The sequence below is a fragment of the Haliotis asinina genome, chromosome 4 (assembly GCF_037392515.1).
Source record: "Haliotis asinina isolate JCU_RB_2024 chromosome 4, JCU_Hal_asi_v2, whole genome shotgun sequence".
Classification (NCBI taxonomy): Eukaryota; Metazoa; Mollusca; class Gastropoda; order Lepetellida; family Haliotidae; genus Haliotis; species Haliotis asinina.
In genome coordinates, this window is record NC_090283.1 from 81,517,852 (window position 1) to 81,635,484 (window position 117,633).

Below are 117,633 nucleotides of genomic sequence, written 5' to 3' on the forward strand. Positions count from 1 at the left end.
ATGACGCATTGACTGGTCAGATAGAAAAGAGTATTTTCAAGCTATACTACACGTTTCTAATAACGATGATCCTAGCATTGAGAAAAATACCAAATCGCCTTGTTAATATGTAGTGATGCTTGGGTGCTGCACGCGCAGCCTACAATCCACAAAGGCTGACACGTGGTTTCCGACAATGATGACAATAGTTTGCTGGAGATGTAAATGTTACACAGTTCCATTTCCGTTAATTGCAAATGAGGTTCAACAAATTGTAGAAATGGCACCTAGAATTTACGACCAGATGTGACAACTTCTTTGATCTTTGATTGGCATGTTTAGAAGCTGGTGAATCAGATAAGGACAAAGATTAAGGATGGAAATCTTCAAGTGAAGCGACGTTTCGATACTGATTTCTGTATCGTTGACAATCGCTCTGTATCGAAGCATCGTCTGAATTAAGAAGTTGTTCATCCACAAGGTTTGTCCTTACCAGGCGTGACAAATAGTGAATCCTTTAAACAATACAGTGATGGCAATGTCATGGTGATTTTCCTCTCCATGCAAGTACGAGCATGCACATAGATATTTGTGTTACTGGCAGTATATACATTTATAGAACGCTGTGATTGGTGGGAATGATGTTTGTCTGACAAGGACAAGTCAAATTGTTCACAGGGAGTCACCCAGTGAACTTCTCGTCTTATCACAGAGTAGGGTGCTGTCGTATGACTTACAGGACGTTTTCAAGCCTGTTACTCAATGGGACACCTTTGACACTGTAGTCGAGTGTGTTTCACTGACGAAATAAATAACTTTTTCTTCAGGATCGGCGAGACAGATGACACGTGTTTATCGTTAGAGAAATTAACGTTTTGATTCTAATTACCTTCAATAGGTCGACACATTCGGTGAAGGCTGCGTGTCATGGTAATTTTACTTACTTTTACGTTTTCATACACACGTTTTATACATTATATCACCAATGCTCTCACTGAAAGGTACAAAGGAAGACAAGTGAAACATTGTCACGTATAACTCTGCCCCATAGGAATACGCATAAGTTAGTCTTATCTTGTACACAATGTATTTGGGGCGGTGGGGTAGCCTAGAGGTTACTGCGTTCGCTCATCACGCCGAAGGCCCGGTTTCGATTCCCCACATGGGTAAAATGTGTGAAGTCCATTTGCTGGTGTCCCCCGCCGTGATATTGCCGAAACATTGTTAAAAATCGGCGTAAAACTAAACTCACTCACTCATAATATATTCTATTACATAAAAGTGCATTACAGTCCTAGTCAATAATAATAGTAATTAGCAGGCGGTGGCAGTGTTGTGGAGTCTTCATATTCCCCGCATATATCGTGGTGAGTTGGACAAGGCAAGTGTCCTGGGAGAAGTCCCATTGGCTTGGCTGCAAGGGCCCTGAGCTGATCATGAGCCTTACCAATCTGACTGTGTCAGGGTCACCCGAACCCTTTCTGCTGCATTTTTTCATCTTTAATCTGTGAAACATAGATAATAGTAATAATTCACTTACACTGGACGCTGTAATAAGAATCTGATTTTGAAAACTCAAGCTGCCTCTTAGGCGCTAGAAGATTATAGTCACAGGACTTTATCTCACCGGGTACCCAATTTCTGCCAGGATCACCCGAACATTACCAGCAGCATTTCTGTTTTAATCTGTAAAACATTGTGATAATAACCCACACAATACAAAATCTTCAAAACGTTTGTGTCGCCCTACTGTCCAATGATATTACCAATAGAGAGCAGAAGGGCGCTAGGGAGGGATGTTGGGAGTGCAAGGGTCAACCTCATGTACAGAAACTGATTCTGGAGCTCGAGGCAGCTAGAACATAGATTTTCATTGTACTGACCAGCTATGGCTACTACTTGGCTTGCCCAGGTTTTCATTGAGTTGCATGCACTCTTCAGGGGACTCCCCAGTTCAGGTGCAGACTTTGTTTAGTCCTTTTTACTTCTCTTTGAATCTTTTGAGCTTTCTGTTCAATAAAGAATGGGTTACCACCCCGGACCTCCTCAGCACGAACCGTCAACACCGATTACTCATCTGTTTTACAGTGCAGGTTCTCCTTGTCGAGTCCTTTTCTAATGATATTGTGCATGACATTTGGGCTCACCGAATGTAATAAGTAATGACTCGCTGAGTATGAAACCTGCTTGAAAGAAAATCTACAGCTCAGAGCTAAATGCTCAAAACAAAGTCAAAGCCACCGATACTTTTGCATCGCCAGACAGAACAACATATGCAGAGTCCTGACAGCCTGACCAAAAGAATCATGTCTGATAACATGCCACCCCCGTCCCTATATTAATCGCTTATATTTGCCAAACAATTCGAGAGGTCAGGGCTGGAATAATGTGGAGGCTCATCATGATAGAATATTATTTGTACTTTTGCACATATCTATTTATTGAACGATCCTCTGGTGATGCACGTCAAGACTCCTGATGAAAGCAAGGAATTCCACAGGCCTATTTAATCGTGCCAAGGTTGTTGGACAGAATCTGAAATATCAGGATGATTTTGGTGATGGCGAAATACTACTGGACAGTACAGCGATGGGAGTAAACCACCAAGAAACACCAAGGTTGCCCAGAGTCGGCCATTTGTGGAGAAGCTTTCTCGGAAATCCCTTATCGTGTATGCATGCATGTCTTAAATATGAAATAGATGGCTTTCTTTATTTTCTACGCAAGACCAGTGACTTCCCACACGGAATCGCCAAAATGTGATTCCTAAAGATATTATCAGTATAAAATGTCGATATTGCAATGGATCTACAGACTGTCCAACACCTTGTCAAAGTATGCCCTTGCTTGGCACAAACAGCATGTCTTAACAGACTTGATGGCACGGCTCGTTGTATTCATTGTCGTATTTGCCGCCTGTGGTCCATCCATGGTACTGTTATGAGTGAGGGTGTGGTAAAGGGGTATACAACAAATTAACTCGTACAAGGAAATGGACCACACAACAATCTGACTAATTAAGGAGACGATTTGTTTATGCTATCCTAAGAGAAGAATAGCTGATTCTGCTTTACAAGTCTAATAGGCGTAAAGGGCATACTCTTAGCAATCATGCTGTCGGCAAAGCAATACGGCATAGTTACCTCCTTATTAAACCCTTCCAAAACTGTGTACATCATGACTTCCTAGTTTCACATTGTCCGTCTTTGTCAAAGTCCCGACGTGGGTATAAGTTCATGACTTAACGCGGAACCTTCTCCTCATAGGTATAATATCAACTGGCAATAATGTCCAGTCCTCAAACAACATCCCAGCCAGTCTAGCACAGAACTGAGCTTCTCCCTATAAGCTGGTTGGCCACATTCAGTTAAATGACAAAAGCTTACTTCATCACACCCCAAGTTGTACCTTAAGTTACATAAGTGAAGAGCCCTCACCTAAAGCTAAATCTAATTACACCATGTATATTCATCACAATCTAAACTGTACATTATATTGGTATAATATGTTTCATTACCCATAACAGTATATGACTCTGAACATGTTCAAGGCGTCATGCAAAATCACCCAATAAACCTGATCTTGACCTTTTTTATAAAGCCAATGAATTCATTTATATCGTTCACGCTTCTGTCCCCTGTTGGCATCAACGTGATTGGCAAGATGTAAAAAAGCAGGATAAATATGCGGACCTCGCCTTTGAAATGTCCTGCCTGTATCCAAAGGACACTGTCGCCAAGCTCCCCATTGTGTTCTTGGCCTGGTACCTTCTGGTCTCTTTGCGAAGATCGGGAGTATGAACGGGTTCTCCACTGGGAGCACAACGGCGACTTTTATCAAATATAACGTTATATTTCAGATTACACTTTCTCATTGAAGTACCAGATATACAGATTATACAGTTATACAGATACCGTCAGTACTCTCTTGAAGTCAAATGGGGGAGAATTCCACAGTAGTAGAAAGATCAAGCACCCAAGATAATATATTCTAGGACAGTCACGAGCAGTTTTTAAACTGATCCGATATTTGTAGGGGTCATGTAGTGGAACATTTCCCATGATAGGCAGGAACAGTGTTGTGAAAAGACTGAGAGACTAAAGAAGAGATCTTAAAGTCAATTGCCATGCCATCTGGAGGGCAGCACCCTGCTTGCTGAATGCTCGTCTGGTGTTGCGGGTAGGTATTCCCTCTTGTTTCATAATTCTAATGAGTACCTTATCCTGAGTGCATGTGCTGTCACAAGCGACAGTGACATCTGTATATGTTTTTTCTCTTAAGACTGTATCCTGTTTGTCAAACCAGTGGCGATACCTAGTCGCATGATCTGCGGGTGGAAGTTCGCAGTCAGTCGCTTTGAAGAGGGGTAGACGTAAGGCCAGGCAGCATCACGCTGAACTCAACAATATGTTGCTCTACTCATATAGGACCACAGTACATCGTCAAAGTGTATGTATTCTTTATTTCTTATATTTTTTACACATTTCATGCTACAGAAATATTCTAAGCATTGTAATGTTATTGCCAGGTATGTTTCCCACTTCATGCAACTAAAACCGCAACTTTCTGAATTTCATAACATATGTACAATTTATCTGGATGTTTCTTTCCTGAAAGTTGTGTCATCATAATAATTTAAGCGATATGTATGGGGATTTTGGTGGTATTTCCTTGAAACTCTTCATGTGCTTTCACATTAACATGTTCATGAAAGTAGGTTTAGAGGAACACTGGCTTGTACAATTTATTGGTACGTTGCTATATTATGACAGTTCAGAATAATAATAATAATGATAATGTATGAACTTAGTGGTCTATGTAGACTTATGGTCACCTTATTTGTTACAGCTTTTTACCTTACTCCACGCTGTCATTACCAAAGTCCAGTGGTCAAAAGTCCACAATCTACCAACCATATATGCATGTAAGCAATGTAACTTGTACCGCTAATAAAGGATGAATGGAAGTGAATTTCGGGTTCGCTATGCAGCATAGTGCATATTAAATCAATGTCCATGCGAAGTTCTCAAGAAATCCCAACTAAATGTAAAGTCGTGCGTTCTGTTGCACTGGTCTCTCTCGGATACTGATGACGGGTATTCGCGTATAGGTGACATCCTGCAACAAACACATTCGATGGCAAGGCAGTCGCCCGAACAGCTGATGTTCCCGAAACCTGTAAGGCCTTCAGTAGAACCGACTGTACATATCCGGTGTCTTCGTGCCATCGCTATCAAAGTTACAAAACTATAAAGGGAACTGCGATAATTTTGAAACAACTCTTCATAAGGCGTCCAATGACTAAAGAAGCGTAAAGACACGTTGTTGTATGGGAAATCTGTCTTCCACGTTCACTGATTGTTGTGTATGGATGTTTGAATCAAACATGGTGTTGGTATGTTTCAGCACCCTTGTTTTTCGCTTTTTTGACAACGTTTCATTTCACTAAAACCCAGATTAGTGATGAATCAGTTGCTTCATTGCACGTTCTAACATGTTGTTTAAAGTGTCCATTAAACACACACAAAATTGCATTTTATGTTTAAGTTTATTCATGACTATCACATTTCAGGGTGTTCCCATTCTATGTTTTCTGTTTGTAGATTATAGAGGCCAAAATATTTTCGAAAATGTGTAGCATTGTGCCTTTAACGGTCAGTGCTGTTAAGGTCTCACCCTATTCAAATGTTATTTTGAGAGCTTATAAATACTGGGAGAAAGATAGGTATAGTCTGGCCGGGACTATTCCAATCCTTCATGCACAAATAATACAGGAATGGGGTGATCTGGCACGTTTTCCGACTATGACACCACCATTGTAGGACAAGTTGGTCTGTATTCCTGTTATACAGGTCGCCCTAACAAAGGCAATGTCCTTCCTCTGAACGTTTATGTAGGTCCCCTAATTGATCCATTGCATCCCAAACACACACAGACACACACACACACAGACACACACACACACACACACACACACACACATACATTGATGCACTGAATCAGACTGTTGTGGGTATATCAACACGTGGGTTATAGGCTTATGAAGCTTATGAGGAAGTGAGTTTAATTTTACGCCGCTGTCAGCAATACTTCAGCTAACTACAAGCATAGTCGCCTTTTGTGGTAAGCATGGGTGGCTGAAGACCTATTTTACCCCAGATCTTCGCGGGTCATGTAGCTTATGAAGCTAGTAATATTGTCAATGTGGGTGATACAAAGGGTATGCACGTTACCTGAAACACCCCGTACAAGTAGGGTTTGTCATAGTTAACGCTCATCACATACCGCAGGTGAATATTTGACTGTTCCAACCACTGCACTTACCCCCTTGTAATAAGTGAAATTCATAAACATGCTGTCACCTCAAATAGCCTATAGGAAAAATGGATTGGCCTAAATGGAAAACAGTTACAAGCCGTTAAAGTAAAACAATGTGGAAACAAAATTAATCATCTCAAGTCATTGATGATGTTACATGTTTGTGAAGCTTTGTATCATTCCCCACCGTCACAGTCACACGGCATGACGTGTGCTAATCAGACAATAAGTTGTACATTGGAAACACTTCTGTCAAACATAAACATAGTGTTCATGGGTCAGCTAAAATTATTCAAGGTGACTGTGACACGTAACAAACCACACATAAAAAAACGAAGTGGTTGGTTTGTCCCGACCTGTCTAGGTTCATTGTATAGACACTATATATCAGCCCGAGTTGTGAGGTTAGTAATGGGATTCTCGGCCTTGTCAAACAGTAAAGTCATAGTATCCTGTGCCAGCAAGGTCGTCTTGGTGCCCTAGAGAAAGCGTGACTGAACTCCCGACCTCGCCGTCCGGTACTGTGTACCCATCCACAGTGCAACACACTGACTGCTACAGTAGTTGTTGATACAACGTTATGTCATATATCACTGTCTGTTTTCTGTTTGAAAAACAATGTTCATTTGAAATGAAGCTCTTTGGGTTTTTTTTTCCCATTTGTATTTGCACTTTGAATGTAATGAAATATGAACCAGGAATATGTCCAAAAAACAAAAGTGGGGACAATTACCCTTGGTTGTGCGAGAGGAGGTGACAATGAATATGTTAAACAAAACAGGGAGCGAGGGCATATTTTAAACTTGACTACACAAAGAAGAACACTCGGCATAGGTAAGTTGCTTTCAATACCAATGCTATATTTTCACTTAGTAAAAAGTAAAAATGACTTTTTGTGAACGCAAATTCAGCATGGCAGAATATATTTCTTTTGTTTCAGACATGTGTGTATGTGTGTGGCATGTGTTTGCGTGTATATATATTATCTTTGGCAACGATCATATTGATGCATGTTTCAGTGGTTTCTTTTGTGTGTGCGAGGGCGCGTGTGCGTATATGTGTGTGTATGTCTTCATACGTGTGTTGATGTGTGTGCATATGTGTGCTCATGTGTGTGCACGTGTCTGTCCATATATGAGCGTGTATGTGTGTATTCATATTCTTTTATTGTTATTCAAGATAAAAATATAAACACAACGAAGTACAGAATTGCTACTGGTAGCAGGGTATATTGCAATGTACCATGTTGTAAGTGGAGTACACTGAAAATAACAAATTAATGTGTACATACATGTCTGCGTGTGTTCATATTTCTGCATGTGTATGTGGTCACATATCAGGGAATGTGTATGTGTTCATATATGGGTGTATGTGTTGATATATTTGTGCATCTGTAGATATTTATGTACGTGTTCATATATAAGTGTATGTGCCTGTGTTGATATGTGTGTGCGTGTGTTTGAAGTTTAATTCTTTCACATACGTTAATGTTTCCATTAATATGTTTGTGGTATATATGGTATAAGTGTTCAAATATCATAATTCATATTTGTGGATATGTTTTTGTTCTTATGCATGCATGTAGTTTAATATATATATATATGTGTGTGTTTATAGACACTCAAAGTCAAAAGTCAAAAGATGCTGACTTTGTTTATCGACACAGTAGAGAAACGTATAAGCCATTTTTAGAAGCTATTATTGCGTTAGTTTAAGAACACTTATTTCATGCACTTTCAACGGTAAAACGGTGAAAATTCACACGTCAGAGTCAGTAACCACTGCTCGGCACAGGTTCCTACAATGCGATGGTCAGTTTTGGAAGTGCATGAGGCGTGTTGTGACGTTGACGCACACGTCGTTCGAGTTCTACCGGGTTCTGGTGATCGTAAAGGCCATGGCAAGACATTGACGTTAGAATGGACATGGTGCTGCATGATCATGGCGTGTGATGTATGAGAAGTAGTGTTGTCCTGCTAGAACAACGCCTTCTGTCGGTCCATAATCAGAAGCATGCGACGTGCAATGACGTCGTTGGTGTAGCGATTTGCAGGTCAATTTCTCTGAACAACCGCTAAATCAGATTTTTGTTTGCTGGATATGGCAGACCACACCTAGACTCTGTCTTCACCAATCTGTCAACCATTGAAAGCAGTTAGGGGCAAAGTGTTCATTTCTCCGACGGTAAACACGCTGTCTTCCATTTCGCCTGTGGTGAAGAAACTGTGATTTCTTCACTGGGCTAGACTTTCTGGTTCTAGTTCGGGACGACAGCCAACATGATTGCACTTACTGTAAGTCTCCCAAACAGGGGTCAACAATTGTGTTTCTAGTTGGAAATCCCACACTTCCACCAATCGATTGCTGAAATTGTGACTGGATTTGCGTTGTGCAGTCTCCATGGCTCTGCAAGACTATGACGCAAGTGTGTAGCCCGCATGTAACGGTCCTTGGATGGGTGGTAATTCTTGGAGGGTCGCTTTTGGGGTGCGCTTGGGTGGAATTGGCTTGCAGGAAACGATTCCAAAGGCGAGTATTGGTGCTCTAATAAACGTGGAAATGTCGGGCAACTGCAGAGTTCGACTACCCATCATCTTCAATGCGGTTTATGGCGAGGTTTCGATTGGCTGCAATCAGTCGTAGATGATGATTTCCTCTTTAGGCAAAACCGAGAGACACAATCACTATTGCCTTTTCCGCTACTTACCCTTACACGTGCGTTTTGCTTGCTTTTTTCTTGGTGATGTTATAAAACAAGGGAAAAAATTAAAATTGCCGCGTTTTTGCCCAGACGCTTTTTACAATCACAGAAAGATGATGTTTTTGAAAGAAATGATATATTTGGATTGTTTTTGCCGCAACTTCATGAGTCCAGTATTCTCAAATTCACAAATTGTCAAATTGTCTTTCTTAATTACCAGTGTATATGTATGTGTCCACATGTGTATGTATTTGTTCATGTATATGAATCTGTTCGTATGTATGTATGTTTACATTTGAGAGTGTACATGTCGCGAATGATTGCTCCATTCGGTGAGTATCACTTTAAGTATGCAGTATCGTTTGCGTGATCACACCAACCAGTCCCTGAGTCCGCCCTGGTTCGTCCCTGACATGCGCATCTAAGGAGGTCACTCACCTATCTCTGTGTGAGTTACAGATGTAGAGCATTTGCAAGAATCGGGTATCGTGGCTTTCTTTTCAGGTGAACTATTTGATAACCACTTGGAATTACATGCTTTGATTATGAGTGAGAACACACTCATCACTCGCCTACATTATTTGTATAGAGCCTGCTTCTGAAAGGTATTTGCTCAACGGCGCTGAATATTAAAGTCTATGAGAGAGATATTGTGAACAGATGTTTTTTCAGGACTTTTGGAAGGAGTCTTTACAGTTGATGTCTGTGATAGTGATAGGGATAGTCTGACAGAGTAGTGGGGCTCCTGCGGAGAAGCCTCTGTTAGCCATGGTGGTCTTGATGGTTGGTTGGGAGGGAGAAGGGGACTTGCTTCAACGGAGTGACCTGCTGGGAGTATGGAGATATTCAATATTCTATAGACATACATTTTGATAATTGTTTGTAAATGAGTCTCTCTCAGGTTATTGTCACGCCTGGAATTATTGCAGTAAAAAGCCTATTTCAGTAATGAATTACTGAATGAGTGAGGGGGTGGAGTGAGTGCGGAAAAGGAAGCAGATGGGCGATTTTAATGCACTTTAATGGTAAACGCATGTCTCAAGTGTGATGACGATCTGAAACGCGTCCTATGTAATCAACGAGCGAGAGATAATGCCGTGATACCTGTGCTTCTATCTGAGTCCTTTCAAGTATGAATAACAAGCTGCTACTTACAGCTTATCCTAGTGTGTGGAGTAGGTTACCAAGTGCATGGCATATGCATGTTAAACGTCTCTTAGTCATCTGACATGCAGCTGTAAACTGTGAAGATGTATGTATACTCTCCCAAAAAAGAAAGTGTGCATGCTAAAAAATAACACTTAAAAAAAACATACGTATCATTTTATTTCATGGAAATTACATGAAATCACGGATCAATCAATTTGTGATCAACACGAGAAATTTCATTACGCTGCGAGAAATACTTTTGGTGCCATTGAGAGTCAAAGAAACTAGGGGTCACACACAAAAGTCACACACTCTATTTCTGGTATGACCTCCGTCTGCATCGACTACTGCTGTACATCTACGCCTCGTGGAAGCGAACAGGTTAGTATGGAAGTGTTGTGGGATGTTGTTCCATATTCGGATAAGCTGTCTTTGGAGTTCCATAAGCGTTGACGGTGCCGGAGTAGCTGACGTTTCATTTCGTCCCATACTTGCTCAATGGGCGAGATATCGGGTGAATTTGCGGGCCAGGGAGGAACATCCACTTGTTTTTGCTGCAGATACTGTTGAACAACACGGGCTCGAGCTGTGTGGCGTTGTCCTGCTGTAGAATAACGCCGGGGCCGTGACGTTGCAGAAACGAGACAACAACAGGTGCAAGCACTTCATCACGATATCTGGCTGCATTGAGGTTGCCGTCAATAATGACCAGCTCAGTTCTGTTACGGGCAGTGATGCCACCCCACACCATGAGAGATCCTCCCCCACAACGGTTTCGCTCCACGACACATGGATCTGCGTAGCGTTCGTTTCGACGTCTGTACACTCTCTGTCGGCCATCTGATGATGAAAGATGGAAACGACATTCATCTGTGAATAAAACACGTCGCCACCAGTGTAAGGGATGCCTGAGATGGTGTCTAAACCACTGCAGACGAGCACGACGATGACGTAACGTTAAAATCGGACGTATTGCAGGTCTCCGAGGACGTAAGCCGTATTCTCTTAGCCGGCTGATTACTGTTTGAGGATGTATCCGTCTCAGGTTAGGAATGTTCCTGGCTGTCGTCGTTGCCGTTTGTTGCCGGTTCCGGAGATGGGTGACACGGATATACCTGTCTTGTGCAGTGGTGGTAACTCGGGGTCTCCCGGAGCGGGGTTGGTCTCCAACGTCAGCATGTTGTGCATGTTGATGGACTGGCCTGTCTACAGTGTTACGGTGACAGTTGACATGCTGGGCAACCACTCTGTGTGTTCTGACAGCTCTAATCATACCCAGGGCAAGGAGACGTTGATCTATTGTCAATCTTGGCGTGCTAAATTGAAGTTTTAACAGCAGCGCAAGTTTCAATGTGAACGATAAGAAGACCTTACTTTTGTGTTTAAATACCCAAGGTTTCACACTGCTGCATGAATTTTCACAGTCTCCACGTGCAAAACATGCCTTTTCACAAACGTGCAGCACGTCATTTAACGTTACCGCAATTTTAACGGGGAAAACCGTTTTTGTGTTCAATATCACTTATTCATGAACAGGTGAACATTGTTTACACATACGATTTTTTTTTGAGTTTGATCAATTTCTTCAATGCACACTTTCTTTTTCGGGAGAGTATATGGGTTATCTGCTTTCAGGTTTATATTTAGATGAGATGTATTGATAAGTTGTTTCTTTTCAGAGTTATATATATCTAAGATGTATTGATACGCTATATACTTTCAGTTTCCAGATGTACGGATAAGCTAATTACTTTCAGTTTCCAGATGTACGGATAAGCTAATTACTTTCAGTTTCCAGATGTACGGATAAGCTAATTACTTTCAGTTTCCAGATGTACGGATGAGCTAAGTAGGAATGGAATGTATGGAGAACATACTTACTTTCAGAGTAAGATCGACATGGACCTTGAGAAGAAGGAGCCTCTGTCTGAGACTGACCTGGACACATCGAACAATGCCAGTCAGGTGTTTCTGGAGAAAAAGCAGGACACAGTTCCAGAAGGAGGGTGGGGGTGGGTATGTGTGCTCGGTCGGTTCTATACCCACTTCCTGCTACTGGGTTCAGTGAGCGCATTCGGAATTATTTACATTGAACTTATTGACTACTTCCACGCCAATAGGACCGAGGCGGCATGGGTTGGATCTCTGGCTGGTGGACTCAGTATGTTTGTAGGTAAGTATGAGGAGTGAGTGAGTTTAGTTTTACCCCACACTAAGCACTATTCCAGCCATATGGTGGCGGTCTGTAAATAATGGAGTCTGGACCAGACTATAAACATCAATCAATAATGGACCAGTGACCAACAACATCAGCATCGATCTGCGCAATTTGGAACTGATGACATGTGTAAATCAAGTCAGCCAGCCTGACCACTCGATCCCGTTAGTCGCCTCTTACGACAAGCATTGTCACCTTTTATAGCAAGCATGGGTTGCTGAAGGCCTATTCTGTCCCGGGACCTTCACGGGTCAGGCAAGTGTGAGGACCTTGGTCAACAGGTGCACATATGTCACCACCACCGGCCGATGTATCTAGTTAGGAGTTGGTGGACTCAACATGTTTGTAGGTGACAATGAGGACCTTTGCCAGCAGGTTCACCCCGCACCTGCTGATGTATCTAGGGAGGAGTCTCTGATGCAGCAGGCTGTAGATTTGAAACGCTGACAGGATTATGAAGTTTGATTTGATATTCAAACAGCTGATCAACGGATCTTCGTTAACTAACGCGGGCATAGCGGAATAGTCTTGTACCTTACCTCTGCAAAATAGTTTAGTGGTGCTTTCCCACTGGAGTAACTATATACAACCTGAAGTGAAGACTACATTTATAGATTGAAGTAGATACTTTGATTATGATGAGTGCTGACAGGCACACTGCAGACATCCACGTGGGGCTGTCTATCAAGGATTCTGTCAGAATTCAAACACACAGACACACACTTACGGTGCAGAATCGATAGGAATGTTTCCTCTGCACCCCTTGGGGTCCAGATTAGACACCGACTGCGTTCTGTCCTGTTTTATTGCTGGTCATCGTAGTACTATGTCAAGAACCGTTGTACCTAATGGCAGTGTCTGGATTAGCTGATCTGATGCCTAATATTCACAGACCATACAGTTGGAATATTGAGTGTGGTGTCAAACTACATAAAACTACAAAATAGCATTTGTTAGTGAAATGTACTGTATGTCATCAAGTGAAGTAGACTGACATTCAGCTTTAACTTTGTCTCTCTTCAAGGTCCTCTGTCGGGGATGATGACAGAACGCCTTGGTTGTCGCCTCACAACTATGGTGGGAGCCATTATTGCGTCCCTCGCCCTGTTCAGCAGCTGGTTTGCTAACGGTATTCTTTACCTGTGCATCACATATGGCGTTATAGCAGGTAGGTAAGACCAGGTGATCACCTGCTATAGGTAGTTACCACGAATAATAGCAAAGTACAATGATACAATAGCGTACATAGCTATTGTATAAGATGTATTCCAATACAGTTTAAGAAGGGAACAAATGTAACTATGCCTAATACAAAACTGCATAAGCTGAAAGTTATTTCTGAAGCTAAATCAATATGACTCGGAGCACTTGGCATGAAATGAAATATAATGATGCGTATCGCCCTTGCAATGCGCTCCTTGTGCGCTGAGAACTTAAAGTGTGGCAGAAAATGTTTCAGGACGGTGTTTGGTAACTTTACTTTAACACTATAAGTTTCAAAGTTGGTATGAGGCTTTATAATTCTTCTACCAATGAGGATTTTAATTGTCACTCGATAATTAAAAAGTTGTCTATAAGAGCTGTCTTTACATATAACAAGTCATAACAGCACCTCACATGTCAAGGGTGTTGAGCTACTTACCGGAACAACGACCCGGTCGTGCAAATAGGCAGGTCACATGTCACATTCTTACATTATGCTCGGCAGGTCATGTCACGTGTCTTAAGCACGTGCATTTTGCATTAGTTAACGGTGTCAATACCGATGTAGGGCAGAAGGGGTCATTTCAAAATCAAATATGTCAAATAATTTATATGATGTTTTCAAATTGCTATTGCGATGTCTTTTCATGCACTATTCACAGTCCATTAATCATATTTCTGGGAAACTATGCATGTACACATTACTGGAGTGGGTCTTTGATTTGTATATTTTGGGGGTTGATCACTTACTTGCTTTCCTCGAATTTACATGTTTGACACAGGCTTCCCATCGACTGATATCATTCTCCCCTATTGCCGTGTGAACAATTTATTTTTTCAACGTCAGATAACTTGGATGCCGTGTTGTAGCGTGATACCTTCCCCTTGATATCATCCCATATCAGTTCAATCGGATTCAGATCGCAATGGTATGGCGGTAGTCGTAGAACCTCGAGACCAGCGTTCTTCAACATATTGTCGATGGCATAGGAATGTGGTGGTTAGTGCTGTAACACAAGCTCATACAGATCTGGTTTTGTTGCGTTGACAGGTCTTACGATGTTGTTTCTGTCAAGCCATTCAATGATCCCTGCTTTGCGACAACTGGATGTTGGACACCTATTGTCGTACTCACGGCAATTGTGGTATGGAGCATTGTCCATGACTACCAATGACTTTTCTGGAAGGGCTGTGATCAGTTGCTGTTCTACATACTGTGTAAAGACAGCCGTTCATTTCCGTATGATAGTCTCTCCCGTCGGTGGACTTAGATTTAAATACCAAATCCCATCCAGACAACTTTTCTTCGTGTGAGCCATTATGCAGAATTATAAGTCTCTGTCTTCTACCAGCTGGTAGCTTCCGTTTTGGCTCCTGTCTGTCAGGATGGTGCCATTGGTAAGATGATGTATGGGAGGCATTTACCCATGTCTCGTCTAGATACACCGGTTCGTGACCATCAGCGCGTTTTTTTCTAATTAATCTCAAGTAATTTATTCTTGATTTTACGATGTCATGCCGTTCACACATGGCAAGTTGTATCCCCTTTACACTTTTATATTTGTAACCAAATTTCAGCTACAAATCGCCGTACCGACACATGCTCATTTTGACGTGTTGGTTCTTTAATTGTGTCCCTGACAAATCTTTGATCAAAACTATCCAGTTTTAATTTCCTACCGACTTTTGAGATGCATGGATAATTCCACTCAACACGCCCTTTGAGAGTTCCAAGGCATGTTGGGTCCGTTTGAAATACTTTTTAGGAGCTACAAATGGACGGCCCCTTATTATAGATTTTTCTAATAATGTCTTTTGCGTCAGCCGACAAATTGGATGTGTACATTTCTCTATGTGTAGATGTGTGTGCACATCGTGAAATGCATGTGGTTGAAGTCACGTGACATGACCTGCCGCGCATAATGTAAGGATTTGACATGTGACCTGCCTATTTGCACGACCGGGTCGTTGTTCCGGTAAATAGCTCAACACCCTTGATATGTGAGGTGCTGTTATGACTTGAAATACTGCCAGCTCTTATAGACAACCTTCTTATTATCGAGTGATATGACAAATAAATTATGACAATTAAAATCCTCAATGGTAGAAGAATTATAAAGCCTCATACCAACATTGAAACGGATAACACTTATAGTGTTAACGTAAAGTTTCGAAACAACGTCCTGGAACATTTTCTACCAGATTATACATGCTTTGCATGCTTTTTGACACATGAAATTCATACACGTTGCTTTGAAAATTGAAGAATGGTTGATTAATTTCTTGTCACTGAATGATGTGAAAAACATAAACTGTGCGTACGCCATGCCACGGCTTACAGAAAGTCAGTGTCTCCGCGCTGGGGGTATGCTTGAGATTGGACTTGTCCAAATGAGGCGGTCAGACATGTTTGTGCCCATGGAAACTCGATCTCAGGTGGAGATGTTTTGGACATTATGGAGCACGACAGATTTGCGTCTGTCCGGCTGTCCACATGTGACGTTACGTCAGCAAGACAACCACATTCGACTGACCCAACTAAGGATTCGGTTCCAGACTGCCAGTTTGGCCGTTGGGACCATTCCTGACTTATGTCCTGTTTCACTGGCAATCTGATATGTCTGCTATATAGGGGCGAAATCACTGGGCCCCAATACAGGTATTTATTCATAAAGAGCAAATTAACCCCCGTCCACATGTCGCGCATGATATCCTCAGATAACAGGGTAATCCGGTTCTGCGGTGTCCAGCAGTTTCTCCAGCCCTGTCGCCTATCGAGCAGGCTTGGGATGAAATGGAGAGACTTTTACGCCAGGCCCAGAATCAGCCATTTACGTAAGCTTTATTGGGAAAAGCGTTGTTTAAGACGTGGAACAAGCTTTCATGAATCGCTTAGTATCGTCTTTACGTCGTCGATGTCAAGCCTGCATCAATGCCAGTGGTGGAGACACACGGTGCTGCATTAGCGAACTGATTCTTGACACCTCATCCCGTGTCATGTGTCACAATGCCTGGTGTCTTGTCCACAATTAAACAATGACTACGGAAAACACTACACTCTCCCACAAAAAGAACAAGAAACGGCAGTAGAGACGCAAACATCGCCAAATGGTTTCATTTTGTAGTTCTAATTAGTAGTTCTATTAGTATGTCTAACGTTCACAAGTGCGATCATTTTCAAAACAGTCACACAGTCCTAAAACATCACTTAAGTGCCAACAACTGGGAACAATGTCAACATCAGGTGTAATATCTGCCAAGTTCTGTAACACCCATAGCCCTTCTCACTGACTGTATCAGGCATTTCATTCTGATCTCTTTCATCCAAAACGTGTATGTAGTATATATATATAAAAACAATGAGATAACATAGTATACAAAGAAAACACAACTGACAACCGGAGCAACATAATGCCATGATTGGAGAGGCAGAAAGCTGGAGAAGCCAGTAGTACACAAAGGATGATAGTGAATGGAAGCCAGACATGTACAAATAAAGGGGGTTACAATGAAGGAATTACAATGGAGGATGAGATGTTTATACAATTGATTGGGCTTGGTAGAGGAGTGCATCATAAGCAGATGGAATGAAATATCCTTGGTCACGATTGATTCGTTGAAGGACAACGAAGGTGTCATCCACTTTGCGGTACCAGCAGGAAGGTTTGAAGGGTGCTGTTTCTAGAGCCTTATCTTCAAGGTCGGTAATATAAATTTCCGTTAGGATGGAGGATAGTGGGGAACCCATAGGTAGTCCATGGATTTGCTCATAGATGGCATCACCCCAGGTGAAATAGGTGGAGTTGATGCATGAGGAGGTGAGGCTGATGATTGAGACGGCAGAGAGGCTGATGTTGAGGGGTTGTTGAAGGTTGTCAGTTCTGTGGCGTAGAGCTTTGGTGAATAGATCCACAAAGTCATGACTGATCACGGGACCTGGGATGGTGATGTCACGGATCTTGGTACAGAAGTCGCTGATGAAGGAGTTGGCAGATTTACATAACGGGGAGAGTACTTGGGTAAGGTGCTGGGCACAGAGTAGTAGACGAGTTATGACGGGGTTCTTGTGGACTTTGACTGTGGCTCTGGCATAAGGTGACTGGGGATGAGATACTGTCAGTTTGCGATACAGATCTGTTGAGAGTTCATATTTATCGTGGAGGTTTTTAACGTAGCCTTGTGCTAACGGTTAAGCTTGGCAGTAGGATCCCTCTCCATCTTCCTATAGTCTGAGGTGTCATCTATGAGGTTGTCCACCATTGAGTGGAAGTGGTCTTTGTCTAGGATTACAATGGCTCTGCCCTTGTCAACTGGGGCGATGACAATATCTGGATCCTATTCTAGTTGTTTAATGGCTTGTTTCGCAATCAATTCGGACATCTTTGTCGCCAACATTGAGAAAGGCCTCCAACAAATGGTGGAAAGATTGACTTCATCAGACACCAGGTCACCAGCATTCTCCACAAAGCTCAGCCTCCAAAACCCAATATTACACCAGCTGATGTTCATACAATGTAGGTTGAGGTTAGGTTGATTATGGAGTCAGTCTAAGTAAACTTATCCTCAGTACTTTTCGTTACACTCCACTACTGAGTCTAACAAAACCTTATGGGAGGTCGCATCAGGTAAGCTATGAGATTGACCAATCAGAACACAGCTTGCCAAATCGCGAGAGTGCACATTCGCACATACCGTTTGAACTTTTTATCGCGAAAAGGTTGGTAACCGAACGATTCCGAATGCTATTTAGCGTACGTTCGCTTCCGGGTGATGTACACGGCGTACGTACAACCATGACAACGGTGAGTAAACAATCGCCGAAAATGGTGTTTTTGACAGTATTCAAGGATGTCATCTTGCGGAAATATTAGCTAATGGTAACCATGTCTACAGAAACCCCAAAGCGTATATACTGCAGGTCAAATAACTGTGTTATATGCGGATTTTTGTTTGTTGAAGAGATTTGTGTCAGTGACCTGAATATTTTGAAAGTCCCTCCGATCCCCAAATAGTAGCCATTGTCTGATTGGTTATGGGGCTGATGATGGGGCAAGAAACCTACTTCACCTGGGGCGAAGAAATCTACGAACAAATACATGGACTGCCCATGAGTTCGCCACTATCGCCTATTCTCAGTGAAATATACCTCACGGATCTGGAAGAGAAAGCCCTACTGACGTCACCTGTGAAACCCATGTGTTGGCATCGTAAGGCTGACGACACGTTTGTCGTCCTCCACCCTGGCCAAGATACAGACCAGCTACTACAACACCTGAACAGCCAACACCACCGCATTAAATTTACTATGGAACCTGAAACCAATAACGCGCTGCCATTCCGTGATGTCCTTAAGACCCGCCTCCCTACCAACACACTCGATACCACTGTTTACCCCCAAGCCGACACACAGCAACCAATATGTGAACTACCACTCCAGCCATCCACCGTGTTTAAAGACTGGCACAATATCCACTCTCACCAGGAGAGCCAAGAACATCTGCTTCACCAATCTCCAAGAGGAATTAAACCATCTCAAAGACGCGTTCACTGGTCTCAAAGATTATCCACCCAAATTGGTCAACAGGACCATTGCCTCCACCCTATCAGCAACATCTACGCCACCAAGAACAGAGCCAGCAGCGATAAAAATCTCCATCCCCTACAGTGGCAAGACTTCACACCAGATAAGCAGACACCTGAAGCAACAAGCCGGTATAGAGACCACATTCTCCACTCCACAAACTCTAAACAACCTTCTACAGGCCAACGGGCGTAACCACTCCACAAACTCTAACTAACCTTCTACAGGCCAACGGGAGTAACCACTCCACAAACTCTAACTAACCTTCTACAGGCCAACGGGCGTAACCACTCCACAAACTCTAACTAACCTTCTACAGGCCAACGGGCGTAACCACTCCACAAACTCTAACTAACCTTCTACAGGCCAACGGGCGTAACCACTCCACAAACTCTAACTAACCTTCTACAGGCCAACGGGCGTAACCACTCCACAAACTCTAACTAACCTTCTACAGGCCAACGGGCGTAACCACTCCACAAACTCTAACTAACCTTCTACAGGCCAACGGGCGTAACCAACAACGGGCGTAACCACTCCACAAACTCTAACTAACCTTCTACAGGCCAACGGGCGTAACCACTCCACAAACTCTAACTAACCTTCTACAGGCCAACGGGCGTAACCACTCCACAAACTCTAACTAACCTTCTACAGGCCAACGGGCGTAACCACTCCACAAACTCTAACTAACCTTCTACAGGCCAACGGGCGTAACCACTCCACAAACTCTAACTAACCTTCTACAGACCAACGGGCGTAACCACTTCACAAACTCTAACTAACCTTCTACACGCCAACGGGCGTAACCACTCCACAAACTCTAACTAACCTTCTACAGGCCAACGGGCGTAACCACTCCACAAACTCTAACTAACCTTCTACAGGCCAACGGGCGTAACTACTCCACAAACTCTAACTAACCTTCTACAGGCCAATGGGCGTAACCACTCCACAAACTCTAACTAACCTTCTACAGGCCAACGGGCGTAACCACTCCACAAACTCTAACTAACCTTCTACAGACCAACGGGCGTAACCACTCCACAAACTCTAACTAAACTTCTACAGGCCAACGGGCGTAACCACTCCACAAACTCTAACTAACCTTCTACAGGCCATCGGGCGTAACCACTCCACAAACTCTAACTAACCTTCTACACGCCAACGGGCGTAACCACTCCACAAACTGTAAACAACCTTCTACAGGCCAACGGGCGTAACCGCTCCACAAACTCTAAACAACCTTCTACAGGCCAACGGGCGTAACCACTCCACAAACTCTAACTAACCTTCTACAGGCCAACGGGCGTAACCACTCCACAAACTCTAACTAACCTTCTACACGCCAACGGGCGTAACCACTCCACAAACTCTAACTAACCTTCTACACGCCAACGGGCGTAACCACTCCACAAACTCTAACTAACCTTCTACAGGCCAACGGGCGTAACCACTCCACAAACTCTAACTAACCTTCTACAGGCCAACGGGCGTAACCACTCCACAAACTCTAACTAACCTTCTACAGACCAACGGGCGTAACCACTCCATAAACTCTAACTAACCTTCTACAGGCCAACGGGCGTAACCACTCCACAAACTCTAACTAACCTTCTACAGGCCAACGGGCGTAACCACTCCACAAACTCTAACTAACCTTCTACACGCCAACGGGCGTAACCACTCCACAAGCAGAAAATCTAATCCCAGGGGTGTGATTACACGATACCATTTAGAAAGTGGACAAATGCAACATATGTCATATTTAGGATTTCACTTTCTAGTACTTTTTTGGTTGAGTCCCATCTGGGATTCCAACCCTCACCCCAAGGGTTTTGTCTACAAAATTGACTTTAACTGTGGACAATCGTATATTGGCGAAACACTGAGGCCAATCAACACCAGAGTAAACCGACAACAAATCGGCTATATCAGAACATATTCAGTCCAACCCCAATCACCAAATCAACTGGACAGAATATACACTACTGTCCATCAATCAAACCGACTTCCCCAAAACGGAAGTTAACAGAGGCCATCCACATGAAACGACACCGACCCCGGATAAACAGAGATCAAGGTTACTTCATCCCGTCAGCATATGACGAACTCATCAACGAACGCTAAGTGCTTGTAACATGCCCCACTCTAAAGCCCTGTACCACAGACTGGCCTCAGTATGGCCCCTATTGTCACTGGCCTCTACATGTAATCTCTTGTCATCACATTGCTCCTGTACTTCCATACTACCTATCAACCACTCTAAGAACTTGTATAAACATGTCCATACTCTCCTGCCTTGCACGAGGGGATGTCAATAAGTTTTAAGCCTTGAGCATTTTTCATACCCAGGTGTCACAGCCTATGGCACGGCATTGAACCTTGGGGTGTAGCAGATGTGATATATACGTTTTGGTATCCTACTCTCAGAAGTTTCTTGAAGGAAACTTGGCGAAGAACATTCAAGAAAGGCTTTCAGCAGTTTATGGGAGGTATTTCCCTTCATGTGCTACCATCAAACGACGGGTCAATGAATTTAAGCATGGTAGAGGGAGTCTTGAAGATTACCCCCGTCCAGGTCGCCCAACAACAAGCACTAGTCAGGAAAACATTGACAGAGTGCATAGACTTGTGCTGGAAAATCGTCGAATCACACTCCATGAGTTAGAGGAGACCACAGGCATTTCACACGGATCTGTCGAGACAATTCTTCATGAACATCTCGTCATGTCTAAGGTGTGCGCAAGATGGGTGTCAAGAATGCTTACAGATGAAGTGAAGCAAACAAGGGTCACCATAAGCAACTCCATGCTAACCAGATACAAAAAGAATCCAGCAGATTTTCACTTTAGGCTAGTAACCTGTGATGAAACCTGAATCCACCACTATGATCCTGAGAGCAAACAAGAATCCATGGAATGGAAATATGTGTGTGTGGTGTATGTGTGTGTGTGTATATGTGTGTGTGCGTGTATATGTGTATGTATGTGCATGTATGTGTGTGAATGTGTGTGTGTATGTGCATGTGTGTGTGTATGTGTGTGTGTATGTGTTTATGTGTGTGTGCGTGTATGTGTGTTTATGTGTGTATGTGTATGTGTGTGTATGTGTATGTATGTGTGTATGTGTACGTGTGTGTGTGTCTATGTGTGTGTGTGTATACCAACCTGTCTTGAACGTCGCTCGACCTGAATGAAGACGTTGCTCATCCATAAAGTTTTGTCCTTATCTGATTCACCAACTTCTCAACATGCCTCTCTAAGAAGTGTTTCTTGAGATTCAAACAGTGTTGGCAGTGTATAGTCACATGTAGTTCGTATAGGAGCGTGTAGAATGTCATGTCTGAATGCGGTTAATGCATGTGGCCAAAGTATTTAAATACTCAGTGACGTAATTGTTTAAAAGTATTCTTTACTTAAGTTTCTAAAAATAACCTCCTCCTGTTACGTAAATATTACAAACGTTAATTCAAGAAAGGTATGACTGCATCTCCTGCATCTATTATATATTATAAGCTCTCCGAGCTATAAGTTAGGTTATATTTTATGAGATGAAAACAGGTGAGTGTAATCTGGGGTGTTCAAACACAGGCAAGTATTGTTCTCAACTGTGAAGAATGAGGAGACATATTTACCCTCTTGAACGTTGAGCTATTGCCTGGTTGTACCTGAAAAAGAGGACACTGTTCGACACCTGACAAGGAATATAAATATAAAGGAAAAGCCTTTCTTCACTCTCGCGTTGCGACAAGGAAAATCCTTCGTTCATTTGTTTGTCTCTGTGACGTCACGAATGAAGGAACCGATAGTTAGGAAAGCCGATTTTAGACCATAATAATAGCAGTGTTTACGCAACCTTAAAGCGACCTTTGACAACCGTATCATTGCGATGTTCTTTGACGTCGTAGTCACCAACAGCCATTTGATCTATCTCCTCTGGTCAAAACAAGTTATTTGGGGATTAAACCAGCAATTATCTAAACAGGGGACCTATTCGAACACAGAATAAAATAAAAATGGGATCCATTCGAACCACGAATCCCCAAAATGGAACCTGTTCGATCAGGGAATTACAACAAGAGTGACTTAGTTTTACGCGTGGCGACAGTTCCAACAAGAAACCCATTGATTTCCAACAAGGCCCTTGACACCATTAAACTTCAGCATGTATCATCAGTCCGGATGATCTTCACTTCATACTGAGTTCAGTTAAATGATCCTCAAGCAAGATGACAAAACGAAACCGTTCCTGTATGAACCGTTGTTTATTTCCAGGTACCGGTCTGGGATTAATGTTTATCCCATCGGCAGTGATTATCTTCCAATACTTTGAGAAGAAGCGTGGATTCGCCAGCGCTATCGGGTCGACTGGGGGTGGTATAGGAGCCATGGTTCTCCCCCTGGTGTACACAGAGCTGATCGCGGCGTTCGGTTGGAGGGGCACGATGTGGATCATCTCCGGACTGACGCTGAACGCCGTCGTGTGTGGAGCCGTGTTTCGACCTCCAGACTATTTAAAAAAGCGCAAGGTCACCCGTGAAGGTCAGTAGCTATTACTTCCATTACTCGTCTAATATCCAGTGGTAAATTAAATTATAACAACCCTCCCCACAGAGCGATTTTAGGAGTACGTGAAACGAGCCCACTTCTTCAGTTTTGCTCTAAAATCCAGAGAGGGTACATAGTATGTATCCAAAACAATGCAGTAATATGATTGAATATGTCCAGATCTAGGTTTGATTTTTGTATAACGCAACACCGATCGGTATTGAACCTATACCGACGAGTAGAAAGTAGTCGAGCCTTGATCTGACAATCCAGCGTGTGTGTGTGAGTGAGTGTGTGAGTGGTTTAACGCCAAATATTAGCAATATTTCAACAATATCATAGTGTGGACACCAGAAACGGGCTTCACACATTTCACCCATATGGAGAATCGAACCCGAGTCTTCTGTGTGATTAGCGAACGCTTTCACCACTAGGCTACCAAACGCCCCTGACAATCCAGAGATTGATATTGGAACCAGGCAGGTCACCGAACTATTGTGACGCCCCTGACAATCCAGAGATTGATATTGGAACCAGGCAGGTCACCGAATTATTGTGACACCTCTGACAATCCAGAGACTGATACTGGAACGAGGCAGGTCACCGAACTATTGTGACGCCCCTGACAATCCAGAGATTGATTTTGGAACCAGGCAGGTCACCGAACTATTGTGACGCCCCTGACAATCCAGAGATTGATATTGGAACCAGGCAGGTCACCGAATTATTGTGACACCTCTGACAATCCAGAGACTGATACTGGAACCAGGCAGGTCACCGAACTATTGTGACGCCCCTGACAATCCAGAGACTGACATTGGAACGAGGCAGGTCACCGAATTATTCTGACGCCCCTGACAATCCAGAGATTGATATTGGAACCAGGCAGGTCACCGAACTATTGTGACGCCCCTGACAATCCAGAGATTGATATTGGAACCAGGCAGGTCACCGAATTATTGTGACACCTCTGACAATCCAGAGACTGATACTGGAACGAGGCAGGTCACCGAACTATTGTGACGCCCCTGACAATCCAGAGATTGATTTTGGAACCAGGCAGGTCACCGAACTATTGTGACGCCCCTGACAATCCAGAGATTGATATTGGAACCAGGCAGGTCACCGAACTATTGTGACGCCCCTGACAATCCAGAGATTGATATTGGAACCAGGCAGGTCACCGAACTATTGTGACGCCCCTGACAATCCAGAGACTGATATTGAAACGAGGCAGGTCACCGGACTATTATGACGCCCTTGACGATCAGCAGTGGTTTCTGGGGACTGATTCCGATCTAGAACCAGTGATGATCCGGGTTAGAATTGATCTACAGTAACACACACTTCATTGTCGTAAGAAATGGGGACTAAGAGAATCGGGTGGTCAGGCTTTGTTGACACATTCCAGCTGCGTGGACCAAGCCCACGTTGTTGATCACTGGATTGTCTGGACCAGCTTCGATTATTTGCAGACCGCCACCATATAACTGAAATACTAGCATTGCTGAGTGCGGCATACAACTAAACTCACTCTACTACTGTCCGATCTGGAATCCTTACAATGGCTGGTGGAGGCCTTATGTTTGACACGAAATCACATTTTAAACAGTGTCTTGGGACTTCATCAGGGATATAATGTGCACCTGATCATGGGACTGACGAGTACTACGTTGCCATCACCTGGATCATGTGGTGACATTTATGTCTGCAAGGACCTTAATATCTTAATATTCATATTTGATATTATTTTCTCAGACTTGGACCTAATTAACGGCAACATCTCTGCAAAGCTGCTTGAATAGATGGTGGATGACCAGGGTTTGATTGGCCAAATAGTAACCCCGGCATGTCGAGAGATCCAACTTACCCTGTATGTTCTATTTCAGTGGAAGATGTCAACAAGAACATCACCAGGACACGTGCTCTTCAAGATTTCTTTTGTGTCTTCAAAGACATCCGGTTCTCGTTCTTTGCCCTTGGGACATTGTTCTGCTACTTTGGATATGGTGTTCCTATCGTGCACATGCCTGACCTGGCGCTTCAGAGCGGTGTCAAGAAAGAAAAAGTGGCATACCTTCTCTCCATCATGGGCATTGTGGGGGTTGTGCTGAGAATACCAGTCGCCTGGGTCAGTGACTTCCCCTGGGTGAGCAGGACCCTCATCCTAGGAGTTGCATTGCTGTTGTGTGGGGTGGGGACGGTGTTGTGTCCCTTCCTCACTTCTTTTCCTGCCTTCGCTATGTACTCTGCTGTACAAGGAGGCTGCATGGGTGAGTATGCCAACTCTGGAAGCAGTATACTGCATGCGAGAAAGCGCGCACCCAATGATTTGTTTCTTCAATAACAAAAACATGAAATGGTTATTCTATAGTAATATACTTGATACAGGTATTATGGCGGCATTCATCATCTAATTAAAAGCAACATCAAGACCACTAGTCGGTCACATAACGAGCTGATTTTGTATTGAACATTACGGTCAGGGAACTTTTGGTGCCGACTATCTTCTGACCTTGAGTTTATAACTTACAAGAAGATCTGTATTCGGATTAATGGTCTTGAGGAGGTGTTCAGAGTGCACAGAGTGCACAGTCAGAACTGTGCTTGGGTGACTATATTTCTCTTGGGGTACAAGTGATGGTCTTTTAGTGCTGTTTGTTCCAGCACAGAATCAGACTGTAGAGGATGAATATGCTCCACAGGGAGTGGCAATTATAGACTCGAAGCCTGAGCCCCGTGTCTTTGAGAGGATTAAAGAACAAAAATATATTGGTTTTTTTCAGATGACGCCCAACTGGAAATACTTTACATTACAATATCATGATGTATCCTATGAAGCATTTCGAATGTGGAGTCATCTCAATGTTTTGAGTTTTTAAAAAAATCTTGAACCTTCGCAAAGACACGAGGGCCTGTGTATGAAGCTATATATACGGGTGGGTGATCATGTATGATTGTATGTGGATGGCTATAAGGGATGGGGCACTGCGGAGATGTAGGCATAGTGTGCACACTGGCCGTGAACCTCTGCAAAGCAGTCGTTCTATGAAAGCAGTAGCAAGTGAATGCCGTTTTACGCAATATTTAAACAAGTGGGCTTCCCACATTGCACCCGTGTGGGGAATCGAACCCAGGTCTTTGGCGTGACGACCGAACGCTTCAAGCACTATGCTACCCCTCCGCCGCAGAGTGAGGTGGAAAAGCTGTAAGCGTATCCTCCGTACCCGTTTACGTACGATACCCCAACTCCCACTTTAAGCCACGTTTGCATCAACTTGTGTTGCACACATCCAGGTATCTGGGGGGCGTTCCTCGGCGTTATCGTGGCCGACCTCGTCGGCCTCAAGTACACCAACAGGGGCATTGGTTTTCTCATCTTCGCGGGGGGAGTGGCGACCATCATCTCATCGCCACTGGCAGGTCAGTACCACAAACATTGCCACCACTGGCAGGTCAGTATCACAAACATTGTCTCCACTGGCTGGTCAGTACCACAAACATTGTCTCCACTGGCAGGTCAGTACCACAAACATTGTCTCCACTGGCAGGTCAGAACCACAAACATTGTCTCCGCTGGCAGGTCAGTATCACAAACATTGTCTCCACTGGCTGGTCAGTATCACAAACATTGTCTCCACTGGCAGGTCAGTACCACAAACATTGTCTCCGCTGGCAGGTCACTAGCACAAACATTGTCTCCTCTGGCAGGTCAGTATCACAAACATTGTCTCCACTTGCTGGTCAGTATCACAAACATTGTCTCCGCTGGCAGGTCAGTATCACAAACATTGTCTCCGCTGGCAGGTCAGTATCACAAACATTGTCACCACTGGCAGGTCAGTATCACAAACATTGTCACCTCTGGCAGGTCAGTATCACAAACACTGTCTCCTCTGGCAGGTCAGTATCAGAAACATTGTCACCTCTGGGAGGTCAGCACCACAAACATTGTCACCACTGGCAGGTCAGTACCACAAACATTGTCTCCACTGGCAGGTCAGTACAACAAACATTGTCACCTCTGGCAGGTCAGTATCACAAACATTATCACCTCTGGCAGGTCAGTACCACAAACATTGTCACCACTGGCAGGTCAGTATCACAAACATTGTCACCTCTGGAAGGTCAGTATCACAAACATTGTCACCACTGGCAGGTCAGTACCACAAACATTGTCTCCACTGGCAGGTCAGTACCACAAACATTGTCTCGACTGGCAGGTCAGTACCACAAACATTGTCACCTCTGGCAGGTCAGTACCACAAACATTATCACCGCTGGCAGGTCAGCACCACAAACATTGTCACCACTGGCAGGTCAGTATCACAAACATTGTCACCTCTGGCAGGTCAGTATCACAAACATTATCACCGCTGGCAGGACAGCACCACAAACATTGTCACCACTGGCAGGTCAGTATCACAAACATTGTCACCTTTCGAAAGGTCAGTATCACAAACATTGTCTCCACTGGCAGGTCAGTATCACAAACATTGTCACCACTGGCAGGGCAGCATCACAAACATTGTCACCTCTGGCAGGTCAGTATCACAAACATTGTCACCACTGGCAGGTCAGTACCACAAACATTGTCTCCGCTGGCAGGTCAGTATCACAAACATTGTCACCTCTGGCAGGTCAGTACCACAAACATTGTCACCACTGGCAGGTCAGTGCCACAAACATTGTCTCCACTGGCAGGTCAGTACCACAAACATTGTCACCTCTGGCAGGTCAGTACCACAAACATTGTCTCCACTAGCAGGTCAGTACCACAAACATTGTCACCACTTGCAGGTCAGTACCACAAACATTGTCACCTCTGGCAGGTCAGGACCACAGACATTGTCTCCACTCCCAGGTCAGTACCACAAACATTATCACCTCTGGCAGGTCAGTAGCACAAACATTGTCACCACTGGCAGGTCAGTACCAGAAACATTGTCACCTCTGGCAGGTCAGTATCACAAACATTGTCACCTCTGGCAGGTCAGTACCAGAAACATTGTCACCTCTGGCAGGTCAGTATCACAAACATTGTCACCTCTGGCAGGTCAGTAGCACAAACATTATCACCACTGGCAGGTCAGGATCACACACACTGTCACCACTGGCAGGTCAGTAGCACAAACATTATCACCACTGGCAGGTCAGTACCACAAACATTGTCACCTCTGGCAGGTCAGTACCACAAACATTGTCACCTATGGCAGGTCAGCATCAAAAACATTGTCACCTATGGCAGGTCAGTATCACAAACATTGTCACCACTGGCAGGTCAGCACCACAAACATTGTCTCCACTGGCAGGTCAGTACCACAAACAATGTCACCTCTGGCAGGTCAGTATCACAAACATTGTCACCTCTGGCAGGTCAGTAGCACAAACATTGTCACCACTGGCAGGTCAGTACCACAAACATTGTCACCACTGGCAGGTCAGTACCACAAACATTGTCACCTCTGGCAGGTCAGTACCAGAAACATTGTCACTTCTGGCAGGTCAGTAGCACAAACATTGTCACCACTGGCAGGTCAGTACCACAAACAATGTCACCTCTGGCAGGTCAGTATCACAAACATTGTCACCTCTGGCAGGTCAGTATCACAAACATTGTCACCTCTGGCAGGTCAGCATGGCAAACATTATCTCCTCTGGCAGGTCAGTATCACAAACATTGTCACCTCTGGCAGTTCAGTACCAAAAACATTGTCACTTCTGGCAGGTCAGTATCAGAAACATTGTCACCTCAGGCAGGTCAGTAGCACAAACATTATCACCACTGGCAGGTCAGGATCACAAACATTGTCACCACTGGCAGGTCAGTAGCACAAAGATTGTCTCCACTGGCAGGTCAGTAGCACAAACATTCTCACCACTGGCAGGTCAGTACCACAAACATTGTCACCACTGGCAGGTCAGCATTAAAAACATTGTCACCTATGGCAGGTCAGTATCACAAACATTGTCACCACTGGCAGGTCAGCACCACAAACATTGTCTCCACTGGCAGGTCAGTATCACAAACATTGTCACCTCTGGCAGGTCAGTATCACAAACATTGTCTCCAGTGGCAGGTCAGTACCACAAACATTGTCACCACTGGCAGGTCAGTATCACAAACATTGTCACCTCTGGCAGGTCAGTATCACAAACATTGTCTCCACTGGCAGGTCAGTACCACAAACACTATCTCCACTGGCAAGTCAGTCTCACAAACATTGTCACCTCTGGTAGGTCAGTATCACAAACATTGTCACCACTGGCAGGTCAGTACCACAAACATTGTCACCACTGGCAGGTCAGTGCCACAAACATTGTCTCCACTGGCAGGTCAGTATCACAAACATTGTCACCTCTGGCAGGTCAGTACCACAAACATTGTCACCACTGGCAGGTCAGTATCACAAACATTGTCTCCTCTGGCAGGTCAGTATCACAAACATTGTCACCTCTGGCAGGTCAGTACCACAAACACTGTCTCCGCTGGCAGGTCAGTACCACAAACATTGTCACCACTGGCAGTTCAGTACCACAAACATTGTCACCTCTGGCAGGTCAGTACCACAAACATTGTCACCTCTGGCAGGTCAGTACCACAAACATTGTCACCACTGGCAGGTCAGTAGCACAAACATTGTCACCACTGGCAGGTCAGCACCACAAACATTGTCACCACTGGCAGGTCAGTACCACAAACGTTGTCACCGCTGGCAGGTCAGTACCACAAACATTGTCACCTCTGGCAGGTCAGTATCACAAACATTGTCTCCTCTGGCAGGTCAGTATCACAAACATTGTCACCTCTGGCAGGTCAGTATCACAAACACTGTCTCCTCTGGGAGGTCAGTATCAGAAACATTGTCACCTCTGGGAGGTCAGTGCCACAAAAATTGTCACCTCTGGCAGGTCAGTAGCAGAAACATTGTCTCCTCTGGCAGGTCAGTACCACAAACATTGTCTCCTCTGGCAGGTCAGTAGCGCAAACATTGTCACCACTTTCAGGTCAGTACCACAAACATTGTCACCACTGGCAGGTCAGTACCACAAACATTGTCACCTCTAGCAGGTCAGTACCACAAACATTGTCAACTCTGGGAGGTCAGTACCACATAGACTGTCACCACTGGCAGGTCAGTACCAGAAACATTGTCACCTCTGGCAGGTCAGTATCACAAACAATGTCACCTCTGGCAGGTCAGTACCAGAAACATTATCACCACTGGCAGGTCAGGATCACACACACTGTCACCACTGGCAGGTCAGTAGCACAAACATTATCACCACTGGCAGGTCAGTACCACAAACATTGTCACCTCTGGCAGGTCAGTACCACAAACATTGTCACCTATGGCAGGTCAGCATCAAAAACATTGTCACCTATGGCAGGTCAGTATCACAAACATTGTCACCACTGGCAGGTCAGCACCACAAACATTGTCTCCACTGGCAGGTCAGTACCACAAACAATGTCACCTCTGGCAGGTCAGTATCACAAACATTGTCACCTCTGGCAGGTCAGTACCACAAACATTGTCACCACTGGCAGGTCAGTACCACAAACATTGTCACCACTGGCAGGTCAGTACCACAAACATTGTCACCTCTGGCAGGTCAGTACCAGAAACATTGTCACTTCTGGCAGGTCAGTAGCACAAACATTGTCACCACTGGCAGGTCAGTACCACAAACAATGTCACCTCTGGCAGGTCAGTATCACAAACATTGTCACCTCTGGCAGGTCAGTATCACAAACATTGTCACCTCTGGCAGGTCAGCATGGCAAACATTATCTCCTCTGGCAGGTCAGTATCACAAACATTGTCACCTCTGGCAGTTCAGTACCAAAAACATTGTCACTTCTGGCAGGTCAGTATCAGAAACATTGTCACCTCAGGCAGGTCAGTAGCACAAACATTATCACCACTGGCAGGTCAGGATGACAAACATTGTCACCACTGGCAGGTCAGTAGCACAAAGATTGTCTCCACTGGCAGGTCAGTAGCACAAACATTGTCACCACTGGCAGGTCAGTACCACAAACATTGTCACCACTGGCAGGTCAGCATTAAAAACATTGTCACCTATGGCAGGTCAGTATCACAAACATTGTCACCACTGGCAGGTCAGCACCACAAACATTGTCTCCACTGGCAGGTCAGTATCACAAACATTGTCACCTCTGGCAGGTCAGTATCACAAACATTGTCTCCAGTGGCAGGTCAGTACCACAAACATTGTCACCACTGGCAGGTCAGTCTCACAAACATTGTCACCTCTGGCAGGTCAGTATCACAAACATTGTCTCCACTGGCAGGTCAGTACCACAAACATTATCTCCACTGGCAAGTCAGTCTCACAAACATTGTCACCTCTGGTAGGTCAGTATCACAAACATTGTCACCACTGGCAGGTCAGTACCACAAACATTGTCACCACTGGCAGGTCAGTGCCACAAACATTGTCTCCACTGGCAGGTCAGTATCACAAACATTGTCACCTCTGGCAGGTCAGTACCACAAACATTGTCACCACTGGCAGGTCAGTATCACAAACATTGTCTCCTCTGGCAGGTCAGTATCACAAACATTGTCACCTCTGGCAGGTCAGTACCACAAACATTGTCACCTCTGGCAGGTCAGTACCACAAACACTGTCTCCGCTGGCAGGTCAGTACCACAAACATTGTCACCACTGGCAGTTCAGTACCACAAACATTGTCACCTCTGGCAGGTCAGTACCACAAACATTGTCACCTCTGGCAGGTCAGTACCACAAACATTGTCACCACTGGCAGGTCAGTAGCACAAACATTGTCACCACTGGCAGGTCAGCACCACAAACATTGTCACCACTGGCAGGTCAGTACCACAAACGTTGTCACCGCTGGCAGGTCAGTACCACAAACATTGTCACCTCTGGCAGGTCAATATCACAAACATTGTCTCCTCTGGCAGGTCAGTATCACAAACATTGTCAAGTCTGGCAGGTCAGTATCACAAACACTGTCTCCTCTGGGAGGTCAGTATCAGAAACATTGTCACCTCTGGGAGGTCAGTGCCACAAAAATTGTCACCTCTGGCAGGTCAGTAGCAGAAACATTGTCTCTTCTGGCAGGTCAGTACCACAAACATTATCTCCTCTGGCAGGTCAGTAGCGCAAACATTGTCACCACTTTCAGGTCAGTACCACAAACATTGTCACCACTGGCAGGTCAGTACCACAAACATTGTCACCTCTAGCAGGTCAGTACCACAAACATTGTCAACTCTGGGAGGTCAGTACCACATAGACTGTCACCACTGGCAGGTCAGTACCAGAAACATTGTCACCTCTGGCAGGTCAGTATCACAAACAATGTCACCTCTGGCAGGTCAGTACCACAGACATTGTCACCTCTAGCAGGTCAGTACCACAAACATTGTCACCTCTGGCAGGTCAGTACCACAAACATTGTCACCTCTGGCAGGTCAGTACCACAAACATTGTCACCTCTGGCAGGTCAGTACCACAAACATTGTCACATCTGGCAGGTCAGTACCACAAGCATTGTCACCACTGGCAGGTCAGTACCACAAACATTATCACCTCTGGCAGGTCAGTATCACAAACATTGTCTCCACTGGCAGGTCAGTACCACAAACATTGTCACCACTGGCAGGTCAGCATCAAAAACATTGTCACCTATGGCAGGTCAGAATCACAAACATTGTCACCACTGGCAGGTCAGAACCACAAACACTGTCTCCACTGGCAGGTCAGTATCACAAACATTGTCACCTCTGGAAGGTCAGTAGCACAAACATTGTCACCACTGGCAGGTCAGTACCACAAACAATGTCACCACTGGCAAGTAGGTACCACAAACATTGTCACCTCTGGCAGGTCAGTATCACAAACATTGTCTCCTCTGGCAGGTCAGTATCACAAACACTGTCACCACTGGCAGGTCAGTACCAGAAACATTGTCACCTCTGGCAGGTCAGTAGCACAAACATTGTCACCTCTAGCAGGTCAGGATCACAAACATTATCACCTCTGGCAGGTCACTATCACAAACATTGTCTCCACTGGCTGGTCAGTACCACAAACATTGTCACCACTGGCAGGTCAGCATTAAAAACATTGTCACCTATGGCAGGTCAGTGTCACAAACATTGTCACCACTGGCAGGTCAGCACCACAAACATTGTCTCCACTGGCAGGTCAGTATCACAAACATTGTCACCTCTGGAAGGTCAGTATCACAAACATTGTCACCACTGGCAGGTCAGTACCACAAACAATGTCACCACTGGCAGGTCAGTACCACAAACATTGTCTCCACTGGCAAGTCAGTACCACAAACATTGTCACCTCTGGCAGGTCAGTACCACAAACATTGTCACCACTGGCAGGTCAGTATCACAAACAATGTCACCACTGGCAGGTCAGTATCACAAACATTGTCACCTCTGGCAGGTCAGTAGCACAAACATTGTCTCCACTGGCGGGTCAGTATCACAAACATTGTCACCTCTGGCAGGTCAGTAGCACAAACATTGTCACCACTGGCAGGTCAGTACCACAAACATTGTCACCACTGGCAGGTCAGTACCACAAACATTGTCACCTCTGGCAGGTCAGTACCAGAAACATTGTCACCTCTGGCAGGTCAGTAGCACAAACATTGTCACCACTGGCAGGTCAGTAGCACAAACATTGTCACCACTGGCAGGTCAGTACCACAAACATTGTCACCTCTGGCAGGTCAGTACCAGAAACATTGTCACCTCTAGAAGGTCAGTATCACAAACATTGTCACCTCTGGCAGGTCAGTATCACAAACATTGTCACCTCTGGCAGGTCAGTATCACAAACATTGTCACCTCTGGCAGGTCAGCATGGCAAACATTATCTCCTCTGGCAGGTCAGTAGCACAAACATTGTCACCTCTGGCAGTTCAGTACCAAAAACAATGTCACTTCTGGCAGGTCAGTATCACAAACATTGTCACCTCAGGCAGGTCAGTAGCACAAACATTGTCACCACTGGCAGGTCAGGATCACAAACATTGTCACCACTGGCAGGTCAGTAGCACAAACATTGTCTCCAGTGGCAGGTCAGTAGTACAAACATTGTCACCACTGGCAGGTCAGCATCACAAACATTGTCACCTCTGGCAGGTCAGTATCACAAACATTGTCTCCACTGGCAGGTCAGTACCACAAACATTATCTCAACTGGCAAGTCAGTCTCACAAACATTGTCACCTCTGGCAGGTCAGCATGGCAAACATTATCTCCTCTGGCAGGTCAGTAGCACAAACATTGTCACCTCTGGCAGTTCAGTACCAAAAACAATGTCACTTCTGGCAGGTCAGTATCACAAACATTGTCACCTCAGGCAGGTCAGTATCACAAACATTGTCACCACTGCCAGGTCAGTACCACAAACATTGTCACCACTGGCAGGTCAGTGCCACAAACATTGTCTCCACTGGCAGGTCAGTATCACAAACATTGTCACCTCTGGCATGTCAGTAGCACAAACATTGTCACCACTGGCAGGTCAGTATCACAAACATTGTCTCCTCTGGCAGGTCAGTATCACAAACATTGTCACCTCTGGCAGGTCAGTACCACAAACATTGTCACCTCTGGCAGGTCAATACCACAAACACTGTCTCCGCTGGCAGGTCAGTACCACAAACATTGTCACCACTCGCAGTTCAGTACCACAAACATTGTCACTTCTAGCAGGTCAGTACCACAAACATTGTCACCTCTGGCAGGTCAGTACCACAAACATTGTCACCTCTGGCAGGTCAGTACCACAAACACTGTCTCCGCTGGCAGGTCAGTACCACAAACATTGTCACCACTGGCAGTTCAGTACCACAAACATTGTCACCTCTGGCAGGTCAGTACCACAAACATTGTCACCTCTGGCAGGTCAGTACCACAAACATTGTCACCACTGGCAGGTCAGTAGCACAAACATTGTCACCACTGGCAGGTCAGCACCACAAACATTGTCACCACTGGCAGGTCAGTACCACAAACGTTGTCACCGCTGGCAGGTCAGTACCACAAACATTGTCACCTCTGGCAGGTCAATATCACAAACATTGTCTCCTCTGGCAGGTCAGTATCACAAACATTGTCAAGTCTGGCAGGTCAGTATCACAAACACTGTCTCCTCTGGGAGGTCAGTATCAGAAACATTGTCACCTCTGGGAGGTCAGTGCCACAAAAATTGTCACCTCTGGCAGGTCAGTAGCAGAAACATTGTCTCCTCTGGCAGGTCAGTACCACAAACATTATCTCCTCTGGCAGGTCAGTAGCGCAAACATTGTCACCACTTTCAGGTCAGTACCACAAACATTGTCACCACTGGCAGGTCAGTACCACAAACATTGTCACCTCTAGCAGGTCAGTACCACAAACATTGTCAACTCTGGGAGGTCAGTACCACATAGACTGTCACCACTGGCAGGTCAGTACCAGAAACATTGTCACCTCTGGCAGGTCAGTATCACAAACAATGTCACCTCTGGCAGGTCAGTACCACAGACATTGTCACCTCTAGCAGGTCAGTACCACAAACATTGTCACCTCTGGCAGGTCAGTACCACAAACATTGTCACCTCTGGCAGGTCAGTACCACAAACATTGTCACCTCTGGCAGGTCAGTACCACAAACATTGTCACATCTGGCAGGTCAGTACCACAAGCATTGTCACCACTGGCAGGTCAGTACCACAAACATTATCACCTCTGGCAGGTCAGTATCACAAACATTGTCTCCACTGGCAGGTCAGTACCACAAACATTGTCACCACTGGCAGGTCAGCATTAAAAACATTGTCACCTATGGCAGGTCAGAATCACAAACATTGTCACCACTGGCAGGTCAGAACCACAAACACTGTCTCCACTGGCAGGTCAGTATCACAAACATTGTCACCTCTGGAAGGTCAGTAGCACAAACATTGTCACCACTGGCAGGTCAGTACCACAAACAATGTCACCACTGGCAGGTAGGTACCACAAACATTGTCACCTCTGGCAGGTCAGTATCACAAACATTGTCTCCTCTGGCAGGTCAGTATCACAAACACTGTCACCACTGGCAGGTCAGTACCAGAAACATTGTCACCTCTGGCAGGTCAGTAGCACAAACATTGTCACCTCTAGCAGGTCAGTATCACAAACATTATCACCTCTGGCAGGTCACTATCACAAACATTGTCTCCACTGGCTGGTCAGTACCACAAACATTGTCACCACTGGCAGGTCAGCATTAAAAACATTGTCACCTATGGCAGGTCAGCATTAAAAACATTGTCACCTATGGCAGGTCAGTGTCACAAACATTGTCACCACTGGCAGGTCAGCACCACAAACATTGTCTCCACTGGCAGGTCAGTATCACAAACATTGTCACCTCTGGAAGGTCAGTATCACAAACATTGTCACCACTGGCAGGTCAGTACCACAAACAATGTCACCACTGGCAGGTCAGTACCACAAACATTGTCTCCACTGGCAAGTCAGTATCACAAACATTGTCACCTCTGGCAGGTCAGTACCACAAACATTGTCACCACTGGCAGGTCAGTATCACAAACAATGTCACCACTGGCAGGTCAGTATCACAAACATTGTCACCTCTGGCAGGTCAGTAGCACAAACATTGTCTCCACTGGCGGGTCAGTATCACAAACATTGTCACCTCTGGCAGGTCAGTAGCACAAACATTGTCACCACTGGCAGGTCAGTACCACAAACATTGTCACCACTGGCAGGTCAGTACCACAAACATTGTCACCTCTGGCAGGTCAGTACCAGAAACATTGTCACCTCTGGCAGGTCAGTAGCACAAACATTGTCACCACTGGCAGGTCAGTAGCACAAACATTGTCACCACTGGCAGGTCAGTACCACAAACATTGTCACCTCTGGCAGGTCAGTACCAGAAACATTGTCACCTCTAGAAGGTCAGTATCACAAACATTGTCACCTCTGGCAGGTCAGTATCACAAACATTGTCACCTCTGGCAGGTCAGTATCACAAACATTGTCACCTCTGGCAGGTCAGCATGGCAAACATTATCTCCTCTGGCAGGTCAGTAGCACAAACATTGTCACCTCTGGCAGTTCAGTACCAAAAACAATGTCACTTCTGGCAGGTCAGTATCACAAACATTGTCACCTCAGGCAGGTCAGTAGCACAAACATTGTCACCACTGGCAGGTCAGGATCACAAACATTGTCACCACTGGCAGGTCAGTAGCACAAACATTGTCTCCAGTGGCAGGTCAGTAGTACAAACATTGTCACCACTGGCAGGTCAGCATCACAAACATTGTCACCTCTGGCAGGTCAGTATCACAAACATTGTCTCCACTGGCAGGTCAGTACCACAAACATTATCTCAACTGGCAAGTCAGTCTCACAAACATTGTCACCTCTGGTAGGTCAGTATCACAAACATTGTCACCACTGGCAGGTCAGTACCACAAACATTGTCACCACTGGCAGGTCAGTGCCACAAACATTGTCTCCACTGGCAGGTCAGTATCACAAACATTGTCACCTCTGGCAGGTCAGTAGCACAAACATTGTCACCACTGGCAGGTCAGTACCACAAACATTGTCACCACTGGCAGGTCAGTATCACAAACATTGTCTCCTCTGGCAGGTCAGTATCACAAACATTGTCACCTCTGGCAGGTCAGTACCACAAACATTGTCACCTCTGGCAGGTCAATACCACAAACACTGTCTCCGCTGGCAGGTCAGTACCACAAACATTGTCACCACTCGCAGTTCAGTACCACAAACATTGTCACCTCTAGCAGGTCAGTACCACAAACATTGTCACCTCTGGCAGGTCAGTACCACAAACATTGTCACCACTGGCAGGTCAGTAGCACAAACATTGTCACCACTGGCAGGTCAGTACCAGAAACATTGTCACCACTGGCAGGTCAGTTCAACAAACGTTGTCACCTCTGGCAGGTCAGTACCACAAACATTGTCACCTCTGGCAGGTCAGTATCACAAACATTGTCTCCTCTGGCAGGTCAGTATCACAAACATTGTCACCACTGGCAGGTCAGTACCACAAACGTTGTCACCTCTGGCCGTTCAGTACCACAAACATTGTCACCTCTGGCAGGTCAGTATCACAAGCATTGTCTCCTCTGGCAGGTCAGTATCACAAACATTGTCACCTCTGGCAGGTCAGTATCACAAACACTGTCTCCTCTGGCAGGTCAGTATCAGAAACATTGTCACCTCTGGGAGGTCAGTGCCACAAAAATTGTCACCTCTGGCAGGTCAGTAGCACAAACATTGTCTCCTCTGGCAGGTCAGTACCACAAACATTGTCTCCTCTGGCAGGTCAGTAGCGCAAAACATTGTCACCACTTTCAGGTCAGTACCACAAACATTGTCACCACTGCCAGGTCAGTACCACAAACATTGTCACCTCTAGCAGGTCAGAACCACAAACATTGTCACCTCCGGGAGGTCAGTACCACAAAGACTGTCACCACTGGCAGGTCAGTACCACAAACATTGTCACCTATAGAAGGTCAGTACCACAAACATTGTCTCCTCTGGCAGGTCAGTAGCACAAACATTGTCACCACTGGCAGGTCAGTACCACAAACATTGTCACCACTGGCAGGTCAGTACCACAAACATTGTCACCTCTGGCAGGTCAGTACCACAAACATTGTCACCACTGGCAGGTCAGTAGCACAAACATTGTCACCACTGGCAGTTCAGTACCACAAACATTGTCACCACTGGCAGGTCAGTACCACAAACGTTGTCACCTCTGGCAGGTCAGTACCACAAACATTGTCACCTCTGGCAGGTCAGTATCACAAACATTGTCTCCTCTGGCAGGTCAGTATCACAAACATTGTCACCTCTGGCAGGTCAGTATCACAAACACTATTCCTCTGGCAGGTCAGTATCAGAAACATTGTCACCTCTGGGAGGTCAGTGCCACAAAAATTGTCACCTCTGGCAGGTCAGTAGCACAAACATTGTCTCCTCTGGCAGGTCAGTACCACAAACATTGTCTCCTCTGGCAGGTCAGTAGCGAAAAACATTGTCACCACTTTCAGGTCAGTACCACAAACATTGTCACCACTGCCAGGTCAGTACCACAAACATTGTCACCTCTAGCAGGTCAGAACCACAAACATTGTCACCTCCGGGAGGTCAGTACCACAAAGACTGTCACCACTGGCAGGTCAGTACCACAAACATTGTCACCTATAGAAGGTCAGTACCACAAACATTGTCTCCTCTGGCAGGTCAGTAGCACAAACATTGTCACCACTGGCAGGTCAGTACCACAAACATTGTCACCACTGGCAGGTCAGTACCACAAACATTGTCACCACTGGCAGGTCAGTACCACAAACATTGTCACGTCTGGCAGGTCAGTAGCGCAAACATTGTCACCACTCGCAGGTCAGTAGTACAAATATTGTCACCACTGGCAGGTCAGTACCACAAACATTGTCTCCTCTGGCAGGTCAGTATCACAAACATTGTCACCTCTGGCAGGTCAGTATCACAAACATTGTCTCCACTGGCAGGTCAGCATCACAAACATTGTCACCTCTGGCAGGTCAGTACCACAAACATTGTCACCTCTGTCAGGTCAGTATCACAAACATTGTCTCCTCTGGCAGGTCAGCAGCACAAACATTGTCTCCTGTGGCTGGTCAGTATCACAAACATTGTCTCCACTGGCAGGTCAGTACTACAAACATTGTCTCTTCTGGCAGGTCAGTAGCACAAACATTATCTCCACTGGCAGGTCAGTACCACAAACATTGTCACCTCTGGCAGGTCAGTAGCACAAACACTGTGACCTCTGGCAGGTCAGTACCACAAACATTGTCACCTCTGGCAGGTCAGTACCGCAAACATTGTCACCTCTGGCAGATCAGTATCACAAACATTCTCTCCAGTGGCAGGTCAGTACCACAAACATTGTCACCACTGGCAGGTCAGCATCACAAACATTGTCACCTCTGGCAGGTCAGTATCACAAACATTGTCTCCACTGGCAGGTCAGTACCACAAACATTATCTCCACTGGCAAGTCAGTATCACAAACATTGTCACCTCTGGTAGGTCAGTATCACAAACATTGTCACCACTGGCAGGTCAGTACCACAAACATTGTCACCACTGGCAGGTCAGTACCACAAACATTGCCTCCACTGGCAGGTCAGTATCACAAACATTGTCACCTCTGGCAGGTCAGTAGCACAAACATTGTCACCACTGGCAGGTCAGTATCACAAACATTGTCTCCTCTGGCAGGTCAGTATCACAAACATTGTCACCTCTGACAGGTCAGTACCACAAACATTGTCACCACTGGCAGGTCAGTACCACAAACATTGTCTCCGCTGGCAGGTCAGTATCAGAAACATTGTCACCACTGGCAGGTCAGTACCACAAACATTGTCACCTCTGGCAGGTCAGTACCACAAACATTGTCACCTCTGGCAGGTCAGTACCACAAACATTGTCACCACTGGCAGGTCAGTACCACAAACATTGTCACCACTGCCAGGTCAGTACCACAAACATTGTCACCACTCGCAGGTCAGTACCACAAACGTTGTCACCTCTGGCAGGTCAGTACCAGAAACATTGTCACCTCTGGCAGGTCAGTATCACAAACATTGTCTCCTCTGGCAGGTCAGTATCACAAACATTGTCACCACTGGCATGTCAGTATCACAAACACTGTCTCCTCTGGCAGGTCAGTATCAGAAACATTGTCTCCTCTGGCAGGTCAGTACCACAAACATTGTCTCCTCCGTCAGGTCAGTATCACAAACATTGTCACCACTTTCAGGTCAGTACCACAAACATTGTCACCACTGGCAGGTCAGTACCACAAACATTGTCACCTCTAGCAGGTCAGTACCACAAACATTGTCACCACTGGCAGGTCAGTGCCACAAACATTGTCACCTCTAGCAGGTCAGTACCACAAACATTGTCACCTCTGGCAGGTCAGTACCACAAACATTGTCACCTCTGTCAGGTCAGTATCACAAACATTGTCTCCTCTGGCAGGTCAGCAGCACAAACATTGTCTCCTGTGGCTGGTCAGTATCACAAACATTGTCTCCACTGGCAGGTCAGTACTACAAACATTGTCTCTTCTGGCAGGTCAGTAGCACAAACATTGTCTCCACTGGCAGGTCAGTACCACAAACATTGTCACCTCTGGCAGGTCAGTACCACAAACACTGTGACCTCTGGCAGGTCAGTACCACAAACATTGTCACCTCTGGCAGGTCAGTACCAGAAACATTGTCACCTCTGGCAGGTCAGTATCACAAACATTGTCTCCTCTGGCAGGTCAGTATCACAAACATTGTCACCACTGGCATGTCAGTATCACAAACACTGTCTCCTCTGGCAGGTCAGTATCAGAAACATTGTCTCCTCTGGCAGGTCAGTACCACAAACATTGTCTCCTCCGTCAGGTCAGTATCACAAACATTGTCACCACTTTCAGGTCAGTACCACAAACATTGTCACCACTGGCAGGTCAGTACCACAAACATTGTCACCTCTAGCAGGTCAGCACCACAAACATTGTCACCACTGGCAGGTCAGTACCACAAACATTGTCACCTCTAGCAGGTCAGTACCACAAACATTGTCACCTCTGGCAGGTCAGTACCACAAACATTGTCACCTCTGTCAGGTCAGTATCACAAACATTGTCTCCTCTGGCAGGTCAGCAGCACAAACATTGTCTCCTGTGGCTGGTCAGTATCACAAACATTGTCTCCACTGGCAGGTCAGTACTACAAACATTGTCTCTTCTGGCAGGTCAGTAGCACAAACATTGTCTCCACTGGCAGGTCAGTACCACAAACATTGTCACCTCTGGCAGGTCAGTACCACAAACACTGTGACCTCTGGCAGGTCAGTACCACAAACATTGTCACCTCTGGCAGGTCAGTACCGCAAACATTGTCACCTCTGGCAGGTCAGTATCACAAACATTCTCTCCACTGGCAGGTCAGTACCACAAACATTGTCACCACTGGCAGGTCAGCATCACAAGCATTGTCACCTCCGGCAGGTCAGTATCACAAACATTGTCTCCACTGGCAGGTCAGTACCACAAACATTATCTCCACTGGCAAGTCAGTATCACAAACATTGTCACCTCTGGTAGGTCAGTATCACAAACATTGTCACCACTGGCAGGTCAGTACCACAAACATTGTCACCACTGGCAGGTCAGTACCACAAACATTGCCTCCACTGGCAGGTCAGTGTCACAAACATTGTCACCTCTGGCAGGTCAGTAGCAGAAACATTGTCACCACTGGCAGGTCAGTATCACAAACATTGTCTCCTCTGGCAGGTCAGTATCACAAACATTGTCACCTCTGACAGGTCAGTACCACAAACATTGTCACTACTGGCAGGTCAGTACCACAAACATTGTCTCCGCTGGCAGGTCAGTATCAGAAACATTGTCACCACTGGCAGGTCAGTACCACAAACATTGTCACCACTGGCAGGTCAGTACCACAAACATTGTCACCTCTGGCAGGTCAGTACCACAAACATTGTCACCACTGGCAGGTCATTAGCACAAACATTGTCACCACTGCCAGGTCAGTACCACAAACATTGTCACCACTCGCAGGTCAGTACCACAAACGTCACCTCTGGCAGGTCAGTACCAGAAACATTGTCACCTCTGGCAGGTCAGTATCACAAACATTGTCTCCTCTGGCAGGTCAGTATCACAAACATTGTCACCACTGGCATGTCAGTATCACAAACACTGTCTCCTCTGGCAGGTCAGTATCAGAAACATTGTCTCCTCTGGCAGGTCATTACCACAAACATTGTCTCCTCCGTCAGGTCAGTATCACAAACATTGTCACCACTTTCAGCTCAGTACCACAAACATTGTCACCTCTAGCAGATCAGTACCACAAACATTGTCACCACTGGCAGGTCAGGACCACAAACATTGTCACCTCTAGCAGGTCAGTACCACAAACATTGTCACCTCTGGCAGGTCAGTACCACAAAGACTGTCACCACTGGCAGGTCAGTACCACAAACATTGTCACCTCTAGCAGATCAGTACCACAAACATTGTCTCCTCTGGCAGGTCAGTAGCACAAACATTGTCACCACTGGCAGGTCAGTACCACAAACATTGTCACCACTGGCAGGTCAGTACCACAAACATTGTCACCACTGGCAGGTCAGTACCACAAACATTGTCACGTCTGGCAGGTCAGTACCACAAACATTGTCACCACTCGCAGGTCAGTAGCACAAACATTGTCACCACTGGCAGGTCAGTACCACAAACATTGTCACCTCTGGCAGGTCAGTACCACAAACACTGTCTCCGCTGGCAGGTCAGTATGAGAAACATTGTCACCACTGGCAGGTCAGTACCACAGACATTGTCACCTCTGTCAGGTCAGTATCACAAACATTGTCTCCTCTGGCAGGTCAGCAGCACAAACATTGTCTCCTGTGGCTGGTCAGTATCACAAACATTGTCTCCACTGGCAGGTCAGTACTACAAACAGTGTCTCTTCTGGCAGGTCAGTAGCACAAACATTGTCTCCACTGGCAGGTCAGTACCACAAACATTGTCACCTCTGGCAGGTCAGTACCACAAACACTGTGACCTCTGGCAGGTCAGTACCACAAACATTGTCACCTCTGGCAGGTCAGTACCAGAAACATTGTCACCTCTGGCAGGTCAGTATCACAAACATTGTCTCCTCTGGCAGGTCAGTATCACAAACATTGTCACCACTGGCATGTCAGTATCACAAACACTGTCTCCTCTGGCAGGTCAGTATCAGAAACATTGTCTCCTCTGGCAGGTCAGTACCACAAACATTGTCTCCTCCGTCAGGTCAGTATCACAAACATTGTCACCACTTTCAGGTCAGTACCACAAACATTGTCACCACTGGCAGGTCAGTACCACAAACATTGTCACCTCTAGCAGGTCAGTACCACAAACATTGTCACCACTGGCAGGTCAGTACCACAAACATTGTCACCTCTAGCAGGTCAGTACCACAAACATTGTCACCTCTGGCAGGTCAGTACCACAAACATTGTCACCTCTGTCAGGTCAGTATCACAAACATTGTCTCCTCTGGCAGGTCAGCAGCACAAACATTGTCTCCTGTGGCTGGTCAGTATCACAAACATTGTCTCCACTGGCAGGTCAGTACTACAAACATTGTCTCTTCTGGCAGGTCAGTAGCACAAACATTGTCTCCACTGGCAGGTCAGTACCACAAACATTGTCACCTCTGGCAGGTCAGTACCACAAACACTGTGACCTCTGGCAGGTCAGTACCACAAACATTGTCACCTCTGGCAGGTCAGTACCGCAAACATTGTCACCTCTGGCAGGTCAGTATCACAAACATTCTCTCCACTGGCAGGTCAGTACCACAAACATTGTCACCACTGGCAGGTCAGCATCACAAACATTGTCACCTCTGGCAGGTCAGTATCACAAACATTGTCTCCACTGGCAGGTCAGTACCACAAACATTATCTCCACTGGCAAGTAAGTATCACAAACATTGTCACCTCTGGTAGGTCAGTATCACAAACATTGTCACCACTGGCAGGTCAGTACCACAAACATTGTCACCACTGGCAGGTCAGTACCACAAACATTGCCTCCACTGGCAGGTCAGTGTCACAAACATTGTCACCTCTGGCAGGTCAGTAGCACAAACATTGTCACCACTGGCAGGTCAGTATCACAAACATTGTCTCCTCTGGCAGGTCAGTATCACAAACATTGTCACCTCTGACAGGTCAGTACCACAAACATTGTCACTACTGGCAGGTCAGTACCACAAACATTGTCTCAGCTGGCAGGTCAGTATCAGAAACATTGTCACCACTGGCAGGTCAGTACCACAAACATTGTCACCTCTGGCAGGTCAGTACCACAAACATTGTCACCTCTGCCAGGTCAGTACCACAAACATTGTCACCACTGGCAGGTCATTAGCACAAACATTGTCACCACTGGCAGGTCAGTACCACAAACATTGTCACCACTCGCAGGTCAGTACCACAAACGTTGTCACCTCTGGCAGGTCAGTACCAGAAACATTGTCACCTCTGGCAGGTCAGTATCACAAACATTGTCTCCTCTGGCAGGTCAGTATCACAAACATTGTCACCACTGGCATGTCAGTATCACAAACACTGTCTCCTCTGGCAGGTCAGTATCAGAAACATTGTCTCCTCTGGCAGGTCAGTACCACAAACATTGTCTCCTCCGTCAGGTCAGTATCACAAACATTGTCACCACTTTCAGGTCAGTACCACAAACATTGTCACCTCTAGCAGATCAGTACCACAAACATTGTCACCACTGGCAGGTCAGGACCACAAACATTGTCACCTCTAGCAGGTCAGTACCACAAACATTGTCACCTCTGGCAGGTCAGTACCACAAAGACTGTCACCACTGGCAGGTCAGTACCACAAACATTGTCACCTCTAGCAGATCAGTACCACAAACATTGTCTCCTCTGGCAGGTCAGTAGCACAAACATTGTCACCACTGGCAGGTCAGTACCACAAACATTGTCACCACTGGCAGGTCAGTACCACAAACATTGTCACCACTGGCAGGTCAGTACCACAAACATTGTCACGTCTGGCAGGTCAGTAGCGCAAACATTGTCACCACTCGCAGGTCAGTAGCACAAACATTGTCACCACTGGCAGGTCAGTACCACAAACATTGTCACCTCTGGCAGGTCAGTACCACAAACACTGTCTCCGCTGGCAGGTCAGTATGAGAAACATTGTCACCACTGGCAGGTCAGTACCACAAACATTGTCACCTCTGGTAGGTCAGTACCACAAACATTGTCACCACTGACAGGTCAGTAGCACAAACATTGTCACCACTGGCAGGTCAGTACCACAAACATTGTCACCACTCGCAGGTCAGTACCACAAACGTTGTCACCTCTGGCAGGTCAGTACCAGAAACATTGTCACCTCTGGCAGGTCAGTATCACAAACATTGTCTCCTCTGGCAGGTCAGTATCACAAACATTGTCACCTCTGGCAGGTCAGTATCACAAACACTGTCTCCTCTGGCAGGTCAGTATCAGAAACATTGTCTCCTCTGGCAGGTCAGTACCACAAACATTGTCTCCTCTGGCAGGTCAGTAGCACAAACATTGTCACCACTTTCAGGTCAGTACCACAAACATTGTCACCACTGGCAGGTCAGTACCACAAACATTGACACCTCTAGCAGGTCAGTACCACAAACATTGTCACCACTGGCAGGTCAGTAGCACAAACATTGTCACCACTGGCAGGTCAGTACCACAAACATTGTCACCACTGGCAGGTCAGAACCACAAACATTGTCACCACTGGCAGGTCAGTACCACAAACATTGTCACGTCTGGCAGGTCAGTAGCGCAAACATTGTCACCACTCGTAGGTCAGTAGCACAAACATTGTCACCACTGGCAGGTCAGTACCACAAACATTGTCACCACTGGCAGGTCAGTACCATAAACATTGTCACCACTGGCAGGTCAGCACTAGAAACATTGTCACCTCTGGCAGGTCAGTATCACAAACATTGTCTCGTCTGGCAGGTCAGTATCACAAACATTGTCACCTATGGCAGGTCAGTATCACAAACATTGTCACCACTACCAGGTCAGTATCACAAACATTGTCTCCTCTGGCAGGTCAGCATCACAAACATTGTCACCTCTGGCAGGTCAGTACCACAAACATTGTCACCACTGGCAGGTCAGTACCACAAACATTGTCACCTCTAGCAGGTCAGTACCACAAACATTGTCACCTCTGGCAGGTCAGTACCACAAACATTGTCACCTCTGTCAGGTCAGTATCACAAACATTGTCTCCTCTGGCAGGTCAGCAGCACAAACATTGTCTCCTGTGGCTGGTCAGTATCACAAACATTGTCTCCACTGGCAGGTCAGTACTACAAACATTGTCTCTTCTGGCAGGTCAGTAGCACAAACATTGTCTCCACTGGCAGGTCAGTACCACAAACATTGTCACCTCTGGCAGGTCAGTACCACAAACACTGTGACCTCTGGCAGGTCAGTACCACAAACATTGTCACCTCTGGCAGGTCAGTACCGCAAACATTGTCACCTCTGGCAGGTCAGTATCACAAACATTCTCTCCACTGGCAGGTCAGTACCACAAACATTGTCACCACTGGCAGGTCAGCATCACAAACATTGTCACCTCTGGCAGGTCAGTATCACAAACATTGTCTCCACTGGCAGGTCAGTACCACAAACATTATCTCCACTGGCAAGTCAGTATCACAAACATTGTCACCTCTGGTAGGTCAGTATCACAAACATTGTCACCACTGGCAGGTCAGTACCACAAACATTGTCACCACTGGCAGGTCAGTACCACAAACATTGCCTCCACTGGCAGGTCAGTGTCACAAACATTGTCACCTCTGGCAGGTCTGTAGCACAAACATTGTCACCACTGGCAGGTCAGTATCACAAACATTGTCTCCTCTGGCAGGTCAGTATCACAAACATTGTCACCTCTGACAGGTCAGTACCACAAACATTGTCACTACTGGCAGGTCAGTACCACAAACATTGTCTCCGCTGGCAGGTCAGTATCAGAAACATTGTCACCACTGGCAGGTCAGTACCACAAACATTGTCACCTCTGGCAGGTCAGTACCACAAACATTGTCACCTCTGGCAGGTCAGTACCACAAACATTGTCACCACTGGCAGGTCATTAGCACAAACATTGTCACCACTGCCAGGTCAGTAGCACAAACATTGTCACCACTCGCAGGTCAGTACCACAAACGTTGTCACCTCTGGCAGGTCAGTACCAGAAACATTGTCACCTCTGGCAGGTCAGAATCACAAACATTGTCTCCTCTGGCAGGTCAGTATCACAAACATTGTCACCACTGGCATGTCAGTATCACAAACACTGTCTCCTCTGGCAGGTCAGTATCAGAAACATTGTCTCCTCTGGCAGGTCAGTACCACAAACATTGTCTCCTCCGTCAGGTCAGAATCACAAACATTGTCACCACTTTCAGGTCAGTACCACAAACATTGTCACCTCTAGCAGATCAGTACCACAAACATTGTCACCACTGGCAGGTCAGGACCACAAACATTGTCACCTCTAGCAGGTCAGTACCACAAACATTGTCACCTCTGGCAGGTCAGTACCACAAAGACTGTCACCACTGGCAGGTCAGTACCACAAACATTGTCACCTCTAGCAGATCAGTACCACAAACATTGTCTCCTCTGGCAGGTCAGTAGCACAAACATTGTCACCACTGGCAGGTCAGTACCACAAACATTGTCACCACTGGCAGGTCACTACCACAAACATTGTCACCACTGGCAGGTCAGTACCACAAACATTGTCACGTCTGGCAGGTCAGTAGCGCAAACATTGTCACCACTCGCAGGTCAGTAGCACAAACATTGTCACCACTGGCAGGTCAGTACCACAAACATTGTCACCTCTGGCAGGTCAGTACCACAAACACTGTCTCCGCTGGCAGGTCAGTATGAGAAACATTGTCACCACTGGCAGGTCAGTACCACAAACATTGTCACCTCTGGTAGGTCAGTACCACAAACATTGTCACCACTGACAGGTCAGTAGCACAAACATTGTCACCACTGGCAGGTCAGTACCACAAACATTGTCACCACTCGCAGGTCAGTACCACAAACGTTGTCACCTCTGGCAGGTCAGTACCAGAAACATTGTCACCTCTGGCAGGTCAGTATCACAAACATTGTCTCCTCTGGCAGGTCAGTATCACAAACATTGTCACCTCTGGCAGGTCAGTATCACAAACACTGTCTCCTCTGGCAGGTCAGTATCAGAAACATTGTCTCCTCTGGCAGGTCAGTACCACAAACATTGTCTCCTCTGGCAGGTCAGTAGCACAAACATTGTCACCACTTTCAGGTCAGTACCACAAACATTGTCACCACTGGCAGGTCAGTACCACAAACATTGACACCTCTAGCAGGTCAGTACCACAAACATTGTCACCACTGGCAGGTCAGTAGCACAAACATTGTCACCATTGGCAGGTCAGTACCACAAACATTGTCACCACTGGCAGGTCAGAACCACAAACATTGTCACCACTGGCAGGTCAGTACCACAAACATTGTCACGTCTGGCAGGTCAGTAGCGCAAACATTGTCACCACTCGCAGGTCAGTAGCACAAACATTGTCACCACTGGCAGGTCAGTACCACAAACATTGTCACCACTGGCAGGTCAGTACCATAAACATTGTCACCACTGGCAGGTCAGCACTAGAAACATTGTCACCTCTGGCAGGTCAGTATCACAAACATTGTCTCGTCTGGCAGGTCAGTATCACAAACATTGTCACCTATGGCAGGTCAGTATCACAAACATTGTCACCACTACCAGGTCAGTATCACAAACATTGTCTCCTCTGGCAGGTCAGCATCACAAACATTGTCACCTCTGGCAGGTCAGTACCACAAACATTGTCACCTCTGGCAGGTCAGTATCACAAACACTGTCTCCTCTGGCAGGTCAGTATCACAAACATTGTCACCTCTGCCAGGTCAGTACTACAAACATTGTCTCTTCTGGCAGGTCAGTACCACAAACATTGTCACCACTGTCAGGTCAGTATCACAAACATTGTCTCCACTGGCAGGTCAGTACCACAAACAATGTCACCTCTGGCAGGATAGTACCACAAACATTGTCACCTCTGGCAGGTCAGTACCACAAACATTGTCACCACTGGCAGGTCAGTACCACAAACATTGTCACCTCTGGCAGGTCAGTACCACAAACATTGTCTCCACTGGCAGGTCAGTACCACAAACATTGTCACCACTGGCAGGTCAGGATCACAAACATTGTCACCACTGGCAGGTCAGTAGCACAAAGATTGTCACCACTGGCAGGTCAGTACCACAAACATTGTCACCACTGGCAGGTCAGTACCACAAACATTGTCACCACTGGCAGGTCAGAACCACAAACATTGTCACCACTGGCAGGTCAGGATCACAAACATTGTCACCACTGGCAGGTCAGTAGCACAAACATTGTCTCCACTGGCAGGTCAGAACCACAAACATTGTCACCACTGGCAGGTCAGTAGCACAAACATTGTCACCTCTGGCAGGTCAGTACCACAAACATTGTCACCACTGGCAGGTCAGTACCACAAACATTGTCACCTCTGGCAGGTCAGTAGCACAAACATTGTCTCCACTGGCAGGTCAGAACCACAAACATTGTCACCTCTGGCAGGCTAGTACCACAAACATTGTCACCTCTGGCAGGTCAGTACCACAAACATTGTCACCACTGGCAGGTCAGTACCACAAACATTGTCACCACTGGCAGGTCAGTACCACAAACATTGTCACCACTGGCAGGTCAGAACCACAAACATTGTCACCTCTGGCAGGTCAGTATCACAAATATTGTCACCACTGGCAGGTCAGTACCACAAACATTGTCACCTCTGGCAGGTCAGTATCACAAACATTGTCACCTCTGGCAGGTCAGCACCACAAACATTGTCACCACTAGCAGGTCAGAACCACAAGCATTGTCACCACTGGCAGGTCAGTATCACAAACATTGTCACCACTGGCAGGTCAGTACCACAAACATTGTCACCACTGGCAGGTCAGTACCACAAACATTGTCACCTCTGGCAGGTCAGTACCACAAATATTGTCACCACTGGCAGGTCAGTACCACAAACATTGTCACCTCTGGCAGGTCAGTATCACAAACATTGTCTCCACTGGCAGGTCAGTACCACAAACATTGTCACCACTGGCAGGTCAGCATCGCAAACATTATCTCCTCTGGCAGGTCAGTATCACAAACATTGTCACCTCTGGCAGTTCAGTACCAGAAACATTGTCACTTCTGGCAGGTCAGTATCAGAAACATTGTCACCTCAGGCAGGTCAGTAGCACAAACATTATCACCACTGGCAGGTCAGGATCACAAACATTGTCACCACTGGCAGGTCAGTAGCACAAAGATTGTCTCCACTGGCAGGTCTGTTGCACAAACATTGTCACCTCTGGCAGGTCAGTACCACAAACACTGTGACCTCTGGCAGGTCAGTACCACAAACATTGTCACCTCTGACAGGTCAGTACCGCAAACATTGTCATCTCTGGCAGGTCAGTATCACAAACATTGTCTCCAGTGGCAGGTCAATACCACAAACATTGTCACCACTGGCAGCTCAGCATCACAAACATTGTCACCTCTAGCAGGTCAGTATCACAAACATTGTCTCCACTGGCAGGTCAGTACCACAAACATTATCTCCACTGGCAAGTCAGTCTCACAAACATTGTCACCTCTGGTAGGTCAGTATCACAAACATTGTCACCACTGGCAGGTCAGTACCACAAACATTGTCACCACTGGCAGGTCAGTGCCACAAACATTCTCTCCACTGGCAGGTCAGTACCACAAACATTGTCACCACTGGCAGGTCAGTACCAGAAACATTGTCACCTCTGGCAGGTCAGTACCACAAACACTGTGACCTCTGGCAGGTCAGTACCACAAACATTGTCACCTCTGGCAGGTCAGTAGCACAAACATTGTCACCTCTGGCAGGTCAGTATCACAAACATTGTCTCCAGTGGCAGGTCAGTACCACAAACATTGTCACCACTGGCAGCTCAGCATCACAAACATTGTCACCTCTAGCAGGTCAGTATCACAAACATTGTCTCCACTGGCAGGTCAGTACCACAAACATAATCTCCACTGGCAAGTCAGTCTCACAAACATTGTCACCTCTGGTAGGTCAGCATCACAAACATTGTCACCTATGGCAGGTCAGTATCACAAACATTGTCACCACTAGCAGGTCAGTACCACAAACATTGTCTCCACTGGCAAGTCAGTATCACAAACATTGTCACCTCTGGTAGGTCAGTACCACAAACATTGTCACCACTATCAGGTCAGTACCAGAAACATTGTCACCTCTGGCAGGTCAGTATCACAAACATTGTCACCTCAGGCAGGTCAGTAGCACAAACACTATCACCACTGGCAGGTCAGGATCACAAACATTGTCACCACTGGCAGGTCAGTAGCACAAAGATTGTCACCACTGGCAGGTCAGTACCACAAACATTGTCACCTCTGGCAGGTCAGTATCACAAACATTGTCACCTCTGGCAGGTCAGTACCACAAACACTGTGACCTCTGGCAGGTCAGTACCAGAAACATTGTCACCTCTGGGAGGTCAGTGCCACAAAAATTGTCACCTCTGGCAGGTCAGTAGCACAAACATTGTCTCCTCTGGCAGGTCAGTACCACAAACATTGTCTCCTCTGGCAGGTCAGTAGCGCAAACATTGTCACCACTTTCAGGTCAGTACCACAAACATTGTCACCACTGGCAGGTCAGTACCACAAACATTGTCATTTCTAGCAGGTCAGTACCACAAACATTGTCACCTCTGGGAGGTCAGTACCACAAAGACTGTCACCACTGGCAGGTCAGTACCACAAACATTGTCACCTCTAGAAGGTCAGAACCACAAACATTGTCTCCTCTGGCAGGTCAGTACCACAAACATTGTCACCACTGGCAGGTCAGTAGCACAAACATTGTCACGTCTGGCAGGTCAGTAGCGCAAACATTGTCAGCACTCGCAGGTCAGTAGTACAAATATTGTCACCACTGGCAGGTCAGTACCACAAACATTGTCACCACTGGCAGGTCAGTTCCATAAACATTGTCACCTATGGCAGGTCAGTACCAGAAACATTGTCACCTCTGGCAGGTCAGTATCACAAACATTGTCTCCTCTGGCAGGTCAGTATCACAAACATTGTCACCTCTGGCAGGTCAGTATCACAAACATTGTCACCTCTGGCAGGTCAGCATCACAAACATTGTCTCCTCTGGCAGGTCAGCATCACAAACATTGTCACCTCTGGCAGGTCAGTACCACAAACATTGTCACCTCTGGCAGGTCAGTATCACAAACATTGTCTCCTCTGGCAGGTCAGCAGCACAAACATTGTCTCCTGTGGCTGGTCAGTATCACAAACATTGTCACCTCTGCCAGGTCAGTACTACAAACATTGTCTCTTCTGGCAGGTCAGTAGCACAAACATTGTCTCCACTGGCAGGTCAGTACCACAAACATTGTCACCTCTGCCAGGTCAGTACCACAAACACTGTGACCTCTGGCAGGTCAGTACCACAAACATTGTCACCTCTGGCAGGTCAGTACCGCAAACATTGTCACCTCTGGCAGGTCAGTATCACAAACATTGTCTCCAGTGGCAGGTCAGTACCACAAACATTGTCACCACTGGCACGTCAGCATCACAAACATTGTCACCTCTGGCAGGTCAGTATCACAAACATTGTCTCCACTGGCAGGTCAGTACCACAAACATTATCTCCACTGGCAAGTCAGTATCACAAACATTGTCACCTCTGGAAGGTCAGTATCACAAACATTGTCACCACTGGCAGCTCAGCATCACAAACATTGTCACCTCTAGCAGGTCAGTATCACAAACATTGTCTCCACTGGCAGGTCAGTACCACAAACATAATCTCCACTGGCAAGTCAGTCTCACAAACATTGTCACCTCTGGTAGGTCAGCATCACAAACATTGTCACCTATGGCAGGTCAGTATCACAAACATTGTCACCACTAGCAGGTCAGTACCACAAACATTGTCTCCACTGGCAAGTCAGTATCACAAACATTGTCACCTCTGGTAGGTCAGTACCACAAACATTGTCACCACTATCAGGTCAGTACCAGAAACATTGTCACCTCTGGCAGGTCAGTATCACAAACATTGTCACCTCAGGCAGGTCAGTAGCACAAACACTATCACCACTGGCAGGTCAGGATCACAAACATTGTCACCACTGGCAGGTCAGTAGCACAAACATTGTCACCACTGGCAGGTCAGTACCACAAACATTCTCACGTCTGGCAGGTCAGTATCACAAACATTGTCTCCACTGGCAGGTCAGTACCACAAACATTGTCACCACTGGCAGGTCAGTATCACAAACATTGTCACCTCTGGCAGGTCAGTATCACAAACATTGTCACCACTGGCAGGTCAGTACCACAAACATTGTCTCCACTGGCAAGTCAGTATCACAAACATTGTCACCTCTGGTAGGTCAGTACCACAAACATTGTCACCACTTTTAGGTCAGTACCACAAACATTGTCACCACTGGCAGGTCAGTACCACAAACATTGTCTCCACTGGCAGGTCAGTATCACAAACATTGTCACGTCTGGCAGGTCAGTACCACAAACATTGTCACCACTGGCAGGTCAGTATCACAAACAATGTCACCACTGGCAGGTCAGTATCACAAACATTGTCACCTCTGGCAGGTCAGTAGCACAAACATTGTCTCCACTGGCAGGTCAGTATCACAAACATTGTAACCTGTGGAAGGTCAGTAGCACAAACATTGTCACCACTGGCAGGTCAGTACCACAAACATTGCCACCTCTGTCAGGTCAGTACCACAAACATGGTCACCTCTGGCAGGTCAGTACCACAAACATTGTCTCCGCTGGCAGGTCAGTACCACAAACATTGTCACCACTGGCAGGGCAGTACCACAAACATTCTCACATCTGGCAGGTCAGTACCACAAACATTGTCACCTCTGGCAGGTCAGTACCACAAACATTGTCACCACTGGCAGGTCAGTAGCACAAACATTGTCACCACTGGCAGGTCAGTACCACAAACATTGTCACCACTGGCAGGTCAGTACCACAAACGTTGTCACCTCTGGCAGGTCAGTACCAGAAACGTTGTCACCTCTGGCAGGTCAGTATCACAAACATTGTCTCCTCTGCCAGGTCAGTATCACAAACACTGTCTCCTCTGGCAGGTCAGTATGAGAAACATTGTCACCTCTGGCAGGTCAGTGCCATAAATATTGTCACCTCTGGCAGGTCAGTAGCACAAACATTGTCTCCTCTGGCAGGTCAGTATCACAAACATTGTCACCTCTGGCAGGTCAGTACCACAAACATTGTCTCCTCTGGCAGGTCAGCATCACAAACATTGTCACCTCTGGCAGGTCAGTACCACAAACATTGTCACCTCTGGCAGGTCAGTATCACAAACATTGTCTCCTCTGGCAGGTCAGCAGCACAAACATTGTCTCCTGTGGCTGGTCAGTATCACAAACATTGTCACCTCTGCCAGGTCAGTACTACAAACATTGTCTCTTCTGGCAGGTCAGTAGCACAAACATTGTCTCCACTGGCAGGTCAGTACCACAAACATTGTCACCTCTGCCAGGTCAGTACCACAAACACTGTGACCTCTGGCAGGTCAGTACCACAAACATTGTCACCTCTGGCAGGTCAGTACCGCAAACATTGTCACCTCTGGCAGGTCAGTATCACAAACATTGTCTCCAGTGGCAGGTCAGTACCACAAACATTGTCACCACTGGCACGTCAGCATCACAAACATTGTCACCTCTGGCAGGTCAGTATCACAAACATTGTCTCCACTGGCAGGTCAGTACCACAAACATTATCTCCACTGGCAAGTCAGTATCACAAACATTGTCACCTCTGGTAGGTCAGTATCACAAACATTGTCACCACTGGCAGGTCAGTACCACAAACATTGTCACCACTGGCAGGTCAGTACCACAAACATTGTCACCACTGGCAGGTCAGTAGCACAAACATTGTCTCCACTGGCAAGTCAGTATCACAAACATTGTCACCTCTGGTAGGTCAGTGCCACAAACATTGTCACCACTTTCGGGTCAGTACCACAAACATTGTCACCACTGGCAGGTCAGTACCACAAACATTGTCTCCACTGGCAGGTCAGTAGCACAAACATTGTCTCCACTGGCAGGTCAGTACCACAAACATTGTCACCTCTGGCAGGTCAGGACCACAAACATTGTCACCACTGGCAGGTCAGTACCACAAACATTGTCACCTCTGGCAGGTCAGTACCACAAACATTGTCTCCACTGGCAGGTGAGTACCACAAACATTGTCACCACTGGCAGGTCAGTACCACAAACATTGTCACCTCTGGCAGGTCAGTACCACAAACATTGTCTCCACTGGCAGGTCAGTATCACAAACATTGTCACCACTTTCAGGTCAGTACCACAAACATTGTCACCACTAGCAGGTCAGAACCACAAACATTGTCACCACTGGCATGTCAGTATCACAAACATTGTCACCACTGGCAGGTCAGTACCACAAACATTGTCACCTCTGGCAGGTCAGTACCAGAAACATTGTCACCTCTGGCAGGTCAGCACCACAAACATTGTCAACACTGGCAGGTCAGTACCACAAACATTGTCACCACTGGCAGGTCACTACCACAAACATTGTCACCTCTGGCAGGTCAGTACCACAAACATTGTCACCTCTGGCAGGTCAGTATCACAAACATTGTCACCTCTGGCAGGTCAGTATCACAAACATTGTCACCTCAGGCAGGTCAGCATCGCAGACATTATCTCCTCTGGCAGGTCAGTATCACCAGCATTGTCACCTCTGGCAGGTCAGTACCAGAAACATTGTCACCTCTGGCAGGTCAGTATCACAAACATTGTCACCTCAGGCAGGTCAGAAGCACAAACACTTTCACCACTGGCAGGTCAGGATCACAAACATTGTCACCACTGGCAGGTCAGTAGCACAAACATTGTCACCACTGGCAGGTCAGTACCACAAACATTGTCACCTCTGGCAGGTCAGTATCACAAACATTGTCACCTCTGGCAGGTCAGTACCACAAACACTGTGACGTCTGGCAGGTCAGTACCACAAACATTGTCACCTCTGGCAGGTCAGTTCCACAAACATTGTCACCACTGGCAGGTCAGTACCACAAACATTCTCACGTCTGGCAGGTCAGTATCACAAACATTGTCTCCACTGGCAGGTCAGTACCACAAACATTGTCACCACTGGCAGGTCAGTATCACAAACATTGTCACCTCTGGCAGGTCAGTATCACAAACATTGTCACCACTGGCAGGTCAGTACCACAAACATTGTCTCCACTGGCAAGTCAGTATCACAAACATTGTCACCTCTGGTAGGTCAGTACCACAAACATTGTCACCACTTTCAGGTCAGTACCACAAACATTGTCACCACTGGCAGGTCAGTACCACAAACATTGTCTCCACTGGCAGGTCAGTATCACAAACATTGTCACGTCTGGCAGGTCAGTACCACAAACATTGTCACCACTGGCAGGTCAGTATCACAAACAATGTCACCACTGGCAGGTCAGTATCACAAACATTGTCACCTCTGGCAGGTCAGTAGCACAAACATTGTCTCCACTGGCAGGTCAGTATCACAAACATTGTAACCTGTGGAAGGTCAGTAGCACAAACATTGTCACCACTGGCAGGTCAGTACCACAAACATTGCCACCTCTGTCAGGTCAGTACCACAAACATGGTCACCTCTGGCAGGTCAGTACCACAAACATTGTCTCCGCTGGCAGGTCAGTACCACAAACATTGTCACCACTGGCAGGGCAGTACCACAAACATTCTCACATCTGGCAGGTCAGTACCACAAACATTGTCACCTCTGGCAGGTCAGTACCACAAACATTGTCACCACTGGCAGGTCAGTAGCACAAACATTGTCACCACTGGCAGGTCAGTAGCACAAACATTGTCACCACTGGCAGGTCAGTACCACAAACGTTGTCACCTCTGGCAGGTCAGTACCAGAAACGTTGTCACCTCTGGCAGGTCAGTATCACAAACATTGTCTCCTCTGCCAGGTCAGTATCACAAACACTGTCTCCTCTGGCAGGTCAGTATGAGAAACATTGTCACCTCTGGCAGGTCAGTGCCATAAATATTGTCACCTCTGGCAGGTCAGTAGCACAAACATTGTCTCCTCTGGCAGGTCAGTATCACAAACATTGTCACCTCTGGCAGGTCAGTACCACAAACATTGTCTCCTCTGGCAGGTCAGTAGCACAAACATTGTCACCACTGGCAGGTCAGTACCACAAACAGTGTCACCACTGGCACGTCAGTTCCACAAACATTGTCACCTCTAGCAGGTCATTACCACAAACATTGTCACCTCTGGGAGGTCAGTACCACAAAGACTTTCACCTCTGGCAGGTCAGTACCACAAACATTGTCACCTCTGGCAGGTCAGTACCACAAACATTGTCTCCTCTGGCAGGTAAGTAGCACAAACATTGTCACCACTGGCAGGTCAGTACCACAAACATTGTCACCACTGGCAGGTCAGCACCACAAACATTGTCACCACTGGCAGGTCAGTACCACAAACATTGTCACCTCTGGCAGGTCAGTAACACAAACATTGTCACCACTCGCAGGTCAGCACCACAAACATTGTCACCACTGGCAGGTCAGTACCATAAACATTGTCACCTATGGCAGGTCAGTACCAGAAACATTGTCACCTCTGGCAGGTCAGTATCACAAACATTGTCTCCTCTGGGAGGTCAGTATCACAAACATTGTCACCTCTGGCAGGTCCGTATCACAAACATTGTCACCTCTGGCAGGTCAGCATCACAAACATTGTCTCCTCTGGCAGGTCAGTATCACAAACATTGTCACCTCTGGCAGGTCAGCACCACAAACATTGTCACCTCTTGCAGGTCAGTATCACAAACATTGTCTCCTCTGGCAGGTCAGTAGCACAAACATTGTCTCCTGTGGCTGGTCAGTATCACAAACATTGTCACCTCTGCCAGGTCAGTACTACAAATATTGTCTCCTCTGGCAGGTCAGTACCACAAACATTGTCACCTCTGGCAGGTCAGTATCACAAACATTGTCACCTCTGGCAGGTCAGTATCACAAACATTGTCTCCTCTGGCAGGTCAGTAGCACAAACATTGTCTCCTCTGGCAGATCAGTATCACAAACATTGTCACCTCTGGCAGGTCAGTAGCACAAACATTGTCACCTCTGGCAGGTCAGTAGTCAGTACCACAAACATTGTCACCACTGGCAGGTTTGTACCACAAACATTGTCACCTCTGGCAGGTCAGTACCACAAACATTGTCACCTCTGGCAGGTCAGTACCACAAACATTGTCACCTCTGGCAGGTCAGTATCACAAACATTGTCTCCTCTGGCAGGTCAGTATCACAAACATTGTCACCTCTGGCAGGTCAGTTTCACAAACATTGTCACCTCTGGCAGGTCAGTATCACAAACATTGTCTTCTCTGGCAGGTCAGTTTCACAAACATTGTCACCTCTGGCAGGTCAGTACCACAAACATTGTCACCTCTGGCAGGTCAGTATCACAAACATTGTCTCCCCTGGCAGGTCAGTATCACAAACATTGTCACCTCTGGCAGGTCAGTATCACAAACATTGTCTCCTCTGGCAGGTCAGTAGCACAAACATTGTCTCCTCTGGCAGATCAGTATCACAAACATTGTCACCTCTGGCAGGTCAGTAGCACAAACATTGTCACCTCTGGCAGGTCAGTATCACAAACATTGTCACCTCTGGCAGGTCAGTGCCACAAACATTGTCACCTCTGGCAGGTCAGTACCACAAACATTGTCACCACTGGCAGGTCAGTATCACAAACATTGTCTCCTCTGGCAGGTCAGTACCACAAACATTGTCACCACTGGCAGGTCAGTATCACAAACATTATCACCTCTGGCAGGTCAGTAGCACAAACATTGTCTCCACTGGCAGGTCAGTAGCGCAAACATTGTCACCACTGGCAGGTCAGTACCACAAACATTGTCACCAGTGGCAGGTCAGAACCACAAACACTGTCTCCTCTGGCAGGTCAGTACCACAAACATTGTCACCTCTGGCAGGTCAGTACCACAAACATTGTCACCACTGGCAGGTCAGTAGCACAAACATTGTCACCACTGGCAGGTCAGGATCACAAACATTGTCACCACTGGCATGTCAGTAGCACAAACATTGTCACCACTGGCAGGTGAGTACCACAAACATTGTCACCACTGGCAGGTCAGTACCACAAACATTGTCACCTCTGGCAGGTCAGTACCACAAACATTGTCACCTCTTTCAGGTCAATATCACAAACAGTGTCTCCTCTGGCAGGTCAGTATCACAACCATTGTCACCTCTGGCAGGTCAGTACCACAAACATTGTCACCTCTTGCAGGTCAGTATCACAAACATTGTCTCCTCTGGCAGGTCAGTAGCACAAACATTGTCTCCTGTGGCTGGTCAGTTTCACAAACATTGTCACCTCTGCCAGGTCAGTACTACAAATATTGTCTCCTCTGGCAGGTCAGTAACACAAACATTGTCACCACTGGCAGGTCAGTAGTCAGTACCAGAAACATTCTCACCACTGGCAGGTTAGTACCACAAACATTGTCACCTCTGGCAGGTCAGTACCACAAACATTGTCACATCTGGCAGGTGAGTACCACAAACATTGTCACCTCTGGCAGGTCAGTATCACAAACATTGTCTCCTCTGGCAGGTCAGTATCACAAACATTGTCACCTCTGGCAGGTCAGTTTCACAAACATTGTCACCTCTGGCAGGTCAGTATCACAAACATTGTCTTCTCTGGCAGGTCAGTATCACAAACATTGTCACCTCTGGCAGGTCAGTACCACAAACATTGTCACCTCTGGCAGGTCAGTATCACAAACATTGTCTCCCCTGGCAGGTCAGTATCACAAACATTGTCACCTCTGGCAGGTCAGTATCACAAACATTGTCTCCTCTGGCAGGTCAGTAGCACAAACATTGTCTCCTCTGGCAGGTCAGTATCACAAACATTGTCACCTCTGGCAGGTCAGTAGCACAAACATTGTCACCTCTGGCAGGTCAGTATCACAAACATTGTCACCTCTGGCAGGTCAGTGCCACAAACATTGTCACCTCTGGCAGGTCAGTATCACAAACATTGTCACCTCTGGCAGGTCAGTGCCACAAACATTGTCACCTCTGGCAGGTCAGTACCACAAACATTGTCACCACTGGCAGGTCAGTATCACAAACATTGTCTCCTCTGGCAGGTCAGTACCACAAACATTGTCACCACTGGCAGGTCAGTATCACAAACATTGTCACCTCTGGCAGGTCAGTAGCACAAACATTGTCTCCACTGGCAGGTCAGTAGCGCAAACATTGTCACCACTGGCAGGTCAGTACCACAAACATTGTCACCACTGGCAGGTCAGAACCACAAACACTGTCTCCTCTGGCAGGTCAGTACCACAAACATTGTCACCTCTGGCAGGTCAGTACCACAAACATTGTCACCACTGGCAGGTCAGTAGCACAAACATTGTCACCACTGGCAGGTCAGGATCACAAACATTGTCACCACTGGCATGTCAGTAGCACAAACATTGTCACCAAAGGCAGGTCAGTACCACAAACATTGTCACCACTCTCAGGTCAGTACCACAAACATTGTCACCTCTGGCAGGTCAGTACCACAAACATTGTCACCTCTTTCAGGTCAATATCACAAACATTGTCTCCTCTGGCAGGTCAGTATCACAACCATTGTCACCTCTGGCGCGTCAGTACCACAAACATTGTCACCTCTTGCAGGTCAGTATCACAAACATTGTCTCCTCTGGCAGGTCAGTAGCACAAACATTGTCTCCTGTGGCTGGTCAGTTTCACAAACATTGTCACCTCTGCCAGGTCAGTACTACAAATATTGTCTCCTCTGGCAGGTCAGTAGCACAAACATTGTCACCACTGGCAGGTCAGTAGTCAGTACCACAAACATTCTCACCACTGGCAGGTTAGTACCACAAACATTGTCACCTCTGGCAGGTCAGTACCACAAACATTGTCACATCTGGCAGGTGAGTACCACAAACATTGTCACCTCTGGCAGGTCAGTATCACAAACATTGTCTCCTCTGGCAGGTCAGTATCACAAACATTGTCACCTCTGGCAGGTCAGTTTCACAAACATTGTCACCTCTGGCAGGTCAGTATCACAAACATTGTCTTCTCTGGCAGGTCAGTATCACAAACATTGTCACCTCTGGCAGGTCAGTACCACAAACATTGTCACCTCTGGCAGGTCAGTATCACAAACATTGTCTCCCCTGGCAGGTCAGTATCACAAACATTGTCACCTCTGGCAGGTCAGTATCACAAACATTGTCTCCTCTGGCAGGTCAGTAGCACAAACATTGTCTCCTCTGGCAGGTCAGTATCACAAACATTGTCACCTCTGGCAGGTCAGTAGCACAAACATTGTCACCTCTGGCAGGTCAGTATCACAAACATTGTCACCTCTGGCAGGTCAGTGCCACAAACATTGTCACCTCTGGCAGGTCAGTACCACAAACATTGTCACCACTGGCAGGTCAGTATCACAAACATTGTCTCCTCTGGCAGGTCAGTACCACAAACATTGTCACCACTGGCAGGTCAGTATCACAAACATTATCACCTCTGGCAGGTCAGTAGCACAAACATTGTCTCCACTGGCAGGTCAGTAGCGCAAACATTGTCACCACTGGCAGGTCAGTACCACAAACATTGTCACCACTGGCAGGTCAGAACCACAAACACTGTCTCCTCTGGCAGGTCAGTACCACAAACATTGTCACCTCTGGCAGGTCAGTACCACAAACATTGTCACTACTGGCAGGTCAGTACCAGAAACACTGTCACCTCTGGCAGGTAAGTATCACAAACATTGTCACCTCTGGCAGGTCAGTAGCACAAACATTGTCACCTCTGGTAGGTCAGTACCACAAACATTGTCACCTCTGGCAGGTCAGTATCACAAACATTGTCACCTCTGGCAGGTCAGTAGCAGAAACATTGTCTGCACTGGCAGGTCAGTATCACAAACATTGTCACCTCTGGCAGGTCAGTACCACAAACATAGTCACCACTGGCAGGTCAGTACCACAAACATTGTCACCACTGGCAGGTCAGTAGCACAAACATTGTCACCACTGGCAGGTCAGTACCACAAACATTGTCACCACTGGCATGTCAGTAGCACAAACATTGTCACCACTGGCAGGTCAGTACCACAAACATTGTCACCACTGGCAGGTCAGTACCACAAACATTGTCACCTCTGGCAGGTCAGTACCACAAACATTGTCACTTCTTTCAGGTCAATATCACAAACATTGTCTCCTCTGGCAGGTCAGTATCACAACCATTGTCACCTCTGGCAGGTCAGTATCACAAACATTGTCACCTCTGGCAGGTCAGTATCACAAACATTGTCACCTCTGGCAGGTCAGTACCACAAACATTGTCACCTCTGGCAGGTCAGTATCACAAACATTGTCTCCCCTGGCAGGTCAGTATCACAAACCTTGTCACCTCTGGCAGGTCAGTATCACAAACATTGTCTCCTCTGGCAGGTCAGTACCACAAACATTATCACCTCTGGCAGGTCAGTGCCACAAACATTGTCACCTCTGGCAGGTCAGTACCACAAACACTGTCACCTCTGGCAGGTCAGTACCACAAACATTGTCACCTCTGGCAGGTCAGTGCCACAAACATTGTCGCCACTGGCAGGTCAGTAGCACAAACATTGTCACCACTGGCAGGTCAGTAGCACAAACATTGTCACCTCTGGCAGGTCAGTACCACAAACATTGTCACCACTGGCAGGTCAGTATCACAAACATTGTCACCTCTGGCAGGTCAGTAGCACAAACATTGTCTCCACTGACAGGTCAGTAGCACAAACATTGTCACCACTGGCAGGTCAGTATCACAAACATTGTCACCACCGGCAGGTCAGTACCACAAACACTGTCTCCTCTGGCAGGTCAGTACCACAAACATTGTCACCTCTGGCAGGTCAGTACCACAAACATTTTCACTACTGGCAGGTCAGTACCAGAAACACTGTCACCTCTGGCAGGTAAGTATCACAAGCATTGTCACCTCTGGCAGGTCAGTAGCACAAACATTGTCACCTCTGGCAGGTCAGTACCACAAACATTGTCTCCTCTGGCAGGTTAGTACCACAAACATTGTTACCACTGGCAGGTCAGTAACACAAACATTGTCACCTCTGGCAGGTCAGTACCACAAACATTGTCACCTCTGGCAGGTCAGTATCACAAACATTGTCTCCTCTGGCAGGTCAGTATCACAACCATTGTCACCTCTGGCAGGTCAGTATCACAAACATTGTCACCTCTGGGAGGTCAGTATCACAAACATTGTCACCTCTGGCAGGTCAGTACCACAAACATTGTCACCTCTGGCAGTTCAGTATCACAAACATTGTCTCCCCTGGCAGGTCAGTATCACAAACATTGTCACCTCTGGCAGGTCAGTATCACAAACATCGTCTCCTCTTTCAGGTCAGTAGCACAAACATTGTCTCCTCTGGCAGGTCAGTATCACAAACATTGTCTCCTCTGGCAGGTCAGTATCACAAACATTGTCACCTCTGGCAGGTCAGTACCACAAACATTGTCACCTCTGGCAGGTCAGTACCACAAACATTGTCTCCTCTGGCAGGTCAGTATCACAAACATTGTCACCTCTGGCAGGTCAGTACCACAAACATTGTCTCGACTGGCAGGTCAGTACCACAAACATTGTCACCACTGGCAGGTCAGTACCACAAACATTGTTACCACTGGCAGGTCACTACCACAATGATTGTCAACACTGGCAGGTCAGTACCGCAAACATTGTCTCCTCTGGCAGGTCAGTAGCACAAACATTGTCTCCTCTGGAAGGTCAGTATCACAAACATTGTCACCTCTGGCAGGTCAGTACCACAAACATTGTCTCCTCTGGCAGGTCAGTACCACAAACATTGTCACCACTGGCAGGTCAGTACCACAAACATTGTCACCACTGGCAGGTCAGTACCACAAACATTGTCACCTGTGGCTGGTCAGTACCACAAACATTTTCACCTCGGGCAGGTCAGTACCACAAACATTGTCTCCTCTGGCAGGTCAGTATCACAAACATTGTCACCTTTGGCAGGTCAGTACCACAAACATTGTCACCACTGGCAGGTCAGTAGCACAAACATTGTTACCACTGGCAGGTCAGTATCACAAACATTGTCTCCTCTGGCAGGTCAGTAGCACAAACATTGTCTCCTCTGGCAAGTCAGTATCACAAACATTGTCACCTCTGGCAGGTCAGTAGCACAAACATTGTCTCCTCTGGCAGGTCAGTACCACAAACATTGTCACCACTGGCAGGTCAGTAGCACAAACATTGTCACCTCTGGCAGGTCAGTAGCACAAACATTGTCTCCTCTGGCAAGTCAGTATCACAAACATTGTCACCTCTGGCAGGTCAGTACCACAAACATTGTCACCTCTGGCAGGTCAGTATCACAAACATTGTCACCTCTGGCAGGTCAGTAGCAGAAACATTGTCTGCAGTGGCAGGTCAGTATCACAAACATTGTCACCTCTGGCAGGTCAGTACCACAAACATAGTCACCACTGGCAGGTCAGTACCACAAACATTGTCACCACTGGCAGGTCAGTAGCACAAACATTGTCACCACTGGCAGGTCAGTACCACAAACATTGTCACCACTGGCATGTCAGTAGCACAAACATTGTCACCACTGGCAGGTCAGTACCACAAACATTGTCACCACTGGCAGGTCAGTACCACAAACATTGTCACCTCTGGCAGGTCAGTACTACAAACATTGTCACTTCTTTCAGGTCAATATCACAAACATTGTCTCCCCTGGCAGGTCAGTATCACAAACCTTGTCACCTCTGGCAGGTCAGTATCACAAACATTGTCACCTCTGGCAGGTCAGTATCACAAACATTGTCACCTCTGGCAGGTCAGTAGCACAAACATTGTCACCTCTGGCAGGTCAGTACCACAAACATTGTCACCTCTGGCAGGTCAGTACCACAAACATTGTCACCTCTGGCAGGTCAGTATCACAAACATTGTCTCCCCTGGCAGGTCAGTATCACAAACCTTGTCACCTCTGGCAGGTCAGTATCACAAACATTGTCTCCTCTGGCAGGTCAGTACCACAAACATTGTCACCTCTGGCAGGTCAGTGCCACAAACATTGTCACCTCTGGCAGGTCAGTACCACAAACATTGTCACCTCTGGCAGGTCAGTACCACAAACATTGTCACCTCTGGCAGGTCAGTGCCACAAATATTGTCACCACTGGCAGGTCAGTAGCACAAACATTGTCACCACTGGCAGGTCAGTAGCACAAACATTGTCACCTCTGGCAGGTCAGTACCACAAACATTGTCACCACTGGCAGGTCAGTATCACAAACATTGTCACCTCTGGCAGGTCAGTAGCACAAACATTGTCTCCACTGACAGGTCAGTAGCACAAACATTGTCACCACTGGCAGGTCAGTATCACAAACATTGTCACCACTGGCAGGTCAGTACCACAAACACTGTCTCCTCTGGCAGGTCAGTACCACAAACATTGTCACCTCTGGCAGGTCAGTACCACAAACATTTTCACTACTGGCAGGTCAGTACCAGAAACACTGTCACCTCTGGCAGGTAAGTATCACAAACATTGTCACCTCTGGCAGGTCAGTAGCACAAACATTGTCACCTCTGGCAGGTCAGTACCACAAACATTGTCTCCTCTGGCAAGTTAGTACCACAAACATTGTCACCACTGGCAGGTCAGTACCACAAACATTGTCACCTCTGGCAGGTCAGTACCACAAACATTGTCACCTCTGGCAGGTCAGTATCACAAACATTGTCTCCTCTGGCAGGTCAGTATCACAACCATTGTCACCTCTGGCAGGTCAGTATCACAAACATTGTCACCTCTGGCAGGTCAGTATCACAAACATTGTCACCTCTGGCAGGTCAGTACCACAAACATTGTCACCTCTGGCAGGTCAGTATCACAAACATTGTCTCCCCTGGCAGGTCAGTATCACAAACATTGTCACCTCTGGCAGGTCAGTATCACAAACATTGTCTCCTCTTTCAGGTCAGTAGCACAAACATTGTCTCCTCTGGCAGGTCAGTATCACAAACATTGTCTCCTCTGGCAGGTCAGTATCACAAACATTGTCACCTCTGGCAGGTCAGTACCACAAACATTGTCACCTCTGGCAGGTCAGTACCACAAACATTGTCTCCTCTGGCAGGTCAGTATCACAAACATTGTCACCTCTGGCAGGTCAGTACCACAAACATTGTCTCGACTGGCAGGTCAGTACCACAAACATTGTCACCACTGGCAGGTCAGTACCACAAACATTGTCTCCACTGGCAGGTCACTACCACAATGATTGTCAACACTGGCAGGTCAGTACCGCAAACATTGTCTCCTCTGGCAGGTCAGTAGCACAAACATTGTCTCCTCTGGAAGGTCAGTATCACAAACATTGTCACCTCTGGCAGGTCAGTACCACAAACATTGTCTCCTCTGGCAGGTCAGTACCACAAACATTGTCACCACTGGCAGGTCAGTACCACAAACATTGTCACCACTGGCAGGTCAGTACCACAAACATTGTCACCTGTGGCTGGTCAGTACCACAAACATTTTCACCTCTGGCAGGTCAGTACCACAAACATTGTCTCCTCTGGCAGGTCAGTATCACAAACATTGTCACCTTTGGCAGGTCAGTACCACAGACATTGTCACCACTGGCAGGTCAGTAGCACAAACATTGTTACCACTGGCAGGTCAGTATCACAAACATTGTCTCCTCTGACAGGTCAGTAGCACAAACATTGTCTCCTCTGGCAAGTCAGTATCACAAACATTGTCACCTCTGGCAGGTCAGTAGCACAAACATTGTCTCCTCTGGCAGGTCAGTACCACAAACATTGTCACCACTGGCAGGTCAGTAGCACAAACATTGTCACCTCTAGTAGGTCAGTACCACAAACATTGTCACCACTGGCAGGTCAGTAGCACAAACATTGTCACCACTGGCAGGTCAGTATCACAAACATTGTCACCTCTGGCAGGTCAGTACCACAAACATTGTCACCTCTGGCAGGTCAGTATCACAAACATTGTCTCCTCTGGCAGGTTAGTATCACAAACATTGTCACCTCTGGCAGCTCAGTACCACAAACATTGTCACCTCTGGCAGGTCAGTAGCAGAAACATTGTCTCCACTGGCAGGTCAGTAGCGCAAACATTGTCACCACTGGCAGGTCAGTACCACAAACATTGTCACCACTGGCAGGTCAGAACCACAAACACTGTCTCCTCTGGCAGGTCAGTACCACAAACATTGTCACCTCTGGCAGGTCAGTACCACACACATTGTCACTACTGGCAGGTCAGTACCAGAAACACTGTCACCTCTGGCAGGTAAGTATCACAAACATTGTCACCTCTGGCAGGTCAGTAGCACAAACATTGTCACCTCTGGCAGGTCAGTACCACAAACATTGTCTCCTCTGGCAGGTCAGTAGCACAAACAATGTCACCTCTGGTAGGTCAGTACCACAAACATTGTCACCTCTGGCAGGTCAGTATCACAAACATTGTCACCTCTGGCAGGTCAGTAGCAGAAACATTGTCTGCACTGGCAGGTCAGTATCACAAACATTGTCTCCTCTGGCAGGTCAGTACCACAAACATAGTCACCACTGGCAGGTCAGTACCACAAACATTGTCACCACTGGCATGTCAGTACCACAAACATTGTCACCACTGGCAGGTCAGTATCACAAACATTGTCACCACTGGCATGTCAGTAGCACAAACATTGTCACCACTGGCAGGTCAGTACCACAAACATTGTCACCACTGGCAGGTCAGTACCACAAACATTGTCACCTCTGGCAGGTCAGTACCACAAACATTGTCACCTCTTTCAGGTCAATATCACAAACATTGTCTCCTCTGGCAGGTCAGTATCACAAGCATTGTCACCTCTGGCAGGTCAGTATCACAAACATTGTCACCTCTGGCAGGTCAGTACCACAAACATTGTCACCTCTGGCAGGTCAGTACCACAAACATTGTCACCTCTGGCAGGTCAGTATCACAAACATTGTCTCCCCTGGCTGGTCAGTATCACAAACCTTGTCACCTCTGGCAGGTCAGTATCACAAACATTGTCTCCTCTGGCAGGTCAGTAGCACAAACATTGTCTCCTCTGGCAGGTCAGTATCACAAACATTGTCACCTCTGGCAGGTCAGTACCACAAACATTGTCACCTCTGGCAGGTCAGTATCACAAACATTGTCTCCTCTGGCAGGTCAGTATCACAAACATTGTCTCCTCTGGCAGGTTAGTATCACAAACATTGTCACCTCTGGCAGGTCAGTACCACAAACATTGTCACCTCTGGCATGTCAGTACCACAAACATTGTCACCTCTGGCAGGTCAGTATCACAAACATTGTCACCTCTGGCAGGTCAGTGCCACAAACATTGTCACCACTGGCAGGTCAGTAGCACAAACATTGTCACCACTGGCAGGTCAGTAGCACAAACATTGTCACCTCTGGCAGGTCAGTACCACAAACATTGTCACCACTGGCAGGTCAGTATCACCAACATTGTCACCTCTGGCAGGTCAGTAGCACAAACATTGTCTCCACTGGCAGGTCAGTACCACAAACATTGTCACCACTGGCAGGTCAGTAGCACAAACATTGTCACCACTGGCAGGTCAGTACCACAAACATTGTCACCACTGGCAGGTCAGTTCCACAAACACTGTCTCCTCTGGCAGGTCAGTACCACAAACATTGTCACCTCTGGCAGGTCAGTAGCACAAACATTTTCACTACTGGCAGGTCAGTACCAGAAACACTGTCAACTCTGGCAGGTAAGTATCACAAACATTGTCACCTCTGGCAGGTCAGTAGCACAAACATTGTCACCTCTGGCAGGTCAGTACCACAAACATTGTCTTCTCTGGCAGGTTAGTACCACAAACATTGTCACCACTGGCAGGTCAGTACCACAAACATTGTCACCTCTGGCAGGTCAGTACCACAAACATTGTCACCTCTGGCAGGTCAGTATCACAAACATTGTCTCCTCTGGCAGGTCAGTATCACAACCATTGTCACCTCTGGCAGGTCAGTATCACAAACATTGTCACCTCTGGCAGGTCAGTATCACAAACATTGTCACCTCTGGCAGGTCAGTACCATAAACATTGTCACCTCTGGCAGGTCAGTATCACAAACATTGTCTCCCCTGGCAGGTCAGTATCACAAACATTGTCACCTCTGGCAGGTCAGTATCACAAACATTGTCTCCTCTGGCAGGTCAGTAGCACAAACATTGTCTCCTCTGGTAGGTCAGTATCACAAACATTGTCACATCTGGCAGGTCAGTACCACAAACATTGTCACCTCTGGCAGGTCAGTATCACAAACATTGTCTCCTCTGGCAGGTCAGTATCACAAACATTGTCTCCTCTGGCAGGTCAGTAGCACAAACATTGTCACCTCTGGCAGGTCAGTACCACAAACATTGTCACCTCTGGCAGGTCAGTACCACAAACATTGTCTCCTCTGGCAGGTCAGTATCACAAACATTGTCACCTCTGGCAGGTCAGTACCACAAACATTGTCTCCACTGGCAGGTCAGTACCACAAACATTGTCACCACTGGCAGGTCAGTACCACAAACATTGTTACCACTGGCAGGTCACTACCACAATGATTGTCACCACTGGCAGGTCAGTACCGCAAACATTGTCTCCTCTGGCAGGTCAGCAGCACAAACATTGTCTCCTCTGGAAGGTCACTATCACAAACATTGTCACCTCTGGCAGGTCAGTACCACAAACATTGTCTCCTCTGGCAGGTCAGTACCACAAACATTGTCACCACTGGCAGGTCAGTACCACAGACATTGTCACCACTGGCAGGTCAGTACCACAAACATTGTCACCTGTGGCTGGTCAGTACCACAAACATTTTCACCTCTGGCAGGTCAGTAGCACAAACATTGTCTCCTCTGGCAGGTCAGTAGCACAAACATTGTCACCTCTGGCAGGTCAGTATCACAAACATTGTCACCTCTGGCAGGTCAGTACCACAAACATTGTCACCTCTGGCAGGTCAGTATCACAAACATTGTCTCCTCTGGCAGGTCAGTATCACAAACATTGTCTCCTCTGGCAGGTTAGTATCACAAACATTGTCACCTCTGGCAGGTCAGTACCACAAACATTGTCACCTCTGGCAGGTCAGTATCACAAACATTGTCACCTCTGGCAGGTCAGTGCCACAAACATTGTCACCACTGGCAGGTCAGTATCACAAACATTGTCACCTCTGGCAGGTCAGTACCACAAACATTGTCACCTCTATCAGGTCAGTATCACAAACATTGTCTCCTCTGGCAGGTCAGTATCACAAACATTGTCTCCTCTGGCAGGTTAGTATCACAAACATTGTCACCTCTGGCATGTCAGTACCACAAACATTGTCACCTCTGGCAGGTCAGTATCACAAACATTGTCACCTCTGGCAGGTCAGTGCCACAAACATTGTCACCACTGGCAGGTCAGTAGCACAAACATTGTCACCACTGGCAGGTCAGTAGCACAAACATTGTCACCTCTGGCAGGTCAGTACCACAAACATTGTCACCACTGGCAGGTCAGTATCACCAACATTGTCACCTCTGGCAGGTCAGTAGCACAAACATTGTCTCCACTGGCAGGTCAGTAGCACAAACATTGTCACCACTGGCAGGTCAGTACCACAAACATTGTCACCACTGGCAGGTCAGTTCCACAAACACTGTCTCCTCTGGCAGGTCAGTACCACAAACATTGTCACCTCTGGCAGGTCAGTAGCACAAACATTTTCACTACTGGCAGGTCAGTACCAGAAACACTGTCAACTCTGGCAGGTAAGTATCACAAACATTGTCACCTCTGGCAGGTCAGTAGCACAAACATTGTCACCTCTGGCAGGTCAGTACCACAAACATTGTCTTCTCTGGCAGGTTAGTACCACAAACATTGTCACCACTGGCAGGTCAGTACCACAAACATTGTCACCTCTGGCAGGTCAGTACCACAAACATTGTCACCTCTGGCAGGTCAGTATCACAAACATTGTCTCCTCTGGCAGGTCAGTATCACAACCATTGTCACCTCTGGCAGGTCAGTATCACAAACATTGTCACCTCTGGCAGGTCAGTATCACAAACATTGTCACCTCTGGCAGGTCAGTACCATAAACATTGTCACCTCTGGCAGGTCAGTATCACAAACATTGTCTCCCCTGGCAGGTCAGTATCACAAACATTGTCACCTCTGGCAGGTCAGTATCACAAACATTGTCTCCTCTGGCAGGTCAGTAGCACAAACATTGTCTCCTCTGGTAGGTCAGTATCACAAACATTGTCACATCTGGCAGGTCAGTACCACAAACATTGTCACCTCTGGCAGGTCAGTATCACAAACATTGTCTCCTCTGGCAGGTCAGTATCACAAACATTGTCTCCTCTGGCAGGTCAGTAGCACAAACATTGTCACCTCTGGCAGGTCAGTACCACAAACATTGTCACCTCTGGCAGGTCAGTACCACAAACATTGTCTCCTCTGGCAGGTCAGTATCACAAACATTGTCACCTCTGGCAGGTCAGTACCACAAACATTGTCTCGACTGGCAGGTCAGTACCACAAACATTGTCACCACTGGCAGGTCAGTACCACAAACATTGTTACCACTGGCAGGTCACTACCACAATGATTGTCACCACTGGCAGGTCAGTACCGCAAACATTGTCTCCTCTGGCAGGTCAGTAGCACAAACATTGTCTCCTCTGGAAGGTCACTATCACAAACATTGTCACCTCTGGCAGGTCAGTACCACAAACATTCTCTCCTCTGGCAGGTCAGTACCACAAACATTGTCACCACTGGCAGGTCAGTACCACAAACATTGTCACCACTGGCAGGTCAGTACCACAAACATTGTCACCTGTGGCTGGTCAGTACCACAAACATTTTCACCTCTGGCAGGTCAGTAGCACAAACATTGTCTCCTCTGGCAGGTCAGTAGCACAAACATTGTCACCTCTGGCAGGTCAGTACCACAAACATTGTCACCACTGGCAGGTCAGTACCACAAACATTGTTACCACTGGCAGGTCAGTATCACAAACATTGTCTCCTCTGGCAGGTCAGTAGCACAAACATTGTCTCCTCTGGCAAGTCAGTATCACAAACATTGTCACCTCTGGCAGGTCAGTACCACAAACATTGTCTCCTCTGGCAGGTCAGTACCACAAACATTGTCACCACTGGCAGGTCAGTAGCACAAACATTGTCACCACTGGCAGGTCAGTAGCACAAACATTGTCACCTCTAGCAGGTCAGTACCACAAACATTGTCACCACTGGCAGGTCAGTAGCACAAACATTGTCACCACTGGCAGGTCAGTATCACAAACATTGTCACCTCTGGCAGGTCAGTACCACAAACATTGTCACCTCTGGCAGGTCAGTACCATAAACATTGTCACCTCTGGCAGGTCAGTATCACAAACATTGTCTCCCCTGGCAGGTCAGTATCACAAACATTGTCACCTCTGGCAGGTCAGTACCACAAACATTGTCTCCTCTGGCAGGTCAGTAGCACAAACATTGTCTCCTCTGGCAGGTCAGTATCACAAACATTGTCACCTCTGGCAGGTCAGTACCACAAACATTGTCACCTCTGGCAGGTCAGTATCACAAACATTGTCTCCTCTGGCAGGTCAGTATCACAAACATTGTCACCTCTGGCAGGTCAGTACCACAAACATTGTCACCTCTGGCAGGTCAGTACCACAAACATTGTCTCCTCTGGCAGGTCAGTATCACAAACATTGTCACCTCTGGCAGGTCAGTACCACAAACATTGTCACCACTGGCAGGTCAGTACCACAAACATTGTTACCACTGGCAGGTCACTACCACAATGATTGTCACCACTGGCAGGTGAGTACCGCAAATATTGTCTCCTCTGGCAGGTCAGTAGCACAAACATTGTCTCCTCTGGAAGGTCAGTATCACAAACATTGTCACCTCTGGCAGGTCAGTACCACAAACATTGTCTCCTCTGGCAGGTCAGTACCACAAACATTGTCACCACTGGCAGGTCAGTACCACAAACATTGTCACCTCTGGCAGGTCAGTACCACAAACATTGTCACCTGTGGCTGGTCAGTACCACAAACATTTTCACCTCTGGCAGGTCAGTACCACAAACATTGTCTCCTCTGGCAGGTCAGTATTACAAACATTGTCACCTCTGGCAGGTCAGTACCACAAACATTGTCACCACTGGCAGGTCAGTAGCACAAACATTGTTACCACTGGCAGGTCAGTATCACAAACATTGTCTCCTCTGGCAGGTCAGTAGCACAAACATTGTCTCCTCTGGCAAGTCAGTATCACAAACATTGTCACCTCTGGCAGGTCAGTACCACAAACATTGTCTCCTCTGGCAGGTCAGTACCACAAACATTGTCACCACTGGCAGGTCAGTAGCACAAACATTGTCACCACTGGCAGGTCAGTACCACAAACATTGTCACCTCTAGCAGGTCAGTACCACAAACATTGTCACCACTTCCAGGTCAGTAGCACAAACATTGTCACCACTGGCAGGTCAGTACCACAAACATTGTCACCTCTGGCAGGTCAGTAGCACAAACATTGTCACCACTGGCAGGTCAGTACCACAAACATTGTCACCACTGGCAGGTCAGTACCACAAATATTGTCTCCTCTGGCAGGTCAGTACCAGAAACATTGTCTCCACTGGCAGGTCAGTACGACAAACATTGTCACCTCTGGCAGGTCAGTACCACAAACATTGTCACCGCTGGCAGGTCAGTACCACAAACATTGTCACCACTGCGGTAGTTACGTCAGATAATAATTATTCAACAGCAGTTTCTGATTTCCACGGTCCTCTAGTGTTTGAAATATAACAGTGTGACAGTCATTGACGGTATAGCGAAGAAACAGGCGATGCTGATATAGCGAATGTTCCAAACAAACCAGCGAACTTCATCCAGTCCCAGTTCAGTCGGTGTGGGCTCAGCCTGGATTCTTAGTGCCTCAACTTTTGAAACGAACTATATATATTAAATCTGCATACTTCATCCAGTGCTATATGCTGTTCAGTTAACTTTGCCTAGTTCGTCTGAGAACTGATTGATACAAGGATGACATCAATACCGTGTTGGTATAGTATTCCCAGAAATTATTGAGAATCATGTTGCGTCATGTAACTCATTACGTTTGTTAACTTCTAGCGTTTTACTTACATAAACATGTTAAAACATCATCCTTTTACAGTCTCAGTCTAGTTTTAGTACTTTGTTAGACCTCCTCGCTCAGCAATGCATGCCTGAATACGCCTAGGCACACTACCCATCAAAGTTTGTAGGTAATCGTGTGACAGGGTATCCCAATATTAGACCACCTCGGCCTTCATATCTTCAATATTTCTCAGTCCCTTTTGGTTTATTCTGTCATTCATGACTCCCCACACATTCTCAGTTGGGTTTAGGTCTGGGCTGTAACTGGGCCAGTGTAAAACTTGAACATTTTCTCCCGACAACCACTGTTTTGTGTAGCGCGCAGTGTGTTTTGGGTCATTATCATGCTGGAAAATCCAATCATCTTCATACAATGTTTGTGCTATCGGAAGAAGGTGACCATTTAGAATGTCAACGTATCTTTCTTTTGTCAAGTTTCCCGTGAAAACACACAATGGCGTCACTCCGCGAGCCGATATGCCACCCCACACGTGAAACTTCGGGCTATGTTTTGGTCGCTGGTAGATAGGTTTGACAGTATCTTTGGTCCAAATTTTCACACAATCAGGAAAATGCCAAACAGAACTTTCATCCGAAAAGAAAACATTATCCCAATCTTGATTTTCATGAGCCCGACACCAGTTTAAACGTTTTTCCTTTTGTGCATCTTTCATCAACGGCGAGGGAATTCCACGTTTTTTCACCCAATTAAGTCTTTGTAATTCCTGCCTAACTGTTTCATTGCATACCTGAGAACTTCCTCTGCTAATCATTTTATTTCTGGTGTTCTCAACACCTTTCAATTTACCCCTACTCACAATCTGCCCAAGTCTTCGGCGATCCACAACACTGAATTTCCTAGGCCAACCTGCCCCTGCTTTGTGCTCTATCCCGGTTCCTGTTTGAATATTCTTCTAAGTTCTGTATACTGTAGACAGAGGAATACCATGTCTACAAGCTAACACTTTAGCATCAGCCTCACCCCTTTCAAAATCATCTAGAATGAGCTTTCTTTTCTCTCTTGCTGTAAATTCTGCCATGTCATCACAGGAAGCCGTCTGCTCAGACAAGGGAGATAACTCTTGACGTAATGAGCTGCCTTCTAAGCCTTCAAGAGTTGTCTCCTTTATTTAGTATGCTTAGTGCATAGTGAAAGCCCTTTTTCCAATCTTAGCATCATTAGAAAAAAAAGATTTTCTCATTAATTTCTGGGAACACTGTATGTTCTGTAGACATAACGATAACACTAATGATAAGACACTGATGTCCATGAGGGGACACTCCGTCAAGTACCATGTTGGTATGTTCTGTAGACATAACGATAACACTAATGATAAGACACTGATGTCAATGAGGGGACACTCCGTCAAGTACCATGTGCTGTTATCGCTTTCCTGTGCCACTTTGGAGCAGACTGAATATGTCGGGTGTATCAACAGGGAAATATATATGTTGGTGTTTTTGAGTATTAGTAATTATCACCTGAAAAATGAAAATCAAAAGAACGTGAAGTACATGGGGCTGTAATCATTACATTCGACATGTCTGTGTGACAGTGTGTGGGAACAAGACTGTCACACGTTCGCAATGTATTATTATGTTGTTGTATCATTGGTCCAAATCCTGCGGGACGGTGGGGTAGCCTAGTGGTTAAAGCGTCTCGATGTGGACCCGGGTTCGATTTCCCACATGGATACAATGTGTGAAGCCCACTTCTGATGTCCCCTGTCGTGATACTGCTGGAAGATTGCTAAAAGTAGCGAAACACCACACTCACACCAAACCGTGCGGGTATTGTAATGTTTCACCAGATCTCGACGTCGGTATATGTCTGTAGAATTCTGGCTTACCACTTTACTGAACTGATACAAGTTTACTAATTGATCGTTTCAGGTTGGATGTACGATGTCACAGAAAATTACATGGCGTCATTTTTCTTCGCTGGTGTCGTATACATAGCGTCCGGAGTGTGTACATTGGTTGTATTTTTTATAGATTATCGCAATAATAGGAAAGCATCGCACAAAAACAACTGTACCTGAAAATGTTACAATACTCTACGATCTCCAGTAGCTGTGAATATCGTCCTATATATATTCCCAGATGATATTTTATCATGTAGGCTGTATGTACAAGGGGAGTCTCCCCTGTTACATCTGATGAGAAATACCTCTGATCCAACTTTAATATCAGTGGAAGGTAATTTGTGTTCTTGAATATATATGGGTGGATGCGGAAGATATTTACTGAATGACACATCATAACATCATTGTTATGGGTCATTCAGTGTATCATTTATATCATGTATGACTTTCAATTCAGTATTGTTATCTGTGGTGCTGACAGGTACACTTACTACCTTCACCATGTGACATCACGGTATTACGTGCATGTTTGTACACTCTGACGTCACTCACAGATATGTAAAAGTTGGAACTTTTAGTGGACCTCCTGCAATTCTCGCACAGACGTGTTATGACCATGTCATACTTTCTGCATTATGATTCTTCAGACATTTTGGGTGAAGAATATTTTTTTCTCAAAGAGTCAGTTCGGAAGCGAAATGACATGAAGATGATTACTGGGTTTGATAAGGTCTCCTTAGCGAGAGGATGTCGAATATCATACCAGGAGAAATCCCCCTGATATCAGTGTATCCATGTTAGAAAGATTTGAGGGAGCCCCTTTCTACCCCTTTCTACCGCACGATAAAAATCTTGATATATTTCTTAAGACGAAAATGTCACCCTAATTATGTGTTCAACCTACGCTTAGATGCGCAGCCATTATTATTTTATTGTACATATTTGTGCTCTTGTCATATGCCTTTACGCAGAATAAACTTTGGTTGTCACGCAAGGACATATGTACTAGGACTCTGTATGGGCGAATGTCGCCCTGAATAATATTTCAGTTTTACACCACGTGTTGACTTAATGTGTAGGAAGGGCAGATGCCCTTGTTACGGTAGTCACAGGCAAACTCCAGCGCAAGTAGGCTTCGCTCGCACACATAAAGGCTGGTCATTTACTGCCCGCTGCGCGACCCTATTTACGCTACAGTTTCCCTGTGCTGTAACTAATCCCATGAGTGAGTGAGGTTCAACGGATCTTTTAACTGTATCTGCTTTATGTAGAAGGAAGGTGACGTGGGTGCTGACCTAGAAACATAGTCAGGGCAAGTTGGAATTCTAGTCTACACTCATACGTTCCTGGCGAGTCCATGTTAGGTAACTCGGCACCGCGAATGGCGGCGTGTAAGGCCACAGAGCCACCCACCAACGTTCAATCTTAAATCTAGGACCACAGCCCCAGCAACCAAAAGCTGATATTCATAATGATGCTGAGATACTCGCTACTCGAATCCTGACTTTACACATGTAAGGGCCTGTCATGTGATGGATAAATGAAAATGGTGCAGTTAAGCATTACTGTGCCTGTGGAGTCACTGAGTAAGTGGGCGAGTATGGCGAGTGGACGTTTCAACCATTAGACAACCACACCACCCTCCTGGGCCAGCGACGATATCACTATGCCAGCCTTCCTCATAACATACAGGTAAAATCACCTGGAACAAACAAGACAGGCACGAAGAATGATTTTGAATGCTAAACGAGATTCCCAAGCATGTGTTTTATCATAGCTGCACTCTCCAAGCCTCGTAATTTGCAACTTTAATCGATTCGTACCTTTTATATCAAAAGACACGCTGGTGAAATATTCCTGTTTGCTTTAAAATAAGTAAGTGAAAAGTCAGTGAGATCTCATAGTGTGAACATGACATGTAGTGTATTGTCCTTCGCCATCCAGCACCCTAACAACTAGCAAGCCTATAAGTATCTACTACTGTGATAATGGCTGTATCTCGGCTGGCGGGTCACGTGTCTTCTCCTTCCTTGCAGCCAGGTGGCGCACCACGACTACCACCAAAGTGACGGCACAGCCCAGAAGGTACAGAACGCCCGACATGTAGAAAGGTAAAATGTAATTACCAGTGATATCATATAGCCAGCCTGAAAAATAAACAGAACATAACTAGAAAAAGTGACAAAATGACTTTCACTAACCATAACACATCTCCCTGAAGCAGTCATATGGACATGTTTTAGAGATCAGCATCACGTTGTGACAGTAGCAAGAGTCTTAAAGAAGAACTGGTTCGTGTGGATATCATTCTGATATGGTGTAAAATAGCCGCTCGATGAACAGTTGCGCAGGTTTGTAAGCGCTGTTCCAAAGCAAGGAATTGAAACATATATAGATTAGTAAGACAAATGAACTCCGAAGAAAGCTAAATACAAGCAATTGCGGAGGCTTAAAACACTTGGTCCCGTAGTGGGTTTTGTTTTGTTTTGGCGTTCTTTATGCCGCACTCAGCAATATTCCAGCTATATGGCAGGGTTTTTTGTTCCGACCAGAAAATGCAGTGATCAACGTCATGAACATTGATCTGCTTAATTGGGAACCGATGACGCGTTTACCATGTCACCGAGTCTGCCACCCGATCCCGTTAGTCGCCTCAACTCATCTCAACTCAACTCTACTCACCTGTAAGGCTGAAATAACGCCGATGCACCTTACCTGACTCGCATATGGTATAAGTGAAAACAAACACATATTCTGCTATCACTTTTGTAACGTCCCCGACGTATAAAGCCTTGGATATTAAAACGGAATAGGACGGTACCTGCTAGAAGGGACGACAGGAACATCCCAACACCTGCGTGCAACGAATGCACACCAAAGGCGATCCCCGTGAGTTCAACGCCGACTATCTCAGTGACGATGACGGCCTGCCCCATGTGCCAAGCCCCTGAAAAAATGAACAGACGCAGTCTACATTCGAGGCCTTGGACACATGTAACGTACGCTGTTTTAACATTTCATCAATACCGGGCGGTGTGGTGGTCTAGTGGTTTTATTCGCTCTTCAGGTCGAAGTGTAGCATGCAAGGGAAACTTTGTCTGATATGTCTAATTTGTCCAAGTCGAAGTTTCAGCACTGACCGCCAACACTGATTGCGTATGGTATAAATCCAGCGGTGGCGTAGTTGTTAAACCTAGAGAGACACTACCTTATGGCTATATAAAAAGATAGGGACGTAACAACGAAACCACCCCATTCCTCAGTCAAAGTTAATCATGTCTTTCTAACGCTGTTTCTAAGATGATGAAGGAGTAAGCATTAACTCCGAAACATTGTGTTCTTATATAAAGAAGCTGATATCCATAAAAATCTTCATTCTTATGTATTTTACTTCTAAATGCACTTTTCAAAGACTTGAAACCTTCACGGACTGATGGACCCCGCTTCTATATACCCGTCTAATTCCAGGGGTCGAAAATAATAATGAGTGTAATCTCGTGCCATACTCACCCATAAATACCCCATACACTGCCGCAAAGAGGAAAAACGCAACTACTGACTCCAGCGACGGGACCGCGAACACACTAGCCGCCATGACGGCAATGGCTCCGGCGTGTAAGCCGGTCCGATTGACCTGCCGGAGGTCACTGATCCAGCCAAACAGGACCAAGGAGAAGATGGTGGATATTCCCATCGCGGGTACCAACATGGCGCTTTGACTTTTGTCGATGCCTTTCAGATCCACGAGGTCTATGAGGTTAATCAGTGGCACTGTGTAGCCAACATGCACCAACAAGGAACTGAAGGCAAACACAAAGAACAACTTGTTCTTCAGGAGTTGTTTAAAGGACTGCATGACAGTTTTGTTGTTGGTCAGGTTATTGTCTGCAAATATATAAAGTGGGTAAATGACTGTTTGATATGCTTCTTGGCACCTTTCGCTCCTTTACAAAGTGTTGTATAAGTTGACGATCTCCAGAGGGCAAGGGAGGTAACTGAGTGTAAGAGTCCAGTTTCCACAAGGGCTGAACATGAGGTCGCTGCGTCATCGACCAATTTGATAATGAAACTGTTTTACAGGTACAATTGTTGGAATATTGTTCATTTTTAAAACCATCTATTGTATCTCTAATGCAGTTAACTGTTTATATTGTATTTTTACGTCTCTTATGGTACTGTTTTACAAAACATTTATACAAAACGTTTAACTTTTATCATCCTTTGTTGGTTTGATAACCTGTCTGTGTAAAACAGAGCTAAACTCAACAAAATTGATGACAAAGCACGTAAAATCATTGATCCTGAGTTAATATCATATATCGGGTTACTTTACGAGCAGCAAATCATAAACAGGTGCAGAAAATTGTAAACGACAGCTGTCACTCTCTTTTCCACGATTTTGAAATTCTTCCATAAGGTCGTTGTCTGCGCATGCCGATAAGTAGATAGCGAAAACAAACCTTCATCCAGTCGTACCAGCCTGTATTTATTGTGTTAACAACAGTTAATCCCCATTATTTATATTTACCTTATAATTTTACCATCAGCTATCCCATTTCACACCGCTGCTGTTTTCTACCTCGTCGTTCCAGTTCATCAAATCCAACTGCCCACCTGTTTTAGTGGTCTTATCTATTTATTTGTTTAAACTATGTCAGTGCTTACTGTAATGTGATATCTTGTTTTGTTATGTCTCCTGGGTTTTACGATGCAGCCAAACTTTCCATGTGGATAATAAAGTATAATCTTATCTTATCTTGTCTTTTTGTCTATTCCTGAATATCGACCAAACAGCCAACACTGGCGCCGCCATTTTGTTTGAAGGGAATGGTAGATATGAGAGAGGTTTAATCTGACTGGTCAGAAAACGGGACATCTGAAGGGACATCGCCCCTAATAGTAAAGGGTGTCGCTATACTGTGGACATATGTCAAGGAATACGAATGCGTTTCTTAGATACATTGTTTTGCACTCGCCGTTTCTTTGAAACATTTAAACAAAGTATAATGTCGCCATTTTTAAACGTACTTCGGGTGAGCTTACGCAGGTATGGTGGCGGTACAAACAGTAATCCAAAGACTACTGCGTTCAGGGTGATCCCTGCCGTTACTAGGAAGGCTCCCCGCCAGGTGTACGTCTCTATCAGGAGATTCGTAAGGGGAGGTAACACCAGCATACCCACTCCTTCCCCTAGGGAAGAGATGCTCATGGCGAGCCCCCGTCTCTTGTCGAAGTACTGAAGTACAATCACTGTAGATGTGGCATACATCAGTGACACTCCAGTTCCTGCAACGCAACATGTCACAGTCACAGTGTCTGAAGTGTTATACAGAACGAGGGATGGTGTTTTAACGTCTCCATGAGCAGTTTGCACCTATCACTACTGTATATGATATTTATTTTACGCTACATACTGGGCTACCACTGATCCAGGGCGTAGTGGAACCGACTCAAGTTTCCATGGTTCGTTTCGCAGTCCACCGCTAAGATTACTTTCAAACCCTAGAAAATATTTGTATTTATTCGACTATTCTGACTTATGTTCACATTACATCATAGATAGGTTGTACACAGGCGCTGAAGTTGAATAATTCCATGGATTGTCAAGACAGATTATTCCCTGGTGCGGATTGAACATATCAGCGAATATTATTATTTGCATGCGTTATTCCATGGTGTTGATAGTCAATACCTTGGTGTATTTTGTAGAAGGATTATTTCCTTGCCACTGATAGTCAATATGTAATATTTCGGTGTATTTTCTTGATGCGTTATTCCTTCGCACTGACAGTCAATATTTCGGTGTATTCTCTATATAGGTTATTCCCTGGCGTCGATAGTCAATATTTCGGTGTATTCTCTATATAGGTTATTCTCTGGCGTCGATAGTCAATATTTTGGTGTATTCTCTATATAGGTTATTCCCTGGTGCTGACAGTCAATATTTCGGTGTATTCTCTATATAGGTTATTCCCTGGCGTCGATAGTCAATATTTCGGTGTATTCTCTATATAGGTTATTCTCTGGCGTCGATAGTCAATATTTCGGAGTATTCTCTATATAGGTTATTCCCTGGTGCTGACAGTCAATATTTCGGTGTATTCTCTATATAGGTTATTCCCTGGCGTCGATAGTCAATATTTCGGTGTATTCTCTATATAGGTTATTCTCTGGCGTCGATAGTCAATATTTCGGTGTATTCTCTATATAGGTTATTCCCTGGCGTCGATAGTCAATATTTCGGTGTATTCTCTATATAGGTTATTCTCTGGCGTCGATAGTCAATATTTCGGAGTATTCTCTATATAGGTTATTCCCTGGTGCTGACAGTCAATATTTCGGTGTATTCTCTATATAGGTTATTCCCTGGCGTCGATAGTCAATATTTCGGTGTATTCTCTATATAGGTTATTCTCTGGCGTCGATAGTCAATATTTCGGTGTATTCTCTATATAGGTTATTCCCTGGCGTCGATAGTCAATATTTCGGTGTATTCTCTATATAGGTTATTCTCTGGCGTCGATAGTCAATATTTCGGTGTATTCTCTATATAGGTTATTCTCTGGCGTCGATAGTCAATATTTCGGTGTATTCTCTATATAGGTTATTCCCTGGCGTCGATAGTCAATATTTCGGTGTATTCTCTATATAGGTTATTCTCTGGCGTCGATAGTCAATATTTCGGTGTATTCTCTATATAGGTTATTCCCTGGTGCTGACAGTCAATATTTTGGTGCATGTTCTAGATAGGGTGCTCCCTGGTGTTCATGGTCAAAATGTTCATTGTTGCTGCTGCTGAACACTCACCCGTGAGGACTCCGTACACGACGCAGAGCATGACGATGTTTGGTGAGAGCAAACTGATGATGAACCCGGCGCTGGTGAGGAGGGACGCCGTCACTGTCAATGTTCGGCAGCCGAAACGCTCAATTAGGCCACCACCAACAAGACCTGACACAAAAAATCTTCAAACATGTGATCGAAAAGTCGACAAATGCTAAGTGATTTAGGCATAACGCGACGAGAAGTTTCTCGTTCTGTATTCATGGAAAGCAAGAAACAGTTCACACACAGGTCATATGTGGTGTCAATCACTGTCTAGAATCTATAACAGCAGATGAACTTTGTTAAATTATTGAATTACAAGGTAAACACAGTTCAACATACACTTGTCATTAGACCTGAGACACATGTGCTAGTGATTTACCTTCATTCAGTTTACAACAGGTACTTCCAGTGAACTTTCTCAACTTATCTTTGACAGAATTACAAAAACTCATCACACGGGATTATTAGTGACCATATCTGTACTAATCCAATCTATTACAAGCAGTGTATACTAATATTTTTGCTCCACAGAGGATGAAATAGTGCTTTCATTTCCCAATTTTCTCCAAAAGTTAGCCTGGTATAGCTTGCGACTTCCAGCCAATGCCTTCACCTGTTATACAATATGTAGCGCTGTGTAACGAACTCATCCATGCTGTTTCCACTCTTGTTGTGTCGAAATAGTCAATCATTTCGACATACACGATGCCAAAGCCAGTGACTAGTCCCAGAACTAAGGCCACCACGAAGAAGCGCCCTGCCACACATACCCAGCCCCAACCGCCATCCGGGGCTTTCAGGGCGTCACTGACATCCACGCTGGTGCTCGCGATGGCAACCTGATCCTCACTGTTTGGGGTGTTTTTGGACATTATAAGGTCGCGATGAGAATTACCAACACTCATCCATTGTCAATGGTCCAGTTCTCTGTGTGACGAGCCGTTGGACATCATGACATCGTGATTTGGTAGCTTGCGCCAGCAGAGATATCAGGACTCTTCAATTCCTCGCCTAGCTCAAGAGCTAGGTCTGTCTAATATGCGGGTCTGAAATCACAATTGTTATCACAGTATCGAAGCATACAGCTATTGTTGAGGTGTATTCACTTCACTGGTAACTGGATCGATATATACATCAAATGCACAAATCTACATGCACTTACAGACATAATGACGTTTTGTTTAAGCAAAACCCAAAATGTATGTGGCTTCATGAGAAATAATTGAAATTTAGAGTTGAAAGCAACGAGAATCGTGTTACGAACACAATCACAGGTTACATGTTTAAAGTGTAATGCTACCCTCCACAATCTCTACATACGATTACATATGATACCTTTTCTTTAAAACAAAACAATATCAACATGGATCAGTCCCCGGAGAGCACTATCCCTGGTCCCATACAACACTGACAGAAAGAACATAACATGCTTGACATCAGCACACAGATGGTGGTCACACATCACGGAATAAACACTGACAGGTCCAGACGTTGTTTCCTCGTGTTTGTTTCTGCACTTTAATTAGTATCTCTGATAGAAAAAAGAGAGTTTCTGAACGCTTGCATGGTTGCTAATGCTTACAGGGCTGGTTACGTGGTTGCTAGAAATCACCGGGTTGTGTCGTTCAGCGGTATTTGAAACTACATAATATGGACGAGACTGGAATGTCGATATGAACACAGTTCGGTTTCCTAGACTGTCAGGCACGCTCGTGTGAGTGTTGTGGTGGTTTTACTCCACAACTATGAGATCGGTTAAACCAGAGACCATATAATCTATTATATGGTTTGGGGGTCAATTAAACATCCAACTGACGACTTGCGAATGTGTGACTCCTTTCCTTTGTCTGAAGCTAGTGCGTAAGGCGTAGGATGTACACGTGGAATGATCGGCGGTCGGCATACATATGGAAATTATACACAATAATATTGATGTTAAAGTTACAGGGTAACGTTCATCAGCAATTACAACACACCACACAAAAACACACCTGTCATCACTTCAAGCTCCCCCGATCTGTCCACAGGATCACCAGCCATCATACAAGGATGTGCACTCTGTACTTTACCTGTCCACAGGATCACCCGCCATCATACAAGGATGTGCACTCTGTACTTTACCTGTACACAGAATCACCCGCCATCAGACTGTTGTGCACTGTGTACTTTACCTTGGGCACAGATCGACATACCATTAAATATGGCGCAAGCAGAAGTCAAGCATGACAAGCATAAACGTGCTTGCGTGCGATGAATTGAATACATACCGTCACTTAGTAAAGCAGGTTTCTGCGACATATCAGACTGACATACTACTGTACTACTGTGCAATGGACATGTCTAGGATATTGTACAGCTCTTATATGTACAGTTCTCGTACATTGTATATCGTTCACTCACCCTGTTCTGTTTTGATAATGAGATTTGTGTTGTTTGTGTGCAGACTGGCAGTGTATTTTCTCTTTGCTTCTTGTCTCCAATGTCCCAAGTGAAAACATTTTTTGACAGCAGCGAGAATTGAGTCTTCATTACATGGCGAACGGAATGACACCTGGTATTTTCAGGTATGGTTTATACAAGCGTGCCCAGCTTTACCTGCACAGCCGTTAGTCAGTTTACATGAAACTGTTTGGTTGTCCAGCACTTAACAGAGCGTCGTCTAAAATGGATTTGTTACCAGGCAGCGTTATAAGTTTATTCTTCGATGACACAAGAACCTCGATTCACAAATTGTACCCTTATGGAGAATCGAACCAGGGTGGTCGTCGGTGTCACTTCCACGTCGGGGTAAGATTCTCGTGAAAACAACCACTCGTCTGTTCTACTCGGTTACACACAGGATGCAAATTGATTGATCTGTTGAACTTGTTGTTTCTAACTGTGAGGCATACAAACATCATTTCTCAAATGCTATGGACATGATCAATGTTTTTCCGTAAATCTGAACTTGTAGTGTTTCAACGTATCGCTAAACATGCGTCCGAACGGAGAACGCAAACACAACATACCATATACGACCCAAACACCGAGTGTTATATCAAGTGATGAACTAGCATAGGAAGAATGTGTCAGAGTTCCACAGAATTGTATCCATGTGCTCCCTGGGGAAACACGGCCTCGTGCCTCAAGAAGCCCTCTTCAAGAAGGGGACCATTTGATGCCAGAGATGGTAGTTGTGCAGGTGCGAGGAGGGTAGGGGAGGTCAGGGGGTGCAGCTCATGTTCGTCAACATCAGGTATTGTTTAATGTAAAGTCATAGGGTTACGTAAGTCCCCTTAAAACAACACCTATAAATGATGTATTTTAGGTATACAGTGTACTTCGATAAAATGACACGGCCCTCTTTGGAATATGAAATGGTAGGTAATGCCAGCACTAGATCAGCAGACAGGTTTTTCATTTTGAGATGTAAATTATTTGGAACTCAGTCAGATCGCAGGGTCCGTTGCATTCAGAATATCTTGAGTAACCGCATTATCCTGTCAACCGCGGTACCAGACAACGCTAGATTGAGTAATGGTGGACCAGTAAGTAAACTTGAATTTTGAACACTGTTTTGCATTATTTTGTAGTCGTGAAGAGTGACATGCACTCGACTTGAGAAACGTTACCGTGGTGAATAGATCTAGACTGACTGAACTTGTAGAGTTCCCCGATTTGTGCCTAGATGTTTTTGTTTCTGTAAACATTTGCATCCATGGTTGCCCTGAAGCTGTGAAGACAGTACTGTACACGTGTCTGCGATCACATTGCTGTATATCTATCAATTGTCCCAGTATCAAGGAGAGGCCTTCCCATCCAAGTTGGTCGTATTGTCGAGAGATATGTGAGGCTGACGAAACACGTAGATATTGTGAACTAATGGTGTATGTATCAGAGCGTGAACTGTTTCATCACAGACCTGTCTTGTAGGACCGCTTTTAATTTTGTGTTAACTGAGGATTGGATATGCTAGAATCTAGCCCTAAAACCTGAAAACAGCTGTCTGTTATTTCCTAACTGTGTGTGCAGACCAAGGTATGAGATGGTGCAGTCGCTCCACCGCTATCATTCCTGTCTGACACATTAAGCATAACCCTTTGACAATGTGTATAAGGGCTATTTGTGAAAACTGGAATGATACAATGAGAAACATCAAACTTCCAGTTTGCTATCTCAGAAAGGAAACCGAGTTGAATTCTGTCACAGTGTTGTACCTGAGTCCTTATCAATATGAACAACTACACACCTGTCCTGCACGCAAACCATACTCTCCACAACATATGGATTAATGCAATGTCTTTTCCTATTTGTTTTGTATGCAACATGCCGCACTGACTAAATCAGCCCCAACTGGGAGGAATCCAGTTGACTAATATATACATTACAAACCAATCGATCGAACTGGTAAAGTGATAAGACTCAGTCACTCTGTTTACATATGACATCATTTAGCCATTGCATACATCGATTCGTATGGAGTCAAAACTCGCATTTTGTAGACCCCTCCGTTCTAAATATATATATACATCACACAATCTAGTGACTGACAAATTATATCAATGCATCTACTACAAGATCGTGCACCATCACCTACCAAGACAGAATCCTCAATCCTCTCCTACATGTGCATTCGCTGTCAACACGAAGGTTGTTGAGTCAGAACTACTGTTATCCGACCTGCCACTCCTGCATGTCAACACGTGAGTATGAAATTCCTCAAAGGCATTTAGATGTTGGTGCAGTAGTAATACAACACAAATCGTATGGATAAGAACTTATAAGATTTGCCTTGTATAACTCTTGTATGTTGGGGTGAAACATCTCTATATATGGCGTGCAATAGAACTGTCCCGTACCTACCTTGTATTTAAAGACTCAGCTCACATTCGTGGAACATGGATTGCAATTTGATAGCCATTTCACCTGTATTATTCTCCAGCTCTCACTATTGGCAGGCGAACCATTTGATACTGGGTTTCTGTGTACAGACACCTGGCAATGACAGTACTCCAAGCTGTTGCAGTATAGGAAGAAATATGACCTCATCAGAATATTGGACGTCATCAGGGCAAATGATAGCCCTGCAAACTTATACTTCACCAGAGTTATGACTTTTCTCATTTTTCGCGTGGTATGATTTGCCAGTGATTGATATCAGCTAGTGCTATAAGAGGTATACATATACATGTATATTTAATCTACAGACATTAAGTCACACATTCATTGATATCCTAGCAGGAAGTATGTGTGATGGAACATCATGAAAATCAGTAATTTCATGAAATCCATTGAATTTTTTGGAAATACATGTAATCCCTGTAATTTCATGAAATCCCTTGAAATTTTAGGAAATACATGTAATCCCTGGGGATCAGGGGGATTTCAGGAAATCAGTGACTCTTTGGGGGTTGGAATGGCTGGTGTCACACACTCCCTGTAACATATTTATGAACATCTTTGGAATTTTAATAGGGTATTCAATTTCACAGCAAATATACACAATTGTATTTCATACAAAGTCGAAAGTATCGTCCGTCTGGTACTGAATGTCGGAACCCAAGTTGATTTTGTTTTATTTTACTTTTTGTGCAAAATCTAATTAAATGTTGAGTCAGTAGTGAGTGTGACCACCACTGGCTTAAGTGCACGTCAAAACCCGTCGATACATTGATGACACAGGACAAGCAATGACTTAAAGCGTGATCTGTTGCCATCCCAGTAAGATACACTGTTTGAGGTATTTAGCGGTGACAGGTGGCACTGACAGTCTTCTGATTTGTCAGTCAAGATACTGTGATCATGTGGATTAACACCCTTTATTCAAGTATAGAAGCACACTGTAACCGCGTGGTGTGACACATTGTAACCTTTGGAAATAACACACTGTTCCCATGTGGAGTAACACGCTGTATCCATGTGGAGTAACACACTATATCTATGTGGAGTAACACTGTACCAGTGTGGAGTAACACACTGTAACCATTTGGAATAACACACTGTACCTATGTGGAGTAACACAGCACACATGTGGAGTAACATACTATATCAATGTAGAGTAACACTGTACCTATTTGGACTAACACACTGTGTTCATATTGAGTAACACAATGTATCTATGTTGGTACACTGTACCCATTTGGAGTAACACACTATACCCATGTGAAGTAAAGCATTGTGAGATAGCACCACCCCTTCACCCACGTAACACGCACCTGCAGGGGCAGTGAGATGTAGTCAACACAGTGAGATAATCCTCAGAAGAGAACAGAACGTAACATAACATAACAGTACATTCTCTTCAAACCTACGGCACCAAATAATCTAACACTCATCCGCCCATCCATGAACCCACCCACCCAACTGGCATGTAGAATTATATAGCCTACACATATTATCTCGAAACATATAACACGCACCGTTAAACATGCCAAATGTCATAGCTAAAACAAAGACGTTAACATCCTTGTTGAGTGAGGGCATCGCCATGAGTGAGTGAGTGAGTGAGTTATAATTTAACATCACATCGGCAATATTTCAGCCATATTGGGACGAGAGCAAGCATGACTATAAAGAATATGTAGAGATTGTAAAACCCGTAAAACACCTGGAGTATCACAATTCGAGGTACCACCATGACACTGGCGCCCAGGACGTCGATACTCCCAGAGTGGAGATCAATCTCTTCTGACACTGAGCAAATAAGGACAAAACTTTATGGACGAGCAGCTTCTTTATTCAGGTGGAGCGACGTCTCGATACAGCTTCTTGTATCTTTGTCAAGCAAGTAAGAGGACAAACAAGTTGCTTGACAACCTCCACCAGAATAAAGAAGTTGCTCATCCACAAAGTTTTGTCCTTATCTGATTCACCAACATCTAAACATGCCTCTCAAAGAAGACACTGAGCAAGTTTCACAAGCACCGAACATGACGATGGAGACAGAATAAGCTCGTTATGTCCATAATAGACGTCAACGAAGTGCTCTGACTCTTTCCAACAGCCTCCAGCACGACCAAGTCCATGAGATGCATAATGGGCTGGGTGGAGCTGGTAATATGGATCCAAAATCAAAGAAAAAAAACCCAAACTTCCTCTGCAAGAACGGCCTGAAGAAGTGAGGGGTACCGGGTCTTGCTGTTCGTTCTGCAAATTTCCTGAATCTATAGCATACACTAAACAGGTACTTTTTACAAACTACTATTTATTCATGATCGATCACAAATGATGGAGAATAAACATATCAGGCATAACATAGATAAATTAAATTAAATAACAGATAATCCTCTATACACACAGTGCACTATACATTTACCAAAGAAATACTCCTTAAAAACACAGACTGGATCCATCTCTCCCGTATTTTGCCTGTACACTTATATTAGGCAGATATATTGTTTGGCAATATGTAGTTCAACTTTTCCTTCCTTCCTCTCCAGCAAATATCCAATCCAGTGAAATGCAAGTGTACCGTAAAGTTGAAGCCTCTGACTGTAGACTCTAAAAAACCCTCATCAAGAGAACTCCACATGCATTGTTGTAAGCCACTATATAGACGACAAGAGATCGGAAAGACTGAAAGAGGCCCTTGACAAGGATGATCATCACAGCTTAACTAGGCAATGCATTTCCGCGTGTCCAGACATACCATCTCAAACCTATGAACACGATACACAATACTGGGAGTGTTAATGATAGACCAAGGTCAGGTCGACCTAGCCACCAGGTTCATTACACCCGGCTGCTACATCTTCATTCAGAAACCATGGCCGCATCATCCACAACGATTCAAATGCCTTGACAGTGCTCATTTGGCTGCGGGAAGCCATGCCTTTTGCTAGAAGACCAGTTCAACTTCATGTCCTCTTATCAAACTAAGCGGTTGATCTTTGGAGCTCGACCGCACGTTGTTTGTGTTTGACAGGACTTCACCCAGCAAACCAATGTTCACGTGTTACCTCCGCCTTCTCCAGCACCCAGTTGGTCCCCCACTGACCATGTATGGTATACTCTTGATCAACACTTGTGCCAACGCAACCCGTCACCTCAGACACTACAAGAACTGCACACAGCACTTCAGCTAGAGTATCCAAACATTCCTCAAGACAGCATTCGGCATCTGCTTTCTTCTATGGGTCACCGCTGCCAAGCTGCTATTAATACTCATGAATGACACACCAGATACTGACGTTTACTCTTAACAAATGGCTTTTATTTCCTTCTATCGTTTTACCAAACGCGTTATGGATAATCATGTTTTGGAGTTTGCCAAGTGTTCATTTTACTGTAATTGAGTAATGATGTCATGTTTGAAACAGTTATATGAATTCAGTAAGTAAAATCCAAAACAATATGTATCGTTTTTTTTCTTTTCTTTGAAGAGTGTATGTTAGGCTTTCAGAGTTGTGTTTTCTTATTGAATTAATTTTGTTTAAAATTTGTCATGGGTCAGTTTTCATCAAAGATGTCTCATGGTTTCTGCCCATTTGCAGAACTGCGCCATTGATATAGCACGGTAAGAAATCTGCATCGGACATATTCAAGACTATCTTAGCATTTGAGTGCAGGTCTCCCAGGTGCATTGATACTCAGTTTCAGTTTCTGCTTTGTTTTGTTTTAATCAGAGTTTGCCATATTAATATGTGGAATTTGATTTTCAAAGCACATGAAAAAAACATGTCATGTTTTCGCACTGATGAAAAAGACATGGAAATAGTATAGTGTAGTACACGGAATGGGGGAGAAGAAACAAGCACTTCTTCATGCGTTTACGTGGAGATGAGTGTCCTTGACTTGTACAAACACATGACCTACGATTTTTTCTACAATGCGCTGAAAAGCAATACGGCGATGGATGCGAGGTGCTGTACATGGACACAGATTCCTTGCTGATGGACATTCGAACCATGGATGTGTAAGAGGACATGAAAATAACACATGCATCTGTATGCACTACACCATCAACAAGAAGTGCCCGGCAATATGAAGGACGCGCGTGACGGCATGCTGATGACCGAGTACATTGGACTGAGACCCAAGATGTATTCCATCAAGAGAGCCACTACCGACGAAATCAGAAAGACGAAAGGCATGAAGAAATTCATGGTGAAAAAGCACAAAGCTGCAAACAAAGACACGAATCTCCAACGCAGCAGCCAAAGTCTTCGAGATCCTGCTGGAGAAATGTTCCTATGTCTTCCTCGCCAACCGAGAGAAACAAATCCTGGAACGATCGGGACACACCCTTCTACTGTAACAAAGTCAGCCCTGTGGACCCTGAGCCAGAGACAGCAGCGGTCGGGGACAGGACGATAAACAAGTTGACTACTCAACTGAGTGACCACAAAACGACCAGGGAAGGACTCTTGAAAGGGTTCTTGACATACCGTCCTAAATTTCAGAACAAACACTGAAAATTATCAACAGTCATTTTCATAAGTCATGGTGAATGGCACCGCTAAATACTTTAAACTGTTTTAATGACTGGATGGTTGTAAACTTGATGAAACATCTTACATTATTTTCATCCAATTACATGTCTCTTCAGTTACGGTCCGGTTCAGTGAGCAAACGCTTTCAATAGTAGTGCATGGAGTTCACGCACTAACTTGATTTTCCTACAGTCATGTATTGTGCACAGGTATGGAAACTTCCGCGTTTGTGTATAAAAATTGGGAGCGTGTTACTAAATGTCTCTCCCTTTGAAATTCATGCCAAATGTTGAAAATTATATACAATTCAATACAAGATGTTCGTGAACACTAGGCAAGCTTATAACAAAACTGAGCAAGAATACCTAAAATCCCCATTAATACTGAATGGAGAGATGAAGACATGGACCCACAGTTTGCTCTCACATCTAGGAAAGAGTTTGATCACACAACGGTGTGATCAAACAAACTAACGGATATTACTGTGACAGGTCAACCTAAGGGTTACACGCCTGGTCCGGAAGTGGGGACTCACCTAAAGTTAAATCCACCTGTGTGTTTATGTTGAGTAAGCTAAGGTCAAACGCATCTAGCTGTAACGCACACATACAAACACTACGGTACTATAATTATTGTAGTGCCGGTTCACTGGGAAATAACATGTGGCGAACATCTGGTGTTTGCATAAAGATAACGTAACCAGTGGTGTATGTATTTACTGAATATGCAACGAGCGTCCCCTTTCATATCAAGTTTATGTCCCGAGTGCAATAGTTTTGCTTTGTCACGAGCTTTAGCTTTCATATCAAGTTTATGTCCTGATTGAAATAACTTTGCTTTGTCACGAGCTCTTGCGTGATGACAAAGCACAGTTACCTCAAGAGGAACATGAACTTGAAGCGAAAAGGGAACGGGTTTTGTGTCCCAATTATTACCCCTGTTCTACAAAATGAAAATATCGTTAAAATACTGTGTATAACAGCAATAGATTGCTTTCCTATATATAATCACACAAAGCAGATCAATTCATCATGTTGGTGATCGGAATGTTGACCGCGTCACTCCAGGAAGACGTATGCTGCATACAGTCAATTTAGCTTCTTCGCGCAGTCAGGAAAATATACAAATTAAGACAGAATCAATCAAGTCCTAATTATAGGATTTGAGGATTTAGTTTCAAATGGAATAATGTGATTCAACCAAAACACTTATGAAGTGAAAACATTTTGTTCATCGGCCATCGCTGTCAACTGGCTACTCGTCTTTCTGAGAACTGTTTATAAACAAGAAGATAATAGGGAACATCTAATTAGGGCGTCCGCATTTGATTCTGTTTTTCTCATTTCCCGCAGCCCATATAAATCCCACTCGCCTATACAATAAAAAGAATATTTTTATCTCTAACCTTTGCGTAGTCCGTTCTCAACTGTGCACATCCCTTTTAAAAGAAAACATGTTTCACAACAAGAAAATAAAAAAATTGAGTTCAAATATATGAAATTTCATTGAAAAACGAAAACGAATCTTGAGCATGTATTTTAACGGAAGCAACTCGTGCACCTTTACTCCTTGTCACGTTGTAATAATAACAGTAATGTATGATAACATGATGCCAGTTAGAAAGTGGTCAAATGCAACATATATCATATTTGGGATTTCACTTTCTAGTACTTTTTTTGGTTGAGTCTCATTCGGGATTCGAACCAGCACCCTCAGAGTCAGGCACCTAATCGCCAGCACACAAAGTCAGCCGCCTAGCCTGCTCAGTCACCGCTACTTCCACAAAAATGAAAATCGGACAACTGGTAGTCTAGACTGCATACTTTCTGTACCCCTCTGATAAGTGTCAACTGGCATGGCTCCCATGGCCGAAAGCTATGATAACACGATGCCATTTAGAAAGTGGTCAAATGCAACATGTGTCATATTTTTGTGGAAGTCGCGGTGGCTGAGCGAGTTGGGCGGCTTACTTAATTCCAAAGAGAAGGCTATTGGCATAGTCTGGTCGTGAAAGAACAGGGGATTGGACCAATGTTTTTGTGGCTTCAATGGTGAGAAGATGCCGGATCTGGCCAATGCATCTTAAGTAAAAGTAGCATGACCTGCAGAGAATGTAGGATTGGAATCCACTACCGTTTACGATCCGCCAGGGCGAAGAGGTCGCGCGATTTTAAGGGAACATATGGCGGTCAACTCCAGAATATTGTATATGACTGGTAGCCAACTTGGTTACACTGACAGTTGAGTCTTTGTGATTTTGGCGACAGAAACATCATGATTTGTAAGACAGTCTTAGTGATTACAGCATCTGCAAGGCGAGGGGAAGGTACAACAAATGGCATGCAGACGTCTACAATCAACTGTATAGGGGAAGTAATACCACGTTTACCTGAATGCTATGTTCCCCCAAGAACGAATATTACTAGATCATCCGGAAACCCCGTGATAATCATGTAAAGTCATAAACTGTTCCGATTTTATTACTGTAACATGGCATATTACTCTAACATGGCATATTACTGTAACATGGCATATTACTGTAACATGGCATATACTGTAACATGCAAAGTTGTAGATCCTATTGGGTTTATCGCCCACTATGAAGAAGCATGTGAAGCGGAGAGGAAACACTGAATAACTCTATAGTTACAGAAATTTGTGTTTACGAAATTGATGCAACAGAAAATTCATTCTTGGCCACAGATAATTTACAATCCCAAAATTTGAACTGAGGAGACACAATGAGGAGACACAATTAGGAGACACTATGAGGAGACATCTGAACGTTCGAAGCTATAATTAGAGGTGGTATAAACAGAATATAAAGTGTTCATATTTCGTCTCTCAACTGTTCCATGTCAAGCGTGCTCCATGTCAAGCATGCTCCATGTCAGCAAAATGTTGGCTGAACATCATGAATATTCAAGAATAATGTGGTGATATTTGTCCCATGTTTTTTATTCCACCATAGAACGTATGAATATTGCATGAATTAAAGTAGAATTGTGCAGAATCGGTGCAAATATAAAATATAAATATTACCTTCTTCTTGGCATAGTTTTCTCCAGTCTTAGATTTACTTCAACGTATTTCAGTAAAAACCAATGTAATGAATTCACGTATTGGATTTAAATAGCCATGAATCACCACTTGAACAGGGGTGTAACGTCACAGTCTGCTCCTGATACCAGTGGTGTAACATCACAGTCTGTTCCTGATACCAGTGGTGTAACATCACAGTCTGTTCCTGATACCAGTGGTGTAACATCACAGTCTGTTCCTGATACCAGTGGTGTAACATCACAGTCTGTTCCTGATACTAGTGGTGTAACATCACAGTCTGTTCCTGATACCAGTGGTGTAACATCACAGTCTGTTCCTGATACCAGGGGTGTAACATCACAGTCTGTTCCTGATACCAGTGGTGTAACATCACAGTCTGTTCCTGATACCAGTGGTGTAACATCACAGTCTGTTCCTGATACCAGGGGTGTAACATCACAGTCTGTTCCTGATACCAGGGGTGTCACATCACAGTCTGTTCCTGATACCAGGGGTGTGACATCACAGTCTGTTCCTGATACCAGGGGTGTAACATCACAGTCTGTTCCTGATACCAGTGGTGTGACATCACAGTCTGTTCCTGATACCAGTGGTGTAACATCACAGTCTGTTCCTGATACCAGTGGTGTAACATCACAGTCTGTTCCTGATACTAGTGGTGTAACATCACAGTCTGTTCCTGATACCAGTGGTGTAACATCACAGTCTGTTCCTGATACCAGTGGTGTAACATCACAGTCTGTTCCTGATACCAGTGGTGTAACATCACAGTCTGTTCCTGATACCAGTGGTGTAACATCACAGTCTGTTCCTGATACCAGGGGTGTAACATCACAGTCTGTTCCTGATACCAGTGGTGTAACATCACAGTCTGTTCCTGATACCAGTGGTGTAACATCACAGTCTGTTCCTGATACCAGTGGTGTAACATCACAGTCTGTTCCTGATACCAGTGGTGTAACATCACAGTCTGTTCCTGATACCAGGGGTGTAACATCACAGTCTGTTCCTGATACCAGTGGTGTAACATCACAGTCTGTTCCTGATACCAGGGGTGTGACATCACAGTCTGTTCCTGATACCAGTGGTGTAACATCACAGTCTGTTCCTGATACCAGTGGTGTAACATCACAGTCTGTTCCTGATACCAGTGGTGTAACGTCACAGTCTGTTCCTGATACCAGTGGTGTAACATCACAGTCTGTTCCTGATACCAGTGGTGTAACATCACAGTCTGTTCCTGATACCAGTGGTGGTTATTCACATACATTGTTACATGAGACAATACTTTACATTTTGAAGTCTATCTATTATTGACAGCTAGTCATCGGTTACCTGTAACACTGTGTAGATTACAATCATCATCAAAATCATCATGAACATTGACTAAATTGTCTTCTGAAAATAGCTGTCTTTGTACAGACTATATCAGTTAAGCATTGTGAATGAGGCTTTGTACTTTCTTTTTGTATGTGTTCCATTTCGAGCGGCAATGGTATTGTGACTTGCAATCACCTGCAGGTACTCGTTAAAATGCAAGTTTCTTAACAAAGAAATCATCTTATCTTATGATTTGTTCATTTGGGCGACAGAATAATTCGCTATGATAGTTCTTCGAGGGTGGTTGACCTTGCTCTTTTGCTTATATTTGTCATTTAAATGACTTTTATTGCTTAAAATAACAATGATATATATGCTATCGTTATATTTATGTAAGTATAAAGTTACAGGATGATATTGTTTGTTCGTATGGAAAATTATAGTCTTTAATATCACAACTAAAGCCATAATTACCTTTTTGTGTTATAATAACACATATCATTGCAAAGAGTCTGACAAATCACAAAGACTCTGTCAGAAAACATAAAGTTTCTGTCGCCAAAATCACAAAAACGTCACTTGCACTGTCACCAAGTTCTTTACCTGTGAACATAAACAATGTCAGGCAATTTCGAGACAAGCTTTATTGTCTTCGCAGTCATTCCCAATACATTTTTATTTGACTTTTTTTTCATTTTCGGTCGTCCGTTTCTTTTCATTCCATTTTAACTTCTTTCTATATGAACCCTTTTCAGTACAGTATGTTCATTCTAGAGACTAGTTGTTAGTCTACCTGCGGACTAGTCACTGTAAATAATACGGCAAAGCTTGCGGCAGGACGCCAGTGACGTCTACTCGTCTCGCCATGGAATTCCCGCTTGTCCAGATTCGAAGTTTATGAACTTGAAGACCTCGAATGAAGACGAGTTCAAGTCTATTGTGTTCAGACTATGAAACGTTTTCTTTATCCCGAGGACAAACATTCAAGAGCGCCGCTTAAAATTATCTTTTGATGTTGTGTGTTAGAAAGTCACTGTGCAGTCGTGACAACATCCACGCTGATGTTATGCAATGGCCTGAGAGTATTTATAACTCTTCCAACCAGTTTCCCGTCAGTCTCGACCTAATCACGACGCCATATTTGTTGACATTTACGACGTACCCGCTAGACGTATTTGCTTACTTATTTATATTGTTTTTCGTTTCTATTACAAAAACCGGAGTTAGTATAGGATTGAAAACCTATGCCTGTAATCACACTAGAATATATAATTTATTTAATTTCATAGAAGTGTTCTCGTTGTACATGCTCTCAGAAGGTGTGACACAGTGATGAAAACAGTACCGGTAATGTCAAAGTTCATGTATTAGCCAATCAAATCACTCGAAAGTGTTATGACATATGTGTGATGACACATTGTTATGAAACCCCGTTACGAAGGTACATTTATTTAAATTTATAGTAGGACTTAGCAGGACTCTAACAGATTTAATAACTACAGATATATGAAAAAATATTCTTGTTTGTTATCGTTACAAATCTGACAGTCCCTGGTCTCAACTGACACGCTTGTCACAGATTGGTCTCAAAAGCCACGACAGGGCGAGCAGACCACGTGGTTAGGTCTCTCACAGATTGGTCTCAACAGCCACGACAGGGCCTCAAACGACGTGGTCACTCCTGTCACGGATCGGTCTCAACAGCCAGCGTTACATGTGATGGTGATATCTACAGGTATACTTCCGTTCTCACAATTAATGGAGAGCAATCTAACTGCAGCGAAGGCGAATTTTTTGACACTACACTTACAAGACTTCCTTAAATACAAGTGGTTTACATCTTACTTGAACGAATACGACGCACCTGCACTAATGATCAAACACAAAGCATCATTTAAACATTAATCAAGTTGACTGTCACCTCCAAGTCTGCAGGAGACATCGTTAGATCACAATGAGACATGGTCTACCCTCCTTGTCACGGTTCTTCAGTGCCAACATCACCACAGGATTCGGTGAGAGATTCCTCTTTATCCACAAAAGTGGCAAAGGCAACGAATCAAACTACTTGATGTCATGTTACGGACAACAATGAACTTTTATATCTAGATTGCAATAAACGCTTTACCGATGACGTAACCACTTTGATTTGACACACAAAATCTACTCGCTTGAACTTGAACACACAGGACTCCACTCCTCAAGAAGTGTGCCCCTAACTTTAAGTCTTACTGGTCCTAATGAACTGATCAATAGATAAAGAATACAAAACACTTTCAAACATACATCAACGGTCAAAATAGGCAGTATTTAATTCAAATAATTTGTTGATGAACCGTATTCCATACCTTCCTCACACGTCACATATAATTTTCATACACTTTGCGTTTTGCTTGCTGCTACCTTGTAACTGTTATTCATTACAGCTATGTATCCCGGGAACAGCCTCTCTGATGATATCTCTAGTTTCAAACACGGACACACACCTCATCGTATCTCTTGAACAGTAAAGGGGAACTGAATTTCTACAGTGGTATATTGAAAACAGAGCATGACAGAATGATAACGTGCACTATATTGTTCGTAGTGAGACGCGTTTATTATTTTACATATAGCCGTGGTTAGGATGGAATGTCGTTGGTTACAAGACAGAATCTGGCAGTCCAGGGATGAACAATGTCGGTATTCTCTCATCTGGCACTCCAGGGATAGACAATATCGGTATTCTCTCATCTGGCACTCCAGGGATAGACAATATCGGTATTCTCTCATCTGGCACTCCGGGGATAGACAATATGGGCATTATTTCACCTGGCACTCCACGGCTAGAGAATATCGGTATTCTCTCATCTGGCACTCCGGGGATAGACAATATCGGTATTCTCTCATCTGGCACTCCACGGCTAGAGAATATCGGTATTCTCTCATCTGGCACTCCACGGCTAGAGAATATCGGTATTCTCTCATCTGGCACTCCACGGCTAGAGAATATCGGTATTCTCTCATCTGGCACTCCAGGGATAGATGATATCGGCATTCTGCATCCTTGCACGTGTTGCCAGCGTCAAAGAGACATACTATCGAAGTAGTTGAATCAAGCCCATTGGGCGTTTATGATACTGGCAGTGTTTGACGGGAAGGCGACTCAGGGCTTTGCCGTTGATTTCGTTGCTGTCATTTTCCAAAATGGCCACATTACACTGCATCGAGAGCGCATTCAATACCATTCCTCCGTTATGGCGAGTGGAGTCTAGTTAATTACTTTAATTAGAGTCCAATCAATACAGTATTGCTTCCGAAACACTCTTGTGGAAAACACGTATCATGACACTGGCTAAACAAGTCATAGGCTTCTGCCGTTCCCAAGGTAGGCAACTCTACACGGAGCCTTAGACTCATAGGGTCACCCGTCTACTTCCAACCATCCACTTCCATCAAACCGTTTCTGTATATTGTATTTTAGAATGGAAGGAGATACAATAAAGTACAAGTTAACTACATATATCAAATTGCACTTTCCTGCAATAAGAATCCCTGTAGAAGTGTAGAAGGGCGAACATGAGTCACATTTGAAACATATCGCCCAGGGCCTCCCTCCTTCCACAAAGCTATAAGGTGATCGTGAGTCACTAAGGTAACCTTACTGCTAGGGGAAAGGGTGGGAGTTAAGGTTAACCTAAGTAAAGGTTGTTTCGGGAAAGAAATAAGCACTTGAAACTTACACTCTGATACCTGCAGGATGCTTCGAAAAGTGCCTCTACAGAGACGACTACCAATACTTGGAATAACAACTAGGTGGAATGTCTCACCATAAACAGATGAGTTCCCATCATCAACATTGGCCAAAACTGATAACAACAAATACTAGTATCTGGATACTGAATATTACGTACGATACATCTTTAATGTTTTCTTCCAAGATGAACCTTTCCTGGACAAACGCCGGGAAGAGTTATTGCATAACAATGGGTTTGGTTACTTGTAGGAAGAACCATGGTATGTGTTAATTTCTTGTTAACATTTCGTGTTACCTTTAAGCAAGATTGACTGAGGGTTTCCGTTTGAGGGTATATCTGATAATGCAAAACTTTTCACATATAAACATATTTAACAACAATTTATAATTAGCTACGAAATTTACTTTAATATTGAAAATAATCCCATTAGAAAAAGTGTTACATAGATTACAGTGTCACATAAATTACAAACTGAAGCTGGAATATATCACACTGTACCGAAGGACGAAAGAATATATGTCTATTGTTTATGTTTTACATTTTAATCGTATAGAAGACGATTCATTTCATTTTGATTTGTCCACAATATAGCAAAGAATGCATATGTTAAATTTATCCTATTATTGGTAAAACCCATGTTATGAACATGCATAATTACTTACATGTAAAGATTATAAAACCTATGTAAAATTAGGTAAACATTTAATACATTGTATTAGTTACGTCAGAATTTGACTTTATTTCAATACAGCATTTAAATACAAGGGGCATAACTCTGCACTATCTGCTCAGCGCCAACTGTGTCCCACAGCATGACGACATGCACTTCGATCACCGGAGCTTCCTTGTCGAGATGACGATGTTGTCTATGACATCCAGCTGGCGAGAAGTACAATACTGTAAGTACTGGGTGTCTTTGTTACTGTGTTAATCTGTTTCTTTCTGTTTCTGTTTCTATAGATTATTTAAATCTCCGGAAGGAGGCGGGCGGGACTACAGCGACATGCCATACAAGCCGGGTAAATGTAAGTTTACTGAACTCTAAAACTGTGGGGAATCCCCAGGAAAGAGAAACCGGCAGAAACAAATGTCGGAGGTGTCACTGGTGTTGTGTCGGAGGTGTTGTGTATGTCGGAGGTGCTATGTCCAATATGGCATGTAGGCTAGGGGTGTAGTGTCGGAGGTGTTCTGTGCAAGGTGTTATATGTCGGAGGTGTTATGCCCAAGGTGTTGTATATATCAGAGGAGTTGTATTATATCTCAGGTGTTATGTCCTAGCTGGAACATTGCATACTGAGCCTGGAGAGTGAGTGAGTGAGTTAGTGAGTTGGCTTTTAGGACTCTTTTAGCAATATTCCAGCAATATCAACACGAGGTACACCGTTTGTTGCTTCTTTTCAGAAGGTTTCACGAAGTTCTTGTTCAATGGGACAGTGTTGGGACAGTGTTTTATCAAATTCTGTATTGAGATGGGACAGTGTTGTTCCAAGGTTCATATTGAAAGACTCAACGTGGCGGAATATGTCCATGGTGGCGTGGGACACGGCTACACTGCAGACAACATCACCGGTGGGGTAGCAAACGAGGGACCAGCTGAACGCTCAGACAAGGGTAGTGTTACAGTGAAGATAAGATGTGAAGACGTGGGAATCACAGATAGTATAGCAGCACGTGATTCTAGTGACATGGGAAACATACCACGTAATTCTACTGACATGGGAAGGCTGCCAGGTGATTCTACTGACATGGGAAACATAGCACGTGATTGTATTGACATGGGAAGCCTGCCAGGTGATGCCACTGACATGGGAAACATACCACGCGATTCTATTGACATGGGAAACATGCCACGTAATTCTATTGACATGGGAAACACACCACGTGATTCTACTGACACTGGAAATATACCACGTGATTCTACTGATATGGGAAACATGCCACGTGGTTCTATTGGCATGGGAAATGATGAAAGCACGAGACATACATTCAGTGACTGGAAACACCGGGTGTCTGCTAATGACATTAGACACCCGAACGCTCAAGCGCCAGAAGACAGATGGACCCTAAGCTCCACCGTCGATGCTCCCGTTGGAGGAGAGAGAGTGTTATTCCATGATATAGACATGTTCAACCTTCAGATGGTGTGTGCTGAAGGTAATGAGGAGAGAATGCATCGTCTCCCATTGGCGTATATAACTGATATCAACATGAGGGACCAGACTGGCAAAACGCCGCTCATTGTTGCAGCATGGAAGGGACACCGGGAGGTGTTTCGCTTTCTAGTGAGAAGAGGAGCTGATGAGTCGGTCACAGACACTTATACCAACAACATCCTTCACTGGGCGTGCCACGGAGGGAATGTGGAGATGGTGACGTGCATCATCTCTGAACATCTGGCGGATATAGACAGTAGAGGTAAGGACGGACACACGCCCGTTATGGTGGCAGCAGGACAGGGACACACGCGTGTGGTCACCTTGCTGGTAGAGGCAGGATGTGACATGTCGCATGTGACAGATAGTGGTAACAACATCCTGCATGTTACCTGCGCTGGGGGGCATATAACGACTGTTAAGTATATCCTGTCCAAGTCTAGTGTGAATGTCAATAGCAGAGGGAAGAACGAGAGGACAGCGGCGATGATTGCAGCCTTGAGCGGACACAGAGATGTGTTTGAACTGCTTGTAAGCAAAGGTTGTGACTTGTTGACTACAAGTCATAACAGCAATAACATCCTTCACCAGGCGTGTGTCGGTGGAGACGTTGGTATTGTAAACTACATCGTCTCCGCGGGCATTGTTGACATCAACAGTACAGGTAAATATGGCAGGACACCAGTGATGGTTGCCGCCGAATTTGGACATATTGGTGTTCTCGAGCTGCTGGTAAGAGAAGGAGGTGACGTGAATCTCCGATCTGGTGCTGGCAACACCATCCTCCACACAGCGTGTCTTGGAGGGTACGTCAAGGTGGTGTCACACGTCCTGACGACAACACGCGTCGATATTAACGCCCGGGGCATTAAGGGACGGACTCCTTTGATGCTAGCAGCATGGAAGGGGCACCAAGATGTGTTTGAACTCCTTGTGAGTGCAGGGAGTGACGTGTCTCTCGTGGATGATGGTGGTAACAATATTCTTCATGTAGCTTGTCGGGGAGGAAACGTGGAGATGGTGGCATATCTTCTGTCGAAAAGCCATGCTGACTTTGACGCGACGGACAAGCAAGGGTCTACAGCCATTATGATAGCGAAAGAGAAAAACCACAAAGCTGTTGTGGATATCCTTTCGTCAAACGTAAAACTGCCAAGTGATTAGACAGTGCTGAGAATGACGTACATGCAAGACATTAATCTCTCATGTCGTAAGTGAAACATCCGCGAAGGCCTAGGTCAGGACTGGTCTCCAGGAACCCAGGATTGTCCTTGAAGTCGACTAATGGGATCGGGTTGCCAGGCTCACATCCCAATTACCTACAGATAGTCACGCTGTTGATCACTGGATTGCCTGGTCCAGGCTCGATATATAGGCCATGGCTGTAACCGTGGGCTCTTGTTGAGTGCGGCATTAAACAACCAACCAAGCAACAAACAAACATAATATATGCTGAAGAGTCATAAATCGCTGCTTTTGTTACAAGACATCCAAAAGTAATTGCAACAGGTGCGCCCTTTGAAATGATACTTACCGTCGTGACACCTTGAAACTAGGACTGTTCAGTCAGTCTACAGTGTGTTGTGGAGTAAGTGAATGGGTTTGCTGTGAGGAGGGACGTACGTTACATCACATCGTGTCTGCTTCATGTGGGAGGAACATCCGAATTTATTCGCTGTAGCAAGTCGCAGTGGTTCTGAGAAGCCTTCAAACGGAGGGTTGAACTGACACTGGGATTTGAACCCAGTGAACCGGCAACGTGGACGACATTCCCACCATTGTGGAAAGCGAACTTTCAGTGATGCATATGCGTGAATGGCATGTTAGTCAGTGTATTAAAGCATTGTCGGAAACAGGAAAACAACTGTTTTGGGGCTGTTACTCTGTATCCCTCAAATGTACACCACTGCAAATAGGATACGTCGAAACAACTCTTTGGCCTAACTTGGCATTCAGTGGGGTGTGTAACGGGATACCCAGAAAATCCTGTTTATCATGTGCCATGTATTCCCCAGCGTAATTCCCTTAAAGGATTATCATATCTTAGCTGGTGTCTCTATCCCCTAACCCGGCCCCTACCATAGCCTGCAACACCCGTCTTAGTTTTGCTTTTGAGACGACCCCTCCTACCTGCTTCTTGTTATGCTGATAGTGAGACTCAATGGTAGCTACATCCTTTATCGTTTCAGCATGAAAGTTGTTAATTTTTACGACAGCTGTCGTTTATAATGAAGTTAATTTAAAAATGGGCATTGAAAAAGTACATTGTTTAATGCAAAATCATCGCACACTAATTTACATAAAGCCATCGTTTGTTCCAAATGTCACTGTGGACTTAAAAACCCGCATTGATCATTTCTGCACCAATCTCGCCAATCTCGCCACGGTAAAGTCCTTTCTTCACGTTTCCTATCTCCCTGCCACTGTAGTTATGTAGATATTTAACACTTTCGCATATAAACTACATGAATTGTAGAGATAAACGTGAAAAAACATAGTGTCTGCTTCTATTTCCGACAGTACTCTAGAGCCTGCCTGACCTGTCTGCACCTTGTGTATTGTGCTTAGTCCAATTACAAATAGTCACAACGTGTTTTCACATTTTCTAGTGAATAAAATGTGGCATGCAGCTCCCAGTCTAAAGTTCAACATGTGTTTATCCCTTAATCAAATATATTCCTGACCTACAAAACAAATGGACTGGGTTGCGTCTGTTGTGTATTTACGATACGTTTCGGGATATCTGTCTCAGGACATTTTGAAGGAAGTTTGCTAACGTTGCCGTTACACGATCGGTTGGCACTTGACTGGTGAACTGGTGGTCGGAAGCTGCGAACCGCTGTGACGTCATACATAAGGAAGGGTTTTCGCTTAGCTTTACACATGTATATAAAATGTGTAACAAGTCCGTAACTTTGCTGATTTCTCGATGTCAACAAAAACATATGCAATCATTGCTTTGCCCTCAAACCAGGGGTCGGGTGACGATGTCACCATGAACAAATATCCATCGGACCCGCAGTTCCTGCTTAATGGGCTGTTTGTGAAACGAGCGTTGAAAAAAAAGCCAAAAAAACAAAAGTACTTACTAGTTGTAGTAAATGCTTAATGACCTAAAGGAGTTTGAAATTCACCTCGCATTCAAGAGTGAAAATGTTATCGTTTAATAAATGTCCTGCAAAATCCTATAGGACACCAATTAGACACGTATTTTACTTCCAGTAGAAAGTACTTTAGATTTTGTTACTCGATGGAAATGCACGTTAATGGCATTTACAGTATGGTTCAAAATTATTGAGAATAGCTAAAGCATTTCATATTATTAAATGAGAACAAATCAGATAAAATTGAATGTATAGTGAAAGTGAACTGACCTTTTCATGTTGTGTAGGTAACAATTTAATATTTTTATCAAGTCTCCTTGAGCTTCACGGCACAGTCTAAGACGGGTAGGCATACTTCCTATCAGAGAGGTTAGTGTCTCGTGAGTTATGCTGTCCCAGTATCAGACCACTTCTCTCTTCATGTCTTCAATTTTTGTCAACCCCTTTTGATTCACACATTCCTTCATCATCCCCCAAATGTTCTCAATGGGATTTAAGTCAGGACTATATACAGGAAATGGTAATGCAGTCACATTTTTCTCCTGAAACCACTGCTTGGCATGTTTTGCGGTGTGTTTAGGATCATTATCTTGCTGCAAAATCCAGTCATTTCCATAAAACACATGTGCACTTGGAAGGAGAAAATTATCTAATATGTTAGTGTAGCGTTGACTTGTCAGATTTCCCTCAAACACACACAGCGGGGTCGTTCCTAATAAGGATATCCCTCCCCATACATGAAACTTTGGGCTGTATTTAGGTCGTCGATACAACGGTGCTGACGCAGACTTTGTCCATATTTTCACATCATTGGGATATACCCATATTGAGCTTTCATCAGTAAAAATCACATTTTCCCAGTCAAAGTTTTCATGTGCCAAACACCACTCAACACGCCTGTCTTTATGTTCTTGTTTCATGAGAGGAGAAGGAATTCCAGTCTTTTTCTCCCATCCAAGATCAATCAAATTTCTTCTAACTGTAGATTTTGATACAACTGTTGATCCCCTTTCTATCATTTCATACCTGATGTTGGAGATGCTTGCCCTTTGCTTTTTAGACGCTAAAATTCCCAGCCGGACGCGATCTGAGAAGTCCAATTTTCTGGGTCTCCCTGCTCCTTTCTGGTGCCCAAAATCCTTTCCCTCTTTAAAATTCTTCCTAATCCTATACACAGTAGAAAGAGGAGTTCCTGTTCTCTCTGCCAATGTATTTACATCATCAATTCCTTGATTACACAACTCAAAAATCAACCTTCTTTTATCTTCAGCAGACATTGTTGACAGTGCTGAGGAAAATGACGTCTGCTACAAATTCAGGGGAGGTAACTCTAATTGTACTATACTCAGTAGGCCAAGATGAGTTACCTCCCTTATACCATTACTTAGTTTTAAGTATCAGTGAATCAGTTGAGGTGTAAGGATAGCTCAAAGTAAGAAGAAAAATTCTCAATAATTATGAACCAGACTATATTCTCAGACTGGTGGATGTTAGCCACTGGGCGCTGCTACATTTTTTAAAGAACTCGCGGCGTCACGGGTTAAATTCAATTTGAGAAATTGGGTTTAGACAAACCAGTAAACAAGACAAATTATATTCGGAAATGTACATGAATTCTACAGTGCCCTACATAGGCATAAATCACGGAGACCGCCCCTCTGATTGGTTGAATCGCGAGACAAAATTTGTGAAAAAGGTCGATTTAAGGCATTTAAATGTCGAAATGAGTAGTTTTTTATGACGGGTTTCATTTGTAACGTGCCAATAAATGATTGTGGTTTCGTTAGCGGGCGAGAGGGAAGCTGACCATTCGTAACTACTCGGGTCATTCCGGAAAGCCGGATGGCCTTCTTGCAGGTTACGGAAAGAGGCGAGTAATTACGAATGGGAAGCAGACGATTTTTTGGCTACTTTTAATCGCTATATATTAACTAACCACAAATTTTTCAAAGAATGAATTTGGTGTTCCGCACAAAACTAACCAGAAGTCTTTTACATGTTAATGGTTAAAAGTGTTTCGAATACAATCATGTACACTATGATCGTAATTGTTTAGCGGATATCTTTAAAACATTGAGATATCACGAAATATTATCTTGATATCTCTATAACATTTTGAGATATCAGTAATTCTATTTTGGATATGTGAAATTAATTAGAGATATCTTCAATTATTTACAGATATCTTTAAATCATTATTGATATCTTTAAATATAATGCAGATATCTTTAAAACAATTGAAGATATCTGTAATTTTGGAATAAATGTGAAAACGGCTTGCCATACATTCGTGCGAAACATGCATACGCCGCAAACATTAAACCACATGCAGCTTGTTTTTGTTTCAAAAGAAAGTTGGACATTTCTCGACACTGACATATGTCAAACGGCGACCTTTGTCTCGGCTATTCGGACATGTTGACAATCGAGTGACAAAGCCACCCTTCACAATGATTGACCCAACCGATTGTGACTCAGTCACGCAATGTATTAGTATTCACTTGATCAGGTCACGCTCAACAAGTTGCATTTCTCATCTGGAATGTTTCAGTTTATGAAGTATTTTAACGTTACTGTCCATACATTCAAAGTACTCAGTGAAATCTTCACCATCCACGTTACTGGCCATGTTGTCAGTGAGATGCCTGCAATAACACAATACAATAACACTGGTTATCTTTGATTGCATATTGCTCAACAAACCGGACCATCTACCTGGCTATCCCATGGCCGATCATATGCAGACTGAGCGGTCATAGTTCGCTCTTCGTGCATGCTTTCTGCACAGTAGGGACTTGGAACAAAGGGATGTTCCAAGAAGTTCATGGTCCCTAGTATGGTTATCTACCTTCAGTTGTTGGCAACCTATAGCCCATTTTAACATTGTATTGTCCTCTGTAGATACATTGTTTTAGATCTAATCACTAGTTTGACATTATATGCTGTGATATTCTAGTTAGTTTTACTGTCCATCGTTGACAGGATTTTACAACGTATGTGTTATTAATTCATTTGTTTTTCTATGATTAATCGTTCTCGTCACGATATGGCTGAAATATTGCCGATGTGACGTTAAATATTAACTCACTCACTCACTCCAAGAAGTTATCATCACGTCTGCATGTTGAAAGGCGTCTTAATGTAGCATTACACTTAATACTGATAACATACTGACCATAGCCAGTATGATTACTTCTACTATAGACCTTCATACATGGTGTCACGCGCATTGCTTGTGACACGTGAGTCACCATCACATCGGCAACATCCTCTAGTCCACCGTCACGACACCACTTTTGAAAATGTTTACGTTACTTTTGCAATCTAACCCCAAGAACCAGTTTACAGTTTATTTTGCTGTTTGCTTTACGTTAAGGCGACGAAAGGGATTGGATAGTCAGTTTCAGTGACATATGTCATCATCATATGACATATGTCATCATCATATGACATATGTCAACAGCGGGGATCGACGATATCCTCGTGTCACTAGATTTGTCTGGTCAAGATTCGATTAATTACAAACATATGTCATATGGATATAACATTTGACAGAGCCGGGTTAATAAACAACAACAACAATTATCAGTGAAAATGCCATGGATTCTGGCATCGATCAGAACTATCTAAATCGTCATACTATATTTTGTTATCCTTTAAAGCTCTGATACCAACTTGGGTAACCGTAGAGATTGACACTAGTCGATCTGCATAACCCATGCTTGTCGTATGAGCCGATAAACGAGACCAGCGGGTCAGACTCGCTGACTTGGTAGACACTCGTCATTGCGTAGATAGATGCTCTTAATGTTGATCACTGGGTTGTCTGGTCCAGACTCGATTACTTACAGACCACCGCCATGTATAGTAGTAATATTGCCGAGTTGTGTATTTAGCAGATGTGCTGTAGGATACCAGTCGAGGTATTTCTCGCACGTTACGGGATTGATTCTCTTCTTTATTTATAATTGCCTGAGCTAGAGGACTTAGATTTTGCACGTAAGGTGAAAACATACAAAAGGAGACACAGGTAACTCTGTTTTGTTTGCTCGACATATAAAAACTGTTAAACAGCATGTTATAGATCTAGTGTGCGGCTGTCTGTAGACTCAAAGGTATATATCCAGGAAAACCAATACGAGTCTAAAATAGGTGGCAAGTCTACATTTCCACAATTTCAGGACAAGGGGAAAGTTATTATACTTTCACAATTCATGAACCTTTTTTCCTGTAAAATATGTTCATTTCAGACTGGATGAAAGTCCAGTCATGTGACTGAAGAAAGAGATATTTGTTTTCAGATCGAGGAATATGACGCACTGTTCCGTTAAAGGGGCACTGATGCGGAGCGAATAATACTTCTCGCCAACGGTCTAATTACGAAAGCAGACCGCAAATTGGCCAGCGCCCACTCCTTCGACCGTGACGGACAAAGGAACTGGGCTCCTGTCCATATTAGCAAAATTTCTTCACTTAAACAGTCAGGAGGCCGGATGCCCATCACATGCCATTTGTTTAAAAATATTCATGGTATTCCTTGTCTGATCGTAACCATATATCCCAGCAGTGTAGTTCTTTTCGGATGCTTGGATGGTATACTTACTGATCCAATTTGATCCTATTTCTGTGTTTTTAACCTCGATATTTAATCATGTTACATGAAAATATGATGTCTACAGGCACGTAGCAAGCCATTTGTTTCAGTACGGAAGATTGCAAAGCTTTATATTTAGGTAGTTTTGAGTGTTGGTTGAGCTGTGATAGCAAATAGCATACGTAAATTTTGGTAGCTATGGTAGCTACAATGGTCTATTATTTATGATAATAAAACACACTGTTGATTTATTTGAATTCGTAAACAAAAAAACGATGACCTTGGCTTTGGTAGAGAAATCTGAAAATTGTCTTACGTAAAAAAAACCTTATTTCACTTATTTACCAAAGTACACAAAATTGCCTGTGTGTATTCCTTATGTAACGAAATTCCGTTGGTATCCTCAAAACAGTTTCGGCCCATAAGTGTTTTCAGGCTGCATGCGACACAGAGATTATATCTTCCTTGCTGTAACTCGCGTTTGATGGTGTAAACCTACACGTGTTATTTGTCATCATTCTCTGGATGGTCAATTCATGAATTTATAACAGGTATAATTAGTAGCAATACCACTTCGGTTACTCAACAAAGGTTCCCATTTGGCATTTCTCCTGTCTGGAGTAAATACTCAACATTATAAATTAAGGTCTGTAATGGCAAATGTATTGTATGTTATGCAATATGTGCATGTAAGTGATGCAAGAGGGTTTATCAGCTGAGTTACAAAAACAAACATCGATCAAAGGATTAACCGATAACACACTGATTGGTTAATTACTTTTATCATCTAGCGGATTTGTCAAAAGGCAGTGTGTGTAGATGACTGCACCCTGTCGTAAAGTGTGAGTGCAAAAACAACATCCTCCCTTCAAAGAATTAACCACCCTTGCGTTGATTGATTGATTGCTCAATATTGGTGAACTAAATTACTTCGAATAGTTGACATCATACAATTAGTTGCCAGGTGTGCTATCTTGGGAGACCAATGAGAGGTTTATCTAGTTTTCACCAACGAAAGACGTGAAACGATGTGTTACTTTTTCGCAAAGGAGACAGTTGTAAGACACGCGACACAGAGCAGGATTATTTACCAGCTGCAGATGAATGGAATACGATTTCTTTTACGTGGATATTGATGGATACATTCCTGAACAAGGTAGTAGCCTGACATTGTTGCTATAAAATTATTCTGTTTTACATTCATTATTTGCATTTTGTTTTAATTTATTTGTTGTAGCATTCAGCAGAATCTGTATGACAGAAAACACACACTAGATCGCGTATGTGTGTGAAATAGGATCCACATTGGCAATCTATACAATGTATAAATGTTGCTGTTATGTTAGAAATTTACGATGAGTGTAAGCAAATCGTGTGTTCTTTTATTAATTTTCAGAATCATACAAATATGACAATAAACTAATTAGGGTTATGAGACAAAATATAGAGACGTACATTGGCTTCGTTATTTTTCCGCCCTAATAGTTTTTTCACCATTTCTACCACTTGCAGATGATTAACCTTCAAAGTGTTTCATTTGTTTTCATAATACATTTGTAATGAAGTACAAATGACTTCACCTCAGTTGATCTGTCTATAATTAAACTATCAATTGCGCTTACGGACTGCGCAGCAGAGTTCACGAACCAGTCACGAATTCTGGGATATCATCCGGGTACTGACGGGAGAAAAACAATCACAAAAGTTTACACCAGTCCACGGAAATTGCTCCGCATCAGTGCCCCTTTAAAAGCGGTTTCCAATGACTGCGGGTTTGTTTGTATCCCATTCAGTAATATTACAAAATCAAAATGGATACAAAACCAATGACTACATATAAACAAAAAGCGGGTTGAGCGCAATCCTGCAGTTAGGTTTATTTTTCCAGATGAGTTGACAGTTACGATTATCAGTATTTGTTCATTTTGAAGTTTGTTTCGAATAAAAGTCGTCGTGCAATCTCGTTTGTCATTCGGAGTACATCGGCAAGTGAATTTTATCATTACGCATTCGTCCGAATCAGATATGCATAATTAAACTTACTGACTTCGAATTCCTACTAAAGGTAAACACCGCTTAGTATCTTTATTACGGGATTCTTGTTGTTAGCATTTGTCCCCTGATTGTGTTGTGGTACCGAAAACAGAGAGCATTGTGCATTGTTCGGGTTATCCGATTGCGCGGAAGTACTTCCGGAAACTTGCTGCAGTTACCAGTCAGCCCACTAGAAAATGGGCTGAAGTGAACGAAACTTCGGCGTCGAAGGAAGATGGTGTCAACAAGACGAAAGGCGTGAATGTACGTAACTGCCTATGGTCTGGTGGGTATATATGGGGAATATCTCACCAGTATTTTCTTGAGTTTCAAACGACACAACGTCGCAAATAATCCTGTCCGGACGTGTTTAACATTTCCGTCTGTTGAGAGATATGTTCGGTTTTCGATCACAGGCCAACGAAGACGGAGCATGGTATGGTTAGAATCATAACAATGCTGTCGTCAGCACATGGACACTTACTTCTTTATCATGTTAAGTAAGTCATGTTGCACAGCATGTCTTTGAGGATTTGTGTGTTATTGTATTGCTGAACAGTTATTTTGAATGAAAGGTGGTTGAAGCTGAATCCCTGAATGAGTAAAATGCACAGCAATTGGTATATGTTTATCCTAGTCTGCAAATTCTATCTGCCAATGGTAAAATTGTTATGTTCAATTGTCTCTTTCACAACCAAATATTGAAAGTGATTATCAATCTTCTGCTACTTACGAACCACAGATATTCATATCAACTATCTTCTTTAGAGACCACTGAGAATCTTTTCTTACAAATCTAAATATTCAATTTTGAAACCTATCTCTCTATAGGTATTGCCCCGTATTTAAGGAGCTGTTTAACAGAATTTAGATGCGGCAAATATAGACTTTGCTCTGAGACTGGTAGATATAACAATGTCCTTATGATTCAAGATTCTGTCCTTTTTGCTACCAAATGAATCTGTATGTAATTGAAGATGAAATACATGTTTTACTTTATTGTAAAGCCTACCTAGACATAAGAATAAAGTTTCTGGATAAATAGTTGAAACACCCTATCTCACATCACAGTTTTATAAACATTATGACTTCAAAAAACATAGATGTTATAAATAATTTATTCCTATTTTTATATAACGTTGGAAAAATAAGAGATTCTGATGTCTTTATGTAAACACATGTAAGTTCTAATTATGCCTATGTTTGTATTTTGGGCCACTGGCCTATTACTGAGTAAATGTCTGTCTGTCTGTCTACATATTTAAGACAGTGACCAGTCAGAATTGAGCTGCAGCTGTTTGTTGTGACCAGTGGTGTCTACTTATGTGTTGAAATTAGGGTTCATTTGAAGTGGAAGCTGAACTAAAAGTGTTGTAGTCATAAGGCCATTGGTGAAAAAGAACATTATGTCATACAAACTAGTATATGTTTGATTATATTAATATTTATTTTTATTTATATTTGTATTTGTATTAATGGGTAAATAGTAACATTAACAACAGTGAAAATTATTAATGTGATCTTCATACACCCAACAACTGAAATGGACCTGAAATTTGAAATGTTCAACTTGTATAACATTCTGAGTCACGAGACCAATCACAACTACAGGCGGAGGACTCTGATGATGTCACTTGCTTGACAATGACAATAGAATCTATGTTGAAACATCACCGAAACAGATTAAGGGTGTTGTATGTTCATAAAAATAGTCCACATTCTTCATCTACCAAAATTCTAGAATTCCAGTCAAAGAAGTTAAGAAGAATTATTCAGATTTAGTACCACTGCAACAACCTGTAATTAATTTCTATTAATCTTTCTGTTTTCTAAAGGTTTGGCCCTTTTCACTTTCTGTTGGCCCTTTTGACTTTTTCAGTTTTGGCCCTCTTGTCCTTTGGTCCTTTTGATCTGTTCCCAACTAAAATACCTGAAATGACCGTACCTGCAACCAACTAAAGGCGAAACCCTCTTGTTATTAAACTAACTGTGAAATAACCTCGTGAATAAGTTCAGTTGAAATCCTTGTACAATCATTGTGCAATGCCATTATTGTATCGTATGTCATGGAAGTTCAATCACTTATGAACTGTCGCTTCATTTTCAAAGTAATGTTTATTTGATCTTAGTTTCAAATCTCTTTCCTCGGAACTTGTTTATTTACAGCAAATGTTTCCGACATCCAGGTCTTTTTACTGTTTTTCACAATTGTGGCAAGGCGCCCCCTCACTGTCAACACAAGAGACCTGGAAAGCTGCGTTTCACAGGTTTGATCGTATGATTGGCTACCTTGTCACGTGGATGATCTCTTGTGTCAGATTCAGAGCAGTCGTATATAGTTTATTATATCTATATCCATGAAACGTTTTAATACTTCTTGAAAGGTTATGAAAAGTCACAAGTATTCAGCATATAGAGGGAGTTGTTATTTCAGGCTCATCATGACATAGGAACCAAACCTCAAAATCTCGACAAACACCACAAACTGGCTTGCAGAAATATCAATGTATTCTCTGCTGATTTGCAGGGTCTATGTTTTGTGCCCAGGTTGTACTTATCAATGAGGCACTAGCTCGAACGTCTGCAGGTACAAATTGACGGAAATTCTCAAAAAGTGTGAAGTTTTCTATGAGAAATGGCCCTTACTTATTTCCAAAGCCGTAAATTTTGACAACGATATCACTTGTCTTGTCATGTGACATTTAGACCAAGAACGTAAAAAAGCCGAAGACAGGTGTGCTGTCAGTTTGCAGCGTGTGAAATAGATACTGTTTACATTTTATTTGAGATGATGAAGTTACATTATTGAGCTAGGGTTAAAAAGTAGTTGTTTGGTGAATATGAGCTAAATCTTATGTTAAGATGTGACATGAAACATATTCCTGTTGAAACGAATCAAAGCTGCAGATATCGTAAGTTATCACTATATATCGTGGCAATTACCATTCAAACTGGGCAACTGAAGTTACATATGGATTGAACTTTTGTGACTTGATGATAATTTAATGAGAAACTCAAAGTGGAACTGCTGTTTATTTAGCAAATGCACAATGTCAGAAGGTAACTCTCTGAGCTTTAGTTTCTATGCTGTTCCCTTCTAATTCGGTTTGTGCTAGTTGTTAAAATGTGTCCATTTACAATATGTGAAATGAGAGCCTGATGCTGTACTCACCCCAGTGTGTGTTAATCATGTGCAGTTTACTTTAATCTCAGACAAAATCAGATGTATCACAATAACTTTATGCTTCCTGTGAAGCTGTCCAGGAACATGTCCACAGACCCTTCCGAGTGAGTTAGCATTCACTTCGTGTCAGTGACCTGGATATGATGTAGACATTTTGTTTGTGTTTGCAATAGGACTACAACGAATACACTTTGTGACAAATAATGATACATATCAAATA

General features: G+C 44.6%; 3 protein-coding genes across 8 annotated transcripts; 2 read left to right on the top strand and 1 right to left on the bottom strand.

Annotated features, from left to right (window-relative positions):
• Positions 1–12,046: 12,046 nt before the first annotated feature.
• LOC137282769 (monocarboxylate transporter 14-like) lies at positions 12,047–78,994 on the top strand. The gene is made up of 6 exons (XM_067814558.1): positions 12,047–12,320; positions 13,390–13,533; positions 23,427–23,693; positions 25,589–25,972; positions 26,997–27,122; positions 78,015–78,994. Exons 1-6 carry the CDS (start codon positions 12,047–12,049, stop codon positions 78,161–78,163), a joined length of 1,344 nt encoding a protein of 447 aa, XP_067670659.1. The 3' UTR covers positions 78,164–78,994.
• A 722-nt stretch (positions 78,995–79,716) lies between these two features.
• On the bottom strand, positions 79,717–89,780 carry LOC137281984 (monocarboxylate transporter 12-like). Of its 6 annotated transcripts, none has more exons than XM_067813737.1 (7): positions 89,657–89,780; positions 85,428–85,860; positions 84,794–84,937; positions 83,015–83,272; positions 81,497–81,871; positions 80,808–80,933; positions 79,717–80,133 (listed from the first exon to the last, which is right to left on the bottom strand). In XM_067813737.1, the coding sequence occupies exons 2-7, from the start codon at positions 85,717–85,719 to the stop codon at positions 79,964–79,966; spliced, it is 1,365 nt and encodes a 454-aa protein (XP_067669838.1). In that variant the 5' UTR covers positions 85,720–85,860; positions 89,657–89,780; the 3' UTR covers positions 79,717–79,963. The 6 variants fall into 6 exon arrangements, with proteins under 6 accessions (XP_067669838.1, XP_067669836.1, XP_067669837.1 ...); XM_067813735.1 differs by lacking the exon at positions 89,657–89,780 and adding an exon at positions 89,391–89,498; XM_067813736.1 differs by lacking the exon at positions 89,657–89,780 and adding an exon at positions 86,806–86,935.
• A 13,354-nt stretch (positions 89,781–103,134) lies between these two features.
• On the top strand, positions 103,135–107,146 carry LOC137282771 (serine/threonine-protein phosphatase 6 regulatory ankyrin repeat subunit A-like). Its single transcript, XM_067814559.1, has 2 exons — positions 103,135–103,243; positions 103,746–107,146. The coding sequence occupies exon 2, from the start codon at positions 103,814–103,816 to the stop codon at positions 105,659–105,661; it is 1,848 nt and encodes a 615-aa protein (XP_067670660.1). The 5' UTR covers positions 103,135–103,243; positions 103,746–103,813; the 3' UTR covers positions 105,662–107,146.
• The last annotated feature ends 10,487 nt before the right edge of the window (positions 107,147–117,633 follow it).

What these genes read in the sequence shown, in the direction of transcription:
- LOC137282769 (XM_067814558.1), top strand. Translation starts at nt 12,047, where the DNA reads ATGGACCTTGAGAAGAAGGAGCCTCTGTCTGAGACTGACCTGGACACA. An exon ending in TGGACTCAGTATGTTTGTAG is followed by an intron (nt 12,321 to 13,389) that starts GTAAGTATGAGG and finishes TCTCTCTTCAAG; the next exon opens with GTCCTCTGTCGGGGATGATG. An exon ending in GCGCAAGGTCACCCGTGAAG is followed by an intron (nt 23,694 to 25,588) that starts GTCAGTAGCTAT and finishes GTTCTATTTCAG; the next exon opens with TGGAAGATGTCAACAAGAAC.
- LOC137281984 (XM_067813737.1), bottom strand. Translation starts at nt 85,719, where the DNA reads ATGAGTGTTGGTAATTCTCATCGCGACCTTATAATGTCCAAAAACACC. An exon ending in CGCTACATATTGTATAACAG is followed by an intron (nt 84,938 to 85,427) that starts GTGAAGGCATTG and finishes TTTTTGTGTCAG; the next exon opens with GTCTTGTTGGTGGTGGCCTA. An exon ending in CCTGCGTAAGCTCACCCGAA is followed by an intron (nt 81,872 to 83,014) that starts GTACGTTTAAAA and finishes ATATATTTGCAG; the next exon opens with ACAATAACCTGACCAACAAC.
- LOC137282771 (XM_067814559.1), top strand. Translation starts at nt 103,814, where the DNA reads ATGGGACAGTGTTGTTCCAAGGTTCATATTGAAAGACTCAACGTGGCG.